This window comes from Pongo abelii, chromosome Y (genome assembly GCF_028885655.2).
Source record: "Pongo abelii isolate AG06213 chromosome Y, NHGRI_mPonAbe1-v2.0_pri, whole genome shotgun sequence".
Taxonomy (NCBI): domain Eukaryota; kingdom Metazoa; phylum Chordata; class Mammalia; order Primates; family Hominidae; genus Pongo; species Pongo abelii.
Genome location: NC_072009.2, coordinates 10,528,450 through 10,672,628, shown reverse-complemented (window position 1 = coordinate 10,672,628; position 144,179 = coordinate 10,528,450). Strand labels below are relative to the sequence as shown.

At 38.3% G+C, this 144,179-nt stretch overlaps 1 protein-coding gene and 1 long non-coding RNA gene across 5 annotated transcripts; one reads left to right on the top strand and one right to left on the bottom strand.

Annotated features, from left to right (window-relative positions):
• Positions 1–23,915: 23,915 nt before the first annotated feature.
• EIF1AY (eukaryotic translation initiation factor 1A Y-linked) lies at positions 23,916–86,653 on the bottom strand. 4 transcript variants are annotated; one of them, XR_010139096.1, is made up of 8 exons: positions 86,460–86,639; positions 82,726–82,809; positions 79,732–79,835; positions 77,886–77,936; positions 74,283–74,364; positions 72,857–72,948; positions 50,377–50,813; positions 32,509–33,598 (listed from the first exon to the last, which is right to left on the bottom strand). XR_010139096.1 is itself a non-coding variant. In XM_063721500.1 (7 exons), the coding sequence occupies exons 1-7, from the start codon at positions 86,473–86,475 to the stop codon at positions 24,100–24,102; spliced, it is 585 nt and encodes a 194-aa protein (XP_063577570.1). In that variant the 5' UTR covers positions 86,476–86,640; the 3' UTR covers positions 23,916–24,099. The 4 variants fall into 4 exon arrangements, 3 of the variants coding, with proteins under 3 accessions (XP_063577570.1, XP_054401308.1, XP_054401310.1); XM_063721500.1 differs by lacking the exons at positions 32,509–33,598; positions 50,377–50,813 and adding an exon at positions 23,916–24,255 and having other exon boundaries at positions 86,460–86,640; XM_054545333.2 differs by lacking the exon at positions 32,509–33,598 and having other exon boundaries at positions 50,358–50,813.
• A 146-nt stretch (positions 86,654–86,799) lies between these two features.
• Positions 86,800–139,370, top strand: LOC134760968 (uncharacterized). The gene is made up of 4 exons (XR_010139095.1): positions 86,800–87,233; positions 110,700–110,840; positions 133,454–133,545; positions 136,296–139,370. It is a non-coding gene; the product is annotated as an uncharacterized LOC134760968 (long non-coding RNA).
• Positions 139,371–144,179: the final 4,809 nt, after the last annotated feature.

The following is a 144,179-nucleotide window of genomic DNA, read 5'->3' as shown; positions in this document are numbered from 1 at the left end:
TACTTATGCCCAAGGTGGGGCAAAGCTAGTCAATAGGGTCCAGTAATTTTTGATAATCATTTAAGGTGTTAGTATTCAATTTAAACTTTTGAGGTCTTACTGACCAGGAAGTTAGTATGTATCCAAGATATTTCCAAGGGGAGGAAATCTGTACCTTTTCAGGTGCTATGATTAAACCTCATAACTGTGTCGTTTTGACAGGCATATAAACTCAAAAGTATTGGCTTCTTTGGGGCTGCCAGTATGGATGACCTCACAATTAGGAAATTATTTTCTACTGTGGAGCAAAGCCTGATTTACATGATACTGACACATGGTAGGACTGTTTAGCATTCTTTGAGGAAATACTTTCCAATGAAATCGGTGAGCTGTCCTTTCATTATTGACAGCTAGTGTTGTAAACACAAATTGTTATGTGTCATGTTGTGCAAGGGGAACAGTATAAAAGCAGTCTTTTAAGTCAATAATGACTGTGGGCCAGTCTCAAGGAATCACCAAGTGAAAAGGGAGACTCTGTTGAAGGGGCCCCATAACTGCAAATTAGCATTGATAGCATGTAAGTCATGCAAAACTCTTCATCTACCAGACTTTTTGGGAATGACAAAAACAGGCAAACTCCAAGGGCTGTTTGATGGTTCTGAATGACTGGCTTTTAATTGTTCTTCAACTAAGTCATGGGCTCATTGTAATTTATCTCTCTCTAAAGGGCATTACTCTACTCAAATTAGATTTTGAGAGGGCCATGTCAGGAGTAGGGGAGGAAATACAACAGTGGCAACTATTAGAAAAGGGTCTGCAAGGTGACCCCCCATTGAACTAATAGGTCCCATCCCCAAAGATTAACAGGGATGGGGATGATTAAAGGTTGTATAACTTCTTTTCTTCCCTCCAAATCATGACATGTTGGGAGGTGCATGCTCTTCTTGGCTGTTGGTGCTTTCCTGATGCTGACAGTTTTTTTTATTCTGAGTGACCTAGGGCCAAGTTTCTGGCCAGTTTTAATCACTAATGATTGAAATGTCTGCCCCTGTATCCAACAGGCCAGTAAATTTTTTATTTCTCATTTTTAAGGTAATCATGGGTTTCTGATCAGGGATTAATTGGTCCCAATATACTCCTGTGGCTCCCACACTTCCAAAACATCCTTGTCCCCTTTCCTTTCCCTGGGCATTGGGAACCCAGTACAGTAAGTAGTAAATCAGCTATTTTAGATATAGGAGGGCATATGTAGACCTTTTCATTACATCATAACTAGTATCTCACTTGGATAATCGCTATCAATTACCCTGGGAAGCACATTGATTCCTTTACAGGATAGGTTTGATCACCCTAGGACCAATCTCACTATTTCCAGAGGCAGTGGGCCCCAGACCCTTGTTGCAACCCTTTTAGGGTCTTCTTCTTTTAGCACTAATTTGTTGGGGCAGAGAAAGTCCAGTTGTGAGTTCCCAGAGGTGGCTGCTCTGAGAGAGAGGACTGAGGGCTTTCCATCTGATCTAGGAAAGCTGCTGAAGTTTTCAGCTTAAATACTTAGGGGGTGGCCATTTTAATCAAATTTGGACTTGCTTTGATTTGCCCAGTGTTTTCTCTTTTTACATCAGGGGCATATGGAAGGAAGTTCTTTTCCTGAGTTACTTTGGTCTTTACTATTGGGGCATTTCTGCTTCATATAACCTGGTTCTCCACATAGAAACAATTTGGGTTTTTCTCCCTTTTCACTTTAGGAGGGTGTAATGCCATAGCCAATATTCTGGCTTTGTGTGTTTCAGTCTGCAGCAGCTGACTTGCTCATGTAAGTTCCCTGACTGTAGCTGCCTTTCCTCTGATTGCCTACATGGCTTGCTGGCAGTCTACATTAGCATTTTTATAAGCCAATTGCAAAAATAAGATATCAGCAGCCTAGTCATGACTAATTTGTCTCTCAATTGCCTGGGTTAACCAATTGATAAATTCAACAAATGGCTCCTGAGGCCCTTGTCAAACATTTACAAAAGCCCCTGATGAATTCTGCCCTGGGGAATTTGGTCCCAGGCCCTGTGAATGCACCAAGATACTTGTGCAAAGAGAGACAAAATTTAATTGTTGTTGTGTATTAGCATAGGGATCCCTCCCCTGGAGCGTAGCAGCCATTATGTGTTGCTTGGCCATTTGATTCTGATTGGCTTGTTGTCCACACAACTCATCATATTTAGAGGTATTGACTGGCCTCTAAAGTTGTTTTAGCTAATACTGACCAGTCCCACAGGGTTATATGGTAGTTGTCTGCTATGGCCTCAATTAATCCTTTTGTAAATGGGCTAGCAGCTCTGCCTTCTCTAATGTTTCTTCTCATTTCATTATAAGTGTTGAAAGTAATGAGTTTATGTACCTGATTTCCTCGTTGATCTTGCATCACTGGGTAGGCCAAGAGCTCCCCTTCTAATGCGCTTGCCTAAGTTAGGGTCCCATAACTGTAGTGTACTGTATCCTCTGTCTTTTTTTCCAATTTATTGGTGGAGGGGGCTCAGGGAAAATCTCTGTCTCCTCTGTGGCACCTTTACATGGTAACAGCAGGTCTGAGGGAGGAGGAGGAGGTAAGGTAAATGATGGTTCTTCCTCCCTTCCCTTTTTAGGCTATTCTGTGCAGAGTGGGGCCAAAGCAGCCCTACCTAAGGCCCATAATGTTAAAGATGTTACTGGGACACGTTGCCCTTCTGCATGATGTCATTTAAGATTTCTCCCCACTTACTCCCAGAGCTCTAAGTCTAATGTGCCTTCTTTGGGTGACCATGGGAGTTATGGTAAACAGTTTGCATTAGTTCCCTTAATTGAGCCTGCAAAACCAAGGCTCCACTTGCTTTAAGTAGCTGTTTCAATACTTTTATATACTGTAGCTGTTGAACTGATAACTGCTGTCCCATGATGAAATCCTAGCTTGAAAATCCCCTTCAACTTGGAAATCCTGAGCAGACATAGATTACTTACTGTGCAGTCACTTCACCCTCTTTTTTAAGATGGAGTTTCGCTCCTGCTGCCCAGGCTGGAGTGCAGTGGCACAATCTCGGCTCACTGCAACCCTGGCTTTCTGGCTTCAAGCAATGCTCCTTCCTCAGCCTCCCAAGTAGCTAGGACTACAGGCATGCACCACAATGCCCAGCTAATTGTTTGTATTTTTAGTAGAGATGGGGTTTCACCATGTTGGTCAGGCTGGCCTTGATCTTGTGACCTGGTGACCTGCAAGCCTCAGCCTCCCAAAGTGCTGGGATTACAGGCGTAAGCCACTGCACCTGGCCCACTTCACCTTCATTTTTGAGGGTTCTGTTGTGATCCATTGTAGTGTTCCTCAGAAAGGGCACTGCCTGCCATGTTCGTTGCGCAGATCCTGACCGAGTGATAAATAAAAGGAGTACTTAGACATAGGTATGCAGTGTAAGAGCCGGTAGGGGTCTGCCTAGCTCTAGTGGCCAAAATGTAGCCTCGAGAAGCTGGAGCTGCTTGCTTTTATTCAGTGCAGGCATAATGCTGAGAGCCTGGAGCAAACACAACCTGTGGGAAATTAATATTTATTGTTCTCCTTTCTGGGAATGTCATGCCCCTGGATGATCAAGGATCAGTTCTTGGTCAATGTAAGTAAACAAGCCTGTTTAAGATAAATTCCCCTGCACTTCCTTGTACCTACTGCTTGCCCTCTGTCTCAGAGAGAGAGAACAGCTGCCTTCAGCTATTCTCCCCTGAAGCTATGCAGAGCCTTCTGATCTTTCAGAAGGCCTGCTCCTTTCCCTATAGTTTCTCCCACCACTCTGACCGATCTCCTGCCATCTCACATATCTCTCACAATTATTTCATTCATTTTGACTTTAGATATTCTGATGACTCTGTTCTTTGGTGATGATGATCTTTCCACTATAAAATTCCCAGGAATCCTTTGAGCTTCTTGCATTTGGATGTCTAGATGTCTGGCAAGGCCAGACACTTTTCTCAATTTTTGCCTCAAGTAAGTTTTCAAAACTTTCAGACTTCTCCCTCAAGAACATCAATTAATCTTACGTTTGTCAATTTTACATAATTCCATATTTCTTGGAGACTTTGTTCATTTTTTGAATTCTTTGTATTTTCTTTGTTTCATTGGGTTAAAGGTCTTGCCTTTGAACCCTAAATCTTTTCCTCTACTTGTTCTTATCTATTATTGAAACTTTCCATGTTGTTTAGTATTCCCCTGTGTGTCTTCAATTTCCACAGAAGTTATGATTGTTCTGATTCTTTTTTTCTTATTACAGCTATTTCTTTGGAAATTTTAAAATTCATATCCCATTTTTAAAATTTTTGGTTGTTTTTTACTTTTCTCTGATATCTTCTTGAGTATCATAATAATCAACCTTCTCAATTCTTTGGCATTTCAGAGGTTTCATCTTGGTTTAGATTTATTGCTAGGGAGCTGGTGTAATCTCTGGAGGGAATTGTAGAACCTCTTTTGTCATATTATTAGAATACTTTTCTTGTTTCTTCTCACATGGGTAAACTATTTTTTTAAGTTTTTCTTGAATTTATTTTTTACTTGATTATTTTTTCTTATTCCTAATGATCTGACTTTGATGTTTATAGTTTATTTTAGCTTAACTTGGTTCTTGGTGCTTGTAGTGGTGATGACTCTGTATGAGATTTTTTTTAGTTATAGAGAGTCCTTTTGTGCTCGCTTTCCGAGATGCTGGTTGCAGTAGTTATGTTCTTGGTATGTGGACAAGTTCACTGTCTTCTATGGTTTTGGAATGGCAGGGATCTCTTGAAGCTTAGCTCATCCTCAAGTGGTATATATTTCACTTATTTATTTAATTTTCCCCCCTAAAATGTGTACATTTCATTTATTTGTTTAATTTGCCCCAGTATTTTATTTACTGAGTTGATGATTCAGGCAATAGGGCAGGTAACCCTGGGTAGACATGGGTTGTAGCTAATGTGGGTAGATCTAGGAAGATGTAATACCCAGTGTTGGGTAGAGGTTCCAACCTTGATGAAGTTGGCTGTGGGAGCTGTCAATTAGATGTGCTGAGGATTTATCAAAGTGAAGGGGAGAGCTACTTTAGCACCCCTGCCAGCCAAGGAGAAAGGTTATCCGCCTCACAGCCTCATTCCTGTCCTGTGTTTTAGCTTTTCAGATCAAACAGGTACCTCTTATCATCCACAGGAACGTTTATGTTCCAAGTAGAGAGAAATTGTGACTCTGCCTGTTGTGCAGGTCTGAATCAGGGAAGCATTCCTCCTGTGGGGTTGTAATTACCCTGAATTGTTCCCGGAAGTTTGCCTGTAGATTAATTCATGCTGCATTCCCATAGGACAAGCCCTAGCTCTGCCTGCAAAGGTGTATGGGGTGGAGGGGGGTGGGGGTGAGAAAAGACCCCTTCTCCAAGCCTCTTTACAATCATGGAGGTTGCCTGCCTGTTGGGGTAGAGTTTTCCTGCTATATAGCCTGTTTCTCAATCTAGACAGCCACATCTTATTCTATTTCCATACAAGTCATTGTTGATTGCCATGAAGGCATCAAATTTTAGGATAATTTGTTTGGAGACTTCTTTTTCTTTTGTTCTAGTTATTACTCTACTCATATCAGCATTTCCCCAGTTGCCAGTCCTCAATCTTATTTCAAAAACTGTAGTCATAGGTCAGATGGGTTATAGCACACATCAGGCTGGTCATTTCCTGGGTTACATAATTTTATAGAGTGGCATTATATAGACAAGTTCTTCTCTAGACTTCCAGTACATTCATAATAACTATAGAATGGAAAGGCTGTTTTAATCTTTTGCCTTACCTCAGTAATTTGACGTATACACTGGGAACAGTCCTCAATCTGAGGAAGGTCAGTTGAAGTCCTTACTGTACAAGTCCAAATTTTAAGGAAAATGACGGCCATGATGAGTTTCCTCATGCTTCAGCCATGCATGGACCAGTCAGCTTCCAGGTGTGACTGGAGCAGGGCTTGTCATCTTCTTCAGAGTCACTTTGCAGGGATTATCTGGGCTTGGTCTTGCCTTCCAGGTGACAGGTGCTGCAGGTTTTATGCGGCTGTGGTGGAACCAGGATGTGATTCTCTCTACCTTTACAGCTGTGGGAGTGGTCAAGATGATTGTCTGGGGTCCTTTCCACTGTGGCTGCAAGGGGTCTATGTTCCAATCCTTGATCCACGCCTGATCACCTGGGGAGAAAGGGTGAACTGGGGAGAATAAGCTGACAGGGCATCTCCCATTTACCCAGGCTGAAATTGTGTGTAATTTTCCCTAAAGCCTGTAGCTGTCACTGTAACTCAATTTCACCTAGCTCTCAAGGAGTGCCTGGGAGTCCCCATAGTATAGGAGGGGGCCTATGATATAATATTTCGTAAGGGGAATATCCTGTTCTTTTCGAAGGGGTACATCTAATTGTAAACAATACCAAAGGGAGAGCTTGTACCCACTTTAATCTTGTTTCTTGATACGCTTTCCCTAAACTATTTTTGATAGTGTGATTCATCCACTCCACCTTTCCAGAACTTTGTGGTCTGTAGGCAGCAGGTAGTTTCCATGTGATCCTCAATGGCTTTGCTGTCTTCTGTACGAAGTCAGCCACAAACACAGGGCCATTGTCTGAGCTGATTCATAAGGGCAGTCGAAACCTAGTGATGAGATCTTGGGGAAGCACGCGGGTTACTTCACAAGCTTTCTCAGACCATGTTGGATAGGCCTCCACCCACCCAGAGTATGTACACACTAGAACTAGCAAATACTTGTTACCTCCATATTTGGGCATCTCGGTGAGGTCTAATTGGAAATCTTCAAAGGGGGTTGCCCCATAAGACTGGATGCCAGGTGGGGCGGTTGGACCTTGCCTAGCATTGTGCTGCCAGCAGGTGACACACTGCTGCATCACTGTTTTGGCAAGGGCTGACAGATGCGAGATGTAGAAGTACCAGCCTAACAAGTTTTCAAATGAATCTTGTCCTAGGTGGATGGTCTCCTGCACAGCCAGTATGATTGTGGCTCCTGGCATTTGTGATACGGCTATTCTTCTGTCCAATAACCAAATCCCCTCCTCTTCTATAACCTGCCCTTCTTCTGCCTGGAGAAAATCCTTTTCTTCTTTAGAATAAGTAGGTACAATGTCAGGTGCCTGAGGGAGAAGGGGGGCTGTGACTGATGCCCAGTAGGGGATGGATGCTGATTTTCAAGCCTCTGAGTCAGCTTGGGAGTTCCCCAAGGCAATCAAGGTGGAAGCTTGCTGGTATCCTCTGCAGTGCATGACTGCCACCTTTCAGGGTTTCCACACTGCCTCTAATAATTGCAGGATCTCTTGCTGATCCTTTATGTATTTTCCCCCAGTGTTCAACAGGCCTTTTTCCTTGTATAATGTCCCATGTACTTGGAGAGTTAAAAAGGCATACCCAGTCAGTGTAAATGTTTACAATCTTACCTTCACTTAGCTCTAAGGCCTGAATTAAAGCAATGAGTTTGGTCCTTTGGGCTGAAGTGCCCTGGGACAACGATTTGGCTTCAGTGACAGCATCCAGGGTTACCAATGCATATTGTGCACACCTCTCTCCTTGTGGGATGATGAAGCTGCTCCCATCCACGTACAGCTCTCAGTCTACTGATGTCCAAAGATGGTCTCGGAGGTCAGGCCTGCTAGAATAAACTGAGTCCAACACCTCTACACAGTCATGTTCAACTAGGCTCTCTGATACCAGAAGCAAGGTGGCAGGGTTCAGGGTGTTGCAAACTTCAATGGTTACACAGGGATTCTCACAGACAGAGCAAGCTTTGGTATCTAGTTAGTCTAGCATTCATTAGCCAATGATGTTGTTTGGTACTCATTAAAGTGACCACAGCATGGGGGGCCTTTATGTTTAGGTTTTGCCCAAGAGTTAGCTTATCCACTTCTTTTGCTAGCAGGGATGTTGTTGCCAAGGCCCTCAAATATGGGGCCAACCATCAGAAACCCCCTTTAGTTGTTTAGAGAGGTAGGCCATCAGCCTTTGCCAGGGTCCCATACTCTGGGTCAAAACTCCAACTGCCATTTATTCTCCCTCTGACACATATAGTGTAAAAGGTTTTGTCCGGTCAGGTAGCCCCAGGGCTGGGGTGACATGAAGTTTTCTTTTAACTAATGAGAAGCTCATTGCTGTTGGGATCCCCATTTAAAATGTTCCTTTTTGCCCCTTTTTGTGACTCCATACAGGGGGTTAGCCAATACTGCAAAGTTTGGGATCCACAACCTGCAGAACCCTACTGCTCCTAAGAATTCTCTCACCTGCCTTCTGGTCTTAGGCTCCAGCAGGTTGCAGATGACTTGCTTTCTTTCTGGCTGTGCTCCCCTTCTCAGATAGTAAATCCCAGGTGACGTACCTGCTATCTGCAGAGCTGAGGTTTCTTCTTGGATACCTTACACCCACAGTTCTCCAGGTGCTGGAGCAGGGTATACATTCCCTTGGTGCACCAGACTGCCATGTGCTGTCCCAGCAGGAGGTCATCGACGTACAGGAGCAGCACGCAGCCTAGGTCTCTGGAGGGAAACTTCTGGAGGTCTTGAGCCAGTGCCTCCTCAAAGATGGTGGGGGAATACTTGAACCCTTGGGGGAGTCAGGTCTGAGTGTACTGAGTGATGACACCTGATCCTGGATCCTCTCCCTGAAAGGCAAACAGTTTTTGGCTCTCAGGGGCTAGTCTGATGCTAAAGAAGGCATCTTTCGGATCCAAGGAGGTGACTAAGTTGTACTTAGCTGGCAGTAACTCTAACAACGTGTACGGGTTAGGTACTGTTGGATGCAAACTCACTATAGCTTGGTTGACCAAATGCATATCCTGTACTGGCCTGTAGTCCTTGGTCCCTGGCTTGGGAACAGGAAGGAGGGGAGTGTTCCATGGAGACTGACAAGGGACTATAATTCCAAAGGCCTTTAGTCACTTGAGATAGACCTGGATGCCCTCAAGGGCTTCTCTGGGGACCAGGTACTGCTTTTGCCTGACCAACTGGGCTGCAGGCTCAACTTCTATGAGTACAGGGGCCTGGCTGATTGCCAACCTGGGAGGGTTGTCTTCCACCCACACCCTTGGCCACCACTTAGCCACAGCTGGTCCTATCTCTTGGCCTGGCTCAGTTACGTAGAGTCTCCATTCCTCCTCCTAAGGAACCGTAAGGGCCACTGTGACTCTCATTCCAGGTAACTTTAGCTGTAAACAGCTGCACTTTGTAAAACAGATAGTGTCTGTCAGCTTGCTAAGGAGGTCTCTTCCAAGTAAAGGCAAGGGGCAGTCAGGCAAGTGCAGGAACTAGTGAATTAGCTCATGCCCCACTCCCCCCACTCCCACCCACACTGCAGGACCAGGGCAAACAGAAAACTTGCTTTATGGAAACCCCTATGGTTCTGATTATATCAATAGTCTTTTTTGGATAAGGGGGTGACCAGGGTAGTTACTACTGAATGTCCAGCACCAGTATCAACAAGAAACTCAATGTCCTTGCCCCTGATTGTCATCCTGACAATGGGCTTATTAGGGTCATCTGAGCCCAGTCCCCCTTAGTCCAGTAACCCTTCTGCAAGACTGAACAAGACTCCTTCATCCTTGTCTGAGGGCCCCTGCTCAGAGTCACCTTGCTCCCCTTTCAACTGGGGGCACTTGTCCTTCCAATGTCCTATTTCCTTACAGTAAGCACACTGGTTACGCTGAATGCATGGGTGATCGGACTGGGTATTTTTTCCAGGACCTCCCCTTCTTCGCCATAGCCACAGCTAACAAGTCGGCATTCTGCCTGGCCTGGCACTCATTCTCTTTGCAGGTCTCTCTATGGCTTACCATATTTCTGTTCACAAACACCTGATAAGCTACTTCCAACAGCTGTGAAATATTCATACCTGCAAACCCAGCCTGTTTTTGCAGCTTCCTTCTAATGCCTTTGTGCTTTGACTAAAATCATGTTAATCATGCACTGATTCTCAGGGCTGTCAGGATCAAAGGGAATATACATACAACAGGGCTCACACAGTCTCTCATAGAATTGTGCTGGACTTTCTTCTTTTCCCTGAATAACTTCAGAGACCTTGTTAACATTTGTGGTATTCTGAGCTTTCTTCTTTAACCCTTCCAGGAGGGCTTCCTTGTAGCTCTTAAGGCTTTGCATACCCAGTCTTTCATTTGGGTCCCATTGGGGGTCTGTTCCTAGTAATTGGATCCTTACGTACTCTTAGGGGTTTTGGTAATCAGCCAGAACATGTTCTCCAACTAATTGCTCCAAGTGATTATTTGCTGCTTGGCGCACTCTCCTTCTGTCATCTGTGTGGAAGAGGTACATGGGCAACTGGTGGCAATCAGCCCAAGTAGGGTTGTGGGTGTGGATTATAGTTTGGAGCAAATCAATTACAGCTTGAGGCTTTTCGATATAGGATGGGGTATTGTTTTTCCAGTTGAGATCAGCAGAGATGAAGGGTTGGTACACAAAGGCATGCCTTTCTGCCATATGACCATCCTTGTCTACCCCAGTATACCGTTGCTCTCTCAGGGGCAATTGTATCCGAGTTTTAGGCCTCAAACAGGCTGCCAAGGGAGGGGTCTCGCATCCTTTCTTCTCTACTCTGGGTGGTTTAGGTGTATGAAAGCCTTGTGGAAGCTCGGGCACAGTGGGCTTAGGATTGGGAAGTCTTCCTTCTTGATGAAAGGTGAGTGTCACTGGCGCTACTTCTTGCCATGAATCCTCTGATGTCATGTCAGATAGGACTTTAGGAGCTGACTTCCCTTGGCTGGCGGAGCGGGATTCTTCTTTGGCTGTCTGTCCCTTAGCTACTAGTACTGTTGCTGCCTGTCCTCTCAACCATCTTGGGGTGGGGGGATAATACCAGCTGTAACCAGGTATCTATGTATAGGAGCTGGTCTGGGTGTCCTGATATACCTGTTACTTTGTACCATACTTTTGAAACAAGGGACCTGTCTAGGCTTCCTTCTCTTGGCCAAGCCACTTCTAATGCTAGCCAATATATCTCCCACAATGTCCTAAATTTTCCTGAGGTCATAGCAACTCCATAATCTCCATTAAAACCTTTTCTGAAATTCTTTAACATAGTTCCTAATGGAGTGGGCTTACTTTGTCTCTCACCCATCTCCCCACGGGAGAGAAAAACAACTCTCATGCCACAAGAAGAGAAAGTGTAAAGCATTCACTCACTCAACTCTCCCATCACTGGCCACTTCCCTCATGGGAATCTCAGATCCTCTTAGTTTAGACAGACTGGTACCAGGCACCAGCACAAACTGCCACTTAGCCATATGAGGTATCCTACAGAACTGCAGGTTGGGGCTCAACACTCACTTCAGACAGTGACCACTGTCCATCTGGTGCCCATCTCAAACACAAGCATTCATTCACATTTACTTTCCTTTTTTTCAAATAAGCCAAGCCAAATCAAAATCAAAACTGAGACTAAACTGCCTATAAAGGCACATCATGGGTGAACAGGCCATGCTTCCACTCAAATGGAGTGGGCAAGTTCCCAGGATTAGTCCTACCATGTTCCAGATGTCTGGACTCCAAGTGTCAGTTCCTTCCCAGTGTTCAGCACCTGCATTGATCATCTGCAGGGTCCTGCCTTGAACCACTCCAATGAGGTGTTTTACTGGGGCAAATGCCTACCTGGGAGTGCTCGTAGGATCCGTGTCACCCAAGTTGACTGGGGTCCCCCACAGGGATGCTCCACAGGGCATGCTTAAGCCGCCAAAGGGGCTGCCTTGGCCATCTGTCAACCACCTTGCTTCCCCGTCAGGGAATCAAGAAATGTAGCAGGATGAGCCACAGACGAAACCCTCAGACATCAGATTAAAGAAGGAAGAAGCTTTACTTGGCTGGGAGTGTTAGCGGACTTGCATCTCCAGAACTGAGCTCCATGAAGAAAGAGTTCCTCACCCTTTTAAGGGCTTACAACTCTAAGGGGTCCACGTAAAGGGTCATGATAGATTGAGCAAGCATGGAGTACATGACCATGTCCACATACATTAGTGGTAGGGAGAAGCAAGGCAAGTATTTCTCCATACCATTGTCTGTGATGTATAGATAGCACAAGCAGTTAGGGTGGGGGTTAATCTTTAACCTGCAGGCCTGGCCAGTGGCACCGATCAGCCTGCTATTTTTCAATTTTCACTTTCTCCTGTTCTTTGGAGACAGGGGACAGTAGGAGAAAGGGCCTCTCTCCTCACTGTGGCTTAAAGTAATTGAATAAAATAATCAACTGATAAATTATACCAATATATAACATTTTAGATGTAATATTACATTTTAGAACACATGTTAATAACACAGCTATATAAAAGTAAAAAAAAAAGTCAAACATTGTATTTGATTGTGCTTTTGTATGACTTTATCTTTTTTTTTTTTTTTTTTTTTTTTTTAAATATCCCAATAGAATACATTTCCATTTATTTTCATCTATAACCTTAAGCCAGGTCTATAAGTTTTTTGTTTTTTTTTTTGACATCCTCTGTTCTTTTTTTTTTTTTTTTCTTTTATTATTATTATTATTATTATCATTATTATACTTTAGGTTTTATGGTACATGTGCGCAATGTGCAGGTAAGTTACATATGTATACATGTGCCATGCTGGTGCGCTGCACCCACCAACTTGTCATCTAGCATTAGGTATATCTCCCAATGCTATCCCTTCCCCCTCCCCCCACCCCACAACAGTCCCCAAAGTGTGATGTTCCCCTTCCTGTGTCCATGTGTTCTCATTGTTCAATTCCCACCTATGAGTGAGAATATGCGGTGTTTGGTTTTTTGTTCTTGCGATAGTTTACTGAGAATGATGATTTCCAGTTTCATCCATGTCCCTACAAAGGACGTGAACTCATCATTTTTTATGGCTGCATAGTATTCCATGGTGTATATGTGCCACATTTTCTTAATCCAGTCTATCATTGTTGGACATTTGGGTTGGTTCCAAGTCTTTGCTATTGTGAATAATGCGGCAATAAACATACGTGTGCATGTGTCTTTATAGCAGCATGATTTATAGTCCTTTGGGTATATACCCAGTAATGGGATGGCTGGGTCGAATGGAATTTCTAGTTCTAGATCCCTGAGGAATCGCCACACTGACTTCCACAAGGGTTGAACTAGTTTACAGTCCCACCAACAGTGTCAAAGTGTTCCTATTTCTCCACATCCTCTCCAGCACCTGTTGTTTCCTGACTTTTTCATGATTGCCATTCTAACTGGTGTGAGATGGTATCTCATTGTGGTTTTGATTTGCATTTCTCTGATGGCCAGTGATGGTGAGCATTTTTTCATGTGTTTTTTGGCTGCATAAATGTCTTCTTTTGAGAAGTGTCTGTTCATGTCCTTCGCCCACTTGTTGATGGGGTTGTTTGTTTTTTTCTTGTAAATTTGTTGGAGTTCATTGTAGATTCTGGATATTAGCCCTTTGTCAGATGAGTAGGTTGCAAAAATTTTCTCCCATTTTGTAGGTTGCCTGTTCACTCTGATGGTAGTTTCCTTTGCTGTGCAGAAGCTCTTTAGTTTAATTAGATCCCATTTGTCAATTTTGGCTTTTGTTGCCATTGCTTTTGGTGTTTTAGACATGAAGTCCTTGCCCATGCCTATGTCCTGAATGGTAATGCCTAGGTTTTCTTCTAGGGTTTTTATGGTTTTAGGTCTAACATTTAAGTCTTTAATCCATCTTGAATTGATTTTTGTATAAGGTGTAAGGAAGGGATCCAGTTTCAGCTTTCTACATATGGCTAGCCAGTTTTCCCAGCACCATTTATTAAATAGGGAATCCTTTCCCCATTTCTTGTTTTTGTCAGGTTTGTCAAAGATCAGATACTTGTAGATATGTGGCGTTATTTCTGACGGCTCTGTTCTGTTCCATTGATCTATATCTCTGTTTTGGTACCAGTAGCATGCTGTTTTGGTTACTGTAGCCTTGTAGTATAGTTTGAAGTCAGGTAGTGTGATGCCTCCAGCTTTGTTCTTTTGGCTTAGGATTGACTTGGCGATGCGGGCTCTTTTTTGGTTCCATATGAACTTTAAAGTAGTTTTTTCCAATTCTGTGAAGAAAGTCATTGGTAGCTTGATGGGGATGGCATTGAATCTGTAAATTACCTTGGGAAGGATGGCCATTTTCATGATATTGATTCTTCCTACCCATGAGCAAGGAATGTTCTTCCATTTGTTTGTATCCTCTTTTATTTCCTTGAGCAGTGGTTTGTAGTTCTCCTTGAAGAGGTCTTTCACATCCTTTGTAAGTTGGATTCCTAGGTATTTTATTCTCTTTGAAGCAATTGTGAATGGGAGTTCACTCATGATTTGGCTCTCTGTTTGTCTGTTATTGATGTATAAGAATGCTTGTGATTTTTGCACATTGATTTTGTATCCTGAGACTTTGCTGAAGTTGCTTATCAGCTTAAGGAGATTTTGGGCTGAGACAATGGGGTTTTCTAGATATACTATCATGTCATCTGCAAACAAGGACAATTTGACTTCCTCTTTTCCTAATTGAATACCCTTGATTTCCTTCTCCTGCCTAATTGCCCTGGCCAGAACTTCCAACACTATGTTGAATAGAAGTGGCGAGAGAGGGCATCCCTGTCTTGTGCCAGTTTTCAAAGGGAATGCTTCCAGTTTTTGCCCATTCAGTACGATATTGGCTGTGGGTTTGTCATAAATAGCTCTTATTATTTTGAGATACGTCCCATCAATTCCTAATTTATTGAGAGTTTTTAGCATGAAGGGTTGTTGAATTTTGTCAAAGGCCTTTTCTGCATCTATTGAGACAATCATGTGGTTTTTGTCTTTGGTTCTGTTTATATGCTGGATTACATTTATTGATTTGCGTATATTGAACCAGCCTTGCATCCCAGGGATGAAGCCCGCTTGATCATGGTGGATAAGCTTTTTGATGTGCTGCTGGATTCTGTTTGCCCGTATCTTATTGAGGATTTTTGCATCATCAATGTTCATCAAGGATATTGGTCTAAAATTCTCTTTTTTTGTTGTGTCTCTGCCAGGCTTTGGTATCAGGATGATGCTGGCCTCATAAAATGAGTTAGGGAGGATTCCCTCTTTTTCTATTGATTGGAATAGTTTCAGAAGGAATGGTACCAGCTCCTCCTTGTACCTCTGGTAGAATTCGGCTGTGAACCCATCTGGTCCTGGACTTTTTTTGGTTGGTAAGCTATTGATTATTGCCACAATTTCAGCTCCTGTTATTGGTCTATTCAGAGATTCAACTTCTTCCTGGTTTAGTCTTGGGAGGGTGTATGTGTTGAGGAATTTATCCATTTGTTCTAGATTTTCTAGTTTATTTGCATAGAGGTGTTTGTAATATTCTCTGATGGTAGTTTGTATTTCTGTGGGATCGGTGGTGATATCCCCTTTATCATTTTTTATTGCATCTATTTGATTCTTCTCTCTTTTTTTCTTTATTAATCTTGCTAGCGGTCTATCAATTTTGTTGATCCTTTCAAAAAACCAGCTCCTGGATTCATTTATTTTTTGAAGGGTTTTTTGTGTCTCTATTTCCTTCAGTTCTGCTCTGATTTTAGTTATTTCTTGCCTTCTGCTAGCTTTTGAATGTGTTTGCTCTTGCTTTTCTAGTTCTTTAAATTGTGATGTTAGGGTGTCAATTTTGGATCTTTCCTGCTTTCTCTTGTGGGCATTTAGTGCTATAAATTTCCCTCTACACACTGCTTTGAATGCATCCTAGAGATTCTGGTATGTTGTGTCTTTGTTCTCATTGGTTTCAAAGAACATCTTTATTTCTGCCTTCATTTCGTTATGTACCCAGTAGTCATTCAGGAGCAGGTTGTTCAGTTTCCACGTAGTTGAGCGGTTTTGAGTGAGATTCTTAATCCTGAGTTCTAGCTTGATTGCACTGTGATCTGAGAGACAGTTTGTTACAATTTCTGTTCTTTTACATTTATTGAGGAGATCTTTACTTCCAAGTATATGGTCAATTTTGGAATAGGTGTGGTGTGGTGCTGAAAAAAATGTATATTCTGTTGATTTGGGGTGGAGAGTTCTGTAGATGTCTATTAGGTCTGCTTGGTGCAGAGCTGAGTTCAATTCCTGGGTATCCTTGTTGACTTTCTGTCTCGTTGATCTGTCTAATGTTGACAGTGGGGTGTTAAAGTCTCCCATTATTAATGTGTGGGAGTCTAAGTCTCTTTGTAGGTCACTCAGGACTTGCTTTATGAATCTGGGTGCTCCTGTATTGGGTGCATATATATTTAGGATAGTTAGCTCTTCTTGTTGAATTAATCCCTTTACCATTATGTAATGGCCTTCTTTGTCTCTTTTGATCTTTGTTGGTTTAAAGTCTGTTTTATCAGAGACTAGGATTGCAACCCCTGCCTTTTTTTGTTTTCCATTTGCTTGGTAGATCTTCCTCCATCCTTTTATTTTCAGCCTATGTGTGTCTCTGCACGTGAGATGGGTTTCCTGAATACAGCACACTGATGGGTCTTGAGTCTTTATCCAATTTGCCAGTCTGTGTCTTTTAATTGGAGCATTTAGTCCATTTACATTTAAAGTTAATATTGTTATGTGTGAATCTGATCCTGTCATTATGATGTTAGCTGGATATTTTTCTCGTTAGTTGATGCAGTCTCTTCCTAGTCTCGACGGTCTTTACATTTCGGTATGATTTTGCAGTGGCTGGTACCGGTTGTGCCTTTCCATGTTTAGCGCTTCCTTCAGGAGCTCTTTTAGGGCAGGCCTGGTGGTGACAAAATCTCTCAGCATTTGCTTGTCTGTAAAGTATTTTATTTCTCCTTCACTTATGAAGCTTAGTTTGGCAGGATATGAAATTCTGGGTTGAAAATTCTTTGCTTTAAGAATGTTGAATATTGGCCCCCACTCTCTTCTGGCTTGTAGGGTTTCTGCCGAGAGATCCGCTGTTAGTCTGATGGGCTTCCCTTTGATGGTAACCCGACCTTTCTCTCTGGCTGCCCTTAACATTTTTTCCTTCATTTCAACTTTGGTGAATCTGACAATTATGTGTCTTGGAGTTGCTCTTCTCGAGGAGTATCTTTGTGGCGTTCTCTGTATTTCCTGAATCTGAATGTTGGCCTGCCTTGCTAGATTGGGGAAGTTCTCCTGGATAATATCCTGCAGAGTGTTTTCCAACTTGTTTCCATTCTCCCCGTCACTTTCAGGTACACCAATCAGACGTAGATTTGGTCTTTTCACATAGTCCCACATTTCTTGGAGGCTTTGCTCGTTTCTTTTTATTCTTTTTTCTCTAAACTTCTCTTCTCGCTTCATTTCATTCATTTCATCTTCCAGGGCTGATACCCTTTCTTCCATCTGGTTGCATCGGCTCCTGAGGCTTCTGCATTCTTCACGTAGTTCTCGAGCCTTGGTTTTCAGCTCCATCAGCTCCTTTAAGCACTTCTCTGTATTGGTTATTCTAGTTATACATTCTTCTAAATTTTTTTCAAAGTTTTCAACTTCTTTGCCTTTGGTTTGAATATCCTCCCGTAGCTCGGAGTAATTTGATCGTCTGAAGCCTTCTTCTCTCATCTCGTCAAAGTCATTCTCCGTCCAGCTTTGTTCCGTTGCTGGTGAGGAACTGCGTTCCTTTGGAGGAGGAGAGGTACTCTGGTTTTTAGAGTTTCCAGTTTTTCTGCTCTGTTTTTTCCCCATCTTTGTGGTTTTATCTACTTTTGGTCTTTGATGATGGTGATGTACAGATGGGTTTTTGGTGTGGATGTCCTTTCTGTTAGTTTTCCTTCTAACAGACAGAACCCTCAGCTGCAGGTCTGTTGGAGTACCTGGCCGGCCGTGTGAGGTGTCAGTCTGCCCCTGCTGGGGGATGCCTCCCAGTTAGGCTGCTCGGGGGTCAGGGGTCAGTCAGCAGGTTCTCAGATCTCCAGCTGCGCGCTGGGAGAACCACTGCTCTCCTCACAGCTGTCAGACAGGGACATTTAAGTCTGCAGAGGTTACTGCTTTCTTTTTGTTTGTCTGTGCCCTGCCCTCAGAGGTGGAGCCTACAGAGGCAGGCAGGCCTCCTTGAGCTGTGGTGGGCTCCACCCAGTTGAAGCTTCCAGGCTGCTTTGTTTACCTAAGCGAGCCTGGGCAATGGCGGGCGCCCCTCCCCCAGCCTCGCTGCCGACTTGCTGTTTGATCTCAGACTGCTGTGCTAGCAATCAGCGAGACTCCGTGGGCGTAGGACCCTCTGAGCCAGGTGCGGGCTATACTCTCCTGGGGCACCGTTTCCTAAGCCCGTCGGAAAAGCACAGTATTCGGGTGGGAGTGGCCCGATTTTCCAGGTGCCGTCTGTCACCCCTGGAAGGGGAACTCCCTGACCCCTTGCGCTTCCCGAGTGAGGCAATGCCTCGCCCCTGCTTCGGCTGGCGCACGGTGCGCTCACCCACTGACCTGCGCCCACTGTCTGGCACTCCCTAGTGAGATGAACACGGTACCTCAGATGGAAATGCAGAAATCACCCGTCTTCTGCGTCGCTCGCGCTGGGAGCTGTAGACCGGAGCTGTTCCTATTAGGCCATCTTGGCTCCTCCTCGACTTTATCTTACTAAATAATCCTAACATGTCTCTCTTGGACTTTATGGGGACCTTTTTAGAATGTCTAAATGTTAGGTAAAAGTAGCAATCTCATTTAAAATTTAAAATTTGAATTGAAAAGTCTGTCAGATATCAACAGCTGAAAATATCTGATTAATACAGAATCATATATTTTGCACAGTGTTGACTAAAAGATTCAAAAATACTAAAAAAACTTTTATTTTAATAAGGCAATACTGTTTTTCAAATAATCCACAGATCAACAAAGACAGTTTGGATCAAACTTTTTTCTTTTTATTTTTTGAAGTTTAATCAAAGGTAAAAATTATTTTACTATATTTTATTAACACTACACAAAAATCTTTAAAAGACAAAACTACATTTTGTCTTTGTATCTGTGTATTATTAATGCTAAACCTATTCTAAATAAAATCTTAGAAACACATCTACCTAATCTTCATAAGTTTGGACCCAAAATTTCTATAAACTTTTATAACTTCTTACAACTGTTTTCAGTCTCTTTTTTCCCTCAGCTTTTCCATATCTATTTCATCTAGTGCCATTTAAAAATTTCTTTAATTTCCTGTAATCCCAGCACTCTGGGAGGCCGAGGCGGGTGGATCACGAGGTCAGGAGATCGAGACCATCCTGGCTAACATGGTGAAACCCTGTCTCTACTAAAAATACAAAAAATTAGCCAGGCATGGTGGTGGGCACCTGTAGTCCCAGCTACTCAGGAGGCTAAGGCAGGAGAATGGTGTGATCTCAGGAGGTGGAGCTTGCAGTGAGCTGAGATTGTGCCACTGCCTGGGCAACAGAGTAAGACTCCAACTAAAAAAAAAAAAAAAAAATTCTTTAATTTAAAACATCCTTCAAAGAAGCAACTCCTTGAGGGTGAACAGGAGGCAGGACTAGATTGAAACTCCCAGTTGGACGGACAGAGTAGTGTGTGGAGGCTTGCAACATGAAGTTTTGCTCTGGAATGACTGCAGGAATATATTAGAAAAGCCAAGAGAACGCACAGACCATCTCAAGGAAGAGCATTGCTCCTGTAGGACTAGGGAAACAACCCAAATACTGTGAGCGCCCCACTGTGGAAGTGGGAAAGGGAGACTGCCCACCCCCAAAAACACACCCCCAATGGGGAAACTGAATGTCTAGATTATAGGAGAACATTCTGGACTTACCTATAGGTGAGTCAATGTAGAGAGCCACACAAAATACAAGGGTGGAGGAAGCAGTGTAAAAAGCCCTGTGGGCTTGCTGGTTCCCCTAGGAAGCCATTTCTGCCCTGCCTCACGTGGGTCCCTGGAGGGGGTGGCCAGAGGCACTGAGAATGGGCCACAGGGAGACAAAAACCTCCAGCTGAATTTGTAAAATTTGAACCAATTAATGTCTCCTGGCCAGAACTCAAGGGAGGGCACTAATCCGGTGTGCAAACTCCACAGGCAGGGGAAAAATGAACACTCTACTTGCTTTCACACCTGGGATGTGGGGAGCCGAAGGCAAGTTCTCACCCTTGCTCACCTCCAGCCTGGAAAAAGACTTGGTGCTGTTGGCAGGGAGGTGGGAGGGGGCAAGATGGGAGTGATACCAGCCATTTGGGTTGTGTGGGAGTTGGCTGAGGGCTGTGACTGCTGGCTTTTTCTCAATTCCATGAATACCTGGATGACAGAGTAGAGGCAGCCATAATCCTCCTAGCAACATAAATCCATTGACCTGGGAATCTCAACCCCATCACATATAGTCATTGCAGCAAGACCTGCCTGAGTCTGAGTTCAGACATGCTTAGTCCCGCCCCCATCTAATGGTCTTTCCCTGCCCACTCTGGTAACTGAAGGCAAAGGACATATACTCTTGAGAGTACTAGGGCCATGCCCACTGCCTGTTTCTTCCAATACTACACAGCTGATATTCTCTTGAAAGCACCACCTTATGGCAGGAGACCAACCAGCAAAAAAAAAAAAAAAAAAAAAAAAGAATAGTGCATTAAGCAACTGAAGCCAAGGACCCTCACAGAGTACATTTTACCCCACTGCCAACCTCACTGGAGCAGTTGCTGGTATCCATGGCTGACAGGCCCACAGACTGCATTAGAGTCCTGGTAGACCCTTGCTGGGTGCCCAGATGTGGAAAAGAGATAATGATCAACTCGGATCTTAGGAAGCCATGTCCTTAGGAAAAGTGGGAGAGTACTACATCAAAGGAACACCCAATGGGACAAAAGAATCTGAATAACAGTCTTGAGCCCTAGACCTTGAGCCCCAGAGCCTCTCCAAATGAGAAGCAACCAATCAACTCTGATATGACAAAAGATAGTTTTCTAACACCCACCCAAATCACACTAGCTCACCAGAAACGGATCCAAACCAAAAGGACATCCCTGATTTACCTGAAAAGTAATTCAGAAGTTAAGTTATTAAGCTAATCTGAGAAGCACCAGAGAAAGGTGAAGTCCAATCTAAGAAAATTTTCAAAAGATACAATAAGTGAAGGGAGAAATATTCAGTGAAATAGCATAAATAAAAGATGATCAAAACATCAGGAAAAATATACACAGAGAAATGCAAAATGCTCTAGAAAGTCTCAGCAATATAATCAATCAGGAGAAATAACTGCAGAGCTCAAAGACAAGGTCTTCATATTAACCCAATTGAACAAAGATAAAGAAAAAAGAATAATATAAACAAAATATCCAAGAAGTCTGGGATTATGTTAAACAAACAGACCTAAGAATAATTGGCATTCTTGGGGAAGAAAAGGAATTTAAAAGTTTGGAAAACATATTTGGGGAATAAAAAAACAAAGTTCCCTGGCCTTGCTAGATAGCTAGACATCCACATGCAAGAAACTGAAAGAACACCTGGGAAATTCAACACAAATAAATTATTACCTAGGCACATTGTCATCAGGTTATCTAAAATTAATATGAAGGAAAGAATCTTACAAGCTGTGAAGCAAAAGCATCAGGTTACCTATAAAGGAAAACCTATCATATTAACAGCAGATTTCTCAGCAGAAACCCTACAAGCTAGAAGGGATTGGGGGCCCTATATTCAGTTTCTTCAAATAAAATAATTTCAGCTAAGAATTTTGTATCCAGTGAAACTAAGCTTTATAAATGAAGGAAAGATACAGTCTTTTTTTAGACAAACAACTGCTGAGAGAATTCACCACTATCACACCAGCACTGAAAGAACTGCTAAAAGGAGTTCTAAATCTGGAAACAAATCCCGGAAACATATCAAAACACAACCACTTTCAAGCATACATCTCACAGGACCTATATGACAAAAATACAATTTAAAACAAACAAACAAAAAGTACATGTACAACAAATGGCATGATGAATGGAATGGTATCTCACATCTCAACACTAATGTTGAATGCAAATGGCCTAAATGTTCTACTTAAAAGATACAGAATTGCAGAATGGATAAGAACTTACCAACCAAATATCTGCTGCCTTCAAGAGACTAACCTAACACCTAAGCACTCACATAAACTTAAGGTTAAAGGGTGGAAAAAGACATTCCATGCAAATGTACACCAAAAGCAAGCAGGGGCAGCTATTATTATAGCAGATAAAGTTAAAAGCAACAGCAGTTAAAAATTACAAAGAGAGAGGTCAGGCATGGTGGCTCACACCTGTAATCCCAGCACTTTGGGAGGCTGAGGCAGGCAGTTCATGAGGTCGGGAGATCAAGACCATCCTAGCTAACACAGTGACACAGTGAAACCCCATCTTTCCTAAAAAATACAAAAATATTAGCCAGGTGTGGTGGTGGGCACCTGTAGTCCCAGCTACTTGGGAGGCTGAGGCAGGAGAATGGTGTGAACCCAGGATGCAGAGGTTGCAGTGAGCCGAGATCCTACCACTGCACACTCCAGCCTAGGTGACAGAGAGAGATTCTATCTCCAAAAAAAAAAAAAAAAAAAAAATATTACACAGAGAGGCATTAGAGGCATTATATAATGATAAAAACCTTCTCCAACAAGAAAGTATCTCCATCCTAAATATATATCTACTTAACACTGGAACTCTCAAGTTTAAAAAACAATTATTACTAGACGTAAGAAATGAGACAGACAGCAACACAATAATAGTGAGAACTTCAATACTCTTATTGACAGCACTAGACATGCCATCAAGACAGAAAGTCAAGAAAGAAACAATGGATTTAAATTATACCCTGGAACAAATGGGCTTAACAGATATATACAGAACATTCTACCCACCAACCATAGAATATACATTCTATTCAACAGCACATGAAACTTTCTCCAAGATAGATCACATAATAGGCCACGAAAGGAGGCTCAATACATTTAAGGAAATTGAAATTACACAAGTACTCTGTCAGGCCACGGTGAAATAAAACTAGAAGCCTACTCCAAAGGATTCTTCAAACCCATGCAGATACATGAAAATTAAATAACCTACTTCTGAATGATTATTGCATCAATAATGAAGTCATGATCAAAATCTACAAATTTTTCAAATTGAATGACAAGAGGTGACACAACCTCTCTCAAAAGCCCTGGTATACAGCAAAGGCAGTGCTAATAGAAAAGTTCCTTGCCCTAAATGTCCTACATCAAAAAGTCTGAAAGAAAACAACAAACAATCTAAGGTCACACTTCAAGGAACTAGAGTAATAAGAACAAACAAAATCCAAACCCAGCAGAAGAAGAGAAATAACCAGTATCAGAGCAGAACTAAATTAAATTGAAATATAAAAATAAAAAAGATAAAAACCTGGTTCTTCAAAAAGATAAATAAAATTGGTAGACCATTAAGAAGATTAACTAAGAAAAGATGAGAGAAAATCTAAATAAGCTCAATTAGAAACAAAATGGGAACTATTACAATTGACAAAACAGAAATACAAAAAACAAAACAAAAAGCATTCAAGGTTACTGTGAACACCTTTACAGACATAAACTAGAAAACCTAGAAAAGATGGATAAATTCCTGGAAACATACAGCCCTCCTAGGTAAAATCAGAAAGAATTAGATACCCTGAACAGACCGATAACATCCAAGAGTAAAATGGCAATTCAAAATACTGCCCACAAAAAAAAGTACAGTACCAAATGGATTCACAGCAGAATTCTACCAGATATTCAAAGAAGAATTAGTATCAATCCCTAGTGACATTATTCCACAAGATAAAGAGGAAACCCTCCCTAATTCATTCTGGGAAGGCAGTATCATCCTAATACCAAAACCAAGAAAGGATATAACCAAAATAGAAAACTACAGACCAATTTCCTTGATGAACATAGATGCTAAAATCTTTAACAAAATACTAAATGAAAGTAACAAAATATTAAATAAAAATAACAAAAAAATCCAACAATATATGAAAAAGGATAATTCATCATGATCAAGTGGGTTTTGTACCAGGGAGGCCAGGATGGTTTAATATTCAGAATACAATAAATGTGATACACCGTATAAACAGAATTAAAAACAAAAAATCACATGATTATGTTAATGGATGCAGAAAAAGCATTAAACAAAATCCAGCATCTATTTTTAATTAAAACTCTCAGCAAAATTGGCATACAAAGGACATACTTCAATGTGACACAAGCCATCTGTGACAAACCCACACCCAACATAATACTGAATGGAGAAAAGTTGAAAGAATTTCCTCTGAGGCCTGGAACAGGACAAGAATGCCCAGTCTCACTGTCCTCTTCAACATATCACTGGAAGTCCTAGCCAGAGCAATCTGACAAGAGAAAAAAGTAAATGGCATCAAAGTCATTAAAGAGAAAGTCAAACTGTCATTTTTTGCTGATGATGTGGTTATTGACCTAGAAAACACTAAAGATTCTTCAAGAAAGCTCCTAGAATGATAAACAAATTCAGCAAAGTTTCTGTATACAAAATTAATGTACACAATTCAGTAGCTCTTCTATAAAACAACATTGAACAAGCAGAGAAACAAATCAAGAACTCAACCCCTTTTACAATAGCTGCAAAAAATAAAATACTTAGGAATATACCTAACCAAAGAGGTAAAAACTTCTACAAGGTAAACTACAAAACTGCTGAAATAAATTATAAATGACACAAACAAATGAAAACACATTCTATGCTCATGGATGGTTAGAATCATATTGTAAAAATGACCATACTGCCAAAAGCAATCTACCAATTTAATGCAATTTTCATGAAAACACCACCATCATTCTTCACAGAGTTAGAAAAAAACAATTTTAAAATTCATATGAAACCAAAAAAGAGCCCACATAGACAAAGCAAGACTAAGCAAAAAGAATGAATCTCTGGGCATCACATTACCTGATTTCTAACTATACTATCATGCCACAGTCACCAAAACAAGATGGTACTGGTATAAAAATAGGACATAGACCAATGGAATAGAATAAAGAACCCAGAGATAAACCCAAATACTTACAGCCAACTGATCCTCAACAAAGCAAGCAAAAACATAAAGTAGGGACAGGATACCATATTTAACAAATGGTGCTAAGATAATTGGCCATATGTGGGAGAATAAAATTGGATTTTCATCTCTTACCTTATACAAAAATCACCTGAAGATGTATCAAGGACCTAAATCTAAGACCTGAAACTATAAAAATCCTAGAAGATAACATTGGAGAAACCCTTCTAGACATTTGCTTTGACAAGGATTTCATGACCAATAACCAAGAAGGAAATACAATAAAAACAAAGATAAATAGCTATGACCTAATTAAACTAAAGAACTTTTGCATGGCAAAAGGGACAATCAGCAGAGTAAACAGACAACCCATGGAGTGTGAGAAAATATTTACAATCTATATATCTGTCAAAGGAGTAATATCCAGAATCTACAAGGAACTCAAACAAATTAGCAAGAAAAAATCAAACAATCCTATCAAAAATTGGGCTAAGGACATGAATATACAATTCTCAAAAGAAGATATACAAATGGCCAACAAACATATGAAAAATGGTCTACATCACTAATGATCAGGGAAATGATCAGGAAACACAATGTGTTACCTACCACCTTCCTTCTGCAAGAATGGCCATAATAAAAGAAATAAAAAATTATAGATGTTGGTGTAGATGCGGTGAACAGGAAACACTTCTACAATTCTAGTGGGAATGTAAACTAATACAACCACTATGGAAAAAAATGTGCAAATTACTTAAAGGACTAAAAGTAGAACTACAATTTGATCCAGCAATTCCATTACTGGGGTACTTACCCAAGGGAAAGCTGTCATTATATGAAAAAGACAGTTGCACATGTGTGTTTATAGTAGCCCAATTTGCAATTGCAAAAACCTGGGACCAACACAAATGTCAATCAGTCAACAAGTGGATAAAGACACTGTGGTGTGTATGTATGTGCATATATATACACATACATGATGAAATACAAATAATACTCAGCTATAAAAAGAAATAAACTAACGACATTCACAGTGACCTGGATGACACTGGAGACTATTATTCTAAGTGAAGTAACTCCAGAATGGAAAACCAAACATTGTACATTCTCACTCATAAGTGGGAACTAAGCTATGAGAATGCAAAGGCATAAGAATAACACAAACGACTTTTGGGACTCAGGAAGAAAGGCTGGGAAGGGATGAGGAATAAAAGATCACAAATTGATTGCAGTGTATACTGCTCAGGGGATGGTGCACCAAAATCTCATAAATAGCCACTAAAGAACATAATCATGTAACTGAACACCACCTGTTCCCCAATAACCTATGGAAATATAAAAATTTAATTAAAAATAACTTTAAATAATATCTAAGCTAAAGAAAATTATACATTTTCTTCAACCAAAACCACATACTAATGACTTCTTTGTATGATTTCTTACCAAAAACACATTCTACTTACCTTTTGTACTCTGCATATAGAATTTTTAAAAAAATTCTGATAGGTTAAATTACCTGTATTATTTACAATGTTAACTTTTAATAACCTTAATTTTTAGTAAAACACTTAGAAAGCAATTTTAATTGTCATTCAAGTGAAGATGACAGGATAGAGGACAAACCTGTGAAGTTAATGCCTAGAAAGTCCAATGTCTCTCAGCATGGCCAAAAAGCAGGGCTAGATGAAGAATTGGGCCATATTGTGATTGGATTTGCTTTGTATCTGGTAAACCCAGGCACTGCAAAAACACAATGTCCCGAAGCCTCACCATAAGGCTCAAAACCAAAAACTTCACCAACATGCCTATTAATTTTATACCAGAAGCATCACAGAAGCATGGTTTATTACCTTACCGAAATATCTGTCAGCGAAAGTATAAACCTTTCTGAAAAATAGATATGGGCAAAAATCTTAACATTCTAAAGACATTTTATTTTACTAACAATTTTAAAATGGGCTTTTATTATCAAAGATTACCACAGTCATATAAAGTTAAAAAACATTTGGACTTATTTACTTGATGTATCAGTATTTATTTATTTACAAGTCAATTTGGTATCATGTAGACATATGTAAACACAGACATGTGCACAAATATATACAACACTACAAATATAAATACAAATTGTAGCTTTAATTTTAAAATTTCAGCAGTGAGATAGGGCTCATTTTAGCCATGAAAGCTCAGTATTTCAAAAGAACAGTTGTATTAAATTTTATCTCTGCCTAAAGTTTGTCTGTGCTGAGCAACCAAGCCCTTATCAGGTTTTAGAGAAAAGAGAAAAGCAAATTTATACATCAAAAAACACAGAGAATTTAAACAATTTTTTAAGAAAGGTATTAAAAATGGGAGAGGTGAAGCAAAGTGTCAGAATAGAAAGCTCCACTGATTGTTCCTCCCACAAGTCACCAATTTAACAAGTATCTACACAGAAAAAACACCATAAGAATCAAAAATCAGGTCAGGACTCATAGTATGTGTTTATAACTTCATATCACTGAAAGAAGCACTGACGAGATAGAAAAACAAATTCCTGAATTACTGATGCCACCTCTTCCCCACCATCCTAAATCAGTGGTATGGTGTGGAGAGCATCTCTGGGCACTGGGAAAGGGAGAACAATAATTTTGAGGCATTGAAATCAGTGCTGTCCTTTTAGAGCAGAAAGGAAAACCAGAACTAACTCAGCCAAGACCCCGTCTTGGAGGGAACACTGAAATAAGCCCTAGCCAGATAGGAATTACTGAATGCAGTGATCTAAATTTGCTACAGTACTCTGTGTCTCTAACTAAACTTAAGAGACAGTTTAGGCCACAAGAACTGCAACTATTAGGTGAATTCTAGTGCTGAACTAGGCCAAAGACAGTAGCCTGAGGGGGCACATGGTATACTGAGAAACTAGCTGGGAAAGACAAGGGAATGCTGGCATTACTCCTCACCTAATTTCAGGATAAATAGCTTATGACTCCGAAAGAGCCCCCTTCTTCTTATTGAGGAGAGGAGAGAAACTAATGGGAATAAGTTAGTTTTGCATCTAGCATACCAGGTCAGCCACAGCAGAACACGGCACTGGTTTGTGTGGTGAGGCCTCTATTTCAAGCCCTACAATGCAGATGACATTTCTAGACACACCATGGGCCAGAAGGAAACTTGCTGCCTTGAAGGAAAAGTCTCAGGCTTGGCAGCATTCACCAACTGCTGACTGAAGAGCCCTTGGCCCCTGAATAACCAGCAGTGACACCCAGATATTACATTGAGGGTCTTGGATGAAGCTCAGAGACTTGCTGGCTTCAGGTGAAACTCAGCACATTACCAGTTGTGGCTAAGAGGCAAAACAACTTTCTGCTCAAGGAAAGCAATGGAAAAGTAAAGGGATTTTTGTCTTTCACCGTAGGTACCAGCATGGCCACAGGAAGGTAGAGCATCAGGCAGGTGCCCGGAGAGTCCCTAATTTTAGGATTTGATTTTTGGATAGTATCTGTAAACCTTCCCTGGGCAGAGAGATACCCATGGCCCTGAAAGGTGAGTACCAGGCTAGACAGCATTCATCATAAGCTGACTTAGGTGACACTAGGCTATAAGGGATCATCAGTTGTAGGTGACACTGGGCCTTAAGGGATCATCAGTTGCAGTCTGAGAGTATTCCTCATAATCTGGAGTGACAGTGGCCACAGGGTGAGGTTCCACTGTCTTTGGAAAGGAGAGAGTGGAAAGGACTGCATTTTGTTGTTTGTGTGGCACTTCTAAACCCATGAGGAGCTTGAGAAAAATTGCTTCCTTGAAAAGAAGGACAAAATTTTGGCTAGCTTTGCCACCTGCCAATTGTAGAACCTCAGGATCTGGAGCAAACACAGGGAGTAACCACGGAGTGGTTACCAGAGGCCTTGTGTGAGACCTAGCCGTGAGATGGCTTCAAATCTGACTTAGCATTTATAGTAGTGGTGGCAAAACGCCTACTTGTGTCACTCCACTTTCAGCTTTAGCTGCCTCACAACAAAAACAGAAAGAGACTGTATGTTTGTGAGCAAATGAGGGAGGAGAAGAAGCATATTTGCCTGGTAATCTAGGGAGTTCTCCTGGATCCTGTCCAAGACCACCAAAATGGTACCTCTATGACACTGCAAGCACCAGAATGTCACTGGGCTTGGAGTGTCCCCTAAACCAGAAACAGCTTGAATTGCAACATTCAAGTCTTTTCTAATATCTAGAAAATCTTCTCAAGAAGGATGGCTAATAAACCCACATAATGAAGACCACAATAGATACCTAACTCTTCAATGCTGAGACACCAAAGAGCATCTATTAGCATAAACAATATGTAGGGAAATGTGATCTCACTAAACGAACAGAATAAGACACCAAGGACCAATCCTGGGGAAACAGAGGTATGTGACCTGTCAGATGGAGAACTCAAAACATCTGTGTTAAGATAACTCAAAGAAATTAGAGATAACACAGAGAATAAATGCAGATTCTATCAGATATATTTAACAAAAATATTAAAATAATTTAAAAGAGTTAGGCACAAATTCTTGAGCTAATAAATGCAAATGGCTTACTGGTAAATGCCTCAGAGTCCTTTAATAGCAGAATGGATCAAGCAGAAGAAAGAATTAGTAGGATTAAAGACAGGCTATTTGAAAACACACAGTCAAAAGAGAGAATAGAAAAAAAAAAAAAAAAAGCATGCCTACAGGATCTATAAAATAGCCTAAAAATGGCATATCTGAGTTATTGGCTTGAAAGAGACAGTGAGGAAAAAGATAGACGTAGGAAGCTTATTCAAAGGGATAAGAACAGAGAACTTCCCAAACCAAGAGAAACATATCTCTATCTAAGTACAAGAAGGTTATAGAACCCCAAGAGATTTAACCCAAAGAAGACTGCCTCAAGGCATTTAATAGTCCAACTTGCAAAGGTCAGGGATAAAGAAATGATCCTAAAGGCAGCAGGAGAAAAATAACAAATAACATACAATGGAGTTCTAACACATCTAGCAGAAGACTTTTAGTGAAAACTTCAGAGGTCAAGAGAGAGTGGCATAATATATTTAAAATGCTGATGAAAAAAAGTTACCCTAGAATAGTATAACTGGTGAAAATATCCTTCAAACAAAAGGGAGAAATAAAGACTTTTCTAGACAAACAAAATCTGAAATGGTTTTGATATAAGATGATATAACAACTTTAAATAAATATGCCCACAACACTGAAACACCCATGTATATAAAGGAAATATAATTAGAGGTAAAGACAAAAATAGAACCCAGAACAATAATAATAGCTGGAGACTTTAACACTCTGCTTTCAGCCATGGACAGATCTTCCAGACAGAAAATAAGAAACAACAGACTTAATCTACACTACAGACCAAATGGATCTAATAGATATTTGCAGAGTATTTTATTCAAGATTCAAGATCTGCAGAGTACACATTGTTTTTCCTCAGCATATGGATCATTCTCAAGGATAGACCGTATGTTAAGACATAAAACAAGTCTTAAAATATTCAAAAATTGAAATAATATCAAACATCTTCTCGGACCACAATTAAATAAAACTAGAAATTAATAACAAGAGAAAGTTTGGAAGTTAATGGAAATTAATGAATACAGGGAACTTAAACAAGATGGTCCTAAATAACAAGAGGGTAAATGAAGAAATAGAAAATTAAAAATTTTTTTCAAACAAATGATAATGGAAACGTAACATATCTATGAGACACAAAAAAGCAGTACTAAAATGAAAGTTTGTAAGTCCTATATCAAAAAAGAGGAAAATTTCAAATAAACAATCTAACAATGCATCTTAAGAACTAGAAAACAAGAGCAAACCAAACCTAAAACTAGTAGAAGAAAAGAATAAAGATCAGAGCAGAAATATATAAAATTGAAGAAAAAAATACAAAAGATCAATTAAACAAAAATTGCTATTTTTGAAAAGTTAAACAAAATTGACACCTTTAGAAAGACTAAAAAAGAGAGATGATTTAAATAAGTAAAATTATAAATGAAAAAGCAGACATTACAACTGATACTACAGAAATTTGAGGGATTATTCTTGGCTACTATGAAGAGTATATGCCAACAATTAGGAAAATCTGGAGGAAATGAACACATTCCTACATACATACAGCCTACCAAAATTAAACTAGGAAGAAATCCAAAACCTGAACAGACCAATAACAAGTGATGAAATTAGAATCATGATAAAATATCTCTCAATAAGAAAAACCTGGGACTTTATGGCTTGTCCCAGGTTTTTCTGAATTCTACTCAATATTGAAAGTAGAATACTGATCCTAAGCAAAACTATTCTGAAATATAGTGGAAGACAGAATACTTGTAACCTCATTCTGCAAGGCCTGCGTTAACCTGATTTCAAAACATGAGACAGGTCAAAACCATAGAAAAGCACAGGCCAATATCTCTGATAAATATTGATGCAAAAATCCTCAACAAAATATTAGCAAACATAATTCAAAAACACATTAGAGAAATCATTCATCATGACCAAGTGGGATTTATTCTAGGGATGACAGGATGGCTCAACATGCGCAAATCAATCAGTGTAATACATCATGTCAACAAATGAAAAATGTAAACCATATGATCTTTTCAATTGATGCTGAAAAATCAGGTGATAAAATTTAACATTTCTTTATTATAATAACCCTGAAAGAATTGGATTAGAAGAAACATACCTAACATACCTCAAATAATAAAAGTCACATATGTCAGACATGCAGCTAGTATGCTGAATGGGGAAGAAATGAAAAGCCTTTGTTTAAGATCTGAAACACAATAAGGATGCTCATTGTCACCACTATTATTCAGCACAGTTCTGGAAATCCTAGCTAGAGCAATCAGACAAGAGAAAGATATAAATCACATTACATTAGGAATAAAGAAATCAAATTATCATGGTTTGCAGATGATAAAATTGAACGTTTTGAACATCTTAAAAGATTTCACAAAAGATTATTAGAACTGATAAATTTAGTAAAATTGCAGGATACAAAATCAACATACAAAAATCTGTAGCATTTCTATATGCCAACTCCAATAAATCTGAAAAAGCAATAAAAAAGTAATTTCACTTACAAAATCACACATAAAATTAAACACTCCGGAATTAACTGAAGAGGTGAAAGATTGCTATAATAAAAACTATAAAACATTAATAAAAGAAATTTAAAAGGACACCAAAAAGATGGAAAAAGTTTCCATGTTTATGGATTACGAGTGTCAAAGCAACGATATTTTCACAGAAATAGAAAAAGGAATTCTGTAAGTTATATAAAACCACAAAAATCCAGAATGGCTAAAGATATTCTACACAAAGAGAAAAAAACTGGAGGAATTACATTACCTGATCTCAAATTAAATACAGAACTATAGTAGCCTAAATAGCATGATACTGCCATATAAAGAGACACAGGGACGAGGGGAATATAAAAGAAAATCTAGACACAAATCCAAACATTTTCAATCAACTTATTTTTGACAAAGGTACCAAGAACCTACACTGGGCAAAAGACAGTCTCATCAACAAATGGTGCTGGGAAAACTGGAAATTAGACAATATCTCTTACCCCATCTCAAAAATCAAATCAAACTAAATTATAAACTTAGATCTAAGACCTCAAACTATAAAGCTACAGTAAGACAACTTTGGAGAAAATCTCAAAGACATTAGTCTGGACAAAAATTTCTTGGGCAATACCTCACAAGGGCAGGCAACCAAAGAAAGATGAACAAATGGGATCACATGAAGTTAAAAAGCTTCCGCACAGCAGTGAATATAACCAACAAAAAAGAGACAACAGAATGTGAGCAAATATTTGGTATATACCCATCTGACAGGGTTTTAATAACCATAATATATAAGGAGCTCGAACAACTCCTATAGAAAAACATCTAATAATCCAATTAAAAATAGACAAAAAAATTGAATAGACATTTCTGAAAAGACATGCAAATGACAAACAAGCATATGAAAATGTACTCAACATCATCAATCATCAGATAAATGCAAATCAAAACTGCAATTACATATCATCATATCAGTTAAAATGGCTTTTTTTTTTTTTTTTTTCTAATAACAAATGCTGGTAACGGTATGGAGAAAAGGGAATCCTCATATACTGTTGGTGGGAATGTAAATTAGTACAACCAGTATGGAGAATACAAAAGATCCAGAACAGCCAAAGATATTCTACACAGAGAACAAAACTGAAGGAATTACATTACCTGATTTCAAATTAAATATAGAACTATAGTAGCCAAAATAGCATGATACTGCCATATAAACAGACACAGAGACCAAGGGAACATAAAAGAAAATCTACGCACAAATCCAAACATTTTCAGTCAACTCATTTTGAAGGTTCTTCACAAAACTAAAAGTTGAGCTACCACATGATCCAGTAATCCCACTGTTGGATATATGCCCACCTCCCCCACCGCCCCCCGCACACACAAAGGAAATTAATATATTGAGAGATACCTGCACTCCTATGTTTTTTCCAGTAGTGTTTACAATAGCTAAGATTTGGAAGCAGTAAAAGTGTCCATCAACAGATAAATGGATACACAAAATGTTGCGTTTATAGGCAATAGAGTAGTATTCACCCGTAAGAAATAATGAGGTCCAGTCAGCTGCAACAACATGGATAGAACTGGAGGTTATTATGTCAAGTAAAATATGTCAGGCACAGAAAGACAAATATTGCATTTTCTTACTTATTTGTAAGATTTAACTATCAAAACAATTACACTCATGGAGATAGAAAGCAGAATGGTGATTACCAGAGGCTGGGACAGGTACTGGGTGGCAGCGGGTAAGGTGAGGTTGTTAACGGGTAAACAAAAATAAATAGAAAGAAAGAATAAGACCTACTATTTGACAGTACAACAGAGTGACCACAGTCGATAATAATTGAATATTTTAAAATATCTTAAAGGGTACAGATTTTTGTAACTTGAAGGATAAATGCTTGAGGGCATGGATACCCCATCATGATGTACTTATTTCACATTGCATACAATGTATCAAAACATATCATGTAACCCATCCATAAATATATATGCCTACTGTGTACCAATAGAAGTTTAAAAACAATTTAAAAATGGCCTAAATGAAAAAAAATAATGAAAACGTATTTCAAGGTGACATAAAATTATAGAAATTTACCAGAAAATTTTATTAGAAGGCCAATTTTATTTAAATAGGCAATATAATTGTTTTCATTTTCCAACTGAGACATTTATCTTACAGCAAATTCTATTAACAAATGAGGTCAAGAAAGCAGTTGCAATGTTCAAAACTAAGTAATCATATATGTAAAAACAGGCACTAAAGGGCAGAACATCTATATAGCCCAAAATAAAGGATCCAAATTTACATTAAATCCTAGATCCTCAAAAAAGGGAAAACACATGAAATGTAACAACTCTTCCATAGTGTATCTATTAGGTTGGTGCAAAAGTCATTGCAGCTTTGCCATTAGAAGTGATTAGAAACAACGGCAAAAACCACAATGATTACTCTGAGACTGGTGGGCCACTCAATTCCAGTGGCCCACTCTGTGTTCCACCCAACCCCATGGAAAACTGTATTTCCAAGTGGCAAGTGTTCCTATAACCTCCAAAAGCTTAAACGCTGCTTTTCTAATTTAAAAACTTAAATAAAAGAGTAACCTCCTGCAGTAGTAACCATTTACTGCAACAGATGTTGGTCACCTCCAAAACTGGAACTCTCACCAGTGATTTGCCAGTTACTTCACACAAAAGGTCAAGTTTTCTCTCATAATAAAAAGTAATTCCTGGTACCCCAACTGTCAAAGAGATCAGATGGGAGGGGAGAGAACGCAAGAGGAGGGGAGGTGAATGGAGTGGGGAGGAGGGGAGGGGAGGGGAGCAACTTCAAAGGTTATATTTGATACTTTTTTGCTGTGCTCCTCCAGAAGTCTCAGGGTCATTAAAGTCTGTGGTAGATCTATTCGTGTGGTATCAAAGATGTCAAAAAAGAGGGATGTGTAGAAATAGATGCAAGAAAAATTCTTATAAAGGAAAATTTGGTAAGATTGTAAGCTTTCTAGAATGTCATTTATACTTTACCATTTTTCAGGAAAAATTATGACAACAAGGAAGAAAGCAAACCAGAAGGCTATATATATAACTGAAAAGGAGTTTCAGTTAACTAAATCAACTTCCGAGAGACCAAGATTTATAAGACAAAAGGTACAAATGCTTTTTAAAAACATAGCCTAAATATTAGCTTTTAATTAAAACAAACTGTGATGCTACAGCTCTTTAAAATAATTATATCAAGGAGGGGAGGAGCCAAGATGGCTGAATAGGAACAGCTCCGGTCTACAGCTCCCAGCGTGAGCCACGCAGAAGATGGGTGATTTCTGCATTTCCATCTGAGGTACCGTGTTCATCTCACTAGGGAGTGCCAGACAGTGGGCGCAGGTCAGTGGGTGAGCGCACCGTGCGCCAGCCGAAGCAGGGGCGAGGCATTGCCTCACTCGGGAAGCGCAAGGGGTCAGGGAGTTCCCCTTCCAGGGGTGACAGACCGCACCTGGAAAATCGGGCCACTCCCACCCGAATACTGTGCTTTTCTGACGGGCTTAGGAAACGGTGCCCCAGGAGAGTATAGCCCGCACCTGGCTCAGAGGGTCCTATGCCCACGGAGTCTCGCTGATTGCTAGCACAGCAGTCTGAGATCAAACAGCAAGTCCGCAGCGAGGCTGGGGGAGGGGCGCCCGCCATTGCCCAGGCTTGCTTAGGTAAACAAAGCAACCTGGAAGCTTCAACTGGGTGGAGCCCACCACAGCTCAAAGAGGCCTGCCTGCCTCTGTAGGCTCCACCTCTGGGGGCAGGGCACAGACAAACAAAAAGACAGCAGTAACCTCTGCAGACTTAAATGTCCCTGTCTGACAGCTGTGAGGAGAGCAGTGGTTCTCCCAGCACGCAGCTGGAGATCTGAGAACGGGCTGACTGCCTCCTCAAGTGGGTCCCTGACCCCTGACCCCCGAGCAGCCTAACTGGGAGGCACCCCCCAGCAGGGGCAGACTGACACCTCACACGGCCAGCCAGGTACTCCAACAGACCTGCAGCTGAGGGTTCTGTCTGTTAGAAGGAAAACTAACAGAAAGGATATCCACACCAAAAACCCATCTGTACATCACCATCATCAAAGACCAAAAGTAGATAAAACCACAAAGATGGGGAAAAAACAGAGCAGAAAAACTGGAAACTCTAAAAAGCAGAGTACCTCTCCTCCTCCAAAGGAATGCAGTTCCTCACCAGCAACGGAACAAAGCTGGACGGAGAATGACTTTGACGAGATGAGAGAAGAAGGCTTCAGACGATCAAATTACTCCGAGCTACGGGAGGATATTCAAACCAAAGGCAAAGAAGTTGAAAACTTTGAAAAAAATTTAGAAGAATGTATAACTAGAATAACCAATACAGAGAAGTGCTTAAAGGAGCTGATGGAGCTGAAAACCAAGGCTCGAGAACTACGTGAAGAATGCAGAAGCCTCAGGAGCCGATGCGATCAAATGGAAGAAAGGGTATCAGCCCTGGAAGATGAAATGAATGAAATGAAGCGAGAAGGGAAGTTTAGAGAAAAAAGAATAAAAAGAAACGAGCAAAGCCTCCAAGAAATGTGGGACTATGTGAAGAGACCAAATCTACGTCTGATTGGTGTACCTGAAAGTGATGGGGAGAATGGAAACAAGTTGGAAAACACTCTGCAGGATATTATCCAGGAGAACTTCCCCAATCTAGCAAGGCAGGCCAACATTCAGATTCAGGAAATACAGAGAACGCCACAAAGATACTCCTCGAGAAGAGCAACTCCAAGACACATAATTATCAGATTCACCAAAGATGAAATGAAGGAAAAAATGTTAAGGGCAGCCAGAGAGAAAGGACGGGTTACCATCAAAGGGAAGCCCATCAGACTAACAGCGGATCTCTCGGCAGAAACCCTACAAGCCAGAAGAGAGTGGGGGCCAATATTCAACATTCTTAAAGCAAAGAATTTTCAACCCAGAATTTCATATCCTGCCAAACTAAGCTTCATAAGTGAAGGAGAAATAAAATACTTTACAGACAAGCAAATGCTGAGAGATTTTGTCACCACCAGGCCTGCCCTAAAAGAGCTCTTGAAGGAAGCGCTAAACATGGAAAGGCACAACCGGTACCAGCCACTGCAAAATCATACCGAAATGTAAAGACCATTGAGACCAGGAAGAGACTGCATCAACTAACGAGCAAAATATCCAGCTAACATCATAATGACAGGATCAAATTCACACATAACAATATTAACTTTAAATGTAAATGGACTAAATGCTCCAATTAAAAGACACAGACTGGCAAATTGGATAAAGACTCAAGACCCATCAGTGTGCTGTATTCAGGAAATCCATCTCGCGTGCAGACACATAGGCTCAAAATAAAAGGATGGAGGAAGATCTACTAAGCTAATGGAAAACAAAAAAAGGCAGGGGTTGCAATCCTAGTCTCTGATAAAACAGACTTTAAACCAACAAAGATCAAAAGAGACAAAGAAGGCCATTACATAATGGTAAAGGGATCAATGCAACAAGAAGAGCTAACTATCCTAAATATGTATGCACCCAATACAGGAGCACCCAGATTCATAAAGCAAGTCCTGAGTGACCTACAAAGAGACTTAGAATCCCACACATTAATAATGGGAGACTTTAACACCCCACTGTCAACATTTGACAGATCAACGAGACAGAAAGTCAACAAGGATACCCAGGAATTGAACTCAGCTCTGCACCAAGCAGACCTAATAGACATCTACAGAACTCTCCACCCCAAATCAACAGAATATACATTTTTTTCAGCACCACACCACACCTATTCCAAAATTGACCATATACTTGGAAGTAAAGCTCTCCTCAATAAATGTAAAAGAACAGAAATTGTAACAAACTGTCTCTCAGATCACAGTGCAATCAAGCTAGAACTCAGGATTAAGAATCTCACTCAAAACCGCTCAACTACGTGGAAACTGAACAACCTGCTCCTGAATGACTACTGGGTACATAACGAAATGAAGGCAGAAATAAAGATGTTCTTTGAAACCAACGAGAACCAAGACACAACATACCAGAATCTCTGGGATGCATTCAAAGCAGTATGTAGAGGGAAATTTATAGCACTAAATGCCCACAAGAGAAAGCAGGAAAGATCCAAAATTGACACCCTAACATCACAATTAAAAGAACTAGAAAAGCAAGAGCAAACACATTCAAAAGCTAGCAGAAGGCAAGAAATAACTAAAATCAGAGCAGAACTGAAGGAAATAGAGACACAAAAAACCCTTCAAAAAATAAATGAATCCAGGAGCTGGTTTTTTGAAAGGATCAACAAAATTGATAGACCGCTAGCAAGATTAATAAAGAAAAAAAGAGAGAAGAATCAAATAGATGCAATAAAAAATGATAAAGGGGATATCACCACCGATCCCACAGAAATACAAACTACCATCAGAGAATATTACAAACACCTCTATGCAAATAAACTAGAAAATCTAGAAGAAATGGATAAATTCCTCAACACATACACCCTCCCAAGACTAAACGAAGAAGAAGTTGAATCTCTGAATAGACCAATAACAGGAGCTGAAATTGTGGCAATAATCAATAGCTTACTAACCAAAAAAAGTCCAGGACCAGATGGGTTCACAGCCGAATTCTACCAGAGGTACAAGGAGGAGCTGGTACCATTCCTTCTGAAACTATTCCAATCAATAGAAAAAGAGGGAATCCTCCCTAACTCATTTTATGAGGCCAGCATCATCCTGATACCAAAGCCCGACAGAGACACAACAAAAAAAAAGAATTTTAGACCAATATCCTTGATGAACATTGATGCAAAAATCCTCAATAAAATACTGGCAAACAGAATCCAGCAACACATCAAAAAGCTTATCCACCATGATCAAGTAGGCTTCATCCCTGGGATGCAAGGCTGGTTCAATATACGCAAATCAATAAATGTAATCCAGCATATAAACAGAACCAAAGACAAAAACCACATGATTATCTCAATAGATGCAGAAAAGGCCTTTGACAAAATTCAACAACCCTTCATGCTAAAAACTCTCAATAAATTAGGAATTGATGGGACGTATCTCAAAATAATAAGAGCTATTTATGACAAACCCACAGCCAATATCATACTGAATGGGCAAAAACTGGAAGCATTCCCTTTGAAAACTGGCACAAGAGAGGGATGCCCTCTCTCGCCACTTCCATTCAACATAGTGTTGGAAGTTCTGGCCAGGGCAATTAGGCAGGAGAAGGAAATCAAGGGTATTCAATTAGGAAAAGAGGAAGTCAAATTGTCCCTGTTTGCAGATGACATGATAGTATATCTAGAAAATCCCATTGTCTCAGCCCAAAATCTCCTTAAGCTGATAAGCAACTTCAGCAAAGTCTCAGGATACAAAATCAATGTGCAAAAATCACAAGCATTCTTATACATCAATAACAGACAAACAGAGAGCCAAATCATGAGTGAACTCCCATTCACAATTGCTTCAAAGAGAATAAAATACCTAGGAATCCAACTTACAAGGGATGTGAAAGACCTCTTCAAGGAGAACTACAAACCACTGCTCAAGGAAATAAAAGAGGATACAAACAAATGGAAGAACATTCCATGCTCATGGGTAGCAAGAATCAATATCATGAAAATGGCCATCCTTCCCAAGGTAATTTACAGATTCAATGCCATCCCCATCAAGCTACCAATGACTTTCTTCACAGAATTGGAAAAAACTACTTTAAAGTTCATATGGAACCAAAAAAGAGCCCGCATCGCCAAGTCAATCCTAAGCCAAAAGAACAAAGCTGGAGGCATCACGCTACCTGACTTCAAACTATACTACAAGGCTACAGTAACCAAAACAGCATGGTACTGGTACCAAAACAGAGATATAGATCAATGGAACGGAACAGAGCTGTCAGAAATAATGCCACATATCTACAACCACCTGATCTTTGACAAACCTGAGAAAAACAAGAAATTGGGAAAGGGTTCCCTATTTAATAAATGGTGCTGGGAAAACTGGCTAGCCGTATGTAGAAAGCTGAAACTGGATCCCTTCCTTACACCTTATACAAAAATCAATTCAAGATGGATTAAAGACTTAAACGTTAGACCTAAAACCATAAAAACCCTAGAAGAAAACCTAGGCAATACCATTCAGGACATAGGCATGGGCAAGGACTTCATGTCTAAAACACCAAAAGCAATGGCAACAAAAGCCAAAATTGACAAATGGGATCTAATTAAGCTAAAGAGCTTCTGCACAGCAAAGGAAACTACCATCAGAGTGAACAGGCAACCTACAAAATGGGAGAAAATTTTCGCAACCTACTCATCTGATAAAGGGCTAATATCCAGAATCTACAATGAACTCCAACAAATTTACAAGAAAAAAACAAACAACCCCATCAAAGAGTGGGCGAAGGACATGAACAGACACTTCTCAAAAGAAGACATTTATGCAGCCAAAAAATACATGAAAAAATGCTCACCATCACTGGCCATCAGAGAAATGCAAATCAAAACCACAATGAGATACCATCTCACACCAGATAGAATGGCAATCATTAAAAAGTCAGGAAACAACAGGTGCTGGAGAGGATGTGGAGAAATAGGAACACTTTTACACTGTTGGTGGGACTGTAAACTAGTTCAACCCTTGTGGAAGTCAGTGTGGCGATTCCTCAGGGATCTAGAACTAGAAATTCCATTTGACCCAGCCATCCCATTACTGGGTATATACCCAAAGGACTATAAATCATGCTGCTATAAAGACACATGCACACGTATGTTTATTGCCGCATTATTCACAATAGCAAAGACTTGGAACCAACCCAAGTGTCCAACAATGATAGACTGGATTAAGAAAATGTGGCACATATACACCACGGAATACTATGCAGCCATAAAAAATGATGAGTTCATGTCCTTTGTAGGGACATGGATGAAATTGGAAATCATCATTCTCAGTAAACTATCGCAAGAACAAAAAACCAAACACCGCATATTCTCACTCACAGGTGGGAATTGAACAATGAGAACACATGGACACAGGAAGGGGAACATCACACTTCGGGGACTGTTGTGGGTTGGGGGGAGGGGGGAGGGATAGCATTGGGAGATATACCTAATGCTAGATGACGAGTTGGTGGGTGCAGCGCACCAGCATGGCACATGTATACATATGTAACTTACCTGCACATTGGGCACATGTACCATAAAACCTAAAGTATAATAATAATAATAATAATAATAATAATAAAAGAAAAAAAAATAAAAGAAAAAAATAATTATATCAAATTTCTTGTTTTCATATTTTAGCAAGGACAGCCAACAAGTATTCCTGGGTTTTGAAATTTGTTGATATTCTTTAAAAGCAAAGGGTCCTTTTCAAGTTACTCAGCAAAATCAACGTTATGACTTAACCAAGAGCAGGTTAAATATCTAAAGAGAGGTGAAAAGTAGTTTTCACAAGATTCAAAACCACCCCAATGACAGCCAAAGAAAGAAAAGGTTTTTTTCTGCATAATAGTGGGTACAACCTACCTTTTATTCTACCACATTGTTTAGGGTCTCAGTTTCTAAGATTACCATCAACACAAAAATACTAATTGTCTCATGTATCCCACAAACAAAATTAATAAAAAAAATCATCAGTAAGATAAGAAATTGAAAGGAAAAAATGAATAAAAAATGGGTGCTTCAAAAACTCGAGTCAAATAAATATCAAACGAATATTTATAAATGTAAAAGACTTAACTTTCCAAGGTACTGGTTCCCTGAGTGTGAATTATACCTTAGCCACAGCTGACAAAGGAACAGAATCCTACTTATCAGCCTACAGGGTATGTAATATCCTGGTATGTAATTTGTTAATATCAAAGAGAATCCAAGGCTGACAGCTTGAGCATGAAAATAATTTATCATTGCTGTAGATTCTACTATTTAATTTTGTCAGTACAATTTTTAAAACTTGCTCATGACACTGTTATGTGTCTTTTTGAAAATTTGATTCTTCCATAAATACACATAAAGCATTGTTTTAGTATTAGAGCTATCTAAAATACTATGTTTTAAAAGTAGTTGCATTTTTATTATAAATAATCTAACTTTTGGCCACTTATGATGAACATTTTCAATGGTTTACTTATTCTGGTAGTGACTTAATACTGTAAAATTCTTAATAAAAGCTCAGGAGATTCTTTTCCTGAATAAGTTTTGTTATAAAAATAATAGGTGTTCTTTTAAAGAGTATAGAAGAGGCTGTTTCCATACTTCCCCAAAATTTATTTCCAGAATGAATTAACACAGCAATAGTCTGTTGCCATTGATGATTAACCCTAGACTGTATTTATGTTTACAGTGCCTCCAGTACCTCACAGATTTGTGGCACTGCCTTTCACAGACCCATTAATCTTTAACAGTAGGTAGGCTCTGCTAAAATCTTATCATTTTAGGACTAGCTAGGCAACAAGGGTTAAGACGACCAAAGTTTCTTTTTGGAGAAAACTTTTTATTAATACAAACTCATCGGATAAGTTAACAGAAAGAGTGTCCTTCTAAAAATATTATATGTCTCATGTTCTCAGCAATTTTTAGGCTCACACTGTATGTGAGCCTAAAATTACATCCCTCAGATAATGAACAAAAGAGCAGTCCCACTTGGTCATAACTCAAGCTCTCAAGAGCATAAAATAGCACAAGGGGTAACCTTAGTTTTTTCTGTTTTGGAGACAAACATCTAAGTTTATCTAAACAGATGCTAATCTTTTCAGGACCCTAACAACCCATATTTTAAGGTTTGGAGTTCATGTTTTACCTTATGGTACTCTGTTATGGCAGAACAACACAGAAGGACAAAGAAAATGCAGAAGACTCTCTTGAAAAAAAATCGGACAATATAAATATTTATATCAAAAATATCCTAGAGTTGCTACTGTAAGTATTAAAGAAAGAGGAAAAAAACATGAAAGGTAGCTCACCAGTCAAGAGAGGTTTATTTTAGAGAAAACTACCTCGAGAGAAGCTTCTGGCTGAATTAGGTCAGAGGCAAACTCTCTTACAGACTAAGAGTTTTTAAGGATTTGGGGTGGAAGAGGCTTGGACTGCTTCTGTGTCTTTTTGTTGTGCTTATCTGGGAGGGAGAGTTGTGTCTGTTCTCATACATCTCTCTGCGGCTGTAGGCATACCGCACAGTAGGCTTTTAGATTCCCTATCTTAGTCCACCTAAAGGGAAAGAAATGAGCATATTAAGGCTGTTTTACTAGGGCCCATTGTATGAGGGTGAAGTCTAGCAGTTACCCATGAGACTTCCCCCATCTCCCTCTGTGCCCAAGCTGTCTTAACTGTGATTTACTATCTACTCTTTCTGGATGCTTGCAGTTAGAAGAGAAGTGATTTCCTTAAAATGCATGAGGGCAGAAAGGTAGCTGGAACATAAAAGTGGCAGTGTTTGTCTAAGATGATGATGCTCCAGTTATGTCATTCCAGACCAGACCCTACAGTTTATAAAGGGATGAGGTGTGACATGTTCTTTCTGGCTACTTCCCGATGATGGCAGGGTGGGGAGTTTTTTGTTGTTGGATTGACTGCAGGAGCAACACTGTCTGTAGATGTTTTTGGGTAGTTGTCCACAAAATGGCCATGATTCTCCTTTATAATTTTTGGCTTAAGAGTTCCTCTTTTTTTATTTTTTTTCTGCATTGATAGGAAATTTTTCTGGACTGTTAGGGGTTGCTTTCTTATCTCTCTAGGCTTTGACTTGAGTGTGATGTATCCAGGGTTGATTTCTGTAATGAATATAATTTAAACTGCAGAAGATAATAAAAATTGAAAAACATTAGGTAAGGCAAGAATTTAACAACAGGTGGGCTACAGTTTCTGAAATATAATTTTCTCTCTTCAGTTTCTCATTTTTATTAAAAGACAAATCATGGTAGGACTGCTTTGCCTTATTATATTTGTCTTAATTATTTGTATACAGTGCAGCAAGAATAATTATTTGATATACAGGCCTTTTAAATCAGCTTTGATGATGAGGGTCGAAGATGGCCGAAAAAGAACTGCTCCAGTCTGCAGCTCCCAGTGTGTGCGATATAGAAGATGGGTGATTTCTGCATTTCCAGCTGAGGTACTGGATTAATCTCACTGGGGCTTGTCAGACAGTTGGTGCAGCCCATGGAGCGGGGCAGGGCATTGCCTCACCCGGGAAGTGCAAGGGGTTGGGGAATACCCTTTTGTTGCAAAGGGAAGCCATGACAGACGGTAGCTGGAAAATTGGGACACTCTCACACTAATACTGCACTTTTCCAACAGCCTTAGCAAACAGCACACCAGGAGATTATATCCCATGCCTGGCTTGGAGGCCCCCAGGCCCACGGAGCCTAGCACAACAGTCTGAGATTGAATTGCAAGACAGCAGCAAGGCAGGGGGAGGAGGCTTGAGTAGGTAGACAAAGCACCTGGGAAGCTTGAACTGGGTGGAGCCCACCACAGCTCAAGGAGGCCTGCCTACCTCTGTAGACTCCACCTCTGTGGGCAGGGCACAGCTGAACAAAAGGCAGCAGAAACTTCTGCAGACTTAAACATCCCTGTCTGACAGCTTTGAAGAGAGTAGTGGTTCTCCCACCGTGGAGTCTGAGATCTGAGAACTGACAGTCTGCCTCCTCAAGAGGATCCCTGATCCCCGAGTAGCCTAACTAGGAGACACCTCCCAATAAGGGCTGACTGACACACCTGGGTACCCCTCTGAGATGAAGCTTCCAGAGGAAGGATCAGGCAGCAACATCTGCTGTTCTGCAATATTTGCCGTTCTGCAGCCTCCGCTGGTGATACCCAGGCAAACAGGGTCTGGAGTGGACCTCCAGCAAACTCCAACAGACCTGCAGCTGAGGGTCCTGACAGTTAGTAGGAAAACTAACAAACAGAAAGGACATCCACACCAAAACCCCATCTATATGCCACCATCATCAAAGACCAAAGGTAGATAAAACAACAAAGATAGGGAAAAACCAGAGCAGAAAAGCGGAAAATACTAAAAATCAGAGCATGTCTTCTCCTCCAAAGGAATGCAGCTCCTCGCCAGCAATGAAACAAAGCTGGACAGAGAATGACTTTGACGAGTTGAGAGAAGAAGGCTTCAGATGATCAGTAATAACAAACTTCTCCAAGCTAACGGAGGATGTTTGCAAAGAAGAAAAAAACCTTGAAAAAAGATTAGATGAATGGCTAACTAGAATAAACAGGGTAAAGAAGTCCTTAAATGACCTGACGGAGCTGAAAACCATGGCATGAAAACTACGCGATGCATGCACAAGATTTAATAGCCGATTTTATCAAGTGGAAGAAAGGGTATCAGTGATTGAAGATCAAATGAATAAAATGAAACAAGAAGAGAAGTTTAGAGAAAAAAGAGCAAAAAGAAATGAATAAAGCCTCCAAGAAATATGGGACTCTGTGAAAAGACCAAATCTATGTCTGATTGGTGTACCCAAAAGTGACGGGGAGAATGGAACCAAGTTGGAAAACACTCTCCAGGATATTATCCAGGAGAAAGTCCCCAACCTAGTGAGGCAGGCCAACATTCAAATTCAGGAAATACACAGAACACCACAAAGATACTTGAGAAGAGCAACTCCAAGACATAATTGTCAGATTCACCAAAGTTGAAATAAAGGAAAAAATGTTAAGGATAGCCAGAGAGAAAGGTCGGGTTACCCACAAAGAGAAGCCCATCAGACTAACAGCGGATCTCTCTGCAGAAACCTTACAAGCCAGAAGAGAGTGGGGGCCAATATTCAACATCTTAAACAATTTTCAACACAGAATTTAATATCCAGCCAAACTAAGCTTCACAAGTGAAGGAAAAATAAAATCCTTTACAAACAAATGCTGAGAGATTTTGTCACCACCAGGCCTGCCCTAAAAGAGCTCCTGAAGGAAGCACTAAACATGGAAAGGAACAACTGGTACCAGCCACTGCAAAAACATGCCAAATTGTAAACAGCATCAATGCTGGGAAGAAACTGTATCAACTAATGAGCAAAAAAAACAGGTAACATTATAATGACAGGATCAAATTCACACATAACAATATTAACCTTAAATGCAAATGGGCTAAATGCTCTGAATAAAAGACACACACTGGCAAATTGGATAAAGAGTCAATACCCATCAGTTTGCTGTATTCAGGAAACCCATCTCATGTGCAGAGACACATATAGGCTCACAATAAATGGATAGAGGAAGATCTACCAAGAAAATGTAAAACAAACAAACAAAAAAGCAGGGGTTGTAATCCTAGTGACTGATAAAACAGACTTTAAATCAACAAAGATCAAAAGAGACAAAGAAGGCCATACATAATGGTAAAGGGCTCAATTCAACAAGCAGAGCTAACTAACCTAAATATATACGCACCCAATACAAGAGCACCCAGATTAATAAAGCAAGTCCTTAGAGACCTATAAAGAGACAGACTCCCACACAACAATAATGGGAGACTTTAACATCCCACTGTCAACATTAGACAGATCAACAAGACAGAAAGTTAACAAGGATATCCAGGACTTCAACTCAACTCTGCATCAAGTGGACCTAATGGACATCTACAGAAGTCTCCATCCCAAATCAACAGAAAATATCTTCTTCTCAGCAACACATCACACTTATTCCAAAATTTACCACATAGTTGGAAATAAAGCACTCCAGCAAATGTAAAAGAATATATAAAAAAAAAAAAACTGTCTCTCAGACCGCATTGCAATCAAACGAGAACTCAGGATTAAGAAACTCACTCAAAACCACTCAACTACATAGAAACTGAACAACCTGCTCCTTAATGACTACTGGGTATATAAGGAAATGAATGCAGAAATAAAGATGTTCTTTGAAACTAATGAGAACAAAGACACAACATACCAGAATCTCTAGGACACATTTAAAGCAGGGTGTAGAGGGAAATCTGTAGCACTAAATGCCCACAACAGAAAGCAGGAAAGATAAAAAATAGACACCCTAACATCACAATTAAAATAACTAAAGAAGCAAGAGCAAACACATTCAAAACTAGCAAAAGGCAAGAAATAACTAAGATCAGAGCAGAACTGAAGGAGATAGAGACACAAAAAACCCTTCAAAAAATCAATGAATCCAGGAGCTGGTTGTTTGAAAAGATCAACAAAATTGATAGACTGCCAAGAAGACTAATAAAGACAAAAGAGAGAAGAATCAAATAGATGCAACAAAAAATAATAAAGGGGATATCACCACTGATCCCACAGAAATACGAACTACCATCAGAGTATACTATAAACACCTCTATGCAAATAAACTAGAAAATCTAGAAGAAGTGGATAAATTCCTTGACACATACACCCTCCCAAGACTAAACCAGGAAGAAGCTGAATCCCTGAATAGACCAAAAACAGGCTCTGAAATTGAGGCAATAATTAATAGCCTATCAATGAAAAAAAGTCCAGGACCAGATGGATTCACAGTCAAATTCACCAGTGGTACAAAGAGGAGCTGGTACCATTCCTTCCAAAACTATTCCAACCAACAGAAAAAGAGGGAATCCTCCCTAATTCATTTTGAGGCCAGCATCATCCTGATACCAAAGCCGGGCAGAGACACAACAAAAAAAGAGAATTTTAGACCAATATCTCTGATGAACATCCATGCAAAAATCCTCAATAAAATATGGGCACACTGAATCCAGCAGCACATCAGAAAGCTTATCCACCATGATCAAGTTGGCTTCATCCCTGGGATGCAAGGCTGGTTCAACATATGCAAATCAATAAACATAATCCAGCATATAAACAGAAGCAAAGTCAAAAACCACATGATTATCTCAGTAGATGCACAAAAGGCCTTCGATAAAATTCAAGAGCTCTTCATGCTAAAAACTCTCAATAAACTAGGTATTGATGGGATGTATCTCAAAACAATAAGAGCTATTTATGACAAACCTACAGCCAATATCATACTGAACGGGCAAAAACTGGAAGCATTCCCTTTGAAAACTGGCACAAGACAGGGATGCCCTCTCTCACCACTCCTATTCAACACAGTGTTGGAAGTTCTGGCCAGGGCCATCAGGCAAGAGAAAGAAATAAATGATATTTAATTAGGAAAAGAGGAAGTCAAATTGTCCCTGTTTGCAGATGACATAATTGTACATTTAAAAAACCCCATCGTCTCAGCCCAAAATCTCCTTAAGCTGATAAGCAACTTCAGTAAAGTCTCAGGATACAAAATCAACGTGAAAAATCACAAGCATTCCTATACACCAATACCAGACAAATACAGAGCCAAATCGTGAGTGAACTCCCATTCACAATTGCTTCAAGGAGAATAAAATACCTAGGAATCCAACTTACGAGGGCTGTAAAGAACCTCTTCAAGGAGAACTACAAACCACTGCTCAACAAAATAAAAGAGGACACAAAAAAATGGAAGAACATTCCATGCTCATGGACAGGAAGAATCAGTATCGTTAAAATGGCCATACTGCCAAAAATAATTTATAGATTCAATGCCATCCCCATCAAGCTACCAATGACTTTCTTCACAGAATTGGAAAAAAACTACTTTAAAGTTCATAGGGAACCAAAAAAGAGCCCACATTGCCAAGATAATTTTAAGTCAAAATAACCAAGCTGGAGGTATCACGCTACCTGACTTCAAACTACACTACAAGGCTACAGTAACCAAAACAGCACGGTACTGGTACCAAAACAGAGATATAAAACAATGGAACAGAATATAGCTCTCAGAAATAATACCACACATCTACACCCATCTGATCTTTGATTAACCTGACAAGAACAAGAAATGCGGAAATGATTCCCTATTTAATAAATGGTGCTGGGAAAACTGGTTAGCCATATGTAGAAAGCTGAAACTGGATTCCACCCTTACACCTTACAAAAAAATTAATTCAAGATGGATTAAAGAGTTAAATGTTAGACCTAAAACCATAAAAACCCTAGAAGAAAACCTAGGCAATACCATTCAGGACATAGGCATGGACAAGGACTTCATGACTACAACACCAAAAGCAATGGCAGCAAAAGCCAAAATAGACAAATGGGATCTAATTAAACTAAAGAGCTTCTGCACAGCAAAAGAAACTATCATCAGAGTGAACAGGCAACCTACAGAATGGGAGAAAATTTTTACAAACTATGCATCTGACAAAGGGCTAATATCCGGAATCTACAAAGAACTTAAACAAATTTGTAAGAGAAACTCAAACAACCCTATCAAAAAGTGAGCAAAGAATATGAACAGGTACTTCTGAAAAGAAGACATTTATGCAGCCAACAGACACATCAAAAAATGCTCATCATCACTGGCTATCAGAGAAATGCAAATCAAAACCACAATGAGATACCATCTCACACCAGTTAGAATGGTGATCATTAAAAAGTCAGGAAACAACATGTGTTGGAAAGGATGTGGAGAAACGGGAATGCTTTTACACTGTTGGTGGGAATGTAAACTACTTCAACCATTGTGGAAGACAGTGTGGTGATTCCTCAGGGATCTAGAACTAGAAATACCATTTGACCCAGACATCCCATTACTGGGCATATATCCAAAGGATTAAAAATCATGCTGCTATAAAGACACAGGCACACATATGTTTATTGTGGCACTATTCACGATAGCAAAGACTTGGAACCAACCCAAATGTCTGTTAATGACAGACTGGATTAAGAAATTGTGGAACATAAACACCATGGAATAGTATGCAGCCATAAAAAAGGATGAGTTCATGTCCTTTGTAAGAACATAGATGAAGCTGGAAACCAACATTCTGAGCAAACTATCACAAGGATAGAAAACCAAACACTGCATGTTCTCACTCATAGGTGGGAATTGAACAATGAGAAGAGTTAGACAAAGAGTTTGGAACATCACACACTAGGACCTGTCATGCAGTTGGGGAGGGGGTAGGGATAGCATTAGGAGATATACCTAATGTAAATTATGAGTTAATGGGTGCAACACACCAACAAGGCACATGTATACATATGTAACAAACCTACACGTTCTGCACATGTACCCTAGAACTTAAAGTACAATAATAATAAAAAAAATTCTTCAGTGAATTACCTTTTAATAAAAAAGTAATAAAAATTCTTCAGTGAATTACCATTTAATGTGCAGATATCTGTAGAATTTTTATTTTACAATTAAGATTCTGAGTGCAGAATTAAAAAAAAGAATAAATAAATCAGCTTTGATGGAACTTTGTTATGGAAGGAATTTGAGATAAGACATATTAAAGCCAAACCTAACCATGAATTTGTACCATTACATACCTATGAGGGGTGAATTCCTCTCCTTGAGGATTTACAATAACTTGGGGTTCCTGGCCGGTTAGAAAGTGGCATTCTTTACAGGGTTTACAGATTGGAAACCCTGTACAGGGACTGTGAACACAGAAATTTAGGCCAGTTTTTCAAGAGTTTTATTGGCTCCACAAGTTCAGTTCCTTAAAGGAGGGCATGTCATTCCTGTCAAAGCTTGGTAAAATAAGCAGTTTTTTCCATTGTGTTCTGTTACAAAAGAAAATAGATTCTTATTGCATTGATGTAAACAACTATATTGTTGTAGTTTATGAATACTTATAACTAGCTTTCGAATTCTAGAGGAACTAGGCAGAGGGGAACAAACACAGTTTAAATTCCATTTACAGGAATATACTTTACTTAGCTGTTAAAAGGCTGTTGCTAGCTTAAGACAAGTTTTCTTCACTCTGAAAAATAAAATAAAGATTATCAGTGTTCTAAGCAAAAGGTAAAAATTTGTTTTTGTTCTCTATTAGTTTAGCTCATTTTATTACTCTTCGTTTTGCTTGATATTTATAAGCATTTTAGCTTTTCATGAGTTCTGTATGTTTTGTTGTTGTAACCTGTATCTAAGAGCACTTGTTAAAAGTTCCACAGCTTCAATATAAACCATGTTTCAAAGGGAATTAAAACAAAATACCATTGTCTGTAAGTAACAAAATGTCCAGTTTGGATACAGTTAGAAACATAATTGACAAATAAATTTGGTTATTTCTGTGGTTTACAATAATCCAACATAACAACCTCAGTAGTGATTAATAGTGCATATTCAGACAGGAGAACCTTAGACATCCCATACAGTTTTGAAACATATGTTAACATTATTCCCTAAAATATAACCTATTATACATTATTTTGGAAATTTTATATTGACAAATAATTCTGTTTATCTCTTTTTTGGATGGTTTAGGGGTCCTATGCAGCACCCAAAAGCCAAGGGTTAGGAAAAATCATCTTGAGATTAAAGTTTGATTTGGGGAAGCCTGTTACATACGTTTAAAATTTAAAATCTTTGATATTATGAAATAGCATATTAGATTACCATAAGTTTTTTTGTCTTGTTTTGCCAAAATGATGACTTAACAATCTGGAAAAGCAAAAACTATTTACTAGCCTTTTCTATTATATGAAAATTCTGTTTAAGAGAGAAAGTTAAATTTTACCCTTGTATTAGTTTGTCATTAATGTTAACCTTAATTTTTGTAAAACTTTATAGATAATTTTATTTAATTTTAATGAGTTTGAATATGAAGTGAGATTTTTACATACTTATTATACCCCTTGACAAGTTTTGCCAAACAGATTAGTGGCCGGACGCATTGGCTCACGTCTGTAATCCCAGCACTTTGGGAGGCCAAGGCAGATGGATCACAAGGGCAGGAGTTTGAGATCATCCTGGCTAACATGGTGAAACCCCATTTGTACTAAAAATACAAAAAATCCAGGCGTGGTGGTGGATGCCTGTAATCCCACCTTCCCAGCTACTCAGGAGGCTGAGGCAGGAGAATGGCATGAACACAGGAGGCAGAGCTTGCAGTAAGCCAAGATTGCACCACTGCAACTCTAGCCTGGGTGACAGAGCTAGACTCTGTCCTAAAAGAAAAAAAAAAAAAAAAAAAAAAAAAAAAGAGTAGATTAGATTAGCATTTTAAGAAAACCTTGTGGTGTTTAAGTAACAGGAAAAAAAACATATAATACCTTTTTGAGTTTAGTAATATGTTTACACACACAGTTTTATTTACAGGATTAATTTGTACAGTTTTTTTACAATTTGCTTAAACCATCCGCTTTATTTTATTTCATTTTAAGGCTATTTTTATTCTAAAGCAAAATGTACATTTTTAGGCCTTCTTATAATTTTTAATAAAAACACTTTTTACTCCTTTTATATATCTTGCATGTAAATCCATGTTCAGCAGTTTTAATTACATGTTATCATGGTAACTCTTAGCAAATTTTAACTTTAATATAAAACCTGTCAAGTTTTCATAATTATGATTATTATTTGGTAGATGCAGATGAAGTTTGACTTCTTCCAGTGTAGTTAGGGGCATTGTTACTTACATATGTTTCTGTCCTTACTATAATAAACCACAGGGAAATATGTACACTGCTTGAAATGTGGAACTTTATCTAGGCAAGCAGCAATGTTAAGAGTGGCCTGTAGTACTGGGGACAAGGAATGTCAAATAATTAACAGGGTACTTGTCAGATTTTAGGAATACTGTTATTTAAGCATACTCAAAGAAGAAACTGCCTGTTTGTTTTTTTGTTTGTTTTTTGTTTTTATTTTTGAGACAGAGTCTCATTCTGTCACCCAGGCTGGAGTACAGTGGTACCATCTCAATTCATTGCAACTTCTGCCTCCTGGGTTCAAGCAATTCTCCTGCCTCAGCCTCCTGAGTAGGTGGCATTACAGGTGTGCACCACCACATCCAGCTAATTTTTGTATTTTTAGTAAAGATGGGGTTTTGCCATGTTGGCCAGGCTAGTCTCAAACTCCTGACCTCAGGTGATCTGCCTGCCCCGGCCTCCCAAAGTGCTGGGATTACAGGCCTGAGCCACCACACCTGGCCAACTGCTTGTTTTAACAGGAATAAGTATATAATGAAAACCTTTAACATACATACTACCCTCAAAAAGCCCTGTATTTCTAAGTAGCAAGTATTGTAAATAATTTTCAACTCTTTTCTACCCTTCCTTTGCTAGAAACACTTATGCATAAGTAAAACACGGAGCAAATCCTTTCATTCTTTTTCTTTTTCTTTTTAACTGTCACTATAAATTAAAAACACTGACACATTTTGTAATTTGGCCGAAGTAGCTCTCAAATATAATGCTTTTTAAAAAAAAAAAAAAAACTTGGGGAAACTCAGAAGGTGAGTTGTTAGGTAGAAATAAGTACTGCACCAATGGGAGCAAGTTCAGTTAGGCAATATTCTTTATGATACTGACAAGTGAAGGCTTATTAGCTCGAAAAGTGCTGGCTTTATTTCTGTAGTCACAGGTTATACTAAAGGCAAGATTTACCTAGTTCCTGGCTCCCACATGAACATTATTTATTCAGTATGCCAGATTTTTATCAACGTGTGCTAGCCACTCAACGATATTTTTACTAGTGGGAACTGAGATTTTCTAGATGCCTAAATTAACTACCAATTCTGGTTTATCTTAGGAACACGCTCACTGAAATGGTATTTTCACTCAGCTTGAATCCAAAATTTTGCTCCCTTATGATCTTATTAAAGTCATGAATATGTTCGTACAATGAAGACAATTTTCTTTTGCTTTTTTAGGCTAGACCTTCAGCATGAGAGTTATACAATGACACAAAAAAATCAAGTCTATACGTGTACTATAATAAAGTGTTCTGGAAAGAAGGAGACTCTAACTTATAACCCCAAGCGAAAAAAATGTGACACTAAGGACTGGTTTTTTCTTCCCTCATTTTCTCATTTTTTCCCAACTTTGGGAATTAAAAATCTGTTGCTCAAATGCTGAATTAATAAATTAAAACAGAGTCTTGGGTTTTGTTAAAGGCAAAGTAGTAATACTTCTATGTATTTTAGAGGGTTATATAGTATAATAACTTGAACCCATGGTTGGATCTGACTGAACCTACATAGATACTAATCTTAATGACTCACTTATAGAAAATGTGCAATATTCTACATACAAAAATTAAACTGAACTAGTTTGCTTTTGTTTTAAAGTATAAGTGAAAATAAACTACACGGCAAAATATTTAATTATCTGAGCAGAAGTTATGAATGAAAGATGTATTCCACAGCTATATGACTGAGGGACATTTCAACTTGAACTCCCCAGTGGCAAAAGTAGTGTATAAACTAATGCTAGTGTATACACTATTAAAATCCCAAGTTATGTAACATTTTCTAATCTAATTTTAAAAATGAAAGGTTTTATTATTTTTTTCACTGCAAAGGGCAATAACACTAAATATTCCCAATGGGTACAAGTCAATGATTTACTTAGTACATTGACATACTTAACTATTAGCATTTCTGGGAAGCTGGATTTGTTATAAACTTATTTTGAAAAACATGGTTTATGAAATTTTATAATAAAATTATTAATGAAGACATTAAGGCTTTATATACATTAAAGGTGAATATTTGTTATCACGGTTTTAAATGTGAAAGAAAAACCCTTGAAAATTAATAGAGTGATATATATATATATAATGTGATTAAAATTAATATAGTGAAACAGAATATTTCCTGTATTTGCTATTAAATTTAAGACCAAGAACAATGCCTAGATTGATCCCTTAAGTAAATTTTGAACTGCGCAATACAGTTTAGTGCGTTTTTGCAAAACAATGTCAAAGCTGGAGAAAATACCTAAGAATCAAAACTTAAACCATAAATAGTACTGTTATATCTCAGCACAGCTAACTGGGACATTTAGCAAAAGCACACACATATAATACAACCCTACAATTTTGCTTCAACAGAATAATAAAGTAAAATGGCAATATACACAGTATTACTTTGCTTAATATTTTCTTTAAAAATATTTAAGTGCTTATTTTTCTTGGGCCAATTAATTAATTAGAGCTCTTTTTAATAGACATTACACACATAATAATATATAGCCACACAGACAACCAGAAGAAGATCCAGTAGTTATAAGATTTACATTTGCTCATTTCTTAATTGGATTATTGGCCTCCAGATGAGTCCCTTTAAGAACAGAGCTAAGAAAACAATTTTCAGGGCTTAATACACAAGCATAGCTGGAAGACAAAGGCAGATTTTAAGAGGTGCTTATTCACCTTTATTCCAGGGTCTCCATAAGGACAACAGATATTTTTCCTAAAATGGAACTTGTGGCAGCTTTTCTGTTTTCCCAGGGAGTCCCATGCCACCAGAAGTAATTCTAGGGTCTTTTATGCATGCACCAAGAGTAGCAAGACAGAGTAGAGGAAAGTAATTTTGACTGAATAAAAAACCTTTTCGAGGAAAACAAGATTTAGGAAGAGAAAAACATAAAGGCCTTTTGAATATACTCAAAGCTTGAATGTCCATTTTAATTAAACTGAACATTTTTTTATTTTTTATTATAAAATTTTAAGTTCTGGGGTACATATGCAGAATGTGCAGGTTTGTTACATAGGTATACATGTGCCATGGTGGTTTGCGTGAAAAAAGAAATGAAAAAAAAGCACCTAAATAACAGCAACTTCAAATATTGAAGAAGTATCAGTCCACACAAATGATAAAGAACTAGCATGTAAACTATAGCAACTCAAAAAGTCAGAGTGTCTTCTTATCTCCAAATGACTGCAGTAGTTTGCCAGTAGTGGTTGTTAGGTAAGCTGAAATGGCTGAAAAAACAGACAGAGAATTCAGAATATAGATTTAAAAAAAAAAAAGTCGTTGAGATTCAGGAGAAAGTCAAAACCCAATCAAAGGAATGGAAGGAATACAATAAAATGACACAGAAAATTGAAAGAAAAAATGACCATAAAAAAAATCTTATAAAACTGAAAATCAAATTTCAAGAATATCATAATAGAATTTCAACTTTTACTACAGGAAAGACTGACAGGAGAAAAGAATCTCAGAGCTCAAAGGCCAGTTCTCTAAAATAATTCAGTCACAAAAAAATAAAAAATGAAAAAGAATGAACAAAACCACCAAGAAATATGGAATTATGGAAAAAAGACCAAATCTATAACTCATTGGCTTACTTGAAAAAAAAGGGAGATAAAGCAAGCATCTTGCAAAACATATATGTAAGGATGTCATCCATTTAAATTTCTCTAATCTCACTTGAGAGTCCAACATTTAAATCCAAGAAATGGGGAAAACAATTGCAAGATAGTATAAAAGATGACCATCTGCAAGATATGTAGACATCAGATTCTCCTGGGTTGAAATCAAAGAAAAAATGTTTTCTAGGGAGAAAAGGCAAGTGACTCATCTGTCAGCAGAAACCTTATAAGCCAAAGAGAATTGGGGCATATATTTAGCATTCTTAAAGAAAATAAACTCCAACCAAGAATTTAATATCCAGCTAAATTAAGCTCAGAAGTGAAAGAGAAAAAAAGATTATTTTTAGAAAAGGAAATGCTAAGAAAATTTGTTACCAGATCTGCCTTACAAGAGATCCTTAAAGAAGTGCTAAGTATGGACAACAGCACATTTAAGTACATAAGACTATTAGCACTAAAAAGCAATAACGATACAATCAACTCTGCATATTAACTAGCAACATGGTGCAGAACCAAATCTTCACATATCATTATTAACTCTGAATGTAAATGGACTAAATGCCCAATTAAAAGGTGAGAGTGATAACTTGGATATAGAAGCAAGATCTAACTCTATACTGTCTTCAAGAGACTCAACTCACATGCATTAGCACCCATACGGTCAAAGTAAATAGAAACAGAAAAATCTTTCAAGCAAATGAAAAGGATTGAAAAATTGGGGTTGTTTCTCTAATTTCAGATAAAAGTGATGTTAAACAATTATCCAAAAATAAAAACATTATATAATGGTAGAGTCCAATTCAAGAAAATCTAAGTATTCTAAATATACATGCACACAATACAGGAGCACAGGGATTCATAAAACAAGTTACTGCAGACCTATGAAGAGATTAGATAACCATACAATAATAACAGGAGACTTCAACACACCACTGGCAGCATTAGACCAGTTATTAAGGCAGAAAGCTAACAAAGATATTCAAGATCAGAACTCAATGCTTGACCAAATGCCCTGACTAATACCTACAAAACTCTCCCAAAACACATTTTTTTTTCGCATTTGAACATAGCAGATACTCTAAAACCAACCAAAAAACTGGCTGTAAAACAAATCTCAGCAAATTAGAATACAACAACAACAAATTATACCAACCAGACTCTGGAACCACAGCAACAACAACAACAACAACAACAACAAAAAAAAAAAAAAAAAAGAAAAGAAAAAAGAAAGAAAGAAATCAATACTAAGAATACTAAGAATATTGTGGAAAACCATACAATTACATGGAAATTAAACAACTGGTTCCTGAAGGACCTTTAAGTAAATAAGGTAGAAATCAAGAATGTATTAGCCGCTGATGAAAAGAAAGGTACAACATAATAAAACCCCTGAGACACTGCTAAAACAGTGTTAAAAGGAGTTTACAGTGTTAAACGCCCACATCAAAAAGTGAGAATGACTGCAAATTAACAACATAGCACTGTATCTAGGGGAACCAGGGGGAAAAAAAAAAAAGAAAGCCAACCACAAAGCTAGCAGAAATGAAGAAATAACCAAAATTGGAGCTGATTTGAACATAATTGAGATGCGAAGCACCATACAAAAGATCAACCAATTCATGGGCTTGTTTGAAAGAATAAGATCAACAGTCACGAACTAAATTAACACAGAAAAAATATCAAAATAAACATAATTAAGAAATGACACTACCACTGACCAAAGAAAAAAACAAAGAATCCCTCAGAGACTATTATAAAAATGGATAAATGTCTGAGAACAAGCAAACTCACAACTTTAAACCAGAAAGAAATGGAAATCCTGAATAAAGTAAAAATTAGTTACAAAACTGAACCAGTAATAAAGCTTATGAGCCAAAAGCAGCACAGGACAAGCTGAATTTTACCAGACGTATATAAAAAATAAGTTGATGCCATTCCACTAAAACTATTTCAAAAAAGAAAAAAAAATGAAGAGAAGCGACTCCTCCACACCTGTTTCTATGAGGCCAGGAGCATTTTGATAATAAAATCCTGTTAGAGAAACATTAAAATAAGAAAATTTCAGGCTTTCATTATGATCAGCATAGATGCAAATTTCTCAACAAAATATTAGCAAACCAAATCCAATATTATATCAAAATATTAATCCACTGATAGGCTTAATCTCTGAAATGAAAGGTTGGTACAACACATACAAATCAATCAATGTGATTCATCTCATAAACACAACTAAAAGCAAAATTCAATCAATTATCTAAAGGGATAAAAAACGGCTTCTGATAAATTTTAACATCCCTTCATGTTAATGATCCTAAGAAAAAATCTAGGTATTAAAGGAACATACCTCAAAATAGTAACGAGCAACATCCTCAAGGCAAAAGCTTGCAGTATTTTGTTTAAGAACTGCAACAAGACAAGGACTCCTATTCTTTTTTTTTTTTTAATTATACTTTAAGTTCTGGGGTACATGTGCACAATGTGCAGGTTTGTTACATAGGTATACATGTGCCATGTTGGTTTGCTGCACACATAACTCGTCATTTACATTAGGTATTTCTTCTAATGCTATCCCTCCCCCAGGCTCCCACCCCTGACAGACCCCAGTGTGTGATGTTCCCCACCCTGTGTCCGTATGTTCTCATTGTTCGACTCCCAGTTATAAGTGAGAACATGCCATGCTTGGTTTTCTGTCCTTGTGATAGTTTGCTGAGAATTATGGTCTCCAGCTTCATCCATGTCCCTGCAAAGGACATGAACTCATCATTTTTTATGGCTGCATAGTATTCCATGGTGTGTATGGGCCAAATTTTCTTAACCCAGTCTATCACTGATGAACATTTGGGTTGGTTCCAAGTCTTTGCTATTGTGAATAGTGCCACAATAAACATATGTGTGCATGTGTCTTTATAGTAGCATGATTTATAATCCTTTGAGTATATACCAGTAATGGGATCGCTGGTTCTATTTGTAGAACAAATGGTATTTGTAGTTCTAGATCCTTGCTGAATTGCCACACTGTCTTCCACAATGTTTGAACTAATTAGCATTCCCACCAATAGTGTAAAAGTGTTGCTATTTCTCCAAATTCTCTCCAATATCTATTGTTTCCTGACTTTTTAATGAATGCTATTCTAACTGGCGTGAAATGATACCTCATTGTGGTTTTGATTTGCATTTTTCTGATGACCAGTGATGATGAGCATTTTTCCATGTGTCGGTTGGCCACATAAATGTCTTCTTTTGAGAAGTGTCTGTTCATATCCTTTGCCCATTTTTTGACGGGTTTTTTTTTTTTTTTTTTTTTTTTGTAAATTTGTTTAAGTTCTGTGTAGATTCTGGATATTAGCCCTTTGTCAGATGGATAGATTGCAAAGATTTTCTCCCATTCTGCAGGTTGCCTGTTCACTTTGATGATCGTTTCTTTTGCTGTGCAGAAGCTCTTCAGTTTAATTAGATCCTATTTGTCTATTTTGGCTTTTGTTGCCATTGCTTTTGGTGTTTTAGTCATGAAGCCTTTGCCCATGCCTATGTCCTGAATGGTATTGCCTAGGTTTTATTCTAGGTTTTTTATGGTTTTAAGCCTTATGCATCTTGAGTTAATTTTTGTATACAGTGTAAGGAAGGAATCCAGTTTCAGCTTTCTACCTATGACTAGCCAGTTTTCCCAGCACCATTTATTAAATAGGGACTTCTTTCCCCATTGATTGTTTTTGTCAGGTTTGTCAAAGATCAGGTGGTTGTAGATGTGTGGTGTTATTTCTGAGGCCTTTGTTCTGTTCCATTGGTCAACACCGAGTACCATGCTGTTTTGGTTACTGTAGCCTTGCAGTATAGTTTGAAGTCAGGTAGCGTGATGCCTCCAGCTTTGTTCTTTTTGCTTAGGATTGCTTGGCAATGCAGGATCTTTTTTGTTTCTGTATGAACTTTAAAGTAGTTTTTTTCCAATTCTGTGAAGAAATTCATTGGTAGCTTCATGGGGATGGCACTGAATCTGTAAATTACCTTGGGCAGTATGGCAATTTTCATGATATTGATTCTTCCTATCCATGAGCATGGAATTTTCTTCCATTTGTTTGTGTCCTCTCTTATTTCGTTGAGCTGTGATTTGCTGTTCTCCTTGAAGAGGTCCTTCACATTCATTGCAAGTCGGATTCTTAGGTATTTTATCTCTTTGTGGTAATTCTGAATGGGAGTTCACTCACGATTTGGCTTTTTGTTTATTGGTGTATAGGAATGCTTGTGATTTTTGCACATTGATTTTGTAAAGGATTCCTACTCTTACTCAAGATAGTACCCAGATAAGTTAGGTAAGATAAATAAAGGCTTCCAAATAGGAAGAGAGGAAACCAACTACACTTTTGTGCAGATCTTACAATTCTATACCTAAAAAGCCCTAGAAAAATACATGAACTGATAATTCTCAAAACCTAATAATCTGTGACCAAAGCTTCTAAATTTGATAAGTAGCTTTGGCAAAGTTTTGTGACGCAAAATCAGTACACAAAAATCTATAGCTTTCTATAAAGCAAGCAGGTCCAAGCTGAGAAACAAACTGATAATATGATCCTATCACATGGCCACAGAAAGAATAAAATATTAATAAGTACAGCTAACAAGGGTGGTAAAAGATGTCTACAAGGTAAATTACAAAACACTAATGAATGGAATCGGAGATTTTAAAAAATATATTCCATACTATGGATAGCAAGAATCAGTATTTTTAACAGTCACATTGCCCAAATCAATTTACAGGTTTAATCCTATTTCTATCAAATTATCAATGACTTTTTTCAGAAATTAGAAAAATCTATTTTGAAATCTATTTAAAATCAAACAAGAGTTTCAATGGCCAAACCAATCCTAGGCAGAAAGAATAAAGCTGCAGACATCACATTACTCAACTTCAAACAATACTTCACAGCTTCAGCAAACAAAAAACGCCTGGCACTGGTAAGTCAGAGTGCTTATTTGAGTGAATGATTTGAATCATTATTTGTTTAGAGAAACACTATAATTTTTGTACATTGGTTTTGTATCCTGAAACCAAATTTATTTATCAAACAGTTTTTGGTGGAACTTTTAAGATGTTTCTTCATATAAAATATTATCAGCAAGCAGGTATATCACAACTTTCTTATTCTCAAAAATTGGGATACTTTTTATCTCCATTGTTTGCCTAACTTCTCTGTCTAGAACTACTATTCCTATGATAATTAGGAGTGATAGTAGACACAGCCTCATCTTGTGTCAGTTCTTAGACATAATGCTTTCAAACTTTTCTGTTCAGTATGATGTTGGCTGTGAGTTTGTTGTCTATGACCTTTTAAAAAAAAATGTGAGGCATTATCTTCTTTGTGCATCTGTTCTGATTATATGGTTTTTGTTTTAATTATGTTTATGTGGTAAATCACATCTATTCATTTGGATATCTCGACCTTGCACTCGTCATGGTATATTATATTTTAATGTATTATTGGATTTTACTTGAGAGTGTTTTGTTGAGGTTTTTATTAACAACTGTATGCTCACCAAGCAGACAACAAGAGTAAATGGATACATTCTTGGAAACACACAAGCTACCAAGATTGTACAAGTGAAAAAGAGAAATCCTGAACAGAGCAACAAGTAGCAAGAGTGAATCAGTAATAAAATAATGAGTAGGAATATTAAGTAAGTAATAAATATTTCCCAAACAAGAAAAAAGACCAGGAATGGATGAATTTTCAGCCAAACTCTAGAAACACACAAAAAAGACTTGATACAATTTATTCTAAAACTATTCCAAAAAGTCAGTGAGAATAAACTTCTTCCTAATTCATTCTACAAAGTTATTATTATCGTGATACTCAAACCAGGCAAGGACGCAACAACAAATGAAACTACCGACAAATGTATTCCTGCTGAAAATATACGCAAATAAATTTTTTTAAAAAATGACATTGAAATTGTATGTTTGAAGTGAACAGCATGATGTTTTGATATACATATTTGTGGCAAAATAATCACTATAGTCACTCTAATTCACATATTTAGATTTCCAAAGTTACTATGTTTGTAAAAAAAAATACTTAACGTCTACTGTCTTAATGTTTGAAGTACATACAGTATTACCTCTAGTCACCAAGCTGTGCAATTATCTTTAGAAATTATTTATTTTACATAACTGAAACTTAAAACCCTTTAACTCACATCTCCTAATTTTTCCTACACCTACCCTCTCCCTGGTAACTAGCATTCTACTATTATCTTCCATCTAGTTCACTTATAAAAGCTTCACGTATGTGTGATCATCCAATATTAGTGTTTTTTCTATTTGCATTATCTGTGTCTTGTTAGTCTTCTCCAGGTTTATCCATGTTTTCCCAAATAGCAGAATTTTATTTTTAATGCTGAACTGTATTCCACTATTTTTTTCTTTGAATGTACATAAAAGGATAGCTTGATTAATTATATGATAGCTCTACTTTTAATGTTTTTGAGAACAGTCTATACAGTCATATTTCTGTATCCATGAGGGATTGGTTCCAGTACCAGTATGTCCATATCCTTAAATCAGGAAAGCCACTAGTTTTATCTGTTTTCACTCCCGCACTACAGGCTGAAAAGCATCTTATAGAAATAAAGTGAAACAATAATGAAGGTTTTCTATTTGTTTTATGTCCCTCAGGGTCATAAAATCTTTGTTCATTTTGCTTGTTACTAGTTTGAGGTTTCACAGAAGTTTTTTACACACCTGTAGGAAGATAGGAAGAAAAAGTAGAAAAATATTCTCCATTGTCTAAAGAGTTGTTTTTTTGTTTTTTTTTTTCCCCCTGTAGCGTACTTCTTCAATGATTGGACAGTTGTTTACAATTCCTTATCAATATTTACTGTCTCTGCTTATATTGAACATTTTAGATAAAATAACGGTTAAAGAAAGAACTACTGGGACTTTCTGAGCATGTATCCTTCCCTGAAAATGCAGATGGCTTTTTAGAAACTTCATTGTATGTGGAACTCTTCAAAGTCCTCAGTCTCCAAACTAACTTTTTCACTAGTTTGTTCTCTTAGAATTTGAACATTTTTATTGCTTGCTCCAACTGTAGTACTTAAATACAAATGAAATGATTTTTTCATTTGTCTTTCACTCTTTTCAAAGAATGTTTTATATTTTACTTTTAGACAATTTGTTATTGATGTATACAAATGTCACTAATTTTTTATGTTGATTTTGTATTCTGGAACTTCACCAAGTCCCTTTACTAGTGTTTATAGTTTTGCTTTGTGGGTATTTTGTGGAGATGGGACAGGCAGATAGAGTCTTTAGGCTCTTCTTCATGTAAGAACATGCTATCTGCATCTAGAGGTAATTTTACTTTTTCCCTTTGGAAGACATAAAACATGTCCAAACCTTCCATTTCAATGCATTTCTTTCTTCCTAATATCTGTGACTAAAAATTGCAAGAATAAGTTAAATACAAGTGATTAAAAAAAAAGGGCATCACTGTCTCTACTAGATCTCACAGAAAACTCTTTTTGTTAGTTTTGTTAGTGTTAGGTGTTGGCTTTTAAGTAGGCTTCCTTAGGTTTTTTCAATATGCAATTGGTTTAGATTTTTCTGCAAAGAGACAATCTGACTGCCCTTATTTCAATTTGAATTAAATTTGTGTTGTTGCTCTGCTTTGGACTTGTAATACTATATTTAACTGGAGTGTTGAGTGAGGGCATTCTTGTCTTATTCTACTTTTTAGAGAAAATGTTTTCAGCTTTTCCACATTCATGATATTAGCTATGTGCTTATTATATATGGCCTTTACTATGTTGAAGTATATTCACTCCATGCCAAAGTGTTTTTATAAATCATAGTGATGTTAAATTTTATTTAATGTTTTTCTGCATCTATTGAGATAATGTCATTTTTGTCTTTTATTCTCTGAATGTGATGTATGTTGATTTGTATATGTTGAAAATCTTTTCATTCATCAGATAAATTCTACTTGATCATGGGGTATTATCTTCAAAATGTATTATTAGATTCACTTTGCTGGTAGTTCGTTGAGAATTTGTGGATCTCTGCTAATCAACAATATAGGCCTGTAGTTGTTTCTTTTTCTTAAATCTTTGTATAATTTTGGTATCAGGGCAATGTTGGCCTCATGGAATTAGGGAGAAGCCATGCCTCTTTAATTTTGTTTGAGTAGACTGAGTAAAATTAATGTTAGTTCTATATTTAAAGTTTAGTAGAATTCAGCAATGAAGCCATCTGGTTCTGGATTTGTTGGAAATATTTTATTACTGAATCAGTTTTGTTATTACAGGTCTGTTGAGGTTATCTATTTTTTTTTCTGATTTTGTTTTACATGTCCAGGAATTTATCAATGTCATTTAAAATTTTCCAGTTTGATAGTTTTGCTCATAACAGTCTGTAATAATTTTCTGTAATTCTATTCTAATCATTGTAATAGTTTTATTTCTGATTTTATTTATTCATGTCTTCTCTTATTTATTATTATTAAATCTTAACTTTCAGATATAAAAGTTCAGGTGCAGATTTGTTACATGAGAATATCGTGGGATACTGTTTTGGAGTACAAATCCCATCACCCCAGGTGGGTAGCATAGTACCCTGTAAGTAGGTTTCAATCCCCTCACCCACCTCTCATTTCCAGTCATCTAGTTTTTATTGTTCCCATATTTACGCCAATGTGTGCTCAATGCTTAACTTCAATTTGTGAGAAAATGTAGTATTTGGTTTTCTGTTTCTGCATTAATTTGATTAGGATTATGGCTTCTAACTCCATCCATATTACTGCAAACAATATTATTTCATTGTTTTTATGGCTGCACAGTGTTCCACAGCATACATACGGCATACTTTCTTTATCCTGTTTACCGCTGATGGCCACTAAGTTTGATTCCATGTTTTTGCTGTTGTGAATAGCAGTGATTACATATGAGTGCATGTGTCTTTTTGGTAGAATAATTTATTTGCTATTAAGTATACATCTAGTAATGGGCTTGCTGGGTTGAATGGTACTTCAGTTTTGATTTCTTTGGGAAATTTCCAAACTGCTCTCCACAGTGCCTGGACTAATTTATATTATCACCAACAAGGTTTATAAGTGTTTCCTTTTCTCCATTGCCTTGCCAGCCTCTGTTGGTTTTTGACTTACTAATAATGGCCATTCAGACTGGTGTCAGTTGATATCTCATTGTGGTTTTGATTTGCATTTCTGTGACAATTAGTGATGCTGAACAGCTTTTTTATGTATTTGTTAACCACTTGTACATCTTATAAAGTGTTAATGATCTTTGCCCATTTTTTTAAATGAGGCTTTCCCTTGTTGATTCATCTCAGTTTTTTACATGTTCTAGATGCTAAGCCTTTGTTGGATGTATAGTTTGTAAATATTTTCACCCATTCTGTAGGTTATTTGTTTGCTCTGTTGACAATTTCTTTTGCCATGCATAAGTCTTTTAGTTCCACTTGCCTATATTTGTTTTGTTGTTGCAATTGCTAAATGTAACTTAGCCCAAAATTATTTGCCAAAATTGATATTAAGGAGAGTATTTCCTAGCTTGTCTTTCAGAATTTAATTTTTAATTTTGGGGGGAGTACACACAAGGTGCCCACATTAATGGATTATTTGAGATATTTCGATACAGCCATGAAATGCATAACAGCAAATGGCACATCCATCACCTCAAGCATTTATCCTTTGTGTTACAATCTTTCTATTCCTTTAGTTATTTAAAAATGTGTAATTAATTTTGACTATTTTAGTTATTTTTTAAAAATACAATTATTTTCAGCTATGCTCATTCAATTGTGGTAGCATATACTAGATAATATTCACTCATTCCAAATAGTGTTGGTATCCATTAATCATCCCCCTTTTCTCACACACCACCCTTCTATGCTCTATTTCCACAATATCAATTGTTTTAACTTACAGCTCTGACACAGATAAGTGAGACCATGTGTAGTTTTTCTATCTGTACCCAACTCATTTCACTTAACATAATAAACTCTAGTTCCATCTGGGTTGTTACAAGTTACAGGATCTAATTATTTTCATAGCTAAACAGAAATCTGTCGCATCTATAGCACATTTCTTTATCCATCCTTCTGTTGATGGCTACTGAGGTAGTTTCAAAATCTTGGCTATTATGAATAGTGGGGCCTCACAACACTGACCAGTTGTCCTACCCTACTGTGGCCTAGTACCCAAGATGCAAGACAAAATCTTTTCTACTTTTTTCTATTGTCTCCTTAAGTGGAAATAAGGGGTATCTTTTAGAGCCATGAACTGTGTTGCCTGGGGTTGAGGGAGGGATGGTGAAAGCACTCCCTCAGCCAACCCAGCTGTTGTCTCATGTGGCCCCTAAGTTCATTGGTTTTCAGCCTAACCCAGAACTAGGACTTGTCTTGGATTTGCAGTCTTTGTGGCCTAGGTTACCTTTCAGGATTATGTAGGTCACCAGAATATTTTGGCTTCTGGTGGTGAGGTTGGCCAAAACTCAAGTTCTGACTGCTAGAATGGGCAATTCCTCTCTGGTTAGGGCTGGTCTAAATGTTCCCTTCACAGACAGGCATCAGCTGAGTTCAGCAGTTTTGCTTTCCAGTGTGACAAGACACCACTGAGCTAAATGCAAAGTCTCACAATCACTGTTTTCCCTTTCACTAGCACACATTATCTGGCCATGCCACACGGCCACTGCTGGTGGGTGGGGTAAAGGTGGAGTTTGTAACTCAAGACTGTCTGTCTTGCTCTCTTTAGTTCCATTTCCAGCAGTATTAATTTACAAGTAGGTACTGTGAGAGCTCACCAGGTTTTTCATTTAATTTTTGAGATAGTTATTAAATTTGGTGTTCCTATGGTGGCAAAAATAAGCGGAACCTTCCATTCAGCAATCTTGCTCCACAGTAGGAGAAATACTCTCTTCCAGAATTTTTAGTGTGCGGTGTTACATTTAAATCTTTAATCCATCTTGAGTTTTTTTTTTTTTCCAGTCAGCTTTCCCAGATTGAAGACTTAATTGTTGTATATGGTGAAAGACATGGATCCAGCTTTAATATTCTGCATTCATATGACTAGCCAGTTATTCTAGCATCAGTCATTGAATAAGAGGTCCTTTCCCCATTTGTTGGCTTTGTCAAAGATCATATGATTATAGGTGTGTGGCTTTATTTCTGAGCTTTCTATTTTATTATATTGGTCTATGTGTCTGTTTCTGTGTCTGGTTACTTTGCTTTTGCAGTATTGTTTGAAGTCAGACAGCGTGAAGCCTGAAGCTTTGTTCCTTTTGCTTTGGATTGCTTGGCTATTTGGGTACTTTTTTGTTTCTATATGAATTTTTAATTTTTTTTTTCTCTTAGTTCTGTGAAGAATGAATGGCATTGGTAGTTTGATCTAAAAATTGCTTTCAGCAGTATAGCCATTTTTTACAATATTGATTTTTCCAACCCAGTAGCATGAAATGTTTATTTGTGTCATCTCTGATTTCTTTTGACAGAGTTTTGTCTCCTTTTAGGAATCTTCCACCTCTCTGGTTAGCTGTATTCCTAGCTATTTTGTTTTATTTGCGGTTACTGTAAGTGGGATTATTGCATATACTGTGAGCTTTTATTTCTTATTCTTAGATTTAATAATGTACTAACTTTCTGGCCTTAGAGTTTGAATCCAGAGTTTTCACATTAAAGAAATAAAATGGCAAGATTTTAAGAAGCCATAGGAAGTTTTTCTCTCTCTCATGTATATATATTTGTATTACTAAAACCATGTGATGACAGATTCCCTTTATATTTTCATTACGGAAAAATTTTCAGGAGAACAAATACAATGTTTCACAAACTAACTGAAAACTCTCCTTTTAAAGTTATGTGAGATTTAACAGTACCCAGTGAACTCTTAACAAGTCCAGCCTTTATATTCACCTTGTAACTATCAGAACAAAACTTTAAAAGGGAAGATTATGATATAAATTCTTACTAGTATGTATCCAAAAAAAAAAAAAAATCGGCCGGGCGCAGGAAGCGGAGGGGAGAGGGGAAGGCGCGGTGGCTCATGCCTGTTACCGCCAGCACTTTGGGAGACCGAGGCGGGCGGATCACGAGGACAGGATATCGAGACCATCCTGGCTAACAAGGTGAAACCCCGTCTCTACTAAAAACACACAAAAAAATTAGCCGGGCATGGTGGCAGGCACCTGTAGTCCCAGCTACCAGGGAGGCTGATGCAGGAGAATGGCGTGAATCACGGACGCGGAGCTTGCAGTAGGCCGAGATGGACCCACTGCACTGCACTCCAGCCTGGGTAACAGAGCAAGACTCCGTCTCAAAATAAATAAATGAATCCGTACGCACAATGAAATGCAGTAACAACATAAAGTTAAGCCAAAAATATACTGATCATGGCTTTTTTTTTTTTTTTTTCAAGACGGAGTCTCGCTCTGTTGCCCAGGCCACTGTGCAATAGCACGATCTTGGCTCACTGTAAGCTCCACCTCCCGGGTTCATGCCATTCTCCTGCCTCAGCCTCTCGAGTAGCTGGGGGCACCCGCCACCACGCCCGGCTAATTTTTTTGTATTTTTAGTAGAGATGGGGTTTCACCGTGTTAGCCAGGATGGTCTCAATCTCCTGACCTCGTGATCCACACACCTCGGCCTCCCAAAGTGCTGGGATTACAGGTGTGAGCCACTGCCCCCGGCTACACATGGCTCTTTTTATCACATTACTTGTTGTGGCTCTTCCATTCAGGTAACTGAAGCGATCTTTTTTGTTTATTTGTTTTTGTTTTTTTTGAGACTGAGTCCTGCTCTGTCGCCCAGGCTGGAGTGCAGTGGTGAGATCTCAGCTCATCGCAACCTCTGCCTCCAGGTTTAAGCGATTCTCCTGCCTTAGGCTTCTGAGTAGCTGGGAATACAAGCATGCACTACCATGCCCCACTAATTTTTGTATTTTTAGTAGAGATGAGGTTTTGCCATGTTGGTCAGGCTGGTCTTGAATGCCTGACCTCAGGTGATGTGCCCCCATAGGCCTCCCACAGTGCTGGGATTACAGGTGTGAGCCACTGAAGGTAGGCTGAAACTATCTTTCCATTCAGTATGGTTGCTTCCTCCTTTGGCAGTTTAGAGACAGTCTGAGAATGGCTCAGTTTATAGAATTTATTATGAAATTGTTTTTCATTTATACATTGTAATTTACTTGTTCATGAAAGCCAAAACAGTGGATTACAATGAATAACCTTTGAAAACAAAATGTTACTCCAGTATTTCCAATGTTAAGATAATTGGTTGCCACTTATTGTTCAATTTCTTTAACTCTTAATCTTACACATTCTAAATTACCACTCAAAAATGCCACACTTTAAAAACTGTATGTTGGACTTTTTTTTTTCCTTAATAATCGAGGCACAAAGGATGAAAAGAATTTATAAACTATCAATGTTAGTATAAAATTACATATGGCTAGATAAATATGAAAAATATGTCCATGTTTTCTGATTCTAAATGCAGATTTCTGTCTTCAAATTGTATCGAAACCTTATGAGACCATCTAAGTAACAAAAACATACAGAAAGACTGTAAACAGATTAGGTGGAAGTAGGGCTTATTAGAACCCAGAATGATTACAAGGCAGAAATGTATTCAAAATATCCAGTTACTTGACGTTATCACAGTAGGAAAGGCATTTGTTTATTTCTTTTAACAGCAAATATTATGGTCTTTTATCCTTAAGTTCCATTACATGGAAACAATAAAGTATTAACATTTAACTTAAGATAATTCAGTGTCATCAGCTTTTAAAGAAATAAATACTTTAAAACAATGAAAATAAATCAGTTTGCTTTCAGAAACTACACACTAAATGAATTTCTCTTCTTAACTGATGATGGCCAAAATCCCAACTGTAGAACCATCCTCAGAGAACATGTCATGTAAAAACACTTGGTTCAGTTTAGATCTGTAATTGAAAAGAACATCAGATCCATAGAAAAATAACTCTTACTACAACATTCTACTGCATATAAAGACTCCCAGTGGTAAACTGTGAAGTAAATCGTTTTGAACTGAGTATTCTGTATATTAGATTTTTCTCATTTCCTTTGTGTTACCAGTAAATCTTTATGCTCTTTCAGAATGTTATTATATATCATATATCGGAACATTTTTGAAGTTTTGTTTGTCCTTACTTCCTTTTGTGGTAGTGATTACAGATCTTATATTCTGAGGGTGGACACAGACAAAATAGATGTAATTCCTTTAAAAATGGGATAAATATGGTCCTAACCAAATTCGGAGTCCATGTAGTCACAGAAGTAAAACTAGAACACCTATAAGTCGTCTACAGTGTTCTCTCCTAATAAGCAAAAGAAACTCAAAAGAAACTAAACTTCCTTTATTAGCCATTGTCTTTACATCCCTTCCCCTGTTACCCTACTGGGCCTAGTTCCAAAAGAAATGGCATAACTCTAAGAAAGTTTCTTCCCCCTACTCCCTGAGAAAAATCTTAGCTATGTCTAGATCCTTATTCTAACATCTGGGTATGTAGCTTTGTGTTCCACTATGTAGTCTGGATAGGTTCTTTGAATTTTCCAAAGAGGCCTCCAAGGCCACCAACTGTGGAAATGTTCAGATTTGCCCTTAACCTACAACGAAATATTTATGCTTTTGGTTATTGCAACATGAAGTAAATGCCAATTCTGTTTAATCCCCAAAAAAACCTCTGGCTCAGGGTCCCCAAAGGGAGGTACATGAAGAAAATATTAGAATGTGAAAGGAAAATATCTTGGACCCCCAAAATTACTAAGAAAAACTCAAGGTGGAAACTGCTTAAGGCAAACCAGCCTCCCATTCTATTCAAAGTTATCCTTTTGCTCACTGAGTTAGATGCATAGCTGACTGCCTCCTTTAGAAAGGCTAACAAGATGCCCTCCCTTACCAAACTGAACCAACGTACTTTTCACATATATTGATCGATGTCTCATGTCTCCCCGAAGATGTACAAAACCAAGCTGTGCCCCGAACACCTTGGGTACATGTCCTCAGGGCTTCCCAAGGCTGTGTCATGGGTGCGTCCTCAACCTTGGCAAACTCAACTTTCTAAATTAACTGAGACCTGTCTCAGATTTCCTGGGATCACAAGAACAATGGAATTTTCATCTCTTTTTATTTTCTTTTTGGATATACTTTAAAATTTATATTACATTAGAGCAGTGTTATGACTCAGAAACAATTCCGAAGAAAAAAAAACTAAAAAATTTTATAAATATAGAGTACTTTATGTTGTAAAAATTTATAAGTGCATATATACAATTATGGACTCAGTTTATTTTCTTTAACTCAAAGTGTAAGTAATAGTTTGGAAATGGGCCAAAATATAAGGTGTAATATCAGATGAATAGAAGGATGGGTGTGATAGATGAAGCAAAGAAAAACTGTAAATTGTACAATCTTGTTGGTGAGTATTTGAATGTTTACAAATAAATTTAAAAATCATTCTACTCCTCTGAACAGTCTGAAAACAATCTTAATAAACATGTTGGTAAAACAAAAGCTGTAGAGAACCCTGATGTAGAACAATGGCTCTCAATGGAGTGTGAGACCATCAGTATCACCTATGTCTGTCTCAGACTTTCCAAAGTTTAGCCTTTGTAATTTTTTTTTGAGATGGAGTCTCGCTCTGTTGCCCAGGCTAGAGTGCAGTGGTGCAATCTCAGCTCACTGCAACCTCTGTCTCCTGGGTCCAAGTGATTATCCTGCCTCAGCCTCCTGAGTAGCTGGGATTACAGGTGTGCACTACCATGCCTGGCTAATTTTTATATTTTTAGCAGAAACGGGGTTTCACCATGTTGGTCAGGCTGTTCTCAAACTCCTGACCTCATGATCTGCCCGCATCTCCCAAAGTGCTGACATTACAGGCAAGAGCCACCATGCCCGGCTGGACTTTATAATTTTTAAAAGCTCTGGTAATTGCACAGATTACATCAAGAACAACTGCTTTAGGTATTCTATAATTTCTTTTTAGTAACTAATTAATCATAACTTTTGGGTGTGTATATACAGGTGGTTTCTGAACAACATTTTTATTATAGGGATATTGACAAAAAAACCTAAGTGCAAATGAAGTATAACCTGTACCACCAATTCCATACACACCACACACCACCAATACACACACACACACACACACACACACACTCTCTCTCTCTCTCTCTCTCTCTCCCCCTCTCTCTCTCAGAGAGAAGGAAGAAAAATCAAGGTGAATTTAATTTCAATATAGTTAACTGAAAAAGAGAGCTGAAGCATTTATTGCTTTGTGAACTGTGCTGCTTTGTTACTAGGAAAAACAATCATTTCCATAAAATAAGCACAAACTAACTCCAAAACGAGTTTGGCCAGTACAAACTGATGCTCAACCATGTAATTCTATTACATGCCCTGGCAACAGGCCCTTCATTTTAACAAACCTTTCAAGTATGTCATAATTTCAATGCTGCATCAAACTGGTTCAAACGAGATTCTTCTTTTAATATACTAAGCATTTCTCTTAATAGAGGACATGTTCTCAAAACTATCTCTTTAGACACTCTTACTTAACTTTGATTATGAAGTGCCTACTGCCAAAGCTAAAATTGATTTCTGCAGTAAAGAATATCCCAAAGGACTGTAAAGTTTACAGATAATGCATAGATAAAACAAAAAACCTATTAGGTTTATTTACTTACATCATCAATGTCTTCATCATCATCTCCAATATCGTCAAACTGGATTTCATCATCATCTCCAGGACCAAATGTGTCTGTTTCATTGATTTTAGCTAAAGGTAAAATAACAGACATACTGATTATATAATCAAGATTTTGCCTGTAATCCCACCACTTTGGGAGGCCATGGTGGGCAGATCACTTGAGATCAGGAGTTCAAGACCAGCCTGGCCAACATGGTGAAACCTGGTCTCTACTAAAAGTAAAAAAAAAAAAACTAACCAGGTATGGTGGCAAATGCCTGTAGTCGCAGATGGTGAGGCAGGAAAATAGGTTGAACCCGGCAGGCATAGAATGCAGGGAGCTGAGATGGTGCCACTGCACTCCTGCCTGGGTGACAGAGCAAGACTCTGTCTCAAAAAACAAAGAACGAATGTGCTGTAGTGTGCTCTATTTTTCGTTTGTTTTTAAAAGGTATTTTTAATTATCACTTAGCACATATACAAAACATACTTTAAGTATGGTAGGCAGACTCTGACTACACTAACTCAATAGCCAAACATTTCCATGTAGCCTTCAAAAGGGATTTGAGCACAGGTTAACAATTTATCCTCAAGATACATAAAGTTCTCTTGAAATTACAACAGCTAGTTAACCAATTATTTAAACAGACTTATCAAATCAGTGAGAAATACTTGGTTAAATCATGATCATGCTTATCCCTAAGTAATGAAAGTGAAACTTTCAGCACTTCCTGAAATGCCAATAATTTCATCAGGATCTTCATGTTTATATAAAAATCTTTTCATAAAATGCAATGTGATAAATAATGAAAACAGCTGCCTAGTAAAATATGTAGGCTTTCCAACAGTGCATATTCTCTTTGATGGTGTCATGAGGGACTTATTTTAATCTTGTCAAGTTTTCCGCGGTAAGTATGCATTGTATTTGTCTTTAAGAAAAAGAAAACACAATTGTTTGTTAAAAATAATCCCACAGTTACAACTTTGCTGAGATGAATACTTTTTTCTATAATAATCAAACATTAGTATTACATTTGTTGCCTTTGCTTAAATGAAAACTGCCAGTCTTGAGAACTGTTTAGAAAAACACAATAAAAAACGTATTCCTTTGACAGATCTTATATAACAATCCAGAGCTTATGAATTCATAAACTCATCACTAAACGAACTTTCATAATTCATAATCTCTTTATTAGAGACTTCTACTTTCAAGTTCACAATGTCTTTATTAGAGATTTCCAGTTATTAATATCTTTTCCAAAGTATCATAAGTATACTGAAGTATAGGCAACACTACTTATAAAAAATTTTTAAGTATTCACTAAAACACTATGTAAAACAAGAGTTCTATGGAAATAGCTTCACCTAAATACCAACAAACATTAATATCAAATAACAAGGAGATAAAATCATTTTGATATTACCATGTTCTGGAAGCTCGCCATATGCCTTCAGGCTTCTAGCTTCATCTGCATTGTACTTTAAAATTACATCAGCTTTGTTATCCTTAGAAATAAACAAATAACTTTCAAAACGTCTTATACCAAAATATCACCAGTTGCTTCACAAGTTACTTTCAAAATGAACACATCTAAAAAAATCCCATATACCGTTTATTACAAACTCTCCTGCTTTTCTTTGCCTACCCCAATACCCTCTAGAAAAAAATTCTTGAGTCTGAGTAATTAGGAAGTGGTTTATGTTCATTAGTAAACAATGATTAACAGCTTAGGAAAGATTGTAGAGATTTCACTTTAATAAAAGCACAAAAGGCAAGCACAGTGCTTTTATTTACTATTCCCTTTTAATTAGAAGTCTCTTGGAAAAAACAAAAGACTAATTAAAAAAATTGTAATATAAAACTTTTTAGGTCAAACACTGCAATTCAAAACTAAAAATGAGTAAAGAATAATGATGTTAAAAAGGTAATACACTTTTCTAGGCCAGGCACGGTGGCTCGCGCCTGTAATCCCAGCACTTTGGGAGGCTGAGGTGGGCGGATCATGAGGTCAGGAGATCAAGACCACACTGGCTAACACGGTGAAACCCCGTCTCTACTAAAAATACAAAAAATTAGCTGGGCGTGGTGGCAGGTGTCTGTAGCCCCAGCTACTCGGGAAGCTGAGGCAGGAGAATGGCACGAACCCAGGAGGTGCAGATTGCAGTGAGCCAACATCAAGCCACCGCACTCCAGCCCGGGCAACAGAGCAAAACTCTGTCAAAAAATAAAAAATAAATAATACTAATAATAAACTTTTCTATGCATCAGTAGTTCTTAGTATAGATTATCTAACAGAATTGTCTATGGAACTCGAAAAACAGCTTGATTTTAAAGATAGATACCTACTTCCTTAAGATTGAAAGTAGACCTGCCTGGGGTGTAGTACATGAATGCATATTTTTAAAAGCTCTTCTGGGTGGGTGTTTCTAATGCCAACACTAAGAACCACTTTCCTAAGATGTTCACAAGTCCCCATTTGAAAGTATTTTATCCAACTTGGGGTGAGGAGGGGTTCTGATTGCTTACAATTTACAATATAAATAAGATGTAAACTAAAGTGATCTGTCACAATGGCAGTATGAAATAGACCAACACTTTTCAAACTGTAATGTGCAAACCAGATTTTGTTAAAATGATAATTAGAATAATATAATGGACATAAAAATAACATTTTAAAAGCACAGTACAACTTTTTATTTGATATATGAAAAAGAAACAAAGTCAATGTGTAATTAAGTCTATCAAAATAAATGCCTTCTTGCAGTGATTGCAGGAATGGCAGAATAAGGACTTGCTAAAATTTGTTCCTTCAGAAAAGAAATATGAACATTGACAAAATGGTCAAAATCCATAATATCAGAAATCTGAAAATTAACCAAATGAATGCAATAAACACTAAGGAGCGTTTATTCAAGAAAAATAGGTGAATCTTACTAAGAAAAAGCAGTGTGGCCTTTTAAGTTCCCCTATTCCCATACCTTACTTCAGTTTAATAAAAACCACCAGAATAGCAGCTACTGAAAAGCACAGAACAAGTCCGAAGTTCTTTGATAACACCATTCTATAGAGAACTTCCTGGAAGTTCCTGGAAACTTCCATTTTAAGAACTTTCCTTTAACTCACTTGATTCAGAGCTTATTCACTGTGGTTTACCCCACAGGGCTTTTGTAGAAAAAATAATCTGCGGCAATTTTTTAACATGCCTTAAGTGGTAATAACAGTTGGGACAAAAAATAAACTAACCAAAAATCTTAAAAAAGCTCTGGAGTGAGATATCCATAGGAAATTTGTAAAGTCCAACATACTTCTGCAAATCTAAAAGGCCAAATATATGTTCAGAGTAGTGCACATGATAAGGAAAAATACAGGAAAGCCCTAATACTACCCCCGACTGAACTTGAGATCCTGCATAGCAAGATATGAAGACTAAGGAAGAGTTGTCAGTTGACCAACATTGGCTGAATGTTGAAAGTATTTCTCTACATGTACAAGATTCCTCTTTAAATGATTAAAGTCTTGGTGGTTTTAATGAAATCTTTGTTCAAACATGAACTGCCCACTAAACTAACCAACTATTCAATGGCCAAAGAATTAGTTCAGAAAAGTCACCAAACAAGCAGTATCAACAACAGCCCTGAGAGGTAGGAATCTGATTTCCAGAACTGCTATGTTGTAGTTAAAATGTTCAGCTTAAAAAAAAAAAAAAAAGATGTAAAAAAGTGGCTCAAACACAGGGAAAAAAAATACTATTCCTGAGGAATCCCAGAAGTTGGACTTAGTTTATCTAAGACTTAAAAAGAAATCATGTCTAAAAATATTAAGGAAATTATGAAAAGGGTATTTCTTAAACAGAGAAAGTCAAGAAAGACACTGAAGTCATGTAAAAAGTAGAAATTCTCAAGATGAAAAGTAGAGTAACTTCAATATGCCACTTACAGTAATGAAAAGAACAATCAGACAAAAGATCAACAGAAGACTTGAACATTATAAAACAACTTAGACTTAACAGATGACTACAGAGAACTCCACCTAATATCAAGAGAATAAAAATATAGACATAGCAGTAGTTTCTCAATGTGGTTAAACAACGGTGATGAGTTCCACGGGTAGAAGTAAAATGTATTTTACAGACCTACAACATGTTTAAGTAGTTTCAAGGTTGGAGATTAAACAGACCTACAACATGTAAATAGTTTCAAGGCTGGAGATTAAACAGCTACTACTGTCTTTGTTATACACTGTTCACTTTATAGCATGTACTTTACAACAGTTTGTACCGTTAACTACTTGGTATGCATGTCTTAACTTTACACTACCAAACTATAAAACTTTTAGAGGAGAACAGACTTATTCAACTGCATCAACTAGACTTGTGGTTTCCCAGATTTGGATTTCAAGAACTTTAAATTTCAAAATATTAAAATAATATTAAAAATAATATTAGGTAAATGAGTCTCCAGATTAAATTTTGCTTTGCCAAATTAGAACACTAATAAAAATTACTACCTTATACACTTTCTCATTTAAAAAGGTAAACAATTGTGCTCCATGAAAAACATTGTTAACTATGTATCTCCTAATTTGACTTCAGAGCATTGAAAATTCAGCCTGCACCACTACTATTTAACAGACCAGCATTTGGGACTACAATGTCTGAAATACCTAGCTGAATGCCTGAAACATCATTGGCCTTTAAATGGATGAGGACAGATGATCTACAGTACTTGTCTAAGCCTGCAAGAAAATATTTACTGCACATTATATTAACAATGAAAACAAAGAATTAAAAAATTTATGTTTTTCCACAAAAATATATGTACCATTAACTATCTGTGAGAATTATTTCAAATTTCAAAAACAGTATAGTCTTAAATACAACTGGCCCTTAATAAATGATGATGGCAGGCAGAATGGTGAGAAAGCAACCTGGGCTGGAATGGGTCAAAGATGCTAGTATAGTTACCTTCCAAACATTAACAACTGCTTAAACACAAAGACATAACACAACTTTAAATGTTATTTTTACCTGATAGTCCCGTAAACCAACCAATATAATGTCTGATGTATTTATCCAAACCTGTAAGAAATTTACTGCAGATTATTTTAAAAATAAAAACAAATAATAAAAAGAATATTTAGTGAATCCTCCCACAAAACAAGTATACTATTCACCTAGTGTGAAAAAAAAATTAATTAATTAGATGCCAGGAGAGGTGTCTCATGCCTGTAATCCCAGCACTCTGGGAGGCTAAGCCAGGAGGATGACCTGAGCACAGGAGCTTGAGACCATCCTAGGCAATGTAGAGAGGCCTAGACTGTACAAAGAGTTTGGAAAAAAAAAAAAAAAGGCTGGGTGTAGTGGCATGTACCTGCCAACTACTTTAGGAGACTGAGGCGGGAGGACTGCTTGAGGTGAAGGCTGCAGTGAGTGGTGGTTGTGCCACTGTACTCCAGCCTAGACAACAGAGTGAGACGCTGCTTCAAAAAATAAAAATAAATTAGAAAAAAAAAAACCTGAAATATATATATATCTGTAGCATAGTTGTATGTACTACATAGTTAAGGTATGACATGAAAAAACTATAGTACCCAGTTGTTTGTTAAAACTTTCTTATTTAGAATGTTAAAAAATATATAGCAATTTTATTTCAATTACTCAAGAGTTTAAAATGTCAGATGATCCTTTGTCTCAGAAATTGAGAGACATGTAATTGTCCAAAATACAGAAGACGTATCTACACAAAATGACTATAAAGCACCCAGTCTACATAAATATAGCCCCTGTTCTTGTCTTAATGTTTGTGTTCCTCGAAAGATTTATATTGAAATTTGGATCCCCAAGGTGATGGTACTAGGAGGTTGGGCCTTTGGGAGGTGATTATGTGATGAGGGCTGATCGTTCATGAATGAGATTTTTGCTCTTATAGAAGAGGCCCAAGGCAGCTAGTTCATCCCTTCCACCATGTGTGGACTAAGCCAGAAGGCGCCACATAATAATCAGGAAATGGGTCCTCACCAAATATTAAATAGATGTCTCTTTCTCCAAAACTATGAGAAATAAAATTTCTGTTTTTTATAATCTACCCAGTCAGTGAGCAGCCCAAACGGACTAAGAGAACCCCTAAAAGTGTCACTAATTCGGAAAAGAAAGAATGCTAACACACCAAAAAGATTTTTTTTTTTCTTTTTGAGATAGAGATTCTCTCTATCACCCAGACTGGAGTGCATTAGCACAATTTTTAGCTCATGGGAACCTTGAGCTCCTGGGCTCAGCCTCCTGAGTAGCTGGGACTACAGGTGTATGCTGGCTAATACTTCCACAGAGATCAGCCAAAACAAAGGTTTTATTATTTTAATTAAAAATCTGAGTAGTAGAGACTTTTAATCAGTGTAATTTATAAAACTACCTGATGTGGTATTATTAACAAATAGAGTGTCTAACATATTCCATATTTTAATTTTCCTAGTACCACCTAAAACAGTTTCCCCCAATCCAAAACCTAATGAACGGATATGCACTGATCAATGTCTTTTAATCTAAAGTAATTCCCAAATTTTTCCTTCTTTCACAGCATTAACATTTAATTGAGTCAAGACCATTTGTGTTATATATTATATTTGTCTGGTTTCTTCAATACTAAAATCAGAGTAAACATTTCTGGTAGGAATACAACAGAAGTTAAACAAACAAATTAGTCTTTAAAAGTAAATCTAAAAGTTATCAAACACATTTTCTATTTATTCACATTGTCACATGAATCGTTGTATAAATTATTTTGGGAACTCACAAAAATAAATTGCTTGGACCATGTATTTAAAGCAGAGACATTTTTTACGGCAAATTTTTATTGAAAAGAAACCTACACACCTACCTTTTTTCTCAATTTCCCTCTGATATGGCATAACCTCTTTACACCATCAAAACACAATGCTTCCAGTCGTCCATTTCCCAACATTTTGATTACCTGAGCATACTCTGAGAAGGGGAGATAAAAAAAAAAGGTTGAGATCCCATTCAACATTGGTTAAAATGTAATGACTGAAATTTAGCTATTGGGCTGGGCACGGTGGCTCATGCCCGTAATTCTAGCAATCTGGGAGGCCAAGGCAGTTGAAGTCACCTGAGGTCAGGAGTTTGAGACCAGCCTGGCCAGAATGGTGAAACCTTGTCTCTTCTAAAGATAGAAAAATTAGCTAGACTTGGTGCCAGATGCCTGTAATCCCAGTTACTCAGGAGGCTGAGGCAGGAGAATGGCTTGAACTCTTGAGGCAGAGGTTGCAGGGAGCTGAGATAGCATCACTGCATGCCAGCCTGGATGTCAAGATCAAAACTCACCACCAACAACAATAACAACAACAAAAAAAGAAATTTATCTGTTAATAAAAGCTCCATTTACTGCTGAATTAGATCAAACTACTTACAAAGAAAAATAGGATAAAACAAATAGCAAAAAGCTTGAGTAATTTATTCAGAGTCGTATTTCAAAATGACATATATTCTAACTTTATCAAGGGAAACCAGAGAATTCTTTATCTGTCAACTTCTACACCTCTCCCAGCTATGCTCATATACTTTAACACCTTTAAATTTAGAGTAAATAAAAGACTAAGTCAAGTAACTTGTTCAGGGTTACAAATGCCATTTCCATGACAAGCTATTTCTGTTACTAGAGGCATTTTAATTACCCACTCATTTTGATTAAGTCAACTCTTGTTTTCACGATTGTACACTCTGCTTTTGAACGTCAAGTGGCACATTTCAAAATATACACTATAATGCTTCATCAGTCTCTCACATGAACCCTAACTCTATCTTCACTATCCCTAAACTCAGAAATGACAAACAATAGCTTAACTATTAAAAATTCCTGTTTACTTTAGAATACCTTGGTGATTATTCCAAAGTTCTTAGAAAATAAGAGTGAAAGGCCATGCATGATTACTTATGCCTGTAATCCCAGCACTTTGGGAGGCCGAGGCAGGTGCATTACCTGAGGTCGGAAGTTTGAGACCAGCCTGGCCTACATGGTGAAACCCCGTCTCTACTAAAAATACAAAACTTAGCTGGGCGTGGTGTCACACACCTCTAATCCCAGATACTAGGGAGGCTGAGGCAGGAGAACTGCTTAAGCCCAGGAGACGGACATTGCAGTAAGCTGAGATCATGCCACTGTACTACAACCTGGCTGACAAAGCCAGACTCCGCCTCAAAAAAACAAAAAAAAGCTGCATTGTGGGGTTATATATGTGGCAACTGATCCATTTTACAAAAATCCAGTGAGTTCAGCTTATCACTAAGCACTTTTGAAACATGGAGAAAAATAAAAACAAAATGAGAATGAAAATTAAAAAACTGGTCCTGAAAGTAAAGTCAACATCTATTAGAAGTGAAAAAGATGAAGGCTAAATAAGTGTCTTTTGCCAGAAAATATGTTTCATATAATTAAAAGATGTTGATTTTTTAGTGGCTTCTATTTAGAACATAAATGACTACCAAAAATTCTATAGAAACATACCTAGCTTTTCTTATAAATTATTAAACAATAAATGTATTCATGCTGAAAATAATTAAATGTGAAGAAATTTGAATATGGATTATCTATGAGGTTAGCACTCCAGGAAAACTTGCCTGTGATGGAACTATTACATATCCAAATTTTAAGTTAAATTAATCTACATAGTCATATGCGGTTAGTGGTTACCTATTTGTAACAGCATAGTATAAAGTAGGTAACAGTATTACATTAAAGTTAAATATGTTGTTTGTAATTAGTAAAGGAGAATTGCTTCATCTTAGGAGATATATGCTGAAGTATTTAGGGCTAAAGTCTGTAAATTCATATTACTAGTTATCTGTATAAAAATTCAAAATAGTTAGAAAAACATGTATACATGCAGATACTCAGAGATAGAAATAAAGTAAAAGATGTAAAAGGTTAAAAATTAGTGAATGTAGATGAAGAATACATGCAACTTTGTTGTGTACTAATATCACAAATTTTTCTTAAGTTCATCACTTAAAGAAAAAAAGAAGAAAAAAAGCAAGGGGCCCAATAAATTTACTTTTTTTTTGTATGTTAGTCGGTACCTCCGTTATCAATTCAAGGGGTTAGTCAATTATTAGGATTGTATTACATTTTATGATTATATACTAGCTGCATTGAAGAACTTGTGGTTCAAAAAGGTTTTGGGATTTTATCCTCACAAATAACCATGGTCTAATAGGGTACAACATTACTCATTACCAATGTATGGAATATTTAATGATCACAGTCTATGCTTAATTTGCTTTGAACTTTTGGATTTTTTTTGAGACAGGGTCTTGCTCTGTCACCCAGGCTGAATACAGTGGCACCCTCACAGCTCCCTGTAGATTTGACTTCCTGGGTTCAAACTATCCTCTCCCCTCATCCTCCAAAGAACCTGGGACTCCAGTTGTGTAACACCATGCCTCATTAATTTTTGTATTATTATTATTATTTTTTTTGTAGAGACAGGGTTGTACCCTGTTGCCCAGGCTGGTCTCAAACTCCTAGCTTCAAGCAAGCCAACCACCTCGCTTTCCAAAGGGCTGGGATTGCAGGCATCAGCTAGATTGTGTTCTTCCACACAAAATACTGAACGTATATCTACAAAAATGCTGCCATCGAATCCTCTATCCAGACTTGGTATATCCAAGAAATCGTTATTTAATGAACAAGTATAGGAGAAATGTAGATGATGAGAAATGAGGAAAAGAGAAATGGAAACACAGGGACAACTGCTCAGGATAATGATTAAGATTCCTTTAGGAGAAAGACTGAAATTTATATTAACAGCAACAACAACACATATTAGTAAAAGAAGCCTAACTTGAAAAGTCTTACCTTGTCCATCCTCTTTAAACACCAACTCTCTTTTTTCAGATTCATTCTCATTTTTACCCCTGCGCCTGTTTTTACCTCCTTTGCCTAATTAATTAAAAGAGTAGATAAAAAATTAATGTTAAAATCTACATAATATCATATAAACTAAACTATAAAACAAAATAAGGCTTTTGAAGTTTGTTTTTGAAACCACTTGCAGGAAAATTAAAAATATATCATTTAAACACATAATAAATGTGTTTAATTTACATTACAACATTAACATTATCTCATTAACAGAACCTGTCAAAGGTTCTTTTTAAGTCTTTTACCTGATATATATCAATAGTATCCTTCTTGGACATTTGTTTGGATACTTCTGAAATGAGAATATATCTTATATAAAACTATATAATAGAAACATTTTATTACCCAAAGATATCTATTATGAATATTTTGTTCACATTTTCCAAATAAAAACAGGACTTCATTCATTTTCTTCTATAGCATATTTTAACTACACTCAACAATTTGTCCTGAATATGTTTTCATTTCAATAACTGCAGATCTGGACAAACATTTTAAAGGTTGAAGTATACTTAATAGTTTAATTTCTTCCAATGTTTTAATTTTATTATATAATGCTGCATTGAATATTATTCCACAAACAAATTTCACAAGATAAATGAACAGAAATATAATTTCTGGGTTAAAGCTTACATATATACTTCCTTAGACTTCTGATAACTATTTCAACTGCCATCATGTTTCACTCTATTTTTAAGTTTTTGCTTATTACTAAACACATCCAGAGTATTTCCTTGTGAGATTTTCTATTGAATTATCAAGGGACTGGGGTACTTCTCCATAACATTTTATCCCCATTAGAGAACGTAAACCAAAATAGCGGCCGTTTCCAAAAGGAGGGAGAAAGGCTACAAATTACACTAATATTAAGGGATTGACTGAAGAATTTGAATAAAAACGTTAACACTGCAAATAGAATAAAACATATACCTGGCCACCGTAAAGCCAGACATCTAACTTCTTGAATCCACCCCACTACCTCTGCGGCAGTCTCACATTGTTCGGTGCCACTATAAAAGACAATTGGGCTTCCACAACTCTGTGATTTATCCAGATTCTGATGCATTCTTAGGGCGTGCCAAAACTAAATTTCTACAAAGGAAAACACATTCTGTATTTCGAGCCATTAATCGTGCCTGAACTTAGCTGCGTCAGGACGAAGATCATACCTGCTTTGCTTACTGGGTTTTACAAAAGTCTGGCAGCTTTTCAAATGCCTAATTCATGATTAGCTCATAAATTTCCAAAAGAATGGCAACTTTAGCAATCTCAAAGGTGGGAGCACTTTACTCTAGCTCTTCACAAGTATAGGCCAAAGGATGCCCTCTTTCTGATGTGAAGATGGGTTTCTAAGATTTCTGTAGAATACCAGCTTAACGCATGCAAAGAAAAAGTAATTCCACATATGGCCCATGCTCATTTACATATTTAGATAAACCTCACCACGACAATATTGACAGGCATCTGGATTTTCAAATGAAAAAACAAAACAAAACAAAAAACACACAAAAAACCAAATGAGCAAGTTTTACTTCTACATTATTAAGTCTCATCTCATAAAATTTTAAGGGTCTTCAAAAGTATCCTTCAAGTAAGTAGCCCAGAAGATAACACTAATTTTACACAATAATAAAAACATTCAATTCAGGATGGGGATTATCTTAAGAAAAAGAAACTTGGGAGGGGTAACAGAGGGCTTTAATGAATCTATGTTGTAATTCCTAGAGGTATGGATTTCTAGGAGTTCACTGTATTACTATACTTCCTTTTTTTTTTTTGAGACGTAGTCTTGCTCAGTCGCCCAGGCTGGAGTGCAGTGGCGCGAGCTCAGCTCACTGCAAGCTCCGCCTCCCGGGTTCACGCCATTCTCCTGCCTCAGCCTCCCCACGCCCGGCTAATTTTTTTTGTATTTTTAGTAGAGAGGAGGTTTCACCATGTTAGCCAGGATGGTCCCGATCTCCTGACCTCGTGATCCGCCCGCCTTGGCCTCCCAAGGTGCTGGGATTACTGGCGTGAGCCACTGTGCCCGGCCATTAAGGCACATATGATAAAAAAAAAAAAATTGTTTTCAATTTACCAGAATTAACCAAACCTGATCATTCCCCTTCTATTGTGATATCATGTAACAGAATCCACTTTAAATTATATTTTAAAGGAATGAGGCTAGGCATGAACATACAAAAATTAAAGTCGTTTAATATTTTATTTCGTTTTCTTTCTAAGATCAAAAAATGCACATATTCTCCTTAAACAAATCCGATGTGTTTTGGAGATACTCTCTTCACCGAGAACTTTTTTAGGCATAACTCAGTTTAAAAGTTCTACCCTACAAGAATAAAGGAAGCCTTACAATTTAAGGATAGAGTCAGGTACAGGGATAATAACATCAGCAAAGATTTAACGGATATTTTGCAAAGGGAGATACTCTGATCTTTAGAGTTGATAGCTTAGAGAACTGGGAATCTCATCACTAGAAATAAAGGTGAGAAGAAGATACCTAATGAAGTTGTTCAGTACCATCTGAGAAAATGTTAGTGAAAAATCATAAGCCTTTGCTAACTCTTTCTAATTAGACTTCTCCCAGAATACACTTTATCCTCGAATAATTTTGCAGTAAAACAAACAAACAAACCAACCTTATTATACGCACAACCCGTTAGTGGGTTTTCGGGAGAGCAAAGAGTAATGCCCAGAAAACACTGCACTGTACTGTCACCAAGTACCTCAGGAGTTGTGTGTCGTGACAGCTATAAAGAGAAAATGAAACAGATTCCATGCTGCCAACCGGCAAGTAAAAAGAAGACAAATTGGTCTGGGTCCCAAGAAGGAATAATCTAAACAGAGTTTTTATGGACTATAAAATATGGTCCCCTCCTGTGGAAAATAATATTTTGTTTCCACCTACAGTTTTCTTCAAGCAATTACAAGGACATTAAAAGTGAAAGATTACCTCAGGTGTATAAAAAGGAGAATTTCTTTCAGAAATGACTGAGCAAGCGTTCTGCCGAGGTTAGACCTCCTATTTTTAGAAGCTGTGAGTAAACTTATTTTCAAGTCTAAGCTTCGTGTGAAAGTTTAGCCTCAGAATGAAGGGAACGTTGATGTCTTTACTCCCACAATATTTATCGGATACGGAAGCTGAAAACTTGCCTAAATATATAACAAATCTTCTGCAAAAGAATGTTACACTCTATAAAGGGATGGAGAAGAGTAAAACGCCAGAGATGAACCTAAACATGCTTCAAGGTTTCCCCACTGTTTAACAAGGAAAAGGGAGTAACTTTAGCAATACTTTTAACTGTTCAGATACGTAAGTCTTCAAAGTTAAGAACTGCTTCCAGGAAAGTAGCAGGGAAGTGTTTGCAGGTGCCTACTCTGGAAAGCTAGGCCGTCCGGTTAAGGTCCCTCAACCGTCCCTACCTATACGCCTTCCGTCTGGCGTGAAATCAGCAGCAAAAGCCCGCTATCTTCCGAAGGAGGCCCCACAAAAATGGCGTCTGTCCCACCCCAATGTGACCAAATCGGGCATTCCCGGCTCCTTTCCCGAACACAGTGCTGGGGTCGCAGCGCCCAGTACCGCCGTTAGAACAGTCACTGCGGCCTGGAACAGACGTCGGGGTTACTGGCAGAGCAAGCCGAGGTATAGCCCCAGAGGCTTACAGCAGTACCTTTATTCTTGGGCATGGCGATGACGACAGCCTCGTGGGACCTCTTCCGACTCCTTTCTGGCGGTTACTACTCTAAGAGCCGGCTGAACTAAGATGTCGCAGGTGGGTGCGCAGAAGAGGCTGGCTACAGAGCTCTCTGATAAACTGCTGACGCGCACTCTCTGGCGTCAGCAAAAGGCGACGCAGCTGATTGCGATACTTCTCCCCGCCTCTCTGCGGCTGAGGCGTGGCCAAATGACTGACACCTAGTAGACTCCATCAGGATACCGGAGAGTTTGGTGCAGTATGAATAAACAGGAAGCGGGGAGGGACTCAGCATGGAGAACGTGGAGTCAAGGATGAAATGGGCGGGGCCCTGGAGTCCTTTGCTAAAAAACCGTCTTCCAGTTTCAGAAGTTAGTGGGTCATTTAACTGTAAACGCCTAAATTTTAAGAGAGCCCTTACTCTTATACAGTGAGTTTGGAGGACTGGCTTAGGACAAGGTCTTCTATGTTCAGAATGTTTATTACTTTTCTCTTTTTTTTTTTTTTTTGACAACGAAGTTTCGCTCTTGTTGCCCAGGCTAGAGTGCAAGGGCGCGATTTTCCCGGCTAATTTTTTTATTTTTAGTGGAGATGGGGTTTCACCATGTTGGCCAGGCTCTCAAACCCCTGACCTAGTGATCCGCCCTCCTCTGCCGCCCAAATTCCTGGGATTGCAGGCGTGAGCCACTGCACCCGGCCTATTCTTTTCAGTCTCTGTCTTCTCTGCCTCACCACTTCACAGTAAACCATGTAAGTACAGAAGCCGCATCTGTTGCTTACAATTGCTAGCACCCAGCGGAATACTGACAAAAAGTAGACAGTAAATATATACAGGAAATGCAAGGTAAATATACATAGGGAGGAGTGAGACTAAGCATCTGAATCTTTACAGTAAATCATAGCTTAACCGAATGTCTCAAATGGACTGGCTGTGGTGGTCAAATTATTTCAAGATAAATTCCATTTGATTATGGTATACAATCATTTAATTTACTGGATTTGTTGTGTGTGCTACTATTATGTTTAGAATCTTAGCATCTGTGTTAAGATATATTGGCTTGTATCTTGTGATGACTTTGACTTTAGGATCAATACAATCCTGGCTTCACAGAATGAATTGTGTAGTGTCTCTTTTTCTTCTGTGTTTTTGGACACATTTGAGGATTGATGTAAATTCTTTAAATGGTCCTCGGCCTTAGTTTTGATTATGAATTCGTATTATATTTATTCCCAAGTCAGTTCTGGTAGTTTTTATGTATCAGAAATTTGTTCATTTATTCTAAATTATATAACTTGTTGGGCGTATAATTGGCCATCATATACAAAGTACAGTATCTTCCTAATCCTTTTTTTACCCTTTCTTTCTGCAAGGTAAATAGTATGTATGTATCAGGAATTTTTTCATTTATTGTAAATTATCTTACTTGTTGAGCATGCAATTGGCCATCATATACATAGTATAGTATCCTCCTAATCTTTTTTTTTTCTGTCTTTTTTTCTGCAAGGTAAGTGGTAGTACCCTGCTCATCACTACTGGTTTTAAGGAATTTAAGCCTTCATGGTTTTGTTTTTAAAAGCCTAGCGATGAAGACATAACGTTAAAAATAAAATTTTCTCTGAACCCAGAAATCCTCTCCACAAAGACAGTAGAGAATGAAATCAGTTTTACTGTTAAAAATATGAAATTTGAATTTAATGTACATTGTAGAAAATCAACCAAAAGATTACAAAGTCAAAAAGAAATCTTACCTTTTATATAGCTAAGCATCAAGGTAGTCTTCAAGAAAGACAAATTTTCTTAAAAGAAATTACTGGTTGATCAGTAGTCTTTAATAAAGAAAATTTAATGGCACCATTTGTCACATGCCCTTAGTTTACAATGGTAACAGGAGACCACATGTTATATATAGCTAATTGTCTTTAATCAGAAGAGAAACTGACTTCTCATATCTTTAATCTCAGGAGGTAGTTTTGCAGTGTAGAGAAAAGCACCTACTGAGGTTAAGTTCTTACCTTTTACTGAAACTGGAAACAGAGGGGCACTTTCTTTACATTTACGTTTCAAAGAGATAGCTCCTAGGGCCATTAGATAAATACTGCTGTGTCATTGATATGCTTTGGCTTTGTGTCCCCACCCAAATCTCACCTGGAATTATAATCCCCATGTGTTAAGGGAGGGACCTGATGGAAGGCTATTGGATTATGATGTCAGTTACCCCCATGCTGTTCTCATGATAGTGAGGGAGTTCTCACAACAGCTGATTGTTTTAAAATGTTCTGCAGTTTCACTCGCTCACCTTCTTGCCTCCGTATAAGATGTGTCTTGATTCCCCTTCACCTTCTACCATGATTTTAAGTTTCCTGAATCCTCCCCAACCATGCAGAACTGTGAGTCAATTAAACATCCTTTCTTAATGAACTACCGAGTCTCAGGTTGTATTTTTGGAGCAGTGTGATAACAGACTAATACAGAGAATTGGTAGCAGGAATGGGGTATTGTGGAAAACGTGAAAATGTGGAATCAACTTTGGAACTGGGTAATGGGGGAAGGTTGGAACAGTTTGAAGGGCCTAGAAGAAGACAGGATTATGTGGGAAATTTTGGAACTTTCTAAAGACTTGAATGTTTTTGATCAAAATACTGATAGTGACATGGAGAATGAAGTCTAGGCTGAGATGGTATCAGATGGAAATGAGAAACTTCTTGGGAACTGGAGTAAAGGAAACACATGATACACTTTAACAAAACAAATGGTGGTATTTTGCTCCTGCCCTATGGAACTTTGAATTTGAGAGATATGATTTGAAATTGGAACTTATGTTTAGAAGGGAAACAGACCATAAACGTTAGGAAAATTTACAGCCTGACCATGTGATAGAAAAGACAAAAAACCACCACATTTTCTGGAGAGAAATTAAAGCTGACTGCAGAAATTTGTAAAACTAATGAGGAGCTGAATGTTAATAGCTATGACAATGGGGAAAATTACTCTAGGGCATGTCAGAGATCTTCAAGGGAGCTCTTCTCATCACAGGCCCAGAGGCCTAGGAAGAAAAACAGTTTTTTGGGCTGCACGGAGTCGTGCTGCCCTGTGCAGCTTTGGGACTTTGCGCCCTTCATTCCAGCCTCTCCAGCCCCAGATGTGGCCAAAAGGGGCCAAGGTACAGCTTGGGTCTTTGCTTCAGAGGGTGCAAGCCCCAAGCCTTGGCAGTGTCCGTGTGGTGTTAGGCCTGTGGGTGCACAGAAGACAAGAGGTGAACCTTGGAAACTCCTGCCTAAATTTCAGTTATATGGAAATGCCTGGATGTCCAGGCAGAAGTCTGTTCAGGGTGAAGCACCCAGAGATAACCTCTGCTAGGGCAGTATGGAAGGGAAATGTGGGATTGGAAGTCCCACACAGAGTTCCCACTGGGCATTGCCTAGTGGACCTATGAGAAAAGGGCCACCGTCCTCCAAACCCCAGAATGGTAGATCCTCAGGCAGCTTGCATCATGTGCCTGGAAAAGCTGCAGGCACTCAACACATGTCTATAAAAGTAGCCACAGGGGATGTACCTTACAAAGCCCCAGGGACAGAGCTGTGGGAGCTCACACCTTGCATCAGTATCCCCTGGATGTAAGATACGGAGTCAAATGAGGTTTTGGAGCTTTAAGATTAGTGACTGCCTAGCCATATTTTATACTTGCATGGGGCTTGTGGCCCCTTTGCTTTGGCCTATTTCTTCCATTTGAAATGGTAACATTTACCCAATGCCTGTATTACCATTATATTTTGGAAGTAACTAGTTAACTTGCTTTAATTTTCCAGGCTCATAGGCAAAAGGAACTTCCCCTTTTTCAGATGAGACTTCAGATTTGGACTTCTGAATTAATGCCAAAATGAGTTCAGACTTTGGGGTACTATTGGGAAGGCATTACTGGTTTTGAAATGTGAAAAAGAGATGAGAATTGGGAGGAGCTAGGGGTGAAACAATATAGTTTGACTCTGTTCCCACCTAAATCTCATCTCAAATTATATTCCCCACGTTTTGAGGGAGGGACCAGATGGAAGGTGATTGGCTCATGGGGGCAGTTTCTCCTGTGCTGTTTAAATGTTTTAAATGTTCATAAGTTAAATTATCCAATAAAATAACAGTGTAAAAAAAGGTGATTAAAAATGCTCCCAATATTTAACAATATGCTGCATAAAAGAGCCTCACGTTATACTTAGGGACACACAAAATATTTCAGTAAAGGGATTAAAAAAATCTATTCCAAGCAACCAATAATCAAAAGAGAGCAGAGCGAGCTATGCTTATGTAAGTACTTATCAGAACTGAGACTGCTTTTTGGCCATAGAAATAACATTGGTTATTTTGCAAAGGCAGTTACAGTGGACTAACTGACAAGGTGCTTGGTTAGTATGAGTCAACTCATTTGGATCATTATTTTGCCTTAAAGTTTCATTTGATTTTGTTCATGAGGACATGAACATACTAAAAGTCCTTTGAATATGAGACAAAAGAATATTATTTAAAATCTTTTTGTTCTTCCAATAACAAGACCTTATTCACCATAAAATAGTCTGCCTGGCTTCTCTCAAAACTTTTAAATGTTTGCATGCAGCATCTGTAATATGTCAAGTAGTCCTCTTCAAATGAAATGACATACTAACAAATATGTGACTGTTTTGACACACTCTTACCTAGTTCACAATATAACCAAAGATGGGGATTATTAAACAAAATTATGAGAGACATAGTTTTAGAGTGATCTTGAGAACTAGGCCCCAGTAGACCAGACCAAACTGATACAGGCGAACCTGTGCACAGCCACATAATCAATATAAAAATTTAAGGCAGCAGAAAGATCGCAAAACACATAGAAGCTGAGACCAAATAAAACTTGTACATTTTTTTTTTGTTTTTTATTTGTTTGTTTGTTTTGAGACAGAGTTTCACTCTAATCTTGTTGCCCAGGCTGGAGTGCAGTGGTGTCATCTCGGCTCACTGCAACCTCCACCTCCCAGGTACAAGTGATTCTCCTGCCTCAGCCTCCTGAGTGGCTGGGATTACAGGTGTGCACCACCACGCCTGGCTAATTTTTGTATTTTTTTTAGTAGAGATGGGGTTTCACCATGTTGGCCAGGCTGGTCTCGAACTCCTGACCTCAGATGATCCACCCACCTCGGCCTCCCAAAGTGCTGAGATTACAGGCGTGAGTCACTGCACCTAGCCTAAAACTTGTACGTTTTAAATTGAGATAAGACTGACCATTGGCTAACAGTCTAGTTCTGCTTGTTTGTAAATGATTATACTGGAGAATCCTGAACATTAAAGGGCTCAGGCAAGAGACCATCCCCTGGCGAGGTGACGGTGGTGGCAGAAGCTGGGTCAGGGTAAAGAGGGTGTGAATCTTGTTCAAGAAGAGGTACATTAAAAAAATGCCAAGACCTCAGGAATAATGTCAGAGGAAGGGCAATAAACAGAGCATTCTGGGGAGAAAGCAAACCGTAAAAATATGTTGCTAACACTCCTCACAGACCACATCTGTATCTTTAAAGGGAAGCATAATAACACAGGGATTCAGGCTCCTCAGCTGCTTGTCTTTCTTCAATGCCTTTTCTACAACTCGCCTGTTCTCGTCAGCAAGAATTTTGACAGCAGCAGTATTTTTCATCTTCTTAAATCCCTGGTCAGGACCTCAGAAAAAGCTTATTTCCTATCTAGAATTTTTCACTTCCAATTTTTTTGTATACTAACTCTTAGAGGTTTTTGAATAAAGCTCGGTTTTTTAAGTCTATGCCCTGATGCCGAGAAATCTCTTGCCAGTAACATTCCTGCTTGCTTACGGGAGTAATTTCCTAAATCAGTTTCATTCTATTCTGAATAGGAACAAATAAATTTTGAGAAAGACCAAGTATATACCTTTACTTTATTAATTTTTTCCCCTGTGTTTCTGGACTCCACTATTTTGTCTCTATATCCTTAAAATATTTTGGTGCTTCAATACTCGAACTTCATTCTGTTTTTTTTCTCCCCTTTGTTCTCATTGTAAGAAAAAGCAATGTATAATTTAATTATATGTTGAGGCCAAAAAGAATAGAGTAAAAAGAGAAATTAATGACTTACCTATTGCCTATTTTTAACTTAATTCTTTTTATTAAAAATAAAATATAAGTGTGTTTTGAGACTATGGATATCATTTGCACTTCTTGGAATATAAGAGTGAAGTACTGAGGTTAGGAAACACTATGACAGTAGCATGGTCAACATAATTTTTAATAATTTTGGGAAGGAAGAGTAGAGAAAGATCAGTTTTATTTACAAAACATGTAAGACTCAGACCAAAGTTAAGGTTTTCTCAATGGATACCAGCACCAGCAATAGAAAAGTTATCTGTGTTACACTTAATTGCTTTGTGTTTTTTGTTAAAAATCTGTTGGCTGGACTTCCGTAGTCAATATCTCAGTTATTTGTTGTGTTGCCTCTTGATTTATGTCTGTCCCCTTTTGCCAAATAACAAAGTCTTCATTACTATACCTTTATAGTAAGTCTATACAGTAGACAAATTTCTCTCACTTTACTCTTCTTCAAATTGGTTTAATAAGTCTAGTACCAGTCTCTTTTTTGCAGTATGCAGCTGCTTTTGCATCCTAAAACTGATAGAGTTGAACAAGTTATCTGCCTTGGTATTTTCTGTTCTTTCAAAAGGTGACTATAACATCTAATCCAATTCATTCATTGTAATAATTCAGTGGGATTGGTGTGTAAATATTTTAGGCAAACCAGCATAAAATTTTTATCAATTTATGGTTCTTGTTTTGTATCTCTTTGGGTTATCTAATCATAGAGACTGTATTGTGCTTCTCAGTCCCCTTCAGTAACCACATTCTGTTAACATGAATTGAATCTCTTAGGCTTTTCCACCTACTCCTGATGACTTTAATATTTTAACTATAGCCTTGTGGTACAGTATGAAGTTGAGTAACGTGATACCTCTGGCTTTCTTCTTTTTTCTTAATATTGCTTTGGCTTTTGGGCTCTTTTTTATTTCATATAAATTTTAAAATAGTTTATTCTAATTCTCTTAATGATGTCAATGGTAGTTTAATGCAAATAGCATTTAATCTATAAATTACTTTCAACAGTATGGCCATTTTTACAATGTTGATTCTGTCTGTGCATGAGAATAAAATGTTTTTACATTTGTTTTTGTCCTCTGATTGTTTTGAGCAGTGTTTTGTAGTTCACCTTGAAGAGCTCTTTCATTTCCTTTGTTAGCTGTTGCTAGGTATTTTATTCTTTTTGATGTAATTGTGAATGGAAATTTGTTTCTGATTTTGTTTTTGGCTTGACTGTTGTTGGTGTATAGAAATCGTAGCAATTTTATACATTGATTTTGTATGCTGAGACTTTGCTGAAGTTGCTTTTCAGCTTAAAATCTTTGGGGCTGAGATGACTGGGTTTCTCTATACATAAGATTATGTCATCTGGAAACAAAGACAATTTAACATACTCTCTTTATATTTAAAGATGGTTTATTTTTCTCTCTTGTCTGATTGCTCTGACCAGAACTTCCAATACTGATTCAAATAAGAGTGCTGAGAGAGCACATCCATGTCTTGGGCCAGTTTTCAAGGAGATTGCTTCCAGCTTTTGCCCATTAGGTGTGATATTGTCTATGTATTTATCATGCAGCGTTCTTACTATTTTGAGGTATGTTTCTTCAATATCTAGTTCACTGAGAGTTTTTAACATGAAGAAATATTAAATTTTATCAAAGGCCTTTTCTGCCTGTATTGAGATAATTATTTGGTTTTTGCCTTTAGTTTTGTTAATGCGATGTATCATATTTATTAATTTATGTATGTTGAACCAACCTTGCATCCGGGAAATAAAACACATTTGATCATGGAGGATAATCTTTAAAACATACTTGATCGTGGATGATAATCTTTTTGATGTACTGCTTGATTCAGTTGGTTGGTATTTTGTTGATAATTTTTTCATCAATTTTCATCACAGTTATTAGTCTAAGCTTTTTGTTGTTGTTGTTGTTGTTGTTGTTGTATCTCAGTCAGGTTTTGGTATCAGGGTAATTCTGGCCTCATTGAATGAGTTAGGGAGTAGTGTCTCCTTTTCAAGTTTTTGAAATAGTATCAGAAAAATGGTACCAGCTCTTCTTTCTACTTCTGGTAGAATTCACCTGCGACTCTATCACGTAATGTATTTTTGTTTGTTTGTTTTTTCAGAGGCAATTTATTACTGCATTAATTTCAGAATGTGTTATTGTTCTATTCAGGAATTCAGTTTGAATTCAAAGTCTCTTTGAAGATCTCTAATGACGTGTTTTATAAATGTGAGTCCTTCTGTAGTGTGAGCATATATATTTAGAATAGTTAGCTCTTCTTGTTGAATTTAACTTTTCAACATGCCTTTCTTTGTGTATGTGTGTGTGTTTTTGTTTTTTTTTTAACTTTATTGGTTTAAAGTTGAAGCAACTGTTAAACAAACTAGGATTGCAACCCCTGTTTTTTTTTTTTTTTTTTCTGTTTTCCAATTGGTTGTTAAATTTTTCTCTATTTTTTATTTTCAGCCTGTATGTGTCTTTGCCTATAAAATAGGTTTCTTGAAGACAGCATGCTAATGGGTTTTGGTTCTTTATTCAACCTGCCATGTTGGGTTTTTTAACTGGGGCAGATAACTCGTTTACATTTAAGGTTAGTATTGTTATGCGTAAATTTTATTCTGTTATAATTATGCTCGCTGGTTATTTTGCAGACTTGTTTATGAGGTTGTTTTATGGTGTCACTGTTGTGTTCACTTAGTGTCTTTTGTAGTGGTTGGTAATTTTTTTTCCACAATTAGTGTTTTGTTTAGGGGCTCTCGTAAGTCAGGTCTGATGCTTACCAATTCTCTCAGCATTTGCTTGTCTGAAGGGAATCTTATTTTCTCCTTTACCTATGAAGCTTCATTTGGCCAGATGTAAAACACCAGGTTCATTTTTTTTTTAAGAATGTTGAATATTGGCCCCTAATCTCTTCTGGCTTGTAAGGTTTCTGCTGAGAGGTTTTCTGTGTGTGATAGTCTTCCCTATGTAGGTGACCTGGTCTTTCACTCTGGCGGCTTTTAACATTTTCTTTTTCTTTTTTACCTTTGAATATCTGATGATTGTATGTATTGAACCTTGTCTTCTCATGGAGTATCTTACTGGAGTCTTCTGCATTTTCTCAATTTGAATGTTAACCTACTTTGCTAGGTTGGGGAAGTCCTACTGTGCAATATCCTGAAGTATGTTATCCAGATTGGTTTCATTCACCACTTTTGCAGATACCTTAATCAGTTCTACATTTGTTCACTTTAGATAATTTAATATTTCTAAGAAGTTTTGTTTATTCTTTTTAATTACTTTCTCTGTATATATTCTGCCTGTCTTATTTCATAAAGATATTCTTTAAGCTCTGACATTCTTTTATCTACTCAGTCTATCTTTTATTGATATTTCTACTAATACTATAATACTTGTGATTGCATTGTAAAGATCTTGTAGTGTGTTTTTCAGCTTAGTCAGGTCGGTTACATTTCTTTCTAGACCTGATGTTTTAGTTCTTAGCTCCTGTTTTGTTATATTATAATTCTTAGCTTCTTTGCATTGGGTTACAGTATGCTCCTTTTGCTAAGAAAAGTTTATTTTTATTTACATTCTGAAGCCTACTTTTTTCGATTCAGCCATCTCACCCTCAGTACAGTTCTGACCCTTGCTGAAGATGTGTTGTTGTCATTTGGAGAAAAATAAGCACTGTGACTTTTTGAGTTTCTTCATTTTTGTGTTGCTTTTTTTTTCCATCTTTGTGGGCTTATCTACCTACAATCTTTGACATTGCTGATTTTTGGATGTGGTTTTATTATTATTGTTTTCTGTTTGTTTGTTTTTCTTTTAACAGTTTCACCATTCTTTCTGAGGGCTGCTGAAGTTTGCTAGAGGTCTTCTTCAGACTCTAGTTGTGTGAGATTTTCTGTACTTAGAGGTATCACCTGTGAAGACTGAAAAACAACAAAGATGCCAACGTGCCCCTTCTTCCAGGAGTTTTACCCCAGATGGGTATTGGTTTGTTACCCACTCAAACTTGGCTTTAGAAAGTGGCTGGAGATTCTGCTTGGAAGGTCTTACCCTATTGGGTGGAATAGAATCAGGGACCTACTTAAAGAAGCAGTTTGCTGCTTTTTCATAGAGCAGCCATGCTGTATTAGGGATCCCTTTACCCCACAATTAGTTCAGAGTTCACAGTCTGGACTCGTCTTTAGGTTTGCAGAAAGTAGCTCTGTTTCTAATTCGCTGACAGATGTGGCTTAGTTTGGATTTCTAGAAGGGCTTTATTTAAGTTTGAATAAGTCCCCAGGATAACCACACTACTTCAGTCTATGGCTGAGATAGTCTTCACTTGAAATACAAAGTTTTGTTTATAGCAAAGGCTGATAAGTTTAAGCTAGCTGCTCGTGTCATGGAATTAACTGCCTTCTGGTGGGTACCAGCATTAACAGGACCACTCTCAGGTTGAAGGTAAGAATAGCTGCAGCCAGTTTACAGACTTCATTCAAGATTCATGGTGGGATCTAGTATAGAGTGTTATCTGCAGAGACATTGCTAGATATATATCTCCATGTGCCACAAAATTGTCCAAACTTTTATAAGTTTACTCACTGTATACCATTGTGAGTACACATGGTGACAGACCTGCAAGACTATCCAGGTACATCTCATAGCCATTTTCAAAAATGACAGAGTAACTATGTGGCTGTAGCAGGGGGGTCTGGAGCCATATAGCATCATCCCAACAGAAACTGTTGTGGCATAGAGAAAGGCTAGCTTGTTCTGATGACACAGATGGGCATTTTCCTTTGGGTCCTTACGTGAGCACTATGAAGCTAGGATCATGGTGAAGAAAGAATTTGCAGTCAAGTTATAGAATGATATTTGGGTTTACTGCCAAGACAAAGGTAGGCATACAGAAAAATCTTTTTGCCTAGGCTCTAGTTCATGTGACTCTTTCTTGACCTATGGTTTCAGTCACAGTGTCAAGAACATATAAGGCGGTAGCTGAGCCAAAGTAACTATTCGGATTACAATAAATTAGAATAAATAGAATAAATTAGAATAAATAATCTGCCACACAGGTATATGTCTGCACTCCCATTATCTCCTTTTTTAGGCCTTTGGCTCCACCAAAGTTTCACAACCACCTACTTGAATCCCAAGACTCCCACAGAGCAAGAAAGATACTTCTTTGTATGGATGGGTACAGAATCATTGTCGTCAGGGGATATAAATGGGTGACCACTTTTTCTACCATATTGCTGAGGTCACCCTGTATTTTATATTCTGTAAACAGTTATCATGTTATTGCACAATATAAACAAAAATTTACTAAGTTAAACACAAGTTTACTCACTGTGTACCATGTCTGACACATCACCAATTTGTGTGTCTGTGTGTGTGTGTGTTTGTGTGCAGTAGTTAGAAGCAAAAGAAAAAGTGAAGCCCTATGGAATCTACATGGCCCTTGCAACTGTTGGGTTATAACTGCATTATTGTGATTGGTAGCGTGCCAAGCAACAGTCCAAAGAAATAAGAGCTCTAGATACTCTGTTGTAAATGCTCAACTCTCCACTTGTAAATAAAAGAGCATAGTTATTTTTTCAGTATTATTTTATTTATCATTATTTAAAATTGATTTTTATAAATAATGTTACTTAAAAAATTATTTTGTTTTTTAATTATTCAAAAAAGTAAAAAAAAAATAGTTATTTTGTGATATAAAAACAACTAATGGTCAGGCAGAACACACGCTGTACCCTGTAGACACCTTGAAGTCCAAAGTACAAGTTAAAACAATGTACTTAAATATGACTAAGCTTCTTAATTTAAACAAAATTTCCTAAGCCTTTCTATTTTGTACTGAGATTGAAAAGTCTTTTAAAAAGCTTTTGTTTCATTTTGCTTTTACATGTATGCTCTGAAGTTTTTTTCCTTGGGCTGGCTTAGGAAAACAGCATTGATTTTTGGCAAGACAACAAAATGTCCTGCAAAGGCAGCCCATTGGCCAGGTCCATTGTTTTTGAAGACTGTAGGGGTGCACAACAGAGGTGCTTGCAAGCAGAAAAATCTTGTAAATATCTATGGCTATAATACTTTGAATGCAACAACTGACTTGTATTTTCTGGCCTTAGAAGGAGAACAGAATCATGTTCTGGGTGCTTAGAATTTTATTTATCTTCCAGGAATAGAACCCTGTTTTGCAGACTGTGGCATTTTCCAAAAGTCCTTCCTGACATTGTTTTTTTTTTCTTTCTACCACTGTCTTGGGGGATGTGAGATTTCCAGTCTGCTGGCAAGGACTCTCTTGTTTGCTGACAAGAGCTTCTCAGTATGCAGCTTTCTATACAACAGACCCTGACAATTCTCACTATGGTTCAAATTAGATACTTCTAGCCCTATTTTTTCTCAATGAAGCATTATGCTTCACATTAGCTCAGCTGCATTTCCAATATAAGACATTCTTTCTTCACAATAGGGAGGTGCTTTGTTAAAAAATGTTTTATTTGCATTTGTATTCCATTCTATAAATTGTGTCTAAATTCAAGCGCCCAAGACACTAGATGAACCGTCTTTCTTGTAGCATGCTCATCTTTAAGAATCTCAGAGAAGGGCAAGAAACTTTCAGAAAGTACAGAGTCCCCTTACAAATAGAAAAAATACAAAGTAAACAACTATTAACAAGAACACATACTAGTAGAAATATATTTATTAGACAAATATGGAAACAAATGAGGCAGAAAAGGCCTCCACAGATCTTTGATGCATGATCTAAAGCACTTCCTGGGTTTACTCCATTTCTCTATAGGCCTTGGTCGATTACTTCATATTCTTGGCAAGCCCAAAGTATGATCATGCTGCTTTGAGATCTTTCCTTTTTACCAGAGCCTCTACCATAAAACCCTTACTTTTTTTTCTTCCGTCATTGGATGCCCCAGTGGGGGATCTCTGTCTCAGTTGATTGTTTTGGGAGTGTGACAGACTTGGGTGGTGCTTTAGAGGTGTTCTGGCATTTCATAGTGAGTGGTACAGGTTAGAACCAGTCAAAAAGCATAGCTAGGTCTGGGCAGGCCTGTGCATGGGATAAAATGAGATTGAAAAAGTATGAGTCCAACCCCTAATGCCTCTGAATGTAAATGAGAAGCTGTATAATCTTTTGGGATCTCTGAGGGTAAGTAAGCTTCATGGGCAAGTATGAAAGACTAACTGCAATACAATTACTAGTCTTTTTTTCCTTACCATGAGCTTCAAGGCACTGCTTAAGTTTTCTTACTCCTTTTTCCACAGCCTGAAACCGTGTATATATAATCAAGACAGAGAAATTGATATATGTGTTTATGCTTTTGATAACCATCTTGGTAGTTCTGGTGAAAACTGGTCCAACAGAAGTATTAGGCAGACTGGCCCAAGTGGTGGGCATCTGGTGAAGGTGTCCTGGAATCGAGAGTCATCCATCTCACCCTCAGTACAGTTCTGACCCTTGCTGAAGATGTGTTGTTGTCATTTGGAGAAAAATAATGCTGGAATCGAGATCAGCAGAGGCAATAGCCGCAATGTCTGTCTGACCAGTATATTGGGACTCCTGGGCAGGATGTTTGACATCTTGTTCTTCACTGCCATAAGTATGCTTATTTCATCAGACCTCAAGCAGAATTATGTCTTTTCAGTCTCGATTCCAGTTGGATATCAGTTAACACTGAATGCTGTATGCCTTTGCCTTCAGCCAGCATTACCACAGCTGAATTCCAAAACAAGGCTTCCTCCAATTACTTGCTACCATCCACTAGTACACACCATAATCTCCAGATGATCATTATTAGCTTCTGTAATACAGATAGTTGGTAGCCTTTTATTCCCCAAAACTTGCATTGCCTCCACTGCCTAGTATCCAGGGCCAGCCAATGATAGATAGAACTCTGACTGTACAAGTTTGGGCTCCTGAGATTTAGAATTATTTCTTCTGCATATTGGCTCCTACCAGTTAACACCTACATGGCCATCATGAGTTCCTGCTTGATCAAACTTAAGGCAGAGTAGGCATCTGTACAATATATGTGCTGCTTTCTAGAAAGAAACGGCATTCCTGATATGTTTTGGATTTGTGTACTCATCTAAATCTCATATCAAATTGAAATTCATAATGTTGGAGGAGGGTGATATCAGAACGTGACTAGATTATGTGGGATGACTGTCTCCTGGCTCTTGTCGTGATAGCGAGTGAGTTATAATGACATTTGGTTATTTAAAAGTGCGTAGCACTTCCCCGCCTCTCTTATTCCTGCTCTGACCATGTAAGACATGCCTGCCTCCCCTTCTCATTCTGCCATGTTTCTAAGTTTTTGGCAGCTTCCTCAGTCATGCTTCCTGTAGAGCCTACAGAACCATGAGACAATTAAACCTCTTTCCTTTATAAATTACCTGGGTCTCAGGTCATTCTCTATAACAGTGTGGGAATTGAGTAATTCCAAAAATTGGTACTGAGATATGGGGCATTGTTTTAAGGATACCTGAAAATCTGGAAGTTGCTTTGGAAGTGGGTAATGGACAGAAACTTTATCTCATCTTCCCATCTTATTCTGATCCCTCCAAACAGAAACTTTCTAGAGACTGGCTAAATTCTTGTGACCAAAACGGTGACAGTCATACAAACAATGAGATCCAGGTTGATGTGGTCTCAGATGGAGATAAGCAATATATTGATAACTGAAGTAAATTTCGCTCTTTCTATGTGTTAACAAAGAACCCAGTGGCATTGTGCCCCTACTGTAGGAATCTTTGAACTTGAGAGAAATAATTTAGGGAATCTGGTAAAAGAAATTTGTAAGTAGCAAAGAGTTTAAGATGTGGCTTGGCTATCTCTATCAGTGCATATATACTCATATTTGTGAGCAAAAAGATAATCTAAAACTAAAACTTCTATTTAAAAGGAAAGCAGAGCATAAAAGTTTGCAAAATTTGCAACCCAATCATCCAATAGGAAAAAAAAAAAAAAACGTTTTCTAGGGAGAAATTATGCTGGCTGCAGAAATTTGCATAATAAAAAGTAGCTGAATATTAATAGCAAATAAAATGGAAAAATTGTGATTGTAGAAAACACAATGGGAGAAATGCCTTCAAGGCATTTCTGAGACCATCACAGCAGCCATCTCATCATAGGACCAAACATCTAGAAGGGAAGAATAGTTTTGTGGGTCAGTACCAGAGCTCCACTGCCCTGTGCAACCTTAGGTCACTGTTCGCTTGTCCCATCTTTTCCAACTCCAACCATGGCTAAAGAGCCCCAAATATTCTCCTGAGGGTGCAAGATATATACCTTGGTCACTTCCATGTGATTTTAAGACTGCATGTGCACAGATGGCAAGAGTTGAATTTAGGGGCCTCCGCCTAGATTTGAGGATATATAAAAATGCCTAGATGGGCTGGGTGTGGTGGCTCACGCCTGTAATCTGAGCACTTTGGGAGGCCCAGGCAGGCAGATCACAAGGTGAGGAGATAGAGACCATCCTAGCTAACACGGTGAAATCCTGTCTCTACTAAAAAATACAAAAAATTAGCTGGATGTGGTGGCAGACGCCTGTGGTCCCAGCTGCTCAGGAGGCTGTGGCAGGAGAATGGCATGAACCTGGGAGGTGGAGCTTGCTGTGACCACGCCACTGCACTCCAGGCTGGGTGACAGAGCAAGACTCCATCCCTCCCCGCCCAAAAAAAAGCATAGATATCCATAGTCTGCTACAGGGGCAGAACCCTCATGAAGAACCTCTGCAAGGTCAGTGTAGTGTATAAAAATGCCTAGATGTCCATAAGTCTGCTTCAGGGGCTGAGGTCTCATGGAGAACCTTTACAAGGTCAGTGTAGAGAGGACATATGGGGTTAGAGCCCCAACAGAGTCTCCACTGAGGCACTGTTTAGTGGAGCTATGAGAAGGCCACTGCCCTCCAAACACCAAAATGTTAGATCCACTGACAGCTTAATCCATGAGTCTGAAAAAGCTTCAGGCACTCAATGTTTGCCCGTGAAAGCAGTTGTGGGGGCTATGGCCTCTAGATCCACAGAGGTGTAGCTACTCAAGGCCTAGAGAGCCCATCTCTTACATCAGTGTGGCCTAGATATGAGATATGGAGTCAAAAATTATTTTGGAACTTTGAAATTTAATAATTGCTTTGCTGGCTTTAGAACTTGCATGGGGCTTTTATACCTTTGTTTAGGCTAATTTATTTCTTTGAGAACAAATGTATTTACCCAATTCCTGTACCCCCATTGTATCTTTCCTTTTGTTTTTTTTTGTTGTTGTTGTTGTTTTGTTTTTGAGAGTGAGCCCGGGAGTCTCACTCTGTTCCCCGGGCTGGAGTGCAGTGGCGCGATCTCGGCTCGCTGCAACCTCTGCTTCCCAGGTTCGAGCGATTCTTCTGCCTCAGCCTCCTGAGTAGCTGGGACTACAGACGTGTGCCACTATGCCCAGCTAATTTTTGTATTTTTAGTAGAGATGGGGTTTCACCATGTTGGTTGGCCAGGACAGTCGCGATCTCTTGACCTCATGATCCCCTGCCTTGGCCTCCCAAAGTGCTGGGATTACAGGTATGAGCCACCACGGCCTGCCCCTGTATCCACATTGTATCCTATCAGTATATAATTTTTTTTACAAGCTCATAGGCAGATATAACTTGTCTTTTCTCAAATGAAACTTTTGACTGTGGACTTTTAAATTAATGCCAAAAAGAGTTAAGACTTGAAAGACTCTTGGAAATAGATAACTGTATTTTGCCATGTTAAATTTGGAAGGGGTCAGGGGTAGTATAATATGGTCTGGATTTATGTTTCTGACAAAATATAATGTCAAATTATAATAAACAATATAAGAGAAGGGGCCTCTTAACAGGTAATGCGATAATGGCAGCACATACATCTCTTTGCTCTTTTTGTGATAGCGAGTCCTCAAAATGAAAATAGTTAGCTTGCCTTAGTTATATAGAAAGAAAAAGGTCCTCAGAGATCCTCCAGAGCAGGGAATGTCAGTGCCTCATTTCCATAAAACAAAAAAAGAGCCTGGAGCTGGGTGTGGTGGCTCACGCCTGTAATCCCCACACTTTGGGAAGCTGAGGAGGGCAGATCATGAGGTCAGGATATCAAAACCATCCTGGCTAACATGGTGAAACCCCGTCTCTACTAAAAATACAAAAATTAGCTGGGTGTGTTGTCGCATGTCTGTAATCCCAGCTACTTGGGAAGCTGAGGCAGGGGAATCGCTTGAACCAGGGAGTCGGAGATTTCAGTGAGCTGAGAATCACACCGCTGCACTCCAGCCTGGACACAGAGCGAGACTCCATCTCACAAAAAAAAAAAAAAAAAAAAAGCAGCCTGGAAAAAGGAAATCAGGCTGAAGACACAGATAAGGAAACTAGCACAGGGTGTTATGCCTGGAGACATGCTTGTGGCTGGCACAAAAATAACAGAACCTCTGGCCCGTTTGGATAAGAGCTTATGCAAACCTTAGGCTCACTAAGATAAGTGAAGAAGGCATGGCATAAAAATCCCTTCTATTTTTGTGGAGTCAGCATGATCAGGACATTTTTTTTTCTCTTTTTGTGGACATGGGCATGATGGTTGCAGCAGGTTCCACTGGGTAGTTTTATTTTCTTTTGTGGACAGCGATTCTGGCCTCTGTGAATTATCACTTTAGACCCTGATTGGCACTGGGCCAAGCTCTCCAACTGGTTTCAGACCAGGGTCCCAGGCCAAGCTGTTATCCAAGACAGACTGAAGACTAAGCACATTCCTTACCCTTTCCAGTCTATAAAAACCCTAGAACTGGCCTTATAATGGGAAACCAATTCAGCCGTCAGCCACTGCTCACAAAAAGTTTTATCTTTTTGCTTATTAAACTTCTGCTTCTACCTTATCCTTGTATCTGCACTCCTTTATTGTCTTGGATTAAAAAAAAACTCTGATGATTATCTCAAACAATGAAAGACTGCTAAATCTTGGTGCATTGGTGAGACTGCAACATATTTTGGTACATTGATTGAGAAGAAAAGAATTCATCAGAAAGTTGAATAAAAGCATATTTTTAACTTTAACCCTTTACTTTCATTTCTGAGGCTTCTTGTCTATTCCAATCCAGTTTCCTTTCACAGAGGGCCTAGCCATGATGTGGTATTGAAAAGAGGTCCTAGGCCAACTGAAGATTTCCAGCTGGGGCTATATCTTGGTGTTACCTCAGGGTCTTTGGACTAACATCCAGTTCCCAACAGCCCATCAGGGTGTCAGCAAAACAACTTCTAGTCTTTTCTCATCACATATTCTTTTTTTTCTTGTGGATATCTTGTCTCTAATCCCTATTTTGTATTCAATGTTCTAAGTGTTTTTGCAAGCTAGGGATATAATCCTGCTGGGTAGAGTTAGTCTGTGTCTTAGTAATTACAAATGTAATTCAAAAAATTGTTATTTTTTTTGTTTCCTAGAAACAAAGGGAATTCAAATTTCTGTCTAAATTCTTACCTAATAAAGACCCTTCTATCCCTTAATAATAGACACTCATGGCACCATATGGGATAATAGTTCTTCCTGAGTGAATATTCTTCTCTCTATTTGTATTGTTTTTCATTCTGTATGAGTCCAGCACAATCCAATGAATCTAAAGATTCTATATGAGATAAATTAATTTTCTTATTCTGAGGAGGCTGCTTCCAGCGTAACCCTACATCACCACCTAGTGGAGTGAAATTTTTCTCCATGTGGAGCCTTGTCAGCCCTCTACCACAAAAGACTAGTTTCCCAATTCTTTTTTCCTTTTACTTTTTTTTTCTTTTGAGATGGAATTTCACTTTTGTTGCCCAGGCTGGGTGCAGTGGCACAATCTTGACTCAACGCACCCTCCATCTCCCAGGTGTAAGTGATTCTCCTGCCTCAGCCTCCTGAGTAGCTGGGATTACAGGCATGCGCCACCACACCTGGCTAACTCTGTTTGTATTTTTAGTAGAGATGCGGTTTCTCCATGCTGGTCAGGCTAATCTTGAACTCTGGACCTCTGCTGATCCACCAGCCTCAGCCTCCCAAAGTGCTGGGATTACAGGCATGAGCTGTCATGCCCGGCCCCTTTTACTTTTGTCTATCGGTAATCAGGCCCATGTCCTATTTGTAGACAAGAAAACTCTACTTTCAACAGCTGAGAGAAAGCCATCCTGATAAGACAGACTTTGCTTCAATAATGATGTCATCAATGGAAGGGAAGCCATTTAATTTGTATGCTTTTTTTGAAGCACCCATTCTTCATTCGACTACTTTGGGATTTAAACATAAAAGAAATTTTATGTTTGGAAGTTAGTCCATCCTATTTTGTGGGATTCTGATTTTTAACTGGTACCATAGCAAGGGAAGTCAGAGATGGTATTAAAACACTCCCTTCATTAAAAAGTATTGCCAAAGTCCAAATACTACATTATCTCTTCCAGGCCTCTGGAGTACCTTGGAAGCCTTTTGGGCTGAGTGGGACTAAGAATCCAGCAGGGCAGAAAACTAAGTTCTTGTACAGATGGGCTTGACTAGTCCTGCCTACCAGCTCCTCTGGGTCCATGGGTGAAGATCACACTTGCAATCATGGGACAACATTTATGACAGTCACCAGGACCCACAGGAGAGGGGGAAGGAGGAGAAGGGAAATGCCCTTTCTCTCTTTCTTCACTCTGGAGGACACCAGTAGAAGGAAGAGTACTGATAAATGCATTGTTTTTTCCTCTTTTTTTAGATGGGTAATAAACCATTTGCAGTCTGTACTCCCCTTGACTGCATTCTGAATCCCTGAAACTCCTTTGGATCTAAAATCCTGAAAAGAAAATGGCTTATATTCTATTGCCCATAAGGCATATAAAACAATATTACCATATTGGAAATGAATAAACCTAGTCTTCTAAAGAAGTCTTGATTTCTATATTATTTAACAACTAGATATTTTCTGTAGGTGGTAGGGAAAATGGTCTGAGCTTCCCTATTTATGGCTTACTTTGTCCTGTGAAACAACTCAATGTTTGTAATCATTGTACAGTTAACCCTGACCTTTTTGCAACCATGTAAGGGAAGCCTAGAAAAGACAGTTCCCCAAAGTCAAAGAGACAAACCCTCAGGGAACGCCAAATGGAATTTCAGGGTGTCCTGTCCCACTTATTCTGGGATCTTAATAGCCAAATTATTAGCTGCCCCAGTGTGTCACTTAAGAAATTCCCTCTTTCACTCCTGCCACAGGAGAAAATGTCTCATGGCCATAGTGCTATTAGGATTTGTGTTCCATTCTTATTGAAGGATTATAGATAAATAAAGGGGAACCTGGGCAAGTTTTCTAATGACCCTGATAGATATATAGAGGCTTGCCAAAATTTAACCCAAGTGTTTAATCTTATGTAGAAAGATACTATAATACTTTTAAGTCAAACCTAACCATTGCAGAAAAGCAGGCACGTTTACAGGCAGCAGAAACATTTGGAGATGAACAACACATCCCCTAGAGTTACTAAAAGTTTGCAAGGGAAAAATCTAGCAGAAGGGAGGGCACAAAAGAAGAGGGTTAGCAGGTAGCAAAATTTTCATTCCCAATAGGAAAGGAGGCAATACCCCTTGAAAATCCCAATTGGAATCCCAATATTTCTGTAAATTAATGGAAAAGAACTATCTGATATGCATACTGGAAGGCATGAAAAGGCCTTCCAGGATCAAACCTCTTGATTAATATAAGCTCTTCATAATAAATCAAAAAATCAGATGAAAAACTCCTTAGCCTTTATAGAAAGGCTGAGACAGGCATTAATAAAACACACCTATCTATCTCCTAATTTATTTGAGAGACAATTAATTAAAAAAAAAACAAGTTTATTATACAACCAGCTTCTTATATCAAAAAGATGTTGAAGAAACTGGCCATAGGTCCAGATAGCTCTCTAGATAATCTCTAGAAAGGGGCTACTTTGGTCTCATACAGCAGAGACTGGGAGGAGGCCCAGGAGAAAGTGAGAAAATACAACAAAAAAACAGAGGCTCTAGTGGCCACATCACAGGAGTATAAAATTCAGAATCCCTGAGTTGTATCTTCTAACTGCTACCAATGTGGCAAACAAGGGCACTTCAAAATGGATTTTCCAGATAGCAGGAAGAAGCCACCTCAACCCTGTCCAGCCGGTGGTAAAGACCACTAGAAGTCAAATTTTCCTTTGATATGTAGCTCACAAGGTCTATACCCAGTCTCCAAAATAATTCAGCAGGATTACAGGGTCCCAGTGCTCAATTTCCCAGCTTTAGTGGCTCAAACTGCCATCACTCTCCAGGAGCTCCGGGTGATTTTGGAGGTAAAAGAGAGAAAGGTAGACTTCCTTTTGGAACCTGGAGTCAGGAGCCAGTCTCTGCTCTCCTTGTCAATCCAGGCCTCCCCTTCCCTCATGTCACAACCCTGGTAGGCATCTCTGGAAAGTTCTTAACGTGATATTTCTCACAGTCTCTTAGTTGTAGCTGGGAAGACTTGTTATTTACTCATGTGTTTTTAATTAATTTTGCCTGAGAGTCTGACTCCTTTAATATGTAGAGATATTCTAGCTTGTATGGAAGCCACTGTATTTATAGCTCCAGTACAGACTCTTTGTCTCTTTTTTAGTAAAAAGCAATGTTTCCCTTGACTAAGTCAAGGGAAAATAGGCTGGGCTACAGCCACTCCAGTCCAGATTCACTGTAAAGTCATCACTTCTTTTCCTAAGCAGAAGCAGTATCCTTCTATAGCCAGAAACTAGAAAAGAACTACAAGCCATTATTAATAATTTAAAATAACAGTACATTCTCAGACTTTGCAACAGCTCTTGCAACATCCCAATATTAGAGATACAGAAACCCAGTGGAGAATGAAGTCTAGTTTAGGACTTCATCTCATTAATAAAGCTGTAGTTTTGATCTATCTGATAGTTTCTAATTCTTATACTTTGCTAACTCAAATACCTGAGGGACCTAAATGGTTCACAATTCTGGACCTTAAGAAGGCTTTTTTCTGTATACCATTGCACCTTGACACCCCATACTTGTTGGCTTTGGAGGATCCCTGTTTAACATGGACAGTACTGCATCAAGGGTTCTGAGACAACCCCCACTTGTTTGGGGAAACATTATCAAAAGACTTTTCTAAGTTCTGTTATTCTTGGATTAAACTTTCACAATATGTAAATAATATTCTCCTTTGTGCTCCAACTGTGGGTGTTTCTTAAGAAGGCACTGAGTTTCTTCTTAATTTTCTAGCATATACAAGATACAAAATTTCTAAATCTGAACCTTAGCTCTGACAGACTTCAGTAAAAGCTAAGGTACTTAGGTCTAATTTTGTCAGAAGGGAACAAAATATTGGGGAAAAAAGACTAGTAAGCCTATGTAGTTTTTTCTCCTCCCCAAACCATGAAACAGCTAAAAGAATTTTGGGGCATTACAGTTTTCCATAGATTGTGGATACTTGGGTACATTAAAATAACTGCTGTTAATAACACCTTATGAAAGAAACTCAAGCAGCTAAAACTCCCTTCCTAATTTGGGAACATAAGGCTCAAAATGCTTTCAATCATTGAAAACAAGCCTTATTTAAAGTAATTGTCCTCACTCTTCCTATAAAGAATTCATTTTATCTTCATCTCAGAAGGAAAGGGGATAGCCATGACTGTTTTACGTCAGCCTAAGGTCCAGCCAGCAGCCAGTCGATTACCTAAACAAGGAATTTAACCTGGGGACTAAAGGATGGCTGGCTTGCCCTCACTGTAGTTTTAGTGGTGGCCTTGCTTGTGTCAGAAGCTACTAAGGTGACAGGAGGAATGACTTAGCTGTTTACATGCCCCCATAATGTAGCAGGACTGCTGTCCTTTAAAGGAATTCTCTGGCTAACAAATAACCACCTCCTCAAATATTAAGCTTTGCTGTTGGAAGGATCTGCAGTTGAGTTGAAGACCTGTCTTTGCCTAAACCCAGTCACTTTCTTCTGAAGGGAAACTGGAGAACCTAAACATAATTCTGAACAAATAACGATACAAACATATGCGGCCCCAGAAGACCTCAGGGAAATTCTCCTAGAAAACTCAGACGGGACTGTCTTTGCAGATGGAAGTTATTTTGTAGAATGAGAAACCCATAGGGCAGAGCATGCAATAGTCATCCTGAATAACTTTACTAAAACCATATCTCCCTCATCAGGTACAAGTGCTCAATTAGCTTAATTCATTGCCCTCATAAGGATAATTGAACTAAGCAAAAGAAAGGCAGATAAGATATGTGCTGATTCCAAGTATGTTTTCATGGATCTTCATGCTCATGCCACTATTTGGAAAGAAAGACACTTTATGAATGTTAATGGGTCTCCTATTGAAATAGATTGTTGTCCTCAGTTTTCCTTCTGTGGGAAGTGGCAGCAATGCATTACAAAGGACACCATAAGGGGATAGATAAAGTAGCTGAAAACAAAATACAGATAAGTCAGCAGCAATAACACCCCAAGGTACCTGTGCCCTTGAAGCTTCTCTAATTTGGGAGGGCTCCATAAGAAAATTAAAACCTCAGTGTTCCCCTTCGAAGAAAGTATGGGCTACCCCTTGATGATACACTCTTTAGCCCTCAGGATGATTGCAATCAGAGAATGGCAAACTTTACTTGCCATCATCCAGCAGGTGAAAAATTCTTAAGATCCTTATCTTCTCAGTTGGGAAATGATAAAACATCAACTTGCCCAGAGATTTTCCTCAGGTAAAAATCTACCAAAAACAGTCAAACACGTTGTTAATGCTTGTGACACCTGCCTCAAAAACAATCCCTTCAACAATCGGCTTGTTCCCCCAGCCCCCTGCAACTCAAAAAATGGGAAGTTGCCCGAGGGATAACTGACAAATGGCTTTTTCCCATATGCCAAAGACAAAGGAGATTCAGTACCTCCTGGGGTGGGTGGATACCTTCACTAACCAGGTAAGAGCATTTCCATGTCTAACAGAACAGGCCTCTAAGGTGATAAAAGCACTAGTCAATAAAATAATTTCACCCTTTGGACTACCTAAATACCTCTGAAGTGGCAATGGCTCCTCATTTAAGGTGCATGTTACCCTGAGGGTCTCAAAAGCACTAAGCGTGCAATATGACCTTTTTTTTTTAGACGGAGTCTTACTCTGTCACCAAGGCTGGAGTGTACTGGCATGATCTCGGCTCACTGGAACTTCCACCTCCCAGGTTCAAGCGATTCTCCAGCCTCAGCCTCCCGAGTAGCTGGGACTACAGGCTCACGCTACCACACCCAGTAAGTTTTGTATTTTCAATAGAGACGGGGTTTCACCATATTGTCCAGTATGGTCTCGATCTCTTGACCTCGTGATCCACCCAGCTTGGCCTCCCAAAGTGATGGGATTACAGGCATGAGCCACCGCGTCTGGCCACAATATGACCTTTATTGTGCTAGGAGACCAGTATTCAGGGAAGATAAAGAAAACATGATATCATTAAAAGACACTTAGGGAAGTTTTCTCAAAAAACTCATTTCCCCTGAATTGCTCTCCTTACTGTAGTCTTAGTGTGGGGAAAGAACACCCATTTAAGGATGGGGTGGAGCCCTTTTAATGGACAGCCTTTCCTTACCAATAACTTTATATCAAGAAACTTCTATATTTTTAAATATGTAATCTCCTTGTCCTACTTCTAGCAAAAATTTAAAAAGCTATCAAAAGTAAAATCCCTAAAACTAGTGCCACCTCTGCTCAACTCAGGAGAGTTGATACTTGCAAAGGCTTTTCCCTTTTTTTCACTCTCTATGTCCCAGCTGGTGGGGACCTTACACCATCTTTCTCCATACTTGCTCGGTGGTGAAGATTGTGGTACTCAACTCATAGATTCATCGCACTGGAATAAAGTCTTGGAATGCAGAGGGAATGACCCCTGACAGCCCAAAAAAGGATTTCAAATATTAGTTTCAAAAAGCCAGAAAATTCCAACAAAAATTACAAAAAATAATTAAGTTACTAAGAACCATCTGTTCAGCTCAATACCAACCTTACCTTACCAGATACATTTAGTCATTTCTACCTTTTTCTTGAGATGTGTTGTCAAATACTAAAACTTTCCTTAATGTATACTTGTAGTAAGATTTTACCAATCCATGTGATTACATTTGTAACCGCAAAGACCCCCAAGAGGAAATTATATGTCCATGTAATTAAGATTTTAAATAGAAATTTATTACATCATACTTACAGAAATTGTGGTGCTTACTTTGCTTTTTCCAGTAGGACTGTATACTGTGGCACCTTCTAAATGAAATATCAGACAGGAGTCTCTGTTGCCGTAATCTTTTGCTTAGTTATTATTCTTATAGCAGGTATAATAGTCAACATAAAAATAAATATGAAGATTTTGTTACTACCAAATTTACTAACATTCACTGTTAGATGTAGTAATGCTTCATATCCTTTGGACCATATAGTATCAGCCATTGCCCATCTGTACAGCAAGGCCGATTGCTGTGTTTGCCCTTAATCATTTTCTCAGTTTAATAAAGAACTCTTTAATACTGTGAGACTCACTATCTTAGTGTTTCCTCTGCAGGCTTTATATTTAACCATTAAGGATTTAATAGGTATAAATAAAACATTGTATGAAAGCATTTTTAACTCCATTCAAAAAGACACACACCCCAAAGGTAAAACTCACATTCTTAAGCTAGTTAAAGTTAATTAAAAAAAAATACCTCCCTCTGCTTTAAGAGCAGGGGAAAGATACCAGACTTTGGAAACTAAATATTGCAACACTATGCTTATAATTGCTAAAAGCATGGTGATCTAGAGACTAAGAAGAAACAAGGGTAATAGCAAACATTGGGAGAGATTATGGAAATTTCTCTAACAATCTAGCCAGACCTCCCACGTGGAATTCTCACTGGGAATTGCTACCCTGGGCAAAAATGCCACCCCCTGCCAAATGTATTATCAGCTAATAAGTAACATATGGTCTTTCCAAAACTTGCCCACACATGAAATTCCAGACTCTTATATAATATTTAATAATGGTAGTATTCTGCAAATTTGTGAATGGACAGGGAATGTCTGGAACAATAACCCCTGTAAAAAAGGTTATCTAAGATACTGGCCAGGACATATTGTGTTCATAATCTTAAAAATATATTTGCCAAAAAAATTTTCCATCCAACACGTAAAGTTCAAAATGGTACCATGGATGCTTATACTAGTATAAATATACTTATCTTGAGAATACTCCCATTAAATGTAGGGAAGGTGACCTTAAAGACCTGAACTAAATCCACTAAAACCTCCCTAAACTACAGTATAGAACCATTTCTCCAGGGAATGGGACTTTGCTTTATTTTTGGCTCCTGGCTACACTTAATCCTCTCCAGGCACTAAAAAGGAACATGCACTATAGTGGCAGTGGTTTCCACTCTGTTATTTTTAAACCAAACCTCTATCACAGTAGCATTGTCGGGTGAAATCCTCAATCTGGGATTTTTTTTTTTTTTTTTTTTTTTTTAAGAGAGAGTGCATTTTGTTACACACAGCAAAACTAAAGATTACTTAGCCTTATGCTATCATATGAAAATTTAACTAAAACAGAAAACTGAAAAGGACATACATGTGACAATCTGATTTAATATTAAAAAAAAAAACCAGAAATAGGACATGCAATAGCTGGAGGACTATTTTAGTTTGGTGATATGTCCTTTTTGAAATATCAGTTCCTACTATTTCTATCATGGTGCAACAAGGGTGGAAGGCAACTGTAGCAGCCATAGAAACCCAACAATAATCCCTAAATTTTTTAGACTTGGTGTAAAGCAAAATAAACAAACTCTTAATGTCCTTATGACTAAAGTAGGGGGCACCTGTGCAGTCTTAAATAAAACATACTGTTTCTGGGTCAACATTTCCAGTCAGGAAAAGCAAAATTTACAAATGCGTCAAAAACAAATTACAATTATTAACAAATTAATGAAAAACTAAAACTCTGTTTCCAGTTGGCTACAGTCCCTTTTGAGTGGATTCCAGTCTTCATTTTGGACCTGGTTAGCTCCTCTACTAGGACCTCTCTTTTTTTATGTTTTCTGTTAATGTTTGGAGCTTGCATACTTACTATAACTTGAATTATTCTCTCTCACCTAAAAGCTATCGAGCTCTAAAGGGTAATGCAAGTGAAACCATGTATGGATGGGCCTCTCTTCTGAGGACCCTTAAACTGGCCCCAGAAGCTGCTGTTTCCTATACAATACTGCTTTCCAGCAGGAAGTAGCCAAAAAGATCAAGACCCAATTTCCCTAACAGTAGTTATTGTCTCTACTACTGAAGGGGGACTGAAACAAGTTAGTTAGCTTGTGTTAGGTAGATAGCAAGGGAAGGGTCCTCAGAGAGCCCCCAATCTATGGGGTCAATGCCTCATCCCCACATCACATAAAAAGCAGCCTGGAATGTAAATCAACCTGTGGGCACCGATAAGGAAAATAACACAGGATGTTTTGCCTGGAGACATGCCTGCAGCTGCAAAATAAAAGTACCACCAGTCCAACTGGATAAAAATTTGCCCAATCCTTCAGCTCTCTCAGATAGGTAACAAGACCTGGCATAATGATGACTTTGTCCTTTGTATAGTCAGTGATCTCTCAGTAAAAAGTGTCTTCCCCTTTTCTTGGCATGAACACAGTGGGCTTTAGTAGTTTCAGTGGGCAGTTTTCTTTTCTTGGACTGTGAATTGGCCTTATGTGAATTATCACTTCAGCCTCTGATTGATCCTGGGCCAAGGTCTTGGGGCAAGTTTTTACTTCAGCTCCTAATAGGTCCTGACCCAAGCTAATCAACCTCTATAAATTTTCACTTATCCCCTTGATTCATCCCAGGCAAAGTTGAGTCACATGATCTCCAAGACAGCCCACAGACTAAACACGTTAGTTACCCTTTCCAATTCATGAAAGCCCCAGAACTGGCCTTCTAGTAGGCAACTAGTTCGGGGTCTCCTATGTGCTGGCAAAATATAGTTATATAATCTAACAAAAATATACTTAGAGCAGACTCTATATAGTTCACTGCCTGCATCTAACTTGGCTAGTGAAGTTATACCCTAGCTTAGCTTGGCTAGAATGTAGAAGTAAGTTATCCTTCATTCCAAATTGATATCACCTGATTTTATAAGTAGAGATACTCAAGTTATTCTTGTCTGCAGCCCTGAGATATACTGACCAAAAGAAAATAACACTTTAGTTTATTAAATATCAAATATGTCTATATGACCTTCAACCACATCTAGAGCTGTTCTTGTTTCCCAGAATAGCCAGATCCTGGCCTTGTCTTTATCATCTTATCCTTCTTTATCCTCTAGCACTTTATCAGCAACTCAGATAATCCACTGCTTTTTTAACCAGAAGAGTTTACTGTAATTGCCGACTTTCATCACCTACTCTTGCTTCAGCAGAGCATGGTTATCATTTATATTTTAGACTGCTTTCTGTTTGAATAAAACTGTATTTTGGATAAAAAAACTTGAGAAGCCTGCCTTCTGCACCTACTCAGTTACTCAGTGTACTAAAATATTTGAATTTTCTACTCTGGGTCACTTGGTACATAAAAATTGTCTCATTGATTGTGGCACAAAAGCCTGTTCTATTGCATTACTTTTGGTATGAGTCCTCCCCAGGATGTACTATGCCTGCTCTTCGTGGCTCTGAACTTTAGCAGATAAACCTGCTCTTGGGACTGAGATGCTATTGTTACAGTTTTGCCAATGCACCACAATGTAGCAGTCTCTCCTTGTCTCTCATTGTGAGTATACCCAGAGATCTTTGTCTCACAACCAAGAAAATTAAGGAGTGTAGACACAAGTGTGAAGTTGTGGCAAAAGTTTAATCAACAACAACAACAAAAAAAAGCTCTTTACACTGGAGAGGAGGCCTAAGAGGATTGCCAAATATAAGGCTGAGTCAAAGGTTTCTATAAACTGAGAAAGGGAAGAATGTGCTGTCTCCTCTGCAGCCTGTCTTGGAGAAGCCTACTCAGCTTGGTCCAGAACCTAGGCCTGGGAACAGTCAAGGGCTGAAGTGAAAGCTTGGCCAATTTCTTACCCTGGAGGGATGTATCTTTCGAGTGGAGTCACAAGTGCCTCATATCATGTTCTATTTATACCTTGAAAGTCTATAATGTATAAAGGTAAAGCTAACAGTGAGTTCTGAAACAGCAAAAGATCCCTCACTGATATTGAACTGAAAAATTAGGGCAAACCCAGAAATTAGTCTTTTTGTGTAGATGGGTGATTGCTGATTTTGTAAGAGCCAAGGGGTGTGAAACATTGCTCCATTTAACAGTGAATGTTAGTAAACTTGATAGTAACATAATCTAATCTGTGACTACTATTTCTGCTATAAGGATATTAATTCAGCAAAAGTTTATGGCTGTTGAGACTCTCTGGTCAATATTCCACTCAGAAGGTGCCACAGTGTAAAACCCTACTGAAAAAAAAAAAAAAAGTAAGCAAAATAATTCCTGTAAGTATGATGTAGTAGATAATTTCCTTCTGAAGTTTTACTTATTTAAACTTTTCTTGATTGTTAGGGGCTGCTGTCTCTGCTTTCCAAGCTGTGACTAGATCATGATGAATCCAAGAGTTGATTCCTGCAACCTTCACCACTGAGGGGTTGGAGAGGAAGACAGTATAAGGTCCCTCCCAACTGGGTCTAGACAGGGAAAAAAAGGGAAGAGCCTTAACCAGTACCAAGTCTTCTGGGTTAAAACGAGTTAGGTGCAGTTCTCAGGGATGGAATTCTGATAATAGTTTTAATTCACATTGGAGGTGGATCAGGGAGGTTATATGTTTAACCATTTCATAAGTTCCTTATCTAATGAGAAATCTTGTTTATTTAAGCCTGTCCATATACCATTTTTAAAGTGACTCAACAACTTTAAAAAGTTGTTTCTCATCCAGATTAAGGCCATGAAAAGAAGAGTAATCCGAGAGAGTTAGTTGCTTGAGACAACTTCCTGATAAGTCTCTTAATAATATTATTTCTTTTCTCCTTCTTTTCTGAAGACTGTGGTCTCCAGGCCCAATGAAGATAGCATTGTATGCCCAGGTCTCTTGAGACACCTTGGGTAATAGTTGCTTTAAATGAGGGGCCATTGTCTCTTTGGAAGTGTTTAGGGAGTTCAAAGAGAGTAATTATCTCATTGATTACTGCTTTTACTAAGAGCTCTTTTCTGTTTGGCATGGATATGTCTTTACCTAGTTAGTGAAGTTGAGCTCTGGCAGAGAGAAGCCATCTCTTGAGGGAATTATTTTTAAGGCAGGTTTCACAAGTATTAAGAATCTGTTTTACTGTTTTTAGCATATTTTTATTTGAGAACAATCTGGCCTAGTTGGTAAGTTTTATCACTTCCTAAGTGAAAACCTTGGTAAAGGACATCAATAACTTTTCACTAACCAGAAGATGAAAAGTGGAATTTTCCTTCCATCCATTGTAACCATCCAAGGACTGAAAAGTGTATCCTTCAGAAGTAGCCTATTCTATCTTTGCAGGGGAATACTGAGGCTTTATTTTCTCTTTGGAAAATTCCCAGGTTAGAAGAGCTTCGAGTGTGTAAGATCACTGTAATCTTTTTGCTGCTGACTTAGTTGCTCAATCTGCTAGTCTGTTTCCCTCAGTGATGTTACCTATCCACTTCTGGTAAACTCTGCAATATATTACTGCCATTCCCTGTGAAAGAAAAACAGGACAACATTCTGTCTACTTCCTGATGGTATTTCATGGGATAACCATTAGGAGTTAGTCTGTGTTTTTCTTTCCAAAAAGGCATGAAAAACCAGAAAAGCATACCTAGAATAAGTATAAATGCTTACGACCTTTCCTTTCCTTAGTTTGAGCACCGTCATGAGGGCAAATTAACTCAGCTAATCGAGCACTGGTGCCTGTGAGAGAGGCATACCATCAATAATTTCACCCAGGGTTGCTATTGTTCCATGGGTATATGCTGCTCTTTGGGTTCTTTGTTCTACAAAAGAGTTGTCATCATTAAAAGTGGTCTAGTCTGGGTTTTCTAGGGAAGTTTCTTTAAGGTCCTCCATGGCTTCATAGGTTTGGACTACTATCTGTTCACAGTCATGTTCAGCTTGTTTAGTTTTCTCTGGGAGGAAATTGGCTGAGTTTAGGCAAGGATAGGTTTTTCACTGAACTTCAGATCCTTCCAGCAGCAAAGCTTAATATTTGAGAAGGCAATTTTCTGCTAGCCAGCATCTTCCTTTAGAGTACAGCAGACCTGCTACATGACAGGTGTGTGAACAGTTAAGACATTCCCCATGGTCACCTTATTAGTTACTGGAACAAACAAGGCCACTGCTGAAACTGCTTAGAGGCAAGCTGGGTATCCTTTGGCCACCAAGTTGATCTTCTTGCTTAGGTAACTGACTGGCTACTGGGCTGGACATTGGGCCTGAGTTAAAACTCCCAAGGCTATCCCTTTCCTTTCTGAGGCATAAAGATTAAATGAATTTCTTATGGAAGGCTGGTGACAGGTGCTTTAAGTAAGGCTCGTTTTAACTGGTTAAAAGCCTTTTGAAACTCAGGTTCTCAGGTCAGGGAGTGAATTTTAGCTTTCTGAGTTTCTTTCACAAAGCAATGTAAGAGGCAAGGTATTTTGCTGTACCACGGTATCCACAATCTGCAAAAACATATAATGCCCAAAAAGCCACCTAGCTGTTTGAGGGTCTTGGAAAGGGGAAAAGAGGAAATAAACTTAATTCTCTCTTCACCCAATGTTCTGATCTCCTCTAGATACTTTACTGAAATTTGACAAAGCTGAGCATTAGATTTTGAAATCTTATACCCTCTGTCAGCTAGGAAATTAAGAATAGCTTTAGTGCCTTCCTGCAAAGCCCTGTCAATTGAGACACAAAGTAGAATGTTGTCAACTTACTGTAAAATTTTAATCTGAAGATGAGAGAATGCAGAGAGGTCTTTTGGAAATGCTCAAACAAACAAGTGAGAGGTGTCTCAGAATCCCTGAGGCAGCACCATGCAGGTTAACTGGGTGGTCTGTTGGGGGAATCTTTGAAGGCAAACAAGTATTGGGAGTCAGGGTGCAATGGTATTCAGAAAAAGACATTCTTCAGGTCTAGAACTGTGAAAATCTGGATTCCCTAAAAGTTAGCAGTGTATGAGGATTAGGAACTACCAGATGATGTGTAACCACAGCCCCATTAATGAGATAGAAGTCCTGAACTAGCCTCCATTTCCTATTGTGTTTCTGCACTTTTAATTTTGGGGTGTTGCAAGGGTTGTTTCAGGACCTAAGAAAGCCTTGTGCTTTTAGGTTATCAATGAAAAGCCTTGTGCTTTTAGGTTATCAATGAAGGCTTTAAGCCCTTTCCTAGATTCTGACTTTAGGAGATATTGCTTTCGGTTAGTAAAATAAGTGGGATATTTAAGGTGAATCTGTACTGGTACAATGACTATAGCCCAGCCAATTTTTTCTGGAGTTGCCAATACTTCTGGGTTAATATTGGTTTCCATTAAATGAAGATAAAGACTTTGTTCTGGAGTCATTAGGATGCTGGCTCACATAGGCTGGAATATCTCTACCTAGTTAAGAAGTGTGACTGTCAAGCATGGTTTTAAAAAACATGGGTAAAAGCAGATTTCCCCAACTATGACAAAGGGCTTAAAAAGACAGAGAGTTAAGGACTTTTTTTGGAAATGCTCACCATATTTGTGCTATGGGAGAATAAAAGGCCTAGATTAGAAAGGAGAACAGAGAGACAAAAACTCCAGTGTCCAGAAAGAAGTCTACCTTTCTCCCTTCCATCTCCAGAATTACCCAGTGCTCCTGGATAGTGATGGCAGTTTGAGCTGTTGGTGCAAGGGAACTGAGTCTTGGGACTTCTCCATCTTGTTGTACTATCTGGGAGGCTGCACCCACAGACCTGTTGGTTTATGTTGCCAGGGACAGTTTTACTTCCAGTGGACCCCATTATAGGCTGAACAGAGTCAAGATGGCTTCCTTTTTTTTGTCACAGCAGTTCTGCCTAAGGTGTCCTGGCTTTCCACATTGGTAGCAGTTAGCAGGTGCACCTCATGAATCCTGGATTTTTTAGGCTTGTAATGAGGCCACTGGAGCCTCTGTTCTTTTTTCTCCTGGGCCTCCTCCTAGCTCCTTGTAAAAGACTTAGCCACTTTCAGGAAGTTCTCTAGGGTGCTGTTTGAACAGATGGCCTGTTTAAACTTGTCTTACTTTTCTTTTAGGATTAACTGACTTTTAACGGAATCAAAATATAGGGAGATGTGTTTCACTGAAGCCTCTCTCCACCTTTCCACAAAAGCTGACAGATTTTCATCTGGCTTTTGATATATCATGGATAGCTGAGAGTAATGAAAATGTCTGGCTGTAGTCCCTCATAGGCCTTCCTGTATGCACATTAGAGAGTGTTTTCTTTTCCACTCATCTACATAATTAATGGAATTCCAATTACAGCTTCAAAGGGGCACTGCCTTCCTCCCTATTGGGAATGGAACTTTTGCTATTTGTTCGCCTTCCTTATCTCTCTCTCTCTCTCCTTTTTTTTTTTTTTTTTTTTTTTTGAGGTGGAGTCTCACACTCTCGCCCAGGCTGGAGTGCAGTGGTGGGATCTCGGCTCACTGCAACCTCCGCCATCTGGGTTCACGCCATTCTCCTACCTCAGCCTCCCGAGTAGTTGGGACTAAAGGCGCCCGCTACCACACCCAGCTAGTTTTTTTTGTATTATTAGTAGAGACAGGGTTTCACCATGTTAGCTAGGATGGTCTTGATCTTATAACTTCGTGATTCACCCCCCTCAGGCTCCCAAAGTGCTGGGATTACAGGCATGAGCCACCATGCCTGGCCTTGCTTTGCTCTTTTAGCATATCTTCTTCTAGATATCTTTCCTTGTAGACTTTTAGACTGCTACAGGAGATATGTTGTTTGTCTCTGAATGTTTCTGCTTCTTGTAGGGCTGCCTGTATTTCTGACAGTTAGGGTTTTGTTTAGAAGTAACATAGCATCTCTCCAGGTAGGATCAAACACTTGGGTTAAATTTTGGAAGGCCTCTACATATCTATCTGGGTCATAGAAAACTTGCCTAGGTCCCCCTTTATTTGTCTAAGGTTCTGAAATGGAAAAGAAAGTTTAAGTATAGTAGCACCTTGTCCATCAGACATTTCCTGTAAGGGCAACAGTGAAGTTGGGTGTGTTACTTAGGTGGCATATCAAGAGGATCTCATAAAATGGTAAATGGAACCCCAGATAAGGGGATCAGGTAGGGCATCCAGAAGGTGCATTAGAGGGTTCCCCAGGAATTTGTCTTTCTGACTTTGGGGAATTACCATTTGTAGGTTTGTCTGATATTACTGCCAAGAGGGCAGGGTCAATTTTACAATGCTTATAAAAATCTGGGTTGTCTCACAAGGAAAAGAAAGCTTGTACATAGGGAACCTTGGATCATTTTCTCTACCATTAGCAGTTGTTGTAATTACCATTACTAGTTGTTGGATAGTATTGAAATTAACACTTCTCTTAGGAGCCCAGACCTACCGCCCTTCCTGCTGTTGGTAAGATGGCAACAATCTTGTGCAAAAAAGTATGAGGAGTTTTTTTCTTACAGTCTGAGGGTCAGAGAAGTTTTAGTGTTTCAGAATGCATTTGAGAAGACTGCAGGCTGCAGATGGTTTGTTACTCATCTAAAAGAGAGAGGAAAAGAAGGTGTACCTTAGTTTCTTTTTCCATTTGAAGTAATTACCCGAGGAGGAAAGAAAATAGAAAAAGTGTCCCCCGTAATTTCTTCCCTTAAATGTCCTCTGAGGCCTGGTGACCATCATAGTGTCATCCATGAATTCAGTCATGACCTTCATCCATGAATTCAGTCATGACCTTCATCCATGGATCTGGAGGAACCAGCTGGCAAGAGTAATCATGTTTATGTTCATGAGACCCTAGCTCTCTGCTGGTGATTCCTCATTTCAAAAATGCCCCCAAGGTATTCCAGGGGCCTGGGAGGGATTATGTAGTAGTTGAATTTGGGGTGACCCTTTAATGAAGAGTAACTTAATACTGTCCCTGGCTTCCTTTGCCATGTCCCTAGTGTAACAGTGAAGTCCTAGAGAATGGACGAATTGATTTTCAAATATAAAATCCACTGTTTATTTAAAAGCCAATGTAGCTGGATGCAGAACAGGTACCTGAAAGAACATAAGAAATAAATGGGTATTTTTTCTTTGATGGGGACTGCTCTGAAGAGCAGCTTCCTCTTGACTTCTGAAAGTGCAGGTTTTCTTCCTATAGATCAGTTATGGAGTCTGATCACTGTTACAGAAATGTAGGAGGAAGAATAATTGGGAAAGTGAAGATTTGGTGCAAGGGATCAACAAGGCTCCCCACAGAGAAAAATCCCACTCCACTATGTGGAGCTGTAAGGTTTGAAATGTTAGGTAACTTTGATTCCAAATTCTTTCCAGACAGAAGTTAGAAAGAGATATTTGGGGCTTGACAAACCTGTCCCCACAGTGTGCCTTCTAGCAAAAGAAAAGTAACTTGTCTCAAAAAGAAATAAAGGAGGCATTTAGATTCATTGAGGAGTGCTGAATTCTTACAGGGAGGAAAGAAAAAAGAAAACCCAAATAGAAGAGTATTCACTCTGTGAAATATCTTCCCATTCAGTGCCATCAATGTTTATTACTGGGGCAAAAAGGCCCTTAAAGGTGAAAAATTAGACTAAAACCTTAAGTTCCCATTGTTTCTAGAAAATCACAAAATCAGTAACTTTGAGAGGCTGAGGCAGGCAGATCACGAGGTCAGGAGTTTGAGACCAGCCTGACCAACATGGTAAAAATACAAAAATTAGCTGGGTGTGGTGGGGTGTGTCTGTAATCCTAGCTGCTTAGGAGGCTCAGGCAGGAGAATCTCTTGAACCTGGGAGGCAGAGTTTGCAATGAACTGAGATTGTGCCACTGCACACTAGCCTGGTGACAGAGAGACTCCATCTCAAAAAAAACAAAAAAAGACTATTGACATATGATTGGATAAGTATTGTGTTAGTATTTCTAGACTATCTAGATATTTATAATAATTTATCATTTACTGAATGACTTGAGCAGCAGAATTTTTTTTTTTTTTTTTTTTTTTTTTTTTTTTTTTTTTTTACAGTAAGTCCTCAATGTAATTTACAGAATGTTTTGACTCCATTTACCTTTTGGGACTTCTTTATTTTTTTCTATGAAAGGAAATTTCTGTTGTTGTAACATTGAGAATTCTGGACTCATGATTTTCCTTTTATTTTACCCAAGATGACAATGTAAGATTATATTGCCTCACACATGTATTTCTTCAAAATTTAGAAGAAGATTACTCTATTCCTTTTGTAGGCCTACAATACAACTAAAGCTATAAGAGACTTTTTGTCAGCTTTGCCTGGGTTTGTTTTCTATTTTTGGTATGCCACCGCCACTATTTTAAGTTCAAATGTGAAATAAACTCTTTATTCCATGACAATCTACACTTTCTTACTTGATAGACATAAATCTCACCTTACTCCATCTCTATGAGGTTATTTGTGTTTTCCAATACGTACAAAGGAAATTGGGGGTTTTTATTTTTGGAGAGATTATGGAATGCTGGTGAAAGTTTTCATACTTCCAGTATCTTTTTCTATATTCCCATATAACATTATTAAAAGCAAATCAAAGTAGTAGTAGCCATTCCATTTGGCTCATCTCCATTGCTGCCATTCCACTTCTACCTACTTAAGGAATAAAAACTTATATTAGCAATGGCAACAAAAGCCAAAATTGACAAATGGGATCTAATTAAACTAAAGAGCTTTTGCACAGCAAAAGAAACTACCATCAGAGTGAACAGGCAACCTACAAAATGGGAGAAAATTTTCGCAACCTACTCATCTGATAAAGGGCTAATATCCAGAATCTACAATGAACTCAAACAAATTTACAAGAAAAAACAAACAACCCCATCAAAAAGTGGGCAAAGGATATGAACAGACACTTCTCAAAAGAAGACATTTATGCAACCAAAAGACACATGAAAAAATGCTCATCATCACTGGCCATCAGAGAAATGCAAATCAAAACCACAATGAGATACCATCTCACACCAGTTAGAATGGCGATCATTAAAAAGTCAGGAAACAACAGGTGCTGGAGAGGATGTGGAGAAATGGGAACACTTTTACACTGTTGGTGGGATTGTAAACTAGTTCAACCATTGTGGAAGTCAGTGTGGTGATTCCTCAGGGATCTAGAACTAGAAATACCATTTGACCCAGCCATCCCATTACTGGGTATATACCCAAAGGATTATAAATCATGCTGCTATAAAGACACATGCACAGGTATGTTTATTGCGGCACTATTCACAATAGCAAAGACTTGGAACCAGCCCAAATGTCCAACAATGATAGACTGGATTAAGAAAATGTGGCACATATACACCATGGAATACTATGCAGCCATAAGAAATGATGAGTTCATGTCCTTCGTAGGGACATGGATGAAACTGGAAATCATCATTCTCAGTAAACTATAGCAAGGACAAAAAACCAAACACCGCATGTTCTCACTCATAGATGGGAATTGAACAATGAGAACACATGGACACAAGAAGGGGAACATCACACTCTGGGGACTGTTGTGGGGTGGGGGGAGTGGGGAGGGATAGCATTAGGAGATATACCTAATGCTAAATGACGAGTTAATGGGTGCAGCACACCAGCATGGCACATGTATACATATGTAACAAACCTGCACATTGTGCACATGTACTCTAAAACTTAAAGTATATAATAATTAAAAAAAAAAGAAAAAAATATTAGGATGCTTTATATGTAGACAAAGTAAAAGAAAAATCCTGAGCTTCAAATCCTCAAAAGTGGCAACTATTTCCTTTCCTAAAGGACAATAAGGAAGACCCCAAAAGATGAAGGCAGTCTAGTGAATCTTAGCAGAACAAGCTTGCTGATGTCAAAGCCCAAATTTCCACCAAATGTTTTGTAAGAAGTTTTTTCAAATTTTCATGTAAGGCCCACATGGAACATAAACAATAGGCACACATACCCAAGGATTTTGCAGACTTTCTTTTTTCTTTCAGCCAGTCTCCTGTTAATTCCAGTATTCACTTTCACCCAGTCTCCTGTTAATTCCAGTATTCACCTTCTGAATATTTTCTAATAAAAATACTCTTTTTAGCCAGTACAAGAAGATATATTTGAGCTTGATACTTTTGTCTTCTTTTGAGTGGACTTGAAATAGAAAACATTTCTTTTCTCAAAAACAAAGTGTCATGGTATTGTCTTCTAATGTGTTAGGTAGCAAACCGTTTTTTGCTCAATAACAGCCTGGCACCTTAGATGAGACTAAACCTATTTGGGGTGCTGAAGCTTCTTGGTGAAATGCAGTCCCCTTTCACCAACCCTTAGTGACCATCTACATTAGTTTCTCTAGAGGCTCAGTGTGGAGTTTTTGATTCTGCACTGTGATACTCTTAAGTGTCTTTTGTGTTCCCTGAGGCCCTCTCAGGTCTAATCTCTTATGGCAAAAGACACTGCTTTCATATTAGATGACTTCTGGTAAGTACCTTATTAAAATGTGTGCCTGTACATTTACTTGTGTTTGATCTCATTATAGGATTATAAGGTTGAAACCACCCTTGCATTTTAGAATTGTGGGCTTATGCCTCACACTAGAAGTGTTTTGTTATGGGTATTATGGATTTTGGTTTCTCACCATGTGGCCTATGATTGTGAGTTTCAGTTCCATCCTTTTCCAGGACTTCGGATTCAAGCCAAAACCTAGAGGATCAGTGGGGCATGGTGGCTCACGCCTGTAATCCCAACACTTTGGAGGCCAAGGTGGGCAGATTATTTGAGGTCAGGAGGTGGAGACTAGCCTGGCTGAAATGGTGAAACCCAGTCTGTACTAAAAATACAAATATTAGCCAGGCATGGTGGCACATGCCTGTAGTCCCAGCTACTCAGGAGGCTGAGGCAGGAGAATCGCTTGAATCCAAGAGGTAGAAGTTGAAAACAAACAAACAAACAAACAAAAATGAGGGGATCCTGGTCAGGTTAGATTTTGAATTTTCTTTGGGTTCATGTCTCACAGAATAAAGTCAATACTAAAAAGCTGAAACCACTTATAACTCAGTCTAATCTAATGCTAGATTTTACTTAACTATGTGCATTTTCAGTCTGTCTAACAATATTTGGCCCTAAATGGGAGAAGACTTTGATAGTCTAAGCAAAAGCCACGTAAAACCTTTAAATTAGTTGACCTGTATGCTCAGTTGAAACAAAGATACTCCATTAACTAGAAAAATAAAAGAAAATGGTGCAGGCAACTTCTTTTCTTCTTTGCTTGCTTCTCCTTTTGATTTCATCTCTCTTTTTTATTTTTTTTTAATTTATTATACTTTTAAGTTCTAGGGTACATGTGCACAACGTGCAGGCTTGTTACATATGTATACATGTGCCATGTTGGTGGGCTTCACCTGTTAACTCGTCTTTTACATTAGCTTTATCTCCTAATGCTATTGGTCCCCCGTCCCCCCACCCCACGACAGGCCCCAGTGTGTGATGTTCCTCTTCCTGTGTCCAAGTGTTCTCATTGTTCAATTCCCACCTATGAGTGAGAACATGCCATGTTTGCTTTTTTGTCCTTGTGATAGTTTGCTGAGAATAATGGTTTCCGGATGCATCCATGTCCATACAAAGGACATGAACTCATCCTTTTTTATGGCTGCATAGTATTCTATGGTGTATATGTGCCACATTTACTTTTTTCTTTTTTTTTATTATACTTCAAGTTTTAGGGTACATGTACACAACGTGCAGGTTAATTACATTTGTATACGTGTGCCATGTTGGTGTGCTGCACCCATCAACTCGTCATTTAACATTAGGCATATCTCCTAATGCTATCCCTCCCACCTCCGCTGACCACACAACAGGCCCCAGTGTGTGATGTTCGCTTTCCTGTGTCCATGTGTTCTCATTGTTCAGTTCTCACCTATGAGTGAGAACATGCGGTGTTTGGTTTTTTGTTCTTTTGATAGTTTGCTGAGAATGATGGTTTCCAGTTTCATCCATGTCCCTACAAAGGACATGAACTCATCATTTTTTATGGCTGCATAGTATTCCATGGTGTATATGTGCCACATTTTCTTAATCCAGTCTATCATTGTTGGACATTTGGGTTGGTTCCTAGTCTTTGCTATTGTGAATAGTGCTGCCATAAACATACATGTGCATATGTCTTTATAGCAGCATGATTTATAGTCCTTTGGGTATATACCCAGTAATGGGATGGCTGGGTCAAATGGTATCTCTAGTTCTAGATGCCTGAGGAATCACCACTCTGACTTCCACAATGGTTGAACTAGTTTACAGTCCTACCAACAGTGTAAAAGTGTTCCTGTTTCTCCGCATCCTCTCCAGCACCTGTTGTTTCCTGACTTTTTAATGATCGCCATTCTAACTGGTGTGAGATGGTATCTCATTGTGGTTTTGATTTGCATTTCTCTGATGGCCAGTGATGATGAGCATTTTTTCATGTGTCTTTTGGCTGCATAAATGTCTTCTTTTGAGAAATGTCTGTTCATATCCTTCACCCAATTTTTGATGGGGTTGTTTGTTTTTTTCTTGTAAATTTGTTTGAGTTTATTTAATTGAGTTTATTAATAGATTCTGGATATTAGCCCTTTGTAAGATGAGTAGATTGCAAAAATTTTCTCCCATTCTGTAGGTTGCCTGTTCACTCTCATGGTAGTTTCTTTTGCTGTGCAGAAGCTCTTTAGTTTAATTAGATCCCATTTGTCAATTTTGGCTTTTGTCGCCATTGCTTTTGGTGTTTTAGACATGAAGTCCTTGCCCATGCCTATGTCCTGAATGGTATTGCCTGGGTTTTCTTCTAGGGTTTTTATGGTTTTAGGTCTCACATGTAAGTCTTTAATGCATCTTGAATTGATTTTTGTATAAGGTGTAAGGAAGGGATCCAGTTTCAGCTTTCTACATACAGCTAGCCAGTTTTCCCAGCACCATTTATTAAACAAGGTATCCTTTCCCCATTTCTTGTTTTTGTCAGGTTTGTCAAAGATCAGATGACTGTAGATATGCAGCATTATTTCTGATGGCTCTCTTCTGTTCCATTGGTCTGTATCTCTGTTTTGGTACCAGTACCATGCTGGTTTGGTTACTGTAGCCTTGTAATATAGTTTGAAGTCAGGTAGCATGATGCCTCCAGCTTTGTTCTTTTGGCTTAGGATTGATTTGGCAATGCATACTCTTTTGGTTCCATATGAACTTTAAAGTAGTTTTTTTGAATTCCGTGAAGAAAGTCATTGGTAGCTTGATGGGGATGGCACTGAATCTACAAATTACCTTGGGCAGTATGGGCATTTTCACGATATTGATTCTTCCTACCCATGAGCATGGAATGTTCTTCCATTTGTTTGTATCCTCTTTTATTTCGTTGAGCAGTGGTTTGTAGTTCTCCTTCAAGAGGTCCTTCACTTCCCTTGTAAGTTGGATTCCTAGGTATTTTATTCTCTTTGAAGCAATTGTGAATGGGAGTTCACTCATGATTTGGCTGTCTGTCTGTTATTGGTGTATAAGAATGCTTGTGATTTTTGCACATTGATTTTGTATCCTGAGACTTTGCTGAAGTTTCCTGTCAGCTAAGGAGATTTTGGGCTGAGACAATGGGGTTTTCTAGATATACAATCATGTCATCTACAAACAGAGACAATTTGACTTCCTCTTTTCCTAATTGAATACCCTTTATTTCCTTCTCCTGCCTGATTGCCCTGGCCAGAACTTCCAACACTATGTTGAATAGGAGTGGTGAGAGAGGGCATCCCTGTCTTGTGCCAGTTTTCGAAGGGAATGCTTCCAGTTTTTGCCCATTCAGTATGATATTGGCTGTGGGTTTGTCACAGATAGCTCTTATTATTTTGAGATACGTCCCATCAATACCTAATTTATTGAGAGTTTTTAGCATGAAGGGTTGTTGAATTTTCTCAAAGACTTTTTCTGCGTCTATTGAGATAATCATATGGTTTTTGTCATTGGTTCTGTTTATATGCTGGATTAAGTTTATTGATTTGTGTATGTTGAACCAGCCTTGCATCCCAGGGATGAAGCCCACTTGATCATGGTGGATAAGCTTTTTGATGTGCTGCTGGATTCAGTCTGCCAGTATTTCATTGAGGATTTTTGCATCGATGTTCATCAGGGATATTGGTCTAAAATTCTCCTTTTTGGTTGTGTCTCTGCCCGGCTTTGGTATCAGGATGATGCTGGCCTCATGAAATGAGTTAGGGAGTACTCCTTCTTTTTCTATTGATTGGAATAGTGTCAGAAGGAATGGTACCAGCTCCTTCTTGTACCTCTGGTAGAATTCGGCTGTGAATCCATCTGGTCCTGGCCTTTTTTTGGTGGGTAAGCTATTGATTATTGCCTCAATTTCAGAGCGTGTTATTGGTCTATTCAGAGATTCAACTTCTTCCTGGTTTAGTCTTGGGAGGTTGTATGTGTCGAGGAATTTATTCATTTCTTCTAGATTTTCCAGTTTATTTGTGTAGAGGTGTTTATAGTATTCTCTGATGGTAGTTTCTATTTCTGTGGGATTGGTGGCGATATCCTCTTTATCATTTTTTATTGCATCTATTTGATTCTTCTCTATTTTCTTCCTTATTAGTCTTGCTAGCAGTCTACCAATTTTGTTGATCTTTTCAAAAAAGCAGCTCCTGGATTCATTGATTTTTTGAAGGGTTTTCTGTGTCTCTATTTCCTTCAGTTCTACTCTGATCTTAGTTATTTCTTGCCTTCTGCTAGCTTTTGAATGTGTTTGCTCTTGCTTCTCTAGTTCTTTTAATTGTGATGTTAGGGTGTCAATTTTGGATCTTTCCTGCTTTCTCTTGTGGGCATTTAGTGCTGTGAATTTCCCTCTACACACTGCCTTGAATGTGTCCCAGAGATTCTGGTATGTTGTATCTTTGTTCTCATTGGTTTCAAAGAACATCTTTGTTTCTGCCTTCATTTTGTTATGTACCCAGTAGTCATTCAGGAGCAGGTTGTTCAGTTTCCATGTAGTTGAGCAGTTTTGAGTGAGTTTCTTAACCCTGAGTTCTAGTTTGATTGCACTGTGGTCTGTGAGGCAGTTTGTTATAATTTCTATTCTTTTACATTTGCTGAGGATTGCTTTACTTTTGCTGAGTAAATGCTTTACATTTGCTGAGGATTGCTTTACAATTTTGAAATAAGTGCAATGTGGTTCTGAGAAAAATGTATATTCTGTTGATTTGCGGTGGAGAATTCTGTAGATGTCTATTAGGTCTGCTTGGTGCATAGCTGTGTTCCATTCCTGGATATCCTTGTTAAATTTCTGTCTCATTGATCTGTCTAATGTTGACAGTGAGGTGTTAAAATCTCCCATTATTACTGTGTGTAGTCCAAGTCTCTTTTTAGGTCTCTAAGGACTTGCCTTATGAATCTAGGTGCTCCTGTATTGGGTGCATATATATTTAGGATTGTTACCTTTTCTTGTTGAATTGATCCCTTTACCATTATGTAATGGCCTTCTTTGTTGCTTTTGGTCTTTGTTGGTTTATAGTCTGTTTTATCAGAGACTAGGATTGCAACCCCTGCCTTTTTTTGTTTTCCATTTGCTTGGTAGATCTTCCTCCCTCCCTTTATTTTGAGGAGATGTGTGTTTCTGCATGTGAGATGGGTCTCCTGATTACAGCACACTGATGGGTCTTGACTCTACCCAATTTGCTAGTCTGTGTCTTTTAATAGGAGCATTTAGCCCATTTTCCTTTTAGGTTAATGTTATATGTAAATTTGATCCTCTCATTATGATGTTAGCTGTTTATTTTGCTCATTAGTTGATGCAGTTTCTTCCTACCATTGATGATCTTTACAATTTGGCATGTTTTTGCAGTGGCGGGTACCAGTTGTTCCTTTCCATGTTTAGTGCTTCCTTCAGGAGCTCTAGTAGGGTAGGCCTTGTGGTGACAAAATCTCTCAGCATGTGCTTGTTTGTAAAGAATTTTATTTCTCCTTCACTTATGAAGCTTAGTTTGGCTGGATATGAAATTCTGGGTTGAAAATTCTTTTCTTTATGAATGTTGAATATTGGCCCCTACTGTCTTCTGGGTTGTAGAGTTTCTGCCGAGAGATCCGCTGTTAGTCTGATGGGCTTCCCTTTGTGGGTAACCCGACCTTTCTCTCTGGCTGCCCTTAATATTTTTTCCTTCATTTCAACTTTGGCGAATCTGACAATTATGTGTCTTGGAGTTACTCTTCTTGATCTTTGTGGCATTCTGTGTATTTCCTGAATTTGAATGTTGGCCTGCCTTGCTAGGTTGTGGAAGTTCTCCTAGATAATATCCTGCAGAGTGTTTTCCAACTTGGTTCCATTCTCCTCGTCAGTTTCAAGTACAACAATCAGATGTAGATTTGGTCTTTTCACGTAGTCCCATATTTCTTGGAGGCTTTATTCATTTCTTTTCACTCTTTTTTCTCTAAACTTCTTTTCTTACTTCATTTCATTCAGCTGATCTTCAATCACTGATACCCTTTCTTCCAGTTGATCGAATCAGCTACTGAAGCTTGTGCATTCGTCACGTAGTTCTCATACCATGCTTTTCAGCTCCGCCAGATCATTTAAGGATTTCTTTATACTGTTTATTCTAGTTAGCTATTCATCTAATCTTGTTTCAAGGTTTTTAGCTTCTTTGTGATGAGTTTGAACTTCCTCCTTTAGCTCAGAGAAGTTTGATCTTCTGAAGCCTTCTTCTCTCAACTCGTCAAAGTCATTCTCCATGTAGCTTTGTTCCTTTGCTGACTTGGAGCTGCATTCCTTTGGAGGGGGAGTGGCGTTTTGATTTTTAGAATTTTCAGCTTTTCTGCTCTGTTTTTTCCCCATCTTTGTGGTTTTATCTACCTTTGGTCTTTGATGATGGTGATGTACAGATGAGGTTTTGGTGTGGATGTCCTTTTTGCTTGTTAGTTTTCCTTCTAACACTCAGGACCCTCATTTGCAGGTCTATTGGAATTTGCTGGAGGTCCACTCCTGACCCTGTTTGCTGGGTATCAGCAGCAGAGGCTGCAGAACAGCAAATATTGCTGAACAGCAAATGCTGCTGCCTGATTGTTCCTCTGGAAGCTTCATCTCAGAGGGGTACCCGGCCATGTGAGGTGTCAGTCTGCCCTTACTGGGGGGTGCCTCCCAGTTAAGCTACTTGGGGTTCAGGGGGTCAGGTACCCACTTGAGGAGGCAGTGTGTCCAGTTCTCACATCTCAAACTCCGTGCTGGGAGAACCACTACTCTCTTCCAAGCTGTCAGACAGGGACATTTAAGTCTGCAGAGGTTTCTGTTGCCTTTTGTTTGGCTATGCCTTGCCCCCAGAAGTGGAGTCTACAGAGGCAGGCCAGCCTCCTTGAGCTGAGGTGGGCTCTACCCAGTTTGAGCTTTCTGGCTGCTTTGTTTACCTACTCAGCAATGGTGGACGCCCCTCCCCCAGCCTCGCTGCTGCCTTGCAGTTGGATCTCAGACTGCTGTGCTAGCAATGAGTGAGGCTCCGTCGTGGGACCCTCCAAGCCAGGCACGTGATATAGTCTCCTTTTGTACCATTTGCTAAGACCATTGGAAAAGCAGTGTTAGTATGGGAGTGACCCAATTTTCCAGGTGCCGTCTGTCACCGCTTCCCTTGGCTAGGAAAGGGAATTCCCTTACCCCTTGCACTTCCCGGGTGAGGCGATGCCTCGCCCTGAATAAGTGGCTGCAACCACTGTCCTGCCCCCACTGTCTGACAAGCCCCAGTGAGATGAACCTGTACCTCTGTTGGAAATGCAGAAATCACCCATCTTCTGATTCGCTCAGGCTTGGAGCTGTTGATTGGAGCTGTTCCTATTTGGCCATCTTGGAACCACCCCATTTCATCTCTCTTAAAACTCTCGGCTGTGTACGATGGCTTACGCCTATTATCCCAGCACTTTGGGAAGCCAAGGCAGGTGGATTATGAGGTCAAGACTTCGAGACCACTCTGGCCCACAAGGTGAATCCCCATCTCTACTAAAAATATAAAAATTAGCTGGTCGTTGTGGTGCGCACCTGTTGTCCCAGCTACTCAGGAGGGTGAGGCAGGAGAATCATTTGAACCCTGGAGGTGGAGGTTGCAGTGAGCCAAGATTACGGCACTGCACTCCAGCCTGGTGAAAGGGCGAGTCTCTGTCTCAAAACAAAACAAAACACCCAAAAACTCTCTCCATCTCTACTCTGGTATCATAATACTTCTTTCTAAGGACTCAAGATTCAGTGATAAAGTTTGTGATTTTTAAAAGTCTGGATTTAAAATCCTCTCTCTGTAGCTGTACCGATGAGAAACAAATAATTTAAAATGAAATTCAAAACAAAGACAGGGCAGCAGAGACCTGATTTTTAATCAGCAATCCATCAAATATCTCCCTGAACTAGAGAAACTTACCAAAAGAGAAGTGACATTGAAATTATCGAAAGGAAACTCTTAAACATTGTTTGCCAAGTTTTCTTAGACTTCATCTAGTTACAAAGGTTAGCTGTTTTAGTGCACATTTTATATTGAATGGCCAAATTACATCAAGAAACATTTCATGTATAGTGCTCAAATAGTTATTTTGTTTTTATTTGTATTATTTTATGTCAGGACCTTGTTCATCTGTCACCCGGAATAGAGTGCAGTGGTGCAATTTTGGCTTACTAAAACCTCTGCCTCCTCGGTTCAAGTGATTATCGTACCTCAGCCTCCTGAGCAGCTGGGACTACAGGCACATGCTACCATATCTGGCTAATTTTTAGTATTTTTTTTTTTTTAGAGACAGGTTTCACACTGTTGGCCATGCTGGTTTTGAACTCCCAAGATCAAGTGATCTGCCTGTCGCAGGCTCCCAAAGTTCTGGGAGTACAGGTGAGAACCACAGTGTCCAGTCCACAAATCATTATTTTTAAAAGTCTACAACTATAAAGTATAAATACTTTTGCTTACATATGTAGTTTTTGCTTAGTTTGAATTGGCTGACTTTGCTACTAGTGTTGATGTAAAAATTTTTTGGTGTTACTAATTCAAGATTATCTTTATTATGAAAAAAGAGACCAATGAAAGAGTTCTTTTACTATTTTCTTTTCATGAAAACTGCTTTATCCACTGGGGAAAATATACTTTAGCCTTGTGAGTGTCACAAAAGAACTTAGTGGCTGGTGACTTCTTTGCCCAAGTTTGACTGGGGGCTGCTGGGCTCATTTTGCCTACTCAGCCTAGGTCACTTAGTTTCTCCAGTAAAAACCTGTTACATGGTTTTATTTCGGAGTGAGTCTTCTCTAATATATACTTTGCCTCATGCTAGTGGCACCAAATTCCTAAATGAGCCTGTGTTTGGCCTGAGATTTGAAGTTGAAAAGCACTTACTTCTCTAAGAATCACAGTCCCTTCTTTTGTTCTGGGTTGTAGTTTTAAAGGCTGTTTTCAGACATGTGGCCTGCATGCTGGAATTGTGGGCTTTTAATTCTCATTGGAAATCGAAAGTTTGGCAGCAAGAATAGAGGCTGTAGACTACAACTTCTGCTATGAACAAGGTGACACCAAGTCACTTAGCCAGCTTTCTGGGTGGGATGCCCATGTGGCTTTATTGATTTGAGACAGCTTGTATTCCTGTAATTTGTCTCATGGATACTCTAAATATGTATCCAACTTAGAGGAAAAAAAGAGAGGAGTGGCTTCTAAAACATTATGGTTTTGTGAACATCACTGAAGCAATGTGTGGCAATTTCTATTGCATTTGTCTTTATCTTTTAGGACTTTAGAAAGAGACCTGCACTAAAGACCACAAGAAAGGATGATAGCTTTATTCTAATTTTATGATGAGACAGACAGGTGGGAGGGGGTTTCTGGCAAAATGTCAGCCAATCTGCACACTGGGAGGAATGCACACTGAGATGGAGCCACGGAAGTTCATGACATTTGCAGTGGGAGAAGCCTGGCCCCTCCTATTCCTGTGTAAAACCTGGGATTCAAACTGTGAGGCAGGAAGCAAATGAGAGGAACTCTAGCCTTGTGGAGAGTCCCTGTTTTTCCTTTTTTTAAAAAATTTCATCCAATAAAGCCTTGCTTTACTCACCTTTCAAACCACCTGTGAGACTAAACTTTTGTGGTTGTGAGACAAGGATCTTATCTTTAGCTGAACTAAGGAAATGTCCTGCAATATTTTTAGGCATGCCATTTGGGGCCTGGAGAAGTGGTGAGGAAAATAGGGAATCAAAACCTCTCACTGTGGTTTGTAAGCCTTTTTATCTTCAAACATCTGAGCTTAAGGGGTCTGGGGCCTTTTCATGGCCTTTATTCCTTTTACAAGACCAACTAGTGAGCAGCAGTTTTTCACTTCTCCCCTCCCTGCTGGGCTGGGATGCATGACTCCAGGCACCCAGGGCATCTGGCTGGCATTTTCTGCCACATGCCACGGGAGATTTCCCCTTCCCCAGCCAAGGGGTTTAACTCCATCGGACAGTAATTAAGCTCAAGCTTGTCTCCCTGATGGAGAAATCACTATCACAAAATACATCAGAGAGTTATGATTTCCTTTTTCTCTCATCTCAATGGCTCCCAATCCACTTTTTACTGCTCTCAAGAGGAAGAAACATATGGCAGCATACTTTATCTCCAGAAAGAATCAAATGCACATTGCCAGAGCCTAGAGTCATTACAGTTAAGTCAGAAAGCTTTCCCTTTCCCTTTACTTTTCAAAAAGGAAATTGAGGTCGGAAAAAGGCACAACTCTCATATGTAGGAAAATAATTTGAATAGGGTAAGATAAGGAAGCAGTCATTGGCTAATAGGAAGTTGCAAAGAAGACTGAGGACCGTCTCCTTTCAAAGGAAACAATATTTTTCTAAGTGAGAAAACATTTTTGTTCTAAATAGACGTCAAGATGGGGGAAATGCATTTCCCAAGAATTTCTCTGCATCTCCTCTGAAGAAAAGCAATCTACATAAGCACTGTGGTCCAAAGAGACTTCCTAAGATTTCAAAGCTGCAACTTGGATACAGGCCAATATCTAATATTGGGAAAGAGATGTTTCCAGGGAAAGATCTTATAAACTAGAAAATGTGAACCCCTAAAAATCATTCTACTAGACAATCTGCATATTACTAAATATTTTCTAAACCAGCAGTACACTTAGCAAAGGGAATACTGTCTTGCATTCAATACCAAAACCAAAGAAAAGGAATAGGCAGAATAGAGTGAGAAGCAGAGCAGGATAGAACAACTTAACCTTCCATACCTGAGATAATCCATTTATGATTTTCCCTCACCCATGCCTAGCTCCCATCCCCAGAAACCCCTAGAAGCCAGTAATGTAGTTATAAGTTTTGAACATGGACTCTTTCTTAGTGTTCACGGTGGGAAATCTCATAAGCAAGTGCCCCCCATTTTCTCTAATGTCCCAGGAACAAATGAAAATGCTTACTGTTGGTTTTTACAGACAGAAATCCTCGGGACAAGATATTCTGCCTAGGTTTGTTCATCCAATAGACAATAAAAGGAAAAAGAAAGAGAGAATACATTGAAGCTAGTGTATGTAGATAAAATGCATTTATTTAATGCACTAGTGGAACAAGTTGAAAAGAAGCATATTAACATTTGACTAACTGTCCCTTCTATAGATAGTTTCAACAACATCACCAAGGACCAAACATTGTGGTAGATGTACATGCAATGTACCTGCAGAGTACAGGTTGATGCCTGAATAAAGAGATGCTGCATGAGTGTCTGAACCTAGATGACATGGAGGAGTCCTGCAGAATATGTTTGGTATTGAATTCAAAGATCTATAGAGGTAAGAAAGACAAACATGTTATATAGCATCCTGCTAGAAGAGAAACCAGAGCAGCTGCTTTCCAGTTTGTTAGTGTGGTTACATCCTGTTTCTCTGGGAGTTCCTGCCACTCTCTCTATCCCTTATAAAAGCCCCAGCAATGCATCATCTAAGAAAATAAATACTATGAATTAACTACTCTGGGGCTACAGAAAGTGTGTGTATTGAAAGAGAAAGTAAGACAAGCTTCCCGTTCTGCCACTGGCACTACCAATGCAAACTAATTACAAATACATTAAAGCATTTTTTAATGATTTAAAGGCATTTTTGGCAATTCCATTATTGAGTGAACAATTTAGAGTTTACTTTCACAAATAAATATAGCTTACTACATGTCAAAGTTATATCATGTAGCCTATCCATTGTGGGCTGCAATCCTATTTATTACTATACTAAATATGGAAGCTAATTATAACAAAATAGTATTATTACATCTAAGCATATGTAAAAATTTAAAAAGTACAGTAAACATGTTATGTAGGATGTAAAATATGATACACCTATATAGAGTACTTACAGTGAGAGAAGATTGAAGGATAGAAAGATATTCTGGGTAAGTCAGTGAGTGAATCGTAAATGAATGTGAAGGTCCAGTGCCCTGCTGTACACTACTGTGGATTATAAATACTATATACTTAGGCTGCATTACATTTGTCTTATAAAGTGTCATTCTTCAATCAAAAACTTACCAGATACTATAGATTTTTCACTCCATAAACTTGGAAATTCTGTTAAAATTTATATTCTAATATGTTTAGCTTAAAATTATAGTACAAGTATATTGTACTGGTACATAAACAATATCTTATTTCTGTACATTCTTATAAAAGTTTTTAATTTTTTTTACACTAATGACATTATAAAAACTGAGCTACAAACATGCATGTTGTACTAGGCCTGTACTGTGTTAGCATGTCAATATAGCCATTTTCCACCTTCACACCTTGTCTTACTGAAAGCTTTTCAAGTAAACAGGTGTGGAGCTGTCTTACACCTTTGAATGACAGATGTGCAGCTGTTATCTCCCATGACAACAATGTATTCTACTGGAATAGTTGCTGAAGGATCTCTGTGAGGCTAACATCAACTTAAATAATAATAGAAGTTTATTCTGTTGATAGGCACAGGTTGCTTTCAGATATTAGCAATGGTGAACAGCATTACAACAAACTCTTCAACACACTGATTTTCTTTCTTTTGAGTGTATACCCAGCAATGGGATTAGTTGACCATATGGTATCTCTATTTTTAGTTTTTTGAGGGACCTGAAAACTGTTCATACAAAGTTCCATCTTCTCCACATCCTTGTCAGAAATAGTTATTGCCCATCTTTTGGCTATGAGCCAATTTTTGTTGCCTTTCTCCGCATCCTTTTGGCTATAAGCCAATTGTTATTGCCTGTCTTCATCCACATCCTTGTCAGAAATTGTTATTGCCTGTGTTTTGGCTATAAGCCAATTGTTATTGCCTGTCTTTTTGCTACAAGCCATTTTAACGGGTGAGATGGTATCTCTCTGTAATTTTAATTTGCATTTCCCTGATGATTAATGATGTTGATGTTGCGTTTCTCTGAAGATCAGTGATTCACCAGGAATGTACTATTTTACATTCCTGTTTAATAGATGAATGGATCAAGAAAATGTAGTACAATGGAGTGGAGTACTATTGACACATAAAGAAAATGAGATTCTGTCATTTGAAACATGAATGAAACTAGAGGTCAAGCATCATATGTTCTCACTTACTTGTGGGATCTAAAAATCAAAATAATTGAACTAATGGAGATAAAGAGTAGAAAGATGGTTGCCAAAGGATCGGAAGGGTAGTGGGGATGATGTGGGAGGTGGGGATGGGTACAAAAATAATTAGAGAGGATGAACAGGACCTAGTATTTGATAGCACAACAGAATGACTATATTTAATGATAATTTAACTGTATGTTTAAAATTACTAAAAGAGGGCAGCGAAGATGGCTGAATAGGAACAGCTCCGGTCTACAGCTCCCAGCGTGAGCGATGCAGAAGATGGGTGATTTCTGCATTTTCATCTGAGCCTTGAAGAGAGCAGTGGTTCTCCCAGCACGCAGCTAGAGATCTGAGAACAGGCTGACTGCCTCCTCAAGTGGGTCCCTGACACCTGACCCCCGAGCAGCCTAACAGGGAGGCACTCCCCAGTAGGGGCAGACTGACACCTCACACGGCCGGGTCCTCCTCTGAGACAAAACTTCCAGAGGGGTAATCAGACAGCAGCATTGACAGTTCACGAAAGTCTACTGTTCTGCAGCCACCGCTGCTGGTACCCAAGCAAACAGTGTCTGCAGTGGACCTCTAGCAAACTCCAACAGACCTGCAGCTGAGGGTCTTGTCTCGTAGAAGGAAAACTAACAAACACAAAGGACATCCACACCAAAAACCCATCTGTACATCACCATCATCAAAGACCAAAAGTAGATAAAACCACAAAGATGTGGAAAAAACAGAGCAGAAAAACTGGAAACTCTAAAAAGCAGAGTACCTCTCCTCCTCCAAAGAGATGCACTTCCTCACCAACAATAGAACAAAGCTGGACAGAGAATGACTTTGACGTGTTGAGAGAAGGCTTCAGATGATCAAACTACTCCGAGCTACAGGAGGAAATTCAAACCAAAGGCAAAGAAGTTGAAAACTTTGAAAAAAATTTAGACAAATGTATAACTAGAATAACCAATACAGAGAAGTGCTTAAAGGACCTGACGGAGCGGAAAGCCGAGGCTCAAGAACTACATGAAGAATGCAGAAGCCTCAGGAGCCAATGCGATCAACTGGAAGAAAGAGTATCAGTGATGGAAGATGAAATGAATGAAATGAAGCGAGAAGGGAAGTTTAGAGAAAAAAGAATAAAAAGAAACGAACAAAGCCTCCAAGAAATGTGGGACTAAGTGAAAACACCAAATCTACCTCTGATTGGTGTACCTGAAAGTGATGGAGAGAATGGAGCCAAGTTGGAAAACACTCTGCAGGATATTATCCAGGAGAACTTCCCCAGTCTAGCAAGGCAGGCCAACATTCAGATTCAGGAAATGCAGAGAACGCCACAAAGATACTCCTCAAGAAGAGCAACTCCAAGACACATAATTGTCAGATTCACCAAAGTTGAAATGAAGGAAAAAATGTTAAGGGCAGCCAGAGAGAAAGGTCGGGTTACCCACAAAGGGTAGCCCATCAGACTAACAGTGGATCTCTCAACAGAAACTCTACAAGCCAGAAGAGAGTAGGGGCCAATATTTAACATTCTTAAAAAAAGAATTTTCAACCCAGAATTTCATATCCAGCCAAACTAAGCTTCATTACTGAAGGAGAAATAAAATACTTTACAGACAAGCAAATGCTGAGAGACTTTGTCACCAACAGGCCTGCCCTAAAAGAGCTCCTGAAGGAAGCACTAAACATGGAAAGGAACAACCGGTACCAGCCACTGCAAAAACATGCCAAATTGTAAAGACTATCGAGGCTAGGAAGAAACTGCATCAACCAACGAGCAAAATAACCAGCTAAGATCATAATGACAGGATCAAATTCACACATAACAATATTAACTTTAAATGTAAATGGACTAAATGCTCCAATTAAAAGACACAGACTGGCAAATTGGATAAAGAGTCAAGACCCATCAGTGTGCTGTATTCAGGAAACCCATCTCACGTGCAGAGACACACATAGGCTAAAAATAGAATGATGGAGGAAGATCTACCAAGCAAATGGAAAACCAAAAAGGCAGGGGTTGCAATCCTAGTCTCTCATAAAACAGACTTTAAACCAACAAAGATCAAAAGAGACAAGGCCATTACATGATGGTAAAGGGATCAATTCAACAAGAGCTAACTATCCTAAATATATATGCACCCAATACAGGAGCACCCAGATTCATAAAGCAAGTCTTGAGTGACCTACAAAGAGACTTAGACTCCCACACAATAATAACGGGAGACTTTAACACCCCTCTGTCAACATTAGACAGATCAATGAGACAGAAAGTTAACAAGGACACCCAGGAATTGCACACAGGTCTGCACCAAGTTGACCTAATAGACATCTACAGAACTCTCCACCCCAAATCAACAGAATATAGATTTTTCTCAGCACCACACCACACGTATTCCAAAATTGACCACATAGTTGGAAATAAAGCTCTCCTCAGCAAATGTAAAAGAACAGAAATTATAACAAACTGTCTCACAGACCACAGTGCAATCAAACTAGGACTCGGGATTAAGAAAGTCACTCAAAACCGCTCAACTACATGGAAACTGAACAACCTGCTCCTGAATGACTACTGGGTACGTAACGAAATGAAGGCAGAAATAAAGATGTTCTTAGAAATCAACAAGAACAAAGACACAACATACCAGAATCTCTGGGACACATTCAAAGCAGTGTGTAGAGGGAAATTTATGGCACTAAATGCCCACAAGAGAAAGCAAGAAAGATCCAAAATTGGTACCCTAACATCACAATTAAAAGAACTAGAAAAGCAAGAGGAAACACATTCAAAAGCAAGCAGAAGGCAAGAAATAACTAAAATCAGAGCAGAACTGAAGGTAATAGAGACACAAAAAACCCTTCAAAAAATTAATGAATCCAGGAGCTGCTTTTTTGAAAGGATCAACAAAATTGATAGACTGCTAGCAAGACTAATAAAGAAGAAAAGAGAGAAGAATCAAATAGAAGCAATAAAAAATGATAAAGGGGATATCACCACCGATCCCCCATAAATACAAACTACAATCAGAGAATACTATAAACACCTCTATGCAAATAAACTAGAAAATCTAGAAGAAATGGATAAATTCCTCAACACATACACCCTCCCAAGACTAAACCAGGAAGAAGTTGAATCTGTGAATAGACCAATAACAGGCTCTGAAATTGTGGCAATAGTGAATAGCTTACCAACCTAAAAGAGTCCAGGATCAGATGGATTCACAGCCAAATTCTACCAGAGGTACAAAGAGGAGCTGGTACCATTCCTTCTGAAACTATTCCAATCAATAGAAAAAGAGGGAATCCTCCCTAACTCATTTTATGAGGCCAGCATCATCCTGATACCAAAGCCGGGCAGAGACACAACGAAAAAAGAGAATTTTAGACCAATATCCTTGATGAACATTGATGCAAAAATCCTCAGTAAAATACTGGCAAACCGAATCCAGCAGCACATCAAAAAGCTTATCCACCATGATCAAGTGGGCTTCATCCCTGGGATGCAAAGCTGGTTCAATATACACAAATCAATAAATGTAATCCAGCATATAAACAGAACCAAAGACAAAAATCACATGATTATCTCAATAGATGCAGAAAAGGCCTTTGACAAAATTCAGCAACCTTCATGCTAAGAACTCTCAATAAATTAGGTATTGATGGGACATATCCCAAAATAATAAGAGCTATCTATGAAAAATCCACAGCCAATATCATACTGAATGGGCAAAAACTAGAAGCATTCCCTTTGAAAACTGCACAATACACGGATGCCTTCTCTCACCACTCCTATTCAACATAGTGTTGGAAGTTCTGGCCAGGGCAATTAGGCAGGAGAAGAAAATAAAGGGTATTCAATTAGGAAAAGAGGAAGTCAAATTTTCCCTGTTTGCAAATGACATGATTGTATATCTAGAAAACCCCATTGTCTCAGCCCAAAATCTCCTTAAGCTGATAAGCAACTTCAGCAAAGTCTTAGGATACAAAATCAATGTACAAAAATCACAAGCATTCTTATACACCAATAACAAACAGAGAGCCAAATCATGAGTGAACTCCCATTCACTGCATTCACTGCATTCACTCCCATTCACTCCCAACTCTGCATCCCTATAACTAAATATGTAATTTTCCCCATACATATATATACCTACTATGTATCCACAAAATTTAAAATTTAAAATAAATAATAGAAGAAATATATTCTAGGGTAATAATGAAAAGTATGATATACTCAATATGTAAGTCATTTGTTATTAAAATAGTTAAATTTTATTATTAAATTTTATGTATGGAACATTTATATATAAATATATGTTATATGTTGTAGCATATAAATATATAAATGTTCCATACATAAAACTTAATAACAGGTAATTATGTTATATATAAATACATATTAAAATATATATTTTATATCTTATTTATAATAGATAATATTTTATATATAAATATGTATAATATATTAAATAATACTATTCTATTACATATAAGATATATTTTATATTTTTTATATTTATATATTTAGTATATATAAAAATACATATATATTTAGATATTTATATATTATATATTTTTATATATAAATACATATATATTTTAATATGTGTGTATATATATATGCTAGACTCACAGGACTGGCAGTGCAGTAGAATATTTACCTCAGCAATGACACAAACATAATGAAGGCATTGCTAACTTACAACTGCTACAACACACCATGCTTTCAAAATATTCAATCACATTGTAATCACTTTCCTTGTACTGGCAGTTACTCTCAAAAGCATAGAATACCAATTATGTTTCTGTGGGAATTTTGTGTTTCCATTCTGTCTGGTTCTCATGAAGAAAACTTAGTAATTTGAAGGAATATATTTTTATTTTGTTTTTTCTGCACAGAGTTCTCAACTAATGAAAAAGCATTGCATTATCTTGAGAGCAATAGCAATGATCATGCCAACAGTAATTCAGACTGTGTCATTAGTTGGGTCATGTAGTCCCTGTTTTCAAAGTTTGTGGATGTCTGTCAATTGGCAATGAATTGTATACAGGAGAAAGGAGGTCTAAAATAAGTAGCCCAAGTGTATGATGTCAAGAATCTGCCTATACTTGGTAGTCCCTTACTACTGTACAATAATAGTGGTGCACATTTGAAGGACTGAGATGCCACTAACTCCCTGCTCCACCATTTGGGAGTAACAGTGCATATCAGTGAAGGGCAGCAAGTGTTTAGAGGGATCCTGGCTTTGGAAGACATTTGTGATGATGCTGGTTGAAAGCAAAAGCATACAGCACTCAGTATTACCAGGTGGTCTCCAATCTGAATCCTGGTTAATAAGATACAACTTTGCTCAAAATTTGCTTTTTATGTGGATGTATGTGGTGGCTTACGTCTGTAATCCTGGCACCTTGGGAGGCTGAGGCGAGTGGATCACGGGGTCAGGAGTTCGAGACCAGCCAGCCTGGCCAATATGGTGAAACCCCATCTTTACTGAAAATATAAAAATTAGCCAGGTGTGGTGACATGTGCCTGTAATCCTAGCTACTGGGGAGACTGAGCCAGGAGAATCACTTGAACTCAGGAGCGAGAAGTTGCAGTGAGCCGAGATTGTGCAACTGCACTCCAGCCTGGGCAACCTAGTAAGACTCCATCTCAAAAAAAATTTTTTTTTGCTTCTTATATCCTATTTTAGGTAATACAGGGGAAAAGGTGAGTAGAAAATTCCAGAAGTGCCTTTCTTCCCATTGCAGAAGACAGAGGACCCCTGCACCTGACTTGCAGTTGTCTTCCATTGTAAGTCTCTCAGGAACCCCAGAAGCCTGACCTTAGAGATTACACAATACTTTGTAGCTCAGTGTTTGTGCCAGGAAGTGTCAGGGTTTGGGCTCACAATTCTTAAATTCCACTTCATCTCAGGTACACTCCTGCTTTC

Excerpts from the sequence above, each read along its gene's own strand:
- EIF1AY (XM_063721500.1), bottom strand. Across the intron at positions 79,836-82,725 it reads GTTTAAAGAGGATGGACAAG|AGTATGCTCAGGTAATCAAA; the intron begins GTAAGACTTTTC and ends TCCCCTTCTCAG. Across the intron at positions 72,949-74,282 it reads TGGCGAGCTTCCAGAACATG|CTAAAATCAATGAAACAGAC; the intron begins GTAATATCAAAA and ends TTTTACCTTTAG.